Source organism: Ursus americanus, chromosome 12, assembly GCF_024610735.1.
Source record: "Ursus americanus isolate L20-20 chromosome 12, mUrsAme1.1.p, whole genome shotgun sequence".
Lineage (NCBI taxonomy): Eukaryota > Metazoa > Chordata > Mammalia > Carnivora > Ursidae > Ursus > Ursus americanus.
In genome coordinates, this window is record NC_142138.1 from 18,904,347 (window position 1) to 19,035,000 (window position 130,654).

General features: G+C 36.3%; 1 protein-coding gene across 6 annotated transcripts; it reads left to right on the forward strand.

Moving 5' to 3' along the window:
• Positions 1-3,721: 3,721 nt before the first annotated feature.
• On the forward strand, positions 3,722-88,966 carry ATG4C (autophagy related 4C cysteine peptidase). 6 transcript variants are annotated; one of them, XM_087865957.1, is made up of 12 exons: positions 3,723-3,982; positions 26,865-27,004; positions 34,515-34,598; positions 46,976-47,209; positions 49,322-49,652; positions 51,496-51,566; positions 55,352-55,488; positions 61,937-62,015; positions 62,673-62,749; positions 71,459-71,578; positions 81,026-81,103; positions 87,822-87,949. In XM_087865957.1, the coding sequence occupies exons 2-11, from the start codon at positions 26,929-26,931 to the stop codon at positions 81,059-81,061; spliced, it is 1,245 nt and encodes a 414-aa protein (XP_087722083.1). In that variant the 5' UTR covers positions 3,723-3,982; positions 26,865-26,928; the 3' UTR covers positions 81,062-81,103; positions 87,822-87,949. The 6 variants fall into 6 exon arrangements, with proteins under 6 accessions (XP_045658137.1, XP_087722083.1, XP_045658135.1 ...); XM_045802179.2 differs by lacking the exon at positions 81,026-81,103 and having other exon boundaries at positions 3,725-4,028; positions 87,822-88,966; XM_045802177.2 differs by lacking the exon at positions 81,026-81,103 and having other exon boundaries at positions 3,726-3,982; positions 87,822-88,966.
• The last annotated feature ends 41,688 nt before the right edge of the window (positions 88,967-130,654 follow it).

Here is a 130,654-nt window from a genome sequence, read left to right on the forward strand (position 1 = left end):
TTTCTTTCTTTCTTTCTTTCTTTCTTTCTTCTTTCTTTCTTTCTTTCTTTCTTTTTTTTAAGATTTTATTTTCAAGTGATTTCTATACCCAATGTGGGGCTCAAACTCACAACTCTGAGATAAAGAGCCACATGTTCTTCTGACTGAGCAGTCAGATGCCCCAACCATTCCTAACTCAACATATGGAAAATTGGGAAAGCAGAAACCTAGAGGTCTTTCTTGATTCCTTCTCCCCCTCAAACCTCCTCTTGATTCTATTATCCTAATATCTCTGACCAGTTCTGCTCTTTTTTAAAAATCACTATTTACTTCAGATTTCCCATTTTTTAATGTGAATTATGAAAACAATATCTTAACTGTTCTTTTCAGCTCGAGACATTATTCATAACACTGCAGCCTAAAAATGCAATCTAATTATGTTATTCCCTAAATGGTTCCTTATATAACCAGGTTAAAGTTCAAGATTAACATAGTACACAAGACCAGTTTAGGAAATAGCCCCACTCTGTCTTTCCAGCCTTGTGTCATACCACTCCTTCACAGTCATGTTCCAGCTATAATGAATTTATTAGTTATTCTACATTGGTTGATCTCCCTTCTTCTGAAGTTGGTTAATTATTTTTGTCATTTAAGTTATCTCAGGACTTTCTCCTCTAAGCTCCATCAATTTGAGAGTAACTGACACTCCTGTTCTCTTAATATCTTGTCCATACCTCTATCATAATGTTTATCATGCTGTATTGTGGGACCATAATTTTCCTATCTGAATTCTCTTCATATTTCCAGGATTTAGCACAGTGTTTGGTAGATATAAGCTGTGACTAGACTGTGTGCAGCATTTCAAGACTAAGGTTTCCTTTGCAGCACTTGCTGAATGTGGCTATGTAATGAAAAGGAGGATGGAATAATATTGCATTTAGGAGGGAAGCTGAATCCACTGAACTTGCTTTCAAAATTATGAGGATTTTATAGCTATGCTGAGGTACAGGGGACAGTGGAGAGATAGAAAGAGACTGAAGATGTAGGAGAGGTGATAGAAATACGATCACTTGGAAAGGAAGAAAGGTTTTAAGCTTTCCTCAAAATAATTTTTTAGCTTTTGAAGGCCTACAGTTATTGGTCTCATCAAGGGCTGAGCTCAATTTATCTCAAGATAATATTCTTGATCAGGGGTTCACGTTACCCATTTACTTATTAAACAGAACTTTCATCTTTCCTTGGGTTCAGAGGGGAGATGGATAAAGAAGTACACTTGGTAGAAGTTAAGGATTAAAAGTTTACTAACAAAAATCTGGAGTTGTATCACAATCAATGCTACTGGAGTGGCTGGTATGGTTTCAAAGTATGTGCCTGGGATATGATGACATTTTAGAAAGGTCTTGACACTTAAGATAAAGGTTGTTATATATATACACACACAAAGCAATAAATGTTCTTTCATGATTTCTGAATGTAACATTCTGATTAATGAAATATTCTGGTTTTAATACCTATTTTATTATATAATCTGAGTTACTTATTAAGAAAATGAAGTTGGATGTTAAAAATAGCATATATTAAAACTCCATAGTATGAATAAGAAGGGAGTTTCAGAGCCTCAGACATCACTCTGAACCCCCACAAACACTTATGGAGAGCAAGTTACTCTGAATAAAGTAATGTGTTAGAGCCGAGAGGGACACAAACATTTAAGGTGTGACTCCAGCCTCTTAGAAGGTATAATAGCTAGTATAGAGTTCCAATTAACCAAATGCAGAACTGATTATTAGATGAGGTTACACGTATTTTACTTTCCGTTTTCCATTCTGATAAAGCACTCTTATCTTTTCATTTTCCATTTAAATCTTTCCCAGCTATCAAAACTATCTGTGCTTCAGAAATAGACTGTTGTGGCTAAACAAAGTGCTTTGTCCCTAGAAGCACAAATTGTGTATTTGTTGAACTAAAATGAGTATCTTGTTCAGTTTGAACTCTCCTTTGCTTGGCAATTGGCTGAATTGGAAAGTCAAAGGCACATTTAAAAAGAGGAGAGAATATTGCTGAGTATTGCAGCTGCCAAAAATCTCCTTTCAAAACCTAAAGTCGGCTATATGAATTATGTACTCTTTAAACTCTCTTCCTCGTTCATTTACACAATTGATCACTGAAACTACTTTAGAATATGCATATCAATTATTTAGCATATTTTAAAAGCTTCCTTAATAACATCTTTAATAAGTGGATGCAATTATGTATTTATTTACTGCAAACAGTTATGAATAACAGATAACCTAATTATAGTTTATCATTACCTCTAATCATTCCAGTGGAAGGTTTCTCTTACTGCATTCATATTGTAGGTGCATGAGTATGGAAAGCGGCAGATTGTTTTCTGTGATCATAGATTTTAAATATTTACTTGCTAGTGCTGCATAATTTAGCACACTGTAGTTGGAAAGCAGTTTGTATGGTAGTGGATGCCTTGTCGGTGTTACAGAATACAGTTTCCCTCTGTGACTTCTATGTGAGGTTGTAAAAATGGAAAATACTGTACTTCATTTTTCTAACCAATTAAAATCTGTTCAGCTGTAAATTCATAGAAAACCAATGTTTATGGTATATATCAATTTTATTTTATATTATTACCATATAGTTTAAGAATTCAAGAATTGTTTCTCATGTGCTACTAGTACACAATACCAAAAATAAAATATATTCATTCTTGATAATCTAAATCTTTATGAAAATAACAAAAAGGCATCCAGATGCATGCTATCTGTCCTAAGAAATCAAAACAAACTTCTGTACTTTAAAATATGGAACCACAGACTATTTAATGAGGCAAGGAAACAGTTATTTTGTTTTGTTCACTCTAATAAATGTTACATTTATGATCTTGCTATATCCTTTGTGCGATTGGTTACTTGGTTGCCTTACCACATAATAGAAAATAAATAGTTCCAATTACCTGTTTTTATAATAATAATGAAAATAATCCAAACCTTAACATGTTAAAAAAGTGAAAAACATTTTAAAATTTAATTTTGAACTTTCAACTCGGCATTCTGAAAGATTTCCTTTGCCATGTGGGTGCATAGTCCGGCAGTACAGATTGTTAATTTTTCACTTCCTGCTCTTACTATTATTTCTTACGCAATTCAGAAGCATGTCTGGTAGTCCTTGTTCCAACACAACCTTTCAGTACTGCAAAACGACCTAGGATTACACTTTGCAATAACTTAGTATCCTACTCCTTATGAGTGTGGATAAAAATCTCCATTTCATAAAAAAAAAAAAACAAACCAAACCTTTATACTATCCTGGGTTTCAATCCCTGAAAATAATCGGAATGTGGAAAATGCACACATTCCTTAATATTTTCGAAGTATTTACCTACAGTCTCAACTATAGCTTGGCTTAGAGAACCTTCACAACAGGACAGCAAGGAATAGCGGCATTTTTATCAAAGGGGTCTACATTATTCCAAGTAATTTAGCGACTCCTCTGAAATCACATCTCGGGTCTGCGGGTGTCAGGAGGAGAGCTAAAAATGAGGGGGACGCAGTGCATACTGGGTCTTGTAGTTCCGGAGCCAAACGAGAGGGCGTGGTGTTGCGTGGAACGCTGGGAGTTGAAGTCCAATTGTCCCCGGGACCTCAAGACAGGAGTAAAGTGGATTGTCTATCAGACACACCAGTTACAGATAGATACTTTCCCTTGGCTCTGCGCTTGCCGTATTGGTGACCTAGGGGCTGGGGTGGCGAACAGTGGGGAAAAAAGATGAAGCGGAGCACGGGTCTGTGGGCTGCTGATATTGCTAAGACCAATCAAAAGGATTTAGTGCCCCGGAAGTGGCTGACCTACTGGGTTCGAAGAGGAGGCCTTTCCTTTTACTACGGTGGCCGGGGAGCCTGTGGCCGCAGCGCTGAGGTCGGAGCGTCTGCGTGTGTACTGGCTTGGCTGCTTTTGGGGCGGCTGCTGCTAGAGCTGGATCATTTCCCGGGTTGGTGGCTCCTGCACATATTTTACATTTCTTCAGTTCTGTTTCGGTGAGGGGCGATTTGAGCCTAGCGGAGTCAGGAGAAGGTTGGGACTTAGTGCTTCTGGTCTCCAGATGACCGGGTTTTTGGGGGACCCTGCCGTCTGTGGAGATCCTGTGGCCAACCGTTTAGGCTCTGAGGATTTTGGCGCCTCCTTCATTTACTTTCTAGTGTAATTTGTCTTCTGACCCCTCGCCCTTTCTGGGCTCCAAACCTAACAGTCAGCCTTCCTCTGGGCAGCTGTTCCCCTCTCCTTGTGGCTTTTCTTGGTATTCCAGATAGGACTTCTTGTCCCCTAAGTTATCGCATCCGTTTAACTTTTTCTCGTTAAAAAAGAAAAGAAATGAAAATCAAAACCAAAAATTAGATTCTCAAAATCTCAATTTTCTCATTCCTAATACCTTTCTTCCTTTTTGGCCTTTGTTACTGCTGCAGACCTTAACACTCTCGCCTGAATATCTTAATGCCTTTACATCCAGACATCAACGTTCACTCACTTAATTTGGTTCTCATTCATCCTCAACGTTTCCACCTCCATCCACATCTAAGGGCTCTTTATATGTTGGAAGTTCGAATACATTCTTAGGATGATTGGTGAATCTGAGAGACGTCAGTGGTCAACTCGGCATGCCTCTGCTTATAGAGTTTATATTTCTTAAGATTTCTTTGGCTTACATTTTGGTTTTGTGTTGATTATTTTCCCACAGGGGGTTTGCTGCTACCCTATAGTTAGAGGAGAATACCTTGTCCTACAGGTCTTTGTGTCTGAATTACTTAGGTGGGACCCCACCCCCCCATTCTTAGTCGGAACATGTGTCGCCTGTGGAATTTGCAATGATTTTGTGTCAGTTAATAGCAGATAGACACAACGGAATGCTCTTTCCTTCTTGCTTGCTTGTGATTTGTAATTAGATTATGAGTCATTGAAAGTACCCAGAGGGATTGGAAAAGCTTTGAAAGGTAAATTCTATGCATGTTCCAGTTTACAAATTAATAAAGCTTCTTTCCTGAACAAGGAAGAGTTTCTAACTGGTACAATAATCTGGTGCTATGTTGAATTATCAGTTCATTCTTCGTAAAATTTTGGGAACGGCTTAAAGTAAAAAGTAGCCAATATAAGGAATTGTATAATGTAGTAAAAAAAAAAGTTTAAAGACCATTTAACTAATGCCCTTTTTCTGTAAAATGGAATGCAAATATGTTGAAAAATTTATTTGTTATAATTGTTTATGGTGTATTTTTTGAAGATTTTATTTATTTATTCGAGAGGGAGAGAGAGATAGAGCACAAACAGGGGGGAGAGGGGAAAAGCAGGCTCCCCACCGAGCAAGGAGCACAATATGGGGCTGGATCCCAGGACCCTGGGATCATGACCTGAGCTGAAAGCAGTCACTTAACCGACTGAGCCACCCAGGTGCCCCAATGGTGTATTTTTATATATTTTGATAAATCTGGTAAAACAGGATTGTATACTATTCCCTAATATTCTGTAGACAGAAATTTTTTACTTCCTGGCTTTATGGGGACTGTGTAAATCAAATAAGTTTGCAGTTTTTCTTGTATTCTAATTATTGCACTATGGAAATCCTAATAGTAAAACTTCCGTTCTTCTTTAGTCATTCAAATATAATCTATAATATATAATCTATGTAAAATATAAATATTAATACCTGTACCCTGTCAAATTGGAATTATTCCTAATTAATCAGAAATGGTTTCAGCCATGCTTATGATTTGGAGCTAAATATATATTTCAGGGGCACCTGGGTGGCTCAGTCGTTGGGTGTCTGCCTTCGGCTCAGGGCATGATCCCCGGGTCCTGGGATTGAGGCCCGTTTCGGGCTCCCTGCTCTGCTGTGAGCCTGCTTCTTCCTCTCCCACACCCCCTGCTTGTGTTCCCTCTCTCACTGGCTGTCTCTCTCTCTGTCAAATAAATAAATAAATAAAATCTTAAAATATATATTTCAGATTTAATTCACTCATAGAATTCTTGGCTGGATAAATGATAAGAGGCTAGATATTACTCAAACTTTTTATATTTTTCCTGAGATTTTATTCATTTTGTAAGCATTTATTGAATATGTCTTGCTGTTTAACTGTTGTCAGAAAAATCATCAAAACATTTATTGAGAGCATCCTCTTGTCCTCAGATCTGTACTAGATGCTATTAAAGCATTATTGCATTTAATCAATATAACAACTCAGTGAGCTGGTGAACATTATTTACATTTAGCAGATCAAGAAACTGAAGCTCAAACAGTTCAAGTCATTTAGTTAGTCCAGTGCATTTTGACTCTTCCCACTATACCACAGCTGCAAAGATGTGTTCTCTACCCTGGAATATATAAGGAACATTAATTCAATAAGTATTTTTTGAAGCAGCTGTTATTTGGTACATGATATATGTTATTTGTTGCTGGAGATACAACAGTGAACAAAAGAGACCAAAGCCCCTGCTCTTGGGGACCTTACACTATAGCAGTATGGGATGTAAACCTTGTCTTCAAGAAGCAGCAAGTACAACCAATATGCTGTATTAGATTTTATGTGTTTTAGAATGTTAAAGTTGAAAAGAGAGATTAACTAGGAAAGATTTAATGAAGAAGATGAGATTTAATCTAGAACTAAAGTAGTGATTATATATTTGGTAGGTAGAAACTGGGAGGAAAGTGATTCTAACTTGAGGCATAAAAAGAAGAAAATTCTAAATTGTAGGGGAGAGAAGAGAGGGAAGGGTGGATAACTAGACTGCTTTGTATCTTCAGTTCCTTGCACACACAAGTGCGCAGTGTTGGTTGAATTTGAAACAAATGTTTTTTTTTTTTTAAAGATTTTATTTATTTATTGACAGAGAGAGAGATGGCCAGCAAGAGAGGGAACACAGGCAGGGGGAGTGGGAGAGGAAGAAGCAGGCTCCCAGTGGAGGAGGCAGATGTGGGGCTCGATCCCAGGACTCCGGGATCACGCCCTGAGCTGAAGGCAGACGCTTAATGACTGAGCCACCCAGGTGCCCCTGAAACAACTGTTTAAATGAATGAAGCTATGACAAGAGTTCAGATATGAAACAAGGAGGAATTAGATAGATCTACTGTTATTATAGTGGGACTAGGAGAAAGGAATGGACTTGATAGCTGTTGGTGAAAGAACCAGTAGGGTCTGTTAATTATTGAATGTTGGGAGTAGCGTGGTGGTCAAAGGAGAAAGGGAGGCTAGATTACCAAGTTTAAACTGAGTGGACCAGGTGTGTTGTTGATTTACTTATTTCATCAAATCATAAGATTTTTAAAAAAAGTCCTAGATGCACCTTTGTTGTATGAACCACTATGAAAGAAAAAATTTTTGCCAATTAAACAAAGATCATCAACTATAAGATGTATTCATTTTCAAAGTTAAAATGTAAATGTATGATCTAGAAATGATGAAATAAAGTACTCCTTATGATGGTTGGTGGATCTTATAACCAGTTTTTTTCTGTTTATAAATAAACTTGCAATCTTTGACATGCATTCAATCGTTTAGCATTTATTTATTAACTGGGCACTCTCCTAGGTCACAATGATTAAATGGTGAGTAAATACAGTTTTTACCTTCATATTGTATAACTGGGGAGGCAGACATAAATCAAATGTTCAAAGAAATTTAAAGTTCCAGTTATTTTAAGTGCTATAAGAAAGGACTTGATGTTATACAGAGGAAAAACTGTTTATAAGAGGGATAGCAGTGTGGGTAAGGAGAGGCCAGATGAGAGATGATAATATCTTGGGCAAGATGGTGGTGAAGATGGAAGTGGGTGGATTTAGAGATATTTAGGAGGTGGAACTAGGTGATAGACTAGATGTGAGGAATGAGGGAGAGGAAGGTGGTGCCACCACTAGCTTTTTGGCTTATGAAACTGGATGGATAGTAGTACAGTTCACTGAGAGAACACTGTAAGATGATCAGGTTTGGGGGGACATGGTTTGTTTGTTAATATTTTTTTATGGTGGCATCAATTTTCAAGGTTAATTTCTTATTTTTTTTCTTTTATGCCATTGTTTGAACTAAGTATACTTGAGGAATGGTGTACCTGAAATAAATTTTTTCAGTGTGTTTTTTTTTTTTTCTTGAGTGAGCAGGGATAAAGTTCTAGATGAAAGCATTTGGAAATATGCTGGTATTTGTTTTGACTTTATATGTAACGTATTCAACCATATATATGAATAGGTATATGATTATTTTCATGTGGGATTTGGCAATAAATTGGGTATCTGGTTAAATTCTAACTTCATTCAGTTAGTGTATATGTAAATTTAAATGTGTATTAGGGAAGAAAGACATGCTCTTGATTTTTCCCTTGAAATGTCTCCTTTGTGTAATTTTTGATAGATATTGAATCAATACAGTTTATTTTTAAAATTTTATGTTTCATAGTAAAGCAGTAGAATGTGTAGAGCAGAGAGCATGGCTTCTGGAGTCAGACTGCCGAGATTCAAGGTGTGTTTTGCTATTTACTAGCAGTATGACCTTGTAGAAGTTTAGTCTTTCCAAGCCTTTTCCCCCCTTAATCTATAAAATGAGGATAACAATAGTATCTGCATTAAAGAGTTGCTGTAAGGATTAAACGAGATGATATATGTGCATAGGTTAACAAAATTACTGGTCCAGAGTTTGTGTTTATTATTGTTATAGATATGTGTTCTGAAATTATTTGTATGTCTGTGACAACATTTTAATTCTAGAGATCCTTATAACTAAAAGATCTCAGTTGCAGAAAAAATTTGTTTAGTCATTTTTGGATTTGGAGTAAATATTATGTAAGATAGTTTTGCTGATTCATAATTGTCCTAGATGAGTTAACACGTCCTCTTTTAAGCATTTTCTTTTTTTTTTCTCTTTTAAGCATTTTCATCAGAGATTATGTTTAGTCTACAGCTATGATAGGAAACTAATGGTGTCTTGGTTTGTAATTAGTTATTATTTGTTAGGATTATTACTTTTATTTTTAGCCAAACTTTTCTGAACTTTGTCTTTGCTTTTAGTGCTTATGGATAGGATAAAGAAGTAGTTAGACTTAATAAAGTCTGATCAGCTGCTTGAAAGTCAATTTAATTTCCACCCTACTTTTTTCTCTCAACTTTTTTCTTTTGAAAGTTTCTTTTTTAAAAAAATATTTTTATTTATTTATTTTTTTGATGTAAAGTTCAATGATTCATTAGTTGCGTATAACACCCAGTGCACCGTGCAATACGTGCCCTCTTTACTACCCATCACCAGCCTATCCCATTCCCCCACTCCCCTCCCCTCTGAAGCCCGCAGTTTGTTTCTTAGAGTCCGTAGTCTCTCATGCTTCATTCCCCCTTCTGATTACCCCCCCTTTCTTTATCCCTTTCTTCTCCTACCGATCTTCCTAGTTCTTATGTTCCATAGATGAGAGAAACCATATGAAAGTTTCAAACCTAGGGCTTCTGGGTGGCTCAGTCGGTTAAATGTCTGCTTTCGGCTTAGGTCCTGATCTCAGTGTCCTGGGATCAGTCCCCCTCAGGGCTACCTGCTCAGTGGGGAGCCCGATCCTCCCTCTGCCTCTCCCCCCCTACTCGTGCTCACAAGCTCGCTCTCTTTCTCACTCGCTCTCAAAAATAAAAATAAATAAAATCTTAAAAAAAAAGAAAGTTTCAAACTTATAAAAAAGCTGAAAGAATAGTACAACAAATACCTGTATATCTTTTATTTAGATTCAGTAGTTAACATTATACCTCATTTGCTTTCTCTTTCTCTAAATATACACACATGGCATGCTTTATTTTTCTTGCTGAACCATTGGAAACTAAGGACTCATCCTGACACTTCACTCCTAAGTTCTTAGTCATATATATCCTATGAACTAGGACATTCTCCTACATAGCTATAATGCTATGTGCACACCCAAGTAATTTAACCTTGATTGATAATACTAGCTAATGTATAGGCCATATTAAACAGTTTGAATTTACTTAGATGTTTATCAGTAATGTCCCTTATAGCTTTAAAAAAATACTTAAAGGGGCGCCTGGGTGGTTCAGTCAGTTAAACAGCTGCCTTCTACTCAGGTCATGATCTCAGGGTCCTGCTCAGTGGGGAGTCTGCTGCTACCTTGGCCTCTGCCTGCTGCTCTCCCTGCTTGTGCTCTCTTCCTCTTTCTCTCTCTGTCAAATAAATAAATAAAATCTTTAAAAAAATACTTAAAAAGTACTTCTAGTTGGGGTGCCTGGGTGGTTCAGTCATTTAAGCATCTGACTGTTGATTTCTGCTCCGGTCATGATCTCAGGGTCCTGGGATTGAGCCCGGCATTGGGCTCTGTGTGAAGGGTTGCTTGTCCCTCTCCCTCTGCTCCTCTACACCTCCCCACCCCCGCCCACCCTTGCACTCTCTCTCAAATAAATAAATCTTAAAAAAAAAAAAAAAAGAATTCCAGTCAGATCTTATTTATTTTCTTAGTTGTCATGTCTGTTTTCTTTTATCTAGAGCAATTCCCACCTTTTCTTTTTCCTCCTTCCTTTTTTTTTGTTTTTGTTTTTTGGTCTTTTAAGACTGACAGTTTTGAAGAGTCCAGGCCATTTTGTTTTGTAGAATGACTTACAAAATGAATTTATCTGATTGTTTCCCCACAATTTCAGGTTAAATATTTTTTTCCCAAGACTATTACGTAGGAGATATTGTAAACTTTCCATTTCACTGCTTCAGGAAGAATATAATGGCAGTTTGTCCCATTACTGGTAATGTTAAGATCAATCACTTAGGTTAGCCAGATTTCTACATCCTAATGTTATCTTTTCCCTTTTGAACTTAATAGTTAATCTGTGGGGGTAATACTTTGAGATTGTTGGATATTCTGTTTTCCAACAATTTTTTTTTCTATCCTTGGTTTTAGTAGGCATGGATCATCCTTACCTGAATCAATTATTGCATTGGTGGTTGCCAGATAGTGGTTTTCCAGTTCTCTCAATCCTACATGTTTGCTGGCTATCTTTATTTTTATTATTTTTTTTAAAGATATTATTTATTTGACAGAGACAGCCAGCGAGAGAGGGAACACAAGCAGGGGGAGTGGGAGAGGAAGAAGCAGGCTCCTAACGGAGAAGCCCAATGTGGGGCTCGATCCCGGAACGCCGGGATCACGCCCTGAGCCGAAGGCACACGCTCAACGACTGTGCCACCCAGGCGCCCCTGCTGGCTATCTTTAAAGAAGAGATATTCCTCCTCTCTCCTTTTATTTTAGTATTATTACGTACCCAAGGATTCTTTAAAAAAAAATTATTGGTTATAAATCTGTTACCATTCTTCTTTTTTAAAAAGATTTATTTATTTATTTATTTATTTATTTATTTATTTATTTATTTAATAGTGAGAGAACACAAGCAGGGGGAGCAGCAGGCAAAGGGAGAAGGAGAAGCAGACTCCCTGTGGAGCAGGGAGCTTAATGCGGGGTCGATCCCAGGACCCTGGGATCATGACCTGAGCTGAAGGCAAATGCTTAACCAACGGGAGCCACCCAGGCACCCCTTTTGGTTTTTCTTTTTTTTGAAGTAGGCTCCATGCCCAGTGTGGGGCTTGAACTTATGACCCCGAGATCAAGAGTCTCATGCTCCACTCACGGAGCCAGCCACGTGCCCCACCGTTATTCTTTTTGATGATTAAATTATGTCAAATTTGATTAGTTAGATACAAGCCAGTTCCTGTTGCCTTTGCAAATGTTCACATTGGTATTTGGGCACATTCTTATTGTTTTGTACATTAAGATGTTCTAGGTTCATGTTGTATATTCCCTGCTTGAGACCTGGATTAGCTGTTCTACCATGGAGGCCTGGTTCAATTAGTGGGAGATGGTACTCAGAAACCAAGATTTGGGCGTTGAATATACTCATCGCTATTGGAGTATCATTGCTTTTAGGTCCTTTAAATGGATACACACATGCACACACACACACTTATAGGATACCTTCAATTAAAATTCAGAACCACAGAGTTCATCTTCACCTTCTGGCAGTTCATATTTGTATCTCCCTTTTCCTACAGGGAGAATTCTGATTCAAAATCATATCAGTATATTTACTCATCTAATCTCTCCTGTAAAACACTTAAGATGGTTTTGGTATTAGTATACCGATACTCTTTCCAACAACAGATTTACCAATTAAAGGTTTCTTTGCCATTTTATGTCCTTAGACTATATCCTGCTAAAGATCTATAGTCAAGTTATGTGTTCAAAGTTATTTGTATTATATTTTCTGTGTGATTATGTTATCAGTTTAAAATATAAAGTTCCTACTAAACTACACTTTTAATAGACTCTTTCTGTAAAATAAGTTAACTGGTAAAAAGATAAGTAGCCATAATAATTTAAAACTTTATCATAATATATAGTTATAGGGAACTCTAGAACAGTTCTATCAGGTAGAAATTATGCATTTTTTTTTCTTTGTAAAGCTTTAAACCTGTAGCTCTATTTTGAAATTGATATACTATTGTTTAAAATTAGAAATGGGAAAATGACATCAAACAATTCCATTTGTAAGCCAAAACAATTGTGTTTGTGAACATTTTAAACAATGCTCTTCTTTTGACTGATGATACAATTCAAGCATTAATCTTTAACAATAGACATTATTGTTGAGGGTACTTTAACTCATTCCTAAGAAATATGGCTAGTGTTATCCTTATTTATACCCAGAATAGTAAGATTTATATTATTTGTGTGTCCTTGGTCTTTGTATTTGAAGAATCCCAGTTGTGACTGTGTGTGATATTTTTCTTGTGTGAATATTCTCATTGGAAAGGGGAAAATATTTCTCAATAATTGTAACATTCTGTATTTCTACTGTGAGACATAACCATATTACATCTTAAGTTCTGGTTAGTTTTATAAACATCTTGATTTTAGAATGTAAATTTAATGGGGATAGGAACTGGGTTTCATGGCTCATTGTATCTCCCATAGTATCTTACAAAAGTAACCACTCAAGTACTTGATGAATGAATAAATGTGATATTTTGTGTTTAAATGAGGTATAATTACTAGTCTCAATAATATGGATGCACCTTTTTGTAGCAGAAGTAACTAATGGAATGGGACTTGGAAAAGATCTTATCCACATTTACTTGCTAAACAAACCTTAAAACCACTGTGTCTCAAACTGAATTGATGTTGCTAGTTCTACCATCTCAGTTTGCTGTTTATGTCTCATTTCTTATCCCTTTATCAGTACCCTGATTGATACCCTCGTTACCACTCATATAGCAGTCTTCTGACTAATTGAAGGAATTGAGACTATTTAATGTGGAGAAGAGATGGTGCAGTGGGAGTGGGGGAAGGTATTGGAGGTCTTTATTTTTTTTTAAAGATTTTCTTCATTCATTTGAGAGAGAGCACAGGTGTACCCACGAGCACAATTGGGGGAGGGGCAGAGGGAGAGGGAGAAGCCGACTCCCCACTGAGCAGGGAGCCCAAAGCGGACTTGATCCCAGGACCCTGGGATCATGACCCCAGCTGAAGGCAGATGCTTAAGCAACTGAGCCACCCAGGCGCCCCTGGAGGTCTTTAAATATCTGATGGGTTATCAAATGGAAGACAGATTAGTTTCAGAAGGCTCAACCAGGACCAGTTGGTGGAAATTATAAAGACATAGGTTTTTGGTTCCATATGTCTTTCAAGCAAGGGAAGTTGTTTAAAATTAGCTGGAATAATGTAGTTATATGGATACTCTAGAACAGTTATGTTCACTCAGAGGCTTGGTGAATGCACTTGGCTAGGATGTTGTAAAGGAGATCTTGCTATTATATGGGTAGTTGAACCCAATTAATGATTAGCCAGTGAGTTTGAACCAGACAGCAGATTAGATTCCTGGGGATGGGAGTCATATTTTTTTCAATCTTTTAAATTTACACATTTTCTTTCACTGCTTTCTTTCACTGTTCACAGGTTAGGGGAGATTAGGGATAGATTGGAGTGTATTATATGGGAAAATGGTTAAGACCTGTTATTAATATTACTACCTACTGGCTAACTGGATACTTTGTAAGTTCCCTTTCAATCCTGATATTCTGACATCCTTCAGTTCTTATAAAGGTTAGGTTAATTTTGTGAATGATTAAATAATTTGACCCTTTATGTTGCTTCTTATGCAGACTGAATATTTTACCACTGCAAAGTTGCATTTTAAAGTATGGAGGCTCCAACCATTCATAGTTACCTTGGACCCATCAGAGGTTACCTGACATAATTAAAATTTATTTATCAAACTAGAGTAAGTATTATATGCTTCTTAGAGATAAGATCAAGGAGATCAGGGGCGCCTGGGTGGCTCAGTCGTTAAGCCTCTGCCTTCGGCTCAGGGCGTGATCCCGGCATTCTGGGATCGAGCCCCGCATCAGGCTCCTCTGCTGGGAGCCTGCTTCTTCCTCTCCCACTCCCCCTGCTTGTGTTCCCTCTCTCACTGGCTGTCTCTCTGTCAAATAAATAAAATCTTTAAGAAAAAAAAAGATCAAGGAACGCTTAAAACAGCCCAGATATCATTAATACTTCTTACTATAATTTTAAGTAAGTGATTGAAGTCATTTAAACTCCTTATATCCCATTCGGATTATTATGATGACAACTTTATAGTCTGTGAATGTATAATACTCTGTGCTGCACAAATGGAGGTTTTTTTGTTTTTTTAAAAGCTTTTATTTATTTATTTTGACAGAGAGAGAGAGCACAAGAAGGGGGAGTGGGAGAGGGAGAAGCAGGCTCCCTGCTGAGCAGGGAGCCCTATGAGGGGCTGGATTCCAGGACTCTGGGATCCTGACCTGAGCTGAAGGCAGACACTTAACTGACTGAGCCACCCAGGTGCCCCTCAAATGGAGGTTTTTGGTTGTAGGACCTTGATACAAGTCACGTGTGAGGGTAAATGAATGCTCAGTACTTAGTTTCTCTTTCTTAATTTTTAGATTTAAGAGAATAATGCGTAAGTAGTACATTTTATTTGAGTTATCGCTGTAATGTAGCTGTTCATTGATTTAGTATTTTTAACTGGAGGGTGTATTGCTGAGGAGTTGTAAGAATGTTTATAAGATGTATCCTTGAGGCAAAACTATCTTATTAGTCTCTTATTAATCTTTTTGCTATCAGCTCTTTTATCACTCTTTTAGAAGCCAGTTTCTGAATATGTGAGTCCTGCCCTTATTATATTGCTGTTCCTTTGCTCAATCTATCTTTATCTCTTAACTGCCATATATACTTTGCCTAACCCTTAGCTCTGAAAGAGGGCAATCCAAATAAATGTTCTCCCTTTCTTCATATTTGTGACTTAAAAAAAAAAAAGATTTTATTTATTTATTTAACAGAGAGAGAGTGCACAAGTGGTAGACAGGGGGAGAGGGAGGAGCAGGCTCTCCACTGAGAAAGGAGCCCGATGTGGGGCTGTATCCTAAGATCGTGGGATCATGACCTGAGCTGAAGGCAGACGCTTAACCGATTGAGCCACTCAGGTGCCCCCATATTTGAGACTTTGAAAGAAATAAACATGCTGGGTTTACAAACAACAGTTTTAGACTACATGTTCAATGCATGAAGATAGAAGATTGGCAAATATAGGAAAAGAGGGAATAGAAATGGATATAGTAATTGATGTTTCTGCAGACAAAGAACTGAGATGGAGAGAAATAAGAGCAGAGATGACAGACCAACATATTGAGAGACATTCAAGGTCAGACAAGGGATTAATATTTGTTACTAAAAATGCAAGCAGGTAGAAAAGGTTACAGTAGATGAAAACTTAGAATGGACCTCACAGTTCATTTTATTTGATGGTATAGCTAAAAGCACATAAAAAATTCTAAATCAATATCTATAGCTCATCTTGCTGTAGAATACCATTTGGGGAAGGTGCCCAAGCATACGCAAATCCTGTAAGTCTGCAGTGTTTTTTTCGGTTGTACTATGTGACTGAGATCTATTCTGTAGAGTCAGTCCCTGAAGTTCTGTCTGTCAGGAGCTTTTTCTTGGCTTTAAATTCTCAGTGGATAAAATATTCTTCTATCTGTTGCCATATGGGAGAGGCTGATTGCCTTCATCTGCCCTTCAAGGACATTGATTCGAGGACCCTTTACATTTATCAGTTTCTAATTTATCGACTGTCTTAATGCATGGTTATGGTTAGAAAAGTGACTCTCTAAAATTGACATCTGGGTCTCAATCGATGATTTTCATATCAAATGTTGTAGCTCTGCTTTCCAAAAGAACTCTGCTTAATGTTCACTCTGCTTTTCACATCATTGACAGTAAAGTTTAGGAATAAACCTCATCTGGTAGCTTTATGTTTACTAAGATAAAATAGAGATTTCTCCTCTTTACTGCTATTTTTTAAATTAAAATGGATTTATTAGTGAACAGAAATATGGGAATGGTGGATGATAAGATTTATTGTAATATGGATTAATAAAGTCTACTTGAAAAAAGTTACTAATTTCTTTAAAGTTTAGGAAATAACCATAAATCCCTTCTTTAAAAACAAAACAAAACAAAACCATAACACCCCCCCCCCTTTTAATCAGAAATCCCTTCTAAAAGTGTTTGGAGGGGTGCCTGGGTGGCTCAGTGGGTTAAGTGTCTGCCTTCTGCTCAGGTCATGATCCCAGGATCCTGGGATGGAGTCCCACGTGGGGCTCCCTGCTCAGTGGGGAATCTGCTTCTCCTTCTGCCTGCCTCTCTCTCTCTTCTCTCTCTCTCTGTCTCAAATGAAAAAATACAATCTTAAAAAAAAAGGGTTTGGAAATTGCGAAGAATTATTTTGATGGTTTTCTAGACTAAGGCTCTGATATTACCTAAACTAAACAAGAATTTTGGCATATCAGTTCTATCACTGGAGCAGTGAAACCAGGTATTTTAGATAACAAAAGAAAATGAAATATACTAGATAATGGGTAAATCATCTCTTCACTTTATACCTGATAGAATGAATTTTAATTCATTTTTAATTTTTTAAAAATCAGGTAAGCTTTTGGAAAGGGAATTTGTGGGTGAGGATAGTTTAGATTTTTAATGTGGGACTACTGCTCTTAAAGTTCATTGTTATTTCATTTGTGTTTTTTGCTCATTTGTGGTTAAACTAAAAGTACTGTTTGTCTTGCCTTTTCCTTGGCTTATCTCACACAAGTATAAAAAAGACATTTGAATAGACTGAATGGACTCAATTATTAATTTATTCCTTTTCCTCTTTCCAAATCTTACTACTATTTTAAGGAGAAAAAAAATGATGAATTAACTAGGGATATCCTCCAAGTCATTTTATTCAGCTAGAGCTGCCCTAGGGAATTGCATTGAGGAAGTTACGTTTTCTATATGACTAAATAGCTGAATCTGATGTCTTCAAGAACCGGAAGAATAAAATTGTTTATCTTAAAAAGGAAAAAGCACTGTCTCAGCATTTTATCTTTCTTAGAAGCTGCTTAGGATTTTGTAATAGAGTGTCTTCTCCGTAAGTTTCCTAGTCAAGCAGTTTCAGGCACATTTGTAATTTCCTGTATTCAGTTTTTAATCTGAGCAATTTATTTTTGAATATTATTTAATGTAAGTATTCAATGTAAACATTCAATGTAAACAATTAAAGAAAAATACAAAAAAGATATTTCATCTTTTAGTTCCACTTTCAGCATGGACTTCTAGACATTGTTTTTACATATTTGTGTGTGTGTGTGTGTGTGTGTGTGCAACTCTATATACATATATATATTATATACCCATATAGATGTGTAAATTTTATTCATGCTATTCTCTCTTCCTTTTCCTCACCCTGTATAGAGTTAGTAAACTTTTAATTTTTTATTTTATTTATTTATAAAAAGATTTTATTTATTCATTTGAGACAGATAGAGAGCATGAGCAGGGGGAGGGGCAGAGGGAGAAGGAGAAGTAGACTCCCCACTGGGCTGGGAGCCCAAGGTTGGGCTACATCCCAGGACCCTGAGATCATGACCTGAGCCGAAGGCAGATGCTTAACCATCTGAGCCACCCAGGAGCCCTTAAACTTTACTTTTTTAGAGCAGTTTTAGGTACATAGCAAGACTGAGAAGAGTTCCTGTATACCTCCTGTCCCACAATATGAAGAACTTTTCCCACTATCAACGTCTTGCACCAGAGTGGTACATTTGTTACCGTTAAACCTACAATGACACATCATTATCACTCCAGGTCCATGGTTTACATTAGGCTTCACTTTTGGTGTGAATAAATGTATAATGACCTGTATGAGCAACTGTAGTACGATAGAGAATAGTTTTATGGCCTAAAAGTCCTCTGTGTTCTTCCTACTCATTCTTTGCCCCTATTGCCCCCATCCCTCACAAACAATGATCTTTTTACTGTTTCTGTAGTTTGGCCTTTTCCAGAATATCATACTGTTGGAATCATACAGTTGATATACAGTGGTCTTTTAAGATTGGCTTCTTTCACTTTGTAATATACATTTAGTTTTCCTTAATATCTTTTTATGGCTTGATAGCTCATTTGTTTTAAGTGCCTGAGTAACAGTCTACCATCTGGATGTATTAAAGTTTATTTATCCATTCGCCTACTGAAGGACATCTTAGTTGCTTCCAACTTTTGGTAATTATGAATAAAACTGCTATAAACATCTATGTGCAGGTTTTAGTGTGGATTGTTTTTATTTCATTTGGGTAAATACCAAGGACCACAATTGCCGAATCATATGCTAAGAGTATGTTTAGATTTGTAAGAAGCTGCCAAACTGTCTTCCAAAGTAGCTGTAACATCTTGCATTCCTATTAGCAATGAATGAGAGTATTTATTGCTTGACATCCTTGCCAGCATTTGGTTTTATCAGCTTTTTGGATTTTGCCCATTTTGACAGGTATGTAGTGGTATCTCCTTGTTTTAATTTGATTTCCTGATAACATGTGGAGCATGTTTTCATGTGCTTATTTGCCCATCTCTATATCTTCTTTGGTGAGGTGAATCTTTTAAGGTCCTTGGCCCATTTTAAAATTAGGTTGTTTGTTTTCTTATTGTTGAGTTTTAAATTTTCTTTGTATATTTTGGATAGGAGTCCTTTAGCAGATGTGTCTTTTGCAAATATTTTCTCCCAGTCTGTGGCTTGTCCTTTCATTCTGTTGACATTGTATTTCACAGAGAAGTTTTTAATTAATTAATTTATTTTTATTTATTATGATATGTTAGTGACCATACACTGCATCATTAGTTTTTTTTTTTTTTTAAGATTTTATTTATTTATTTGACAGAGATAGAGGCAGCCAGCGAGAGAGGGAACACAAGCAGGGGGAGCGGGAGAGGAAGAAGCAGGCTCATAGCGGAGGAGCCTGATGTGGGCTTGATCCCCTAACGCCAGGATCATGCAACGCCAGGATCACGCCCTGAGCCGAAGGCAGGCACTTAACCGCTGTGCCACCCAGGCGCCCCTGCATCATTAGTTTTTGATGTAGTTTTCCATGATTCATTGTTTGCATATAACACCCAGTGCTCCATGCAATACACACGTGCCCTCCTTAATATCCATCACCGGGCTAGCCCATCCCCCCCACTTCCCTCCCCTCTAAAACCCTCAGATTATTTCCCGGAGTCTATAGTTTCTCGTGGTTCATTTCCCCCTTTGTTTAATTTTAATGATGTCAGCTTACCAGTTATTTCTTTCAGGGATTGTGCCTTTGGTGCTGTATCTAAGAAGTCATTGCCATGCTACAGGTCATTTAGGTTTTCTTCCATATGACTTTCATAGTTTTGTGTTCTACGTTTAGGTCTACAATCCATTTTGAGTTAATTTTTGTGAAGGGTGTATGATCTATTGTCTCCTTTTTTTTTTTTATGTGTATGTCCAGTTGTTCCGGCACCATTTATTGAAAAGACTATCTTTGTTCTGTTGTATTGCCTTTGCTCCTTTGTCAAAGACCAGTTGACTATATTTATGTGTATCTATTTCTGGGACTCTCTATTCTGTTCCAGTCATCTATTTGTCTACTCTTTTGCCAGTACCAATAATGTCTTTGTCCGATTTTGGTATTAGGGTAATGCTGACCTCGTGAAATGAGTTAGAAAGTATTCTCTCTGCTTTTATTTTTTGGGAGAGATTGTAGAGAATTGGTATAATTTCTTCCTCAAACATTTGGTAGTATTCAACAGTGAAACCACCTGAGCCTGATGCTTTCTTTTTTGGAAGTTTATTAATTGTTGACTCAATTTCTTTTTTTTTTTTTTTTTTTAAAGATTTTATTTATTTATTTGACAGAGAGAGAGACAGCCAGCGAGAGAGGGAACACAAGCAGGGGGAGTGGGAGAGGAAGAAGCAGGCTCCCAGCGGAGGAGCCTGATGCGGGGCTCGATCCCAGAACGTCGGGATCACGCCCTGAGCCGAAGGCAGACGCTTAACGACCGAGCCACCCAGGCGCCCCGACTCAATTTCTTTAATAGATATAGACCTATTTAAATTGTCTATTTTTTGTGTGAGTTTTGGCAAACTGTGTCTTTAAAAGAATTGCTTCATTTCATCTACATTATCAAATTTGCGAGCATAGAATTGTTCATAATACTCCTAATTGTCCTTTTAATGTCCATGGGATCTGTGGTGATGTCCCCTGTTTCATTTCTGATGTTAGTCATTTGTATCTTCTCTTTTTCTTAGTTAGCCTGGCTAGAGGCTTATAGATTTCATTGATCTTTTCAAAGCACTAGCTTTGATTTTGTTGATTTTTCTCTACTGATTTCTTTCTTTCTGCCTTAATTTTTATTATTTCTTTTTTTCCCTGCTTACTTTAGATTTAATTTGTTCTTCTTTTTCTAGTTTCCTAAGGTGGAAGCTTAGATATTGATTTTAGATCTTTCCTCTAAAAGGAAAATATATTGGAAATTTTCCAATATATTCATTCATTCGGTGCTATTAATTTTCCTGTAAATTTTAAGGGAATTTTCTGCATCTCACAAATTTTAAATTGTATTCTCATTTTCATTCAATTAAAAACATTTAATTTCTCTTGAGGTTTCCGTGTTATTTAAAGTGTTTTGTTTAATTTCCAAGTATTTGGAAAATTTCCAGCTAACTTTTTGTTACCGATTTCTTGTTTAATTCCATTTCTGTGAGAACAAATATGATTTCTATTGTATGATTTCTATTCTTTTAAATTTGTCAAGAGGTGTTTTATGGCCCAGAATCTTGTTGGTCTTGGTGAATATTCCATGTGAACTTGAGAATAATGTGTAATCTGTTTTTGTTGAGTGAAGTAGTCTGTCAGTTATGTCCAGTTGATTGATGGTGCTTTTTAATTCAACACTGTCTTTACTGATTTTCTGCCTGCTGGCCCTGCATTTCTTACTTTTAGAGGGGTATTAAAGTCTCCAACCTTAATAGAGGAATTAACTGTTTCTTCTTTGAGTTTTAACAAGTTTTGCCTCACATATTTTGATGCTCCGTGGATATCTTTTTATGGTAATAAATATAGATCTATGTCATAATATGTATATACCATAATTTTGTCATCAGCAGATATTTGTGTCTTTTAGCACACCAGTGTGCTAGGTGTAAGGATACTGTAGTGAATGAGACATATTTTCTGTACTCATGGACTTTATTATTTGAGAAATTATTATGCAAAATGGTTGTTTCTTCAGGCTGACCAATTTCATCTCTTATGATGATGCAAAAAATATGAAATTCCTTTAATGTGCATTACTTAGATTTAGTAAGTTTGAAAATATTTTCCTATGTTTATTGGTCTTTTTCTTTCAGAGTGCCTGGATTTTGTTTCTATTTGGGTGTTTTTTCCCTTATTGATTTATAAGAGCTCTTTGTATAGTAGAGACATTCAGTTCAGTTTTGGGGAAGTCAAAAGTTACACATGGATTTTCACTAAACAGGGGTTCAGTGCCCTAAACCCTGCATTGTGCATTATTCAGGGGTCAACTGTATATGAATTATTAAGCTAGCAACAGTTTAACTAGTTTGACCTTATGATAGTAATTTTATTATTCTCATCTACCCTATGTGCCCCATGTACAATGGCAATAAAAGTATTCTTATAGCATAGTCAAGGATATGTTACAAAAACATTTTAAATGTTTCATATTTGGGGGTATAGTTATTCTGAGTAGTCAATAAGCAGGAATTTTGAGGAAAAATAATAATAATAAAAGAATAACAACAATTTATTCCACTCTAAGTTCCTTGAGGTTAGAGAATTTTCTCATTAATTTCTGAGTGTGTCATAGCATCTTACCTTGGCTATTTATTTATTATTTGTTAAGGAGCCATTTTCTAAGGTACAGACTTTTCCCATACAAAATGTCTTACTTTGTCTTTATGTTCCTCCCACCCACTTTAAGGGATCATTTTTACATTCTTTTTTTTTTTTTTTAAGATTTTATTTATTTATTTGACAGAGATAGAGACAGCCAGCAAGAGAGGGAACACAAGCAGGGGGAGTGGGAGAGGAAGAAGCAGGCTCATAGTGGAGGAGCCTGATGTGGGGCTCGATCCCATAACACCGGAATCACGCCCTGAGCCGAAGGCAGACGCTTAACTGCTGTGCCACCCAGGCGCCCCCATTTTTACATTCTTGCTAAGGGCTTTCCAGGGTATTCCTGGTAACAAGTGTTGCAAGCTGTTTGAACCAAAGTCTTCCCCATTACCTACTTTATTTCTAACTTAGAAAGAAAATACGTGTGTGTGTATTCTCTTATTTTAAATATTTTGAATTTAGAAGACTCGTGGTTGGTGCCTTTAAAAATTTTATTTTGGTGGCTTTTTAAAAAAAAGATTTATTTATTAGAGAGAGAGAGAGAGAGAGAGGGCAAGCAAGAGGAGGGGCAGAGGGAGAAGGAGAGAATCTCAGGGAGATTCCCCTCTGAGTGCAGAGCCCAATGCAGGACTCAATCCCATGACCTTGAGATCATGACCTGAGCCAAAACCAAGTTGGACACTCAACCAACTGAGCTACCCAGGTACCCTGGTTGATGGCTTTTGAACAATAAAAATTTTAAATTCTAGAAATTACATCTGTTCTTTGTATAAGATTTGGAAAAGGTGGGCAATAGTGGTATAAAAATAACCACACACAATTTTATATCCAGAGAAACTTGTCAATTTTTGATTTCTTTTTAACTCTTCCCCTGACACTTCTCCAGCTAGTGTCATATGATGCCTAAAGTTTTAGATTCTGCAGTGTTTCCCCATTATCACAAACTTTCTGGAGACTTTATTTATTTATTTATTTATTTATAATTATTTATTTAATTATTTTTTAAAAAGATTTTATTTATTTATTTGAGAGAGAGAAAGAGCAAGCACAAGCAGGGGAAAGCAGCAGAGGGAAAGAAGGAGACTTCCCTCTGAGCAGGGAGCCTGACGCAGGGCTCAATCCCAGGATTCAGAGATCATGACCTGAGCCAAAGGCAGATGCTTAACCGACTGAGCCATCCCAGGTACCCCTGGAGACATTAAAAAAAAAAACCCACTTATTTATTGGGACACGTGGGTGGCTTAGTTGGTTAAACGTCTGCCTTTGGCTCAGGTCATGATTCTAAGGTCCTGGGATTGAGTCCTGCATTGGCCTCTTTGGTCAGGAGGGAGCCTGCTTCTCCCTCTACCTGCCACTCCCCCTACTTGTGCTCTCTCTCTCTGCCTCCCTGACAACTAAATAAATAAAATCTTTAAGATAACCCATTTATTTATTAGGGAGAGAGAGCAAGTGAGAGTGAGTGTGCACAGCAGGGAGAGGAGCAGAGGGCAAGGGAGAGAGAGAATCTCAAGCAGACTCTCTGCTGAGCATGGAGCCTGATGCGGGGCTCGATCTCATGACTCCAAGATCACTGAGCTGAAATCAGGAGTCAGACACTTAACCAACTGAGCCACCCAGGCACCACTCTGGAGACATTTTTTTTTTTTTAAGATTATTTATTTATTTATTTGACAGAGACAGCGAGAGCACAAGCAGGGGGAGTGGGAGAGGGAGAGCAGGGAGCCCAACGCGGCTGGATCCCAGGATGGTGGGATCATGAACTGAGCGGGAGGCAGATGCTTAACGACTGAGCCACCCAGGCGCCCCCTTCTGGAGACGTTTTTAATGGATATGTAATTAATCATGTGGATGCACATTTTATAAACCTTTCTCCTTATTTTTCCAAATTTTGTTAAATTCTGCAATTTTTTGGAGGAAAATTTCTTGTTGTCAGTGAAAAAATTTCCAACTGATAGACTTTTACAGCTTGTAAAAGCACTACTAGTGAGATACCTTATTATTTATCTATTCACTGATTCATTTAACAAACATTTTGAGAGCTAATCACATGCCAGGCAGAACTCAAGGACACTCAAAAAGTTGGCCGTCTATTGTAAGAGGTAAGAAGTAATTACAATACAGTATGATGAATGCCATGATAGAGGAGGATATAGGATGCTTAGGAGCTAAGAGCAGGACATCTGTTTTAGTTTGAGGTATGGAGTGGGTAGAAATCTTACAAGTCTGACCAGAGGAGGTGAAACTTAAGCTGGGTCTTAGGGACTCATGATAATAAGGTAGTCAAAAAGTGAGGATGAACAGGAGGGCCTTCTAGGTGGAGGGAACAGCACATGCAAAGACATGGAAGCATGTCCAGTTTAGGAAGCTTTAATATTAATATTAAAAGTGGCTTCAGTGAATGGTGCATGTGAGGGAGTGGCAAGAGAGGAAGCTAAGTAAAAGGGCAGATGTAATTTCTTGAAGGGCCTTGAATATTCTCAAGACTGAGGGTGTAAACATAAGGCCAAGTCCTTGAGGAACGTGTTTCTAGCTCTAATTCTCATTTATACATCAGCAGTTCTCAAATTAATAGCTCCCACTCAGACCTCACTTTTAAGCTCCAGATCTATATATCCAACTGCCTAGTTGGCCTCTCTGGAATATATCTAGAAGGTAAGCTCCCTGAGAGGAAGTGTTTCACTGTTTTTGTCCTAAGCTGTATCTGCATTGCCTTGAACAGTGGCTGGCAATAATTTATTGAATAATTAAATAAATTAATATATCTCTCAGAGGCATCTCAAACTACATAGAAATTAAATTCATGATCTTCCTCCTCTAACCTGACCCTCTTCTGATGCTCCCTATTTCAATGGTTGGCACCTTTTCTTTAGTTTCACAAGCCAGGAACATGGGTGTATCTTTAGCATATCTATCTTTTTTGCCTTCCTTATTCATTTAAACACCAAGACATTGGATTTTTGACACATTTCCTTATATGTCTGTTTCTCTCCCTCTCTGATGCTCCATTCCAAGCTATTACGATCTCTCTTCTAGTCCTGTACAGTACTTGTAAACTCTAATCATGTACTCTTGTCCTTTTCAATCTATTCTTTGTGCTGCCCTGGGAGTCAAACCCACAGAATCAGATTCTAATATTTCTGTTTGAAACCAATTGTTCTTAGGATAAACAACAAAATTCTTAGCATGGTGTACAAGGCTGTGTGTGCTCTGGCCCATGTCAAACCTATAGCCACATCTCAAGCCCCCTTTTTGGATTTTTTGTGCTCTAGTCACACTGACTTTTAAAATTTTTCCAACAGGCCATGCTTTCTCCTGCCTCAACTGTACTGTATAATTAGTAGCTTTTAGTACATATTATAAAATGGAATGTCTATTGTTAGAGAAATAAATTTATCAATACTTGTGAGTAGATATTTTTAACCCTAAAAGGGCAATGTTCTGTGCAGCATTCTTTTCTTGAAAAGTAAACTGTCTGAATTATTGCAGATAAGCACAAGCATTTTAAGGTATAATTTGTTCCTCTTTCAGATTATATTGCACATCTCAAATTTCCCTCGTCAGTTATAAAACAAATACCTGTGAGCTACATTTATTCTTACTTTAAAGTAAGAAAACATCTTTTTTTGTAGATTTAAGCCATTCTATTTTTTTTAAAGATTTATTTATTTTGGAGAGAGAGAGAGACGGCATGTATGAGTGGAGTTGGGGGGGAGGGTGGGGAGGGACAGAAGGAGAGGGAAAGAGAGAGAATCTCCAGCAGACTCCCCGCTGAGTGCAAAGCCCCATGCAGGGCTCGATCTCAGGACCCAGAGATCATGGCCTGAGCTGAAATCAAGAGTCCCATGCCTAACTGACTGAACTACCCACATGCCCCTAAGCCATTCTGTTTTTTAAAGATGCTGCAGTACTGAGATAGGGAGGAAATGCAGAAAATGCCTTAAAAAACAAAACAGGTTTTATATGAAGTAGTGACTTAATCAGTTTAAGTGGAATCCTCCATTCTGAAGATAGTTGTCATTTCTTTCTTTCTTTTTTTTTTTTAAAGATTTTATTTATTTATTTTTAAGAGAGAGAGAGAGCACAAGCAGGGGGAGTGCCAGGCAGAAGGAGAGGGAGAAGCAGACTCCCCACTGAGCAGGGAGCCCTATGCGGGACTCAATCCCAGGACCCCAGGACTACAATCTGAGTTGAAGGCAGACGTTCAACCAACTGAGCCACTGGGGGGCCGGATAGTTGTCATTTCTTGTAAGATTTAAAACCACCTTCTCTCATTACAAATAAAACAAATCTTGCAATAGTCTCACAAGCATCAAAGTGGAGTTGTTTCACTAAGCTAATTTATTGTTCTTGATTGTGAGTAATTGGAGAAGATTACTGTTTGGTTTTGTGTGATAATTTTTATTGTATATTTGGTATTTAATGTTTTTTGTAATTAAAATATAGAATATATTATAATCTGTTATGTAAAATGAGAAATTGGTTTGCTCATTTGCCGTTCAAATTGTATTTAATCATAAGTAAAACTTTAGCAATATTATACCATATAATATATCCTCATTACTTATTTTTCTTTAATTTTTTTTCTTTTAGTACACAAGATTTAACTTTACAGAAGAATGCAATCAAGTGATGGCTTTTTCTTTAGAATTTGAATATGGAGGCCACAGGAACAGATGAAGTTGACAAGCTAAAAACTAAATTTATATCTGCTTGGAACAACATGAAATATAGTAAGTATCATTTAAAAATTGTATAAATCTAAAGGAATATTTAAAGACATGTATCATCTGCCTTATTAAGTCACTCACAATTGCTTAAGTTTGTCTTTGAATGAAATATTTCTGTGAGGAATGTAGATAAACATATATTCTGAAGAAAGAACCAAATATCATCATAAACATTGTCTAGAAACTCAGGCATGCTATGTGGTCCTTTTTTCTTTGAACATTCAGAAGCAGATAGAATTTATTTAAGTGATGATAATACCTCAGTTTTTCAGACTCAGTTTCAGGCAACGTCATATATAAACTAGGAAGCAAGCAAAATAGACCTTTGTACACACAAAACAGACAGTATAATGTTCACATACTGATACCTATGAATTTCTCTTAGGAGTACTCTTAGACCTTTATATTTAACCTAGTTATTCGTGGTTTGCAAACAAATCCAATAAGGGTCATTTTGGTGGTTTTAAAACCCACCTTGGACTAGAAACAAATAGGAAATGAAGAAACTTTCGAAGATGGAAAAATACTTAGCAGAACCAGTTGCAATAGAAAGAGGTTCATATCCATAAATTTGGAGTAACATTTAGCAAAACCCCTTCATAATGCAAATTCAGGTAAAACACAATTGACAGTTGGCTTCTGGTTCACTGGAAGGCATGGCCAGCTAGCCATTCAGATAGTTATAACTTGATAATAATGAAACATTGCATTTTGAAAACTATGGACATTGATTTTTACAAATTAAGATATAATTTACATACTAAAAAATTCACCCTTTTATGATTCTGTGGTTTTTAGTATATTTATAAGATTGTACAACCATCATCACTATCTAATTCCAGAACATTTTTATCACTCCCAAAAGCAACCATGGACCCATTAGCAGCTACTCCCCATTCTTCCCCACCTCTCTCCAGCCCCTGGGAATCACCAGTCTATTTTCTGTCTTTATGGGTTTGACTATTGTGGACATCTCATATATATGGAATTGTACAACTTATGGCCTTTTGTGCCTGACTCCTTTCATTTAGCATAATGTTTTTGAAATTCATCCATATTGTAGCATGTATGTATCATTACTTCATTCCTTTATGTGACTGACTGAATTATATTTCATTGTATGGCCATATCACAATTTCTTTACCTATTTCTTAGTTGATGGACATTTGGGTTGTTTTTGACTTTTTGGCTAATATGAATAGGCTGCAATGAACATTATGTACAAGTTTTTGTGTGAATATATCTTTTCGTTCCTCTTAGGTCTATACTTAGGAGTAGAATTGCTGGATCATATGTTAACTCTTTAAGTTTAACTTTCTGAGGAACTACCAAGCTATTTCTCAAAGTAGCGGCACCATTTTACATTCCCATCAGCAATGTTTGAGGGTCTGAATTTCTCTACATTCTCACCAGCACTTTTTATTGTCCATCCTTTTTTTTTGTTAAGTTTTTTATTTATTTACGTAATCTCTAAATCCAATATGGGGCTCAAACTCACAACGCAGAGATCAAGAGTCACATGCTCTTCTGACTGAGCCAGCCAGGCGCCCTGTATTTTCCATGCTTTTTAAAATTTTTTTTAAAGATTTATTTATTTTAGAGAGAGAGGGAGAGAGAGAGCATGAGCAGGAGGGGCAGAGGGCGAGGGAGAGAGAATCTCCAGCAGACTCTGTGCTGAGCATGGAGCCTGATGTGGGGCTTGATTTCACAACCCTGATATCATGTCCCCAGCTGAAACCAAGAATAGGATGCTCAACTGACTGAGCCACCCAGGTGACCCCATCTATCTTTTTTATTAGAGCCATTCCAGTAGGTGTGAAGTATCTCACTGAGTTTGATTTGCATTTGCCTTGATGAATAGTGATGTTAAACATGTTTCCATATACTTATTGGCTATTTTTATATATTCTTTGGAGAAATGTCTATTTAAATCCTTTGTACCTTTTTAAATTGGGTTATCTGTCTTTTCACTATTGAGTTGTAAGAGTTCTTTATATATTCTAGGTACAAATCCCTGAGCAAATGTATGATTTGCAAATATTTTCTCCCATTTTGGGGTTATCTTTTCACTTTTCACACTTCAGTGTCCACTGAAGCACAAAAACTTCAAATTTTGATGAAATCCAATTTGTTTATTTTTTTCTTTGGTGGTTTCTTTTGATATCATATTTAAGAAACTGCTGCCTAAATCAAGATCATGCAGATTTATACCTATGTTTCTTTTTAAGAATTTTATTATTTTACCTCTTATTTTGAGGTCTTTGATCCATTTTGAGTTAATTTTTGCATGTGATGTGCAACTTCATTTTTGTATGTGGCTATTTAGTTGTCCCAGCACCATTTTTTGAAAAGACTATTCTTTCTCCTTTGAATGGTCTTGACACCCTTGTCTAAAATCAGTTGACCACAGATGTAGAGATTTATTTCTGGACTTGCAATTCAGTTCCATTTATATACACATGTGTCCATGTGCCAGTACCACACTCTCTTGATTACTTTAGCTTTTGTAAAATTTAAAATTGGGAAGTGTGATTCCTCCAACTTTGTTCTTTTCCAAGATTGTTTTGGCTATTCTGGATCCCTTGCCTTTCTGTATGAATTTTTGATCATCTTACCAATTTCTGTAAGAAATCCAGCTGGGATTTTGATATAGATTTGATACAGAATCTGTAGATCCACTGGCAAAGTATTGCCATCTTAACAGAGTATTGCCATATTAAGTCTTCCAGTCCATGGATATGGGATGTCTTTCCTTATATTTAGGCTTATAATTTTTTTCAATGATGTTTTGTGGTTTTTTACATATAACTTTTGCACTTTTTGTTAAAGTTATTTGTATTTTATTTTTGATGCTATTTTAGAAGGAATCGTTTTCTTTATTTTAGCTTGTTGCTGGTATATAGAATTATAGTTGTTTTTTATAATTTGATCCTGTGTCTTGTAAGCTTGGTGTTCTACTTTATTAGCGCTAACATTTTTTGTGGATTCCTTAGGGTTTTCTGTATGTAAGATCATGTTCATCTGCAGGTAGAAGCTTATGCTCTTTTTAAGCCATTTAATCTGGTGAATAGGTTATGTGATGAAGATTTCATTTGTAAGTTGAAAATTGTCATATACGTACTAGATAACACATTTTAGTAGTATCCTAGGAGTTGTTACTTAACCTATTATTTACATATGTGTTGTTTTCCATATCTAGATAATTTAAGTGTCCAGAGTAAAATCCAGAGATTAATCCCTAATCTCTAGATAACAGATTGTTCAGGGTAACTAAGTGTTCTAGATAGCTTCAAGTTATGAAGTAATATTTTTTATTTGATTTTATTGGTGAAAATCATTCTAAAATACTTTGTGTATTTTCCTTGCTTTGAGTTTGTGTAGTATGGTTGGTATAGGAAGGACTAACATTGAACACCCATTAACACATTAGCATTTTGTAGATAATTTAGGTACCTTCTGATTTAAGTCTCATATCTTTCTGAAATAGATATCTTTCTGAGTTTTTTTTTATTAGAAAACTGAGATTAAGTGACATATTTCATGGTCACATGAAATTCTATTTCATGTCACAATTCTATTCCAGGTAATAACTCTTGAAACTGGTATTTAAACCCAGCCTCTCTTGCTCCCCAGTCTTGCTGTTTTCTGAATACAGTGAACATAATTTAGGATTATTTTTATCAACGTCAGTATTATGAAATGGTGAAGAAGGAACTAGAAGTGGCATAGCACTTAAGATTTAAAAGACTGTCAACCTTACTTTCTTATAAAACTGTTTCATTTTTGCTTTCTTCTCCCCTCCCCCTTTTTATTTACATGACTTTATGAGGTATGTAAACTTGACTTCCTTTTTAAAATAGTAATAAGTAAACCATCCTTCTTCTGTGTGTTTCTGATCCTCCAGAAAATCATTATCATCTGTTCTTTCTATGTTCTTTGGCTTGTTTACATCTTTTAAAGCCTTGTGATTTTCAAGTTGCTGACTTAATGGACTTATAAGGTTTTTTATAATATTCTGTTTATGGTAGTCTCCAAAGATGGTCCTTAGTAAGGATCTTTAATCACATCTTGTGTTGTTTCTTTTCTCATTGAATCTGGGCTGGCCTATGCCTTATATTAACCAATAGAATGAGATAGAAATGAGGGTGTGTCAATTCTAGGCCTGGCTGTTAAGAGGGCAAGTTCTGCTTGCTCTGTTTTGGAGCTCTGAACTGTTATGTAACCAGCTTAGGTACTCAGCTGGAGAAATCACATGGAAGGCCACACAAAGAAGAAAGGCCCTGAAACTACATAAGAGAGAAAGCATCAGCCAATGCAGTATCTCGGTTGAGCCTCTCCATCTTATTTTTACGACATTAGAGACTCCAAGCAAGATCAGCAGGAGAACTGCTCAGTTGAGCCCAGTCAACCCACAGAGCTATGTGATATACGAAAAAAGTTGTTTCAAGTTACTAAGTTTTGGAGTGGTTTGTTAAACAGGAACAAATAACTGAAACACTGTTCTAGTTTATCTCTTAATTTTTTTTTTTTTTGTAACTGAGAGAAAAGTAACGTAAAGTGTGATGAACAGATCGTAAGTATACGATTTGCAGAGTATGACACATGTTTATACCTATGAAACTAGCAATCTAATCAATATGTAGAAAATTTCCTTTACTCCAGAAAGTTTCTTCATTCTTCCTTCTGGTCAGTGCTCACCCCTCATAGACTGTCACTGCTCTGTGTCAATTTATTAAATGGCTTTTTTGCCAAATTTACTTACTTTTATTAATTTATTTAGTTTTATTAGTTTTTAATTTAGAAAACATAATGACATTTAATTTGTCTCTGTCCCACCTCCCTGCTGCTATAAATTGAGATTTAGAGGTAAAAAGTGGGGGAGGTTGAGGAATAAAATAAAAATATATTCTTGAATATGAAGAATTCTGATGACTATATATTTTTCAATATATGTAAGAAGAACTTATTCATAATCATACTTCTTATTCATGTCTCTTTCCTATGTCCCAGGCTCTATTATCCTATCTCTATGGATTTTATATCCTTCATTTTTCCATCTCTGTGTGCCAGAGCATCCGGGTTCAGCATCAGTAAGCTAGGGCAGAGATAGTGGTACATTTCTTACAATGCTTTTAAAAAGATAAAATGAAGATTGGCCAACTAAAACTAAATAATTTAAAGAAAAAAAGAATATAGACTAGTTACTTGGCATACTGGTCTAATTCAGCTCTGACATGCCTGTGGAAAAAGAGAGAAAAATGGCTGGGCCTTATCAGAAGTCCTGAGTCTTCTTTATGTACCTAGCGTCATGGAGTATTAAAGGAAGTCAGTCTATTTTGAGGGTTAGGTCCTGCCAGGATTTGCACAGGAAGTACAGAAGTTAAAGCATGCACCATATGAATGAATGATGGTTGAGCTTTAAAGCACTATGTATCTGTGCTCATGTAAAATGTGGATCTTTGCAGTGCCCCAGGCTCTAAGAAATTAGATTCGCAACTTCTCTTTTCTTGCGGAAGGACTGGTGACTGGTAAGAGGTGGTAGGCAGAGGGTAAAGTGTAGAGAGAAGGAGAGAAGTTCCTCCTTAAAGATTGTTTCCTTTTATTTGAGGTTGTTTTTATGAAGTTCTTCAAATTTGCCTTAGAAATGCCGTTGGAGGAGAATGAGTTATTACTATTTTGGGGATTAGAATTATTCCGGTACAGTTACTAATAATATTTCTAAGACATAATATTTGTAAAGTGCCTAGCCTAGTTCCTGGTAGACAGTAGGTGGCCAGTGAATACTAATTTCCCATTATAGTTCAGAGAAGACCATCAGAGCCAAGTGAGAAAAGGAAAAAATGGCTTAGAAGTGTATACATGAGCCAGAAGATGTAGGATTTGGATAGGCTGTTATTGAGGAGGACATTTTTGTCATGGGATAGTATGACCCAGATAGCAAGCTCCACTTTGAGTACAGCTGAAAAGTAGTGGAAAAGATGACTATAAAGGTAATTTGTAGCATATTTTGGAAAGTCTTTAGTATCACTGAGAAGTTCATAATAAATCTGTTAATAATGAGTCACTGAGGATGGTTTTTGGGCAGAAGAGTTACCTAATCAAAGCTGAGCCACGGGGAGATTAATTTGGCAGTGATATGTGGCATATGCTAGAGTGAAGGAAGACTGATGGCACAGAAGCCATTCTGGAGAGTATTGTAGTAATCCAAGCTGCATGAAAGCCTGATTCGTGTGTTTGATTTTCCATTCTTTTCTCCAGCAAATTCAAATACTTGGATCATCTTTATTGTGAATACACAGTTTTATTTATTTGTTTTTTATATTTATTTGTATTACAGTACTTTGAGGAGCACTTTCATAAGAATCACTGATTTTAAATTTTCTAACAACTCTTCAATATAAATGGTAGATAGTCTACTTAAGAGTAGACCTAAGTCAGGCAACCCCCTTGGGTCCCCTCCCTCTTCGGGAGCTTTGTCCTCTATCATTCAATAAACTTTACTATCATTCAATAAACTTTACTTTGCTGCCCAAAAAAAGAAAGAAAGAAAAAAAAGAGTAGATCTAAGTCTGTTGTCTCCCAATTTCAGATTCTTTGTGTTTATATGCTCTTGTACTTTAGAAGTGGCTTTTAAGTCTACCATTAGCAGTCAGGAATTTCATATACTTGGGGATATTCAGAAATGTAATGGACAAGTGTTTTTCTCAGGAAGTCAAGAAATATTAATAATACCATAAAAAACCAAGAGGAGGGGGCACCTCGGTGGCTCAGTTGGTTGAGCAACCGACTCTTGGTTTTGGCTCAGGTCATGTTCTCAGGGTCATGGGAAAAAACCCCAAAAGGATACTACCTTTTAGACACATAGTTTAGTAGGAAGAAAATTGGAAGAATCAGAGTTTGCAACTACAGTTGGGGATTGGGAATTGGGAGGTGGAAAACTGAGATGAGTCTCTCTGAAAGCTTTATTCACTACTTCAGAGATCCTAAGGTGGCTGACATGATGGGGTTATAACATTTCCGTAGGAAACTTCAATCCACATTTACCAAAAGCACTAGTGTACTGTGTTACCTTGTCCCTAAATTACTTTATTGGAATACTCTATTACTTTAAATATTTTAATTATCTAAGATGGAAGGAAATGCAAGAAATTGGTAACATTTGTTGCATTTGGGAAAAGAGATTGACGTCAGAGGAACTGGAGTAGAATTTGTACCTTTTAAGTTTTATACCATAAGAACATTGTAACCTGTTTGAAAATAAATTAAAATTAAATTCTTTTCTTTCTCATGTCTTTTACGTGAATAGAATGTGTTTAAAATACTTAACTGTATTTGAATGTCACATAAATGGCCTGTATTTTCAGTTCATTGTCCATATATTTTGCTATTTTTGCAAAAAATGAGTGTCTATAGCTGAGAATTAATGATTTGAAATTAAGAAAAAGGAAATGCTGCTAGACTCTTAGTCTGAAATCCTTTAATTCCAAAACTACTTTTCTCTTTTCTCGTTCAGGTTGGGTGTTGAAAACAAAAACATATTTTAGTAGAAATTCCCCCGTATTATTGCTTGGAAAATGCTACCATTTTAAGTATGAAGGTAAGTGCTAAATTTGTAACCCATTTAAAAATCTTTATAGAAATTCATTGTATAACTGTTTTCATTGTTTTATTTCCAGATTAATTTACTTTTGGCATATGTCTTTTTGTTTTTTACTTAAACTCTTCTTATTGTAGTAAAATACACATAACATAAAATTTACCATCTTAATAATTTTTAAGTGTACAGTTAGGTGGTATTAAATACATTCATAATGTTGTACTAATAACATTACCACCATTTATCTCCAGAACTTTTCATCTTGTAAAACTGAAACTCTACCCATTAAACAATAACTCCCCAACCTTCTCTTTCCCTCAGCCCCTGGCAACCACCATACTACTTTTTATGCTTGTGTTTTTGGCATATTTCTTTAAGAACCTGTATTTTATGTAACACAAAATACATTGCCATGTGGTTTGGGTTTCTAGTGAACTCCTTGAGGATGAGAATCATGACCTCTTTTGTTGTGTCCCCCATAGTTTTGGACTTATAATAGTATGAATGCTAAGTATTATTTGAATTGATATCTTAATATGATGTATCAAGTTCTGTGATAACTTTAAAGTATACACTAATAATTAAAAGTATCACCTTAATTAACCTACTAATGGTAGATTTTCCAATTCTTAAGGAAGCTCCAATTTCTGAAATTAATTGACTTTATTTGATGTTTTTAAGTTTCCACATATACTCATCCTCTTAATAATTATCATACATTTTCTTTTAATAATTATCATGTATTTTCTTTTAATAATTTATGTCACTTAATGAGTGTCTTCTATGTGTCAGGCGTCATGCTGAGCTCTTTGTGAAATGTCATTAATTCTTACAACAAGACTACAACATCGATTCATATATCCTTACCTTATGAGTATGGAAACAGGAGCTTAGAGAAGTTAAGTAATTTGTCCAAAGTCACACAGGTATTAAATGGCAGAGCTGAAATTTAAACCAAGACTATGTCTCACTTTATGACTGGTGTTTTTTCTACTATGTGTCTTTGCTTGGTTTTGTGTGTATGAGTGTGTGTATTTTGTGTTAATGTGCGTGTGTGTGTGTGTGTGTGTAGGAGAGAGGAGTGAATGTATGTGAAAGTATGTCATTATCAAGGCTTTTATTTTTGGTTGACTTATTTTGGCACATCATTTATCAGCAATTTTCTTTTTCATTTCTTTTTAAAGATTTTATTTATTTGAGAGAGAGAGAGAGAGCACACGAGTGGAGGGGCAGAGGGAGAGGGAGAAGCAGACTCCCCACTGAGCAGGGAGTCCAGTGGTCTCAATCGCAGGACCCTGAGACCATGACCTGACCCGAAGGCAGACACTCAACCAATTGAGCCACGCAGGCGCCTCCTATCAGCAATTTCCTAAAACCTTTTAAAAGTCTTGTAATAATAACAGCTAACATTTATTATTTATTATGTGCTAGGCAGCATTTTAAGTAATTTACATGTTTAACTGATTGAATCCTCACAGCATTCTTGAAGGATGAATAGGAAGGTGATGGACAAAGAAGGGATACATTTTCGGTAAATAGAATGGCACAAGATATTAGAGAGTATATTTCAGAAACAGAGATGTCCCGTGTAGGTATGGTGTGAGAGAATTCTGGAAAGAATCAAATTATGTCGGGACTTCTTGAATGCTATACTAAAAAGTTTTGTTATTTGTATATAGGCAGAGGAGAATATGGGCTTTGGGGTCAGACATAAGTGCTTTGAATTTTGGCTCTTTTTACTAATTAGTTGTTACTTTAGGCAAATTGTTTATTCTTCCTAAGTATTAATGATAACTGTTTCATAAGGGTTTAGTGATTTGCCTGGTACATATGAGCATCCTAAATAGTATTATTATTCATGATATAGGAAATTGGAGAAAAAGTTATTAGAATTTTTAAAATTAATTTTTTTAAAGTAATCTCTATACCTAGTGTGGGGCTCGAACTCATAACCCCAAGATGAAGAGTCTCATGCTCTACTGACTAAGCCAGCCAGGTGCCCTTTATTAGAATTTTTTTGTTGTTGTTAAGGATAGCATTATAGATTTTTTAGAAGAAATACTTTGAACAGATCCTTGTAGTGGGCTCTTGGGGGCCCTCAACTCAAGAGACACAAAGTAAGTGATGTAGGAAGTAAGAATGAGACAAATAGAAGACTATAGTTGACCCGTGAACAATGGGTTTGAACTGCGCAGGTCCACTTACATGTGGATTTCTGCAGTAAGTATAGTACTGTAAGTATATTTTCTCTTCCTTGTGATTTTCTTAATGATATTTCTTTTCTCTAGCTTATTGTAAAAGTACAGTATATACTGCATATAACATATAACATACAAAAATGTGTTAATTGACTATGTTATCAGGTAAGGCTTCTGGTCAACAATAAGTTATTAGTAGTTTAAGTGTTTGGGGACTCCAAGTTATACATGGACTACAGGGTTGGGATTGGAGCCCCTAACCCCACATTGTTCAAGGATCAACTGTATTTTGCTTTCGTTTAGGAGTGGTGATACAGGGAAGGGGAAAGGTGTGGGACCTGGAGGGAGAAAGGAGAGGAGCTAGAAAGGTGGTAAGAGGCTACATGTCCATTGAGACATTCCCTTGTTGACGTCCTCTGATCTTAAGTAAAGTCAGGTAAGCTTGTGAAATGCTTGATCTAAGAGGAGTTCTTTTGGAAAGGGGATGAATTTGACATGTGGAATGAAGACGACAACTCATATTGTAGTGGCTGGACACAGGGAGGAGCATTAAAGCTTAAGCTGTGGAGAATTAGCAGAAATCTTGGAGGCTAGGTTTGGGTTCCTACATGTCACAGAATTTTTGGCGTAAGCAAGTTTTCTAAGTTTTCAGAGAGAGACTGGGGTGCCCAGTTGGCTTCTTAATTACAATGATTATTATTATCTTAGATTTTTGAGCAAAAAATGCCAAATTTCATGTAATTATTTTCAGTGATTATATATTCACAATGTACTGGTTAGGACATTGATCTTGCCCAGAAGGAGCACATAATAATTATAACTAAATACATGCTTTGGAAGAATAACTGATAGAAGAATGATTGGAAGTCAGTTAATAGGCAAGATACAATGACTCTGATATAGGGTAGTGGAAATGGAAAGGAGGGGATGGATGTGAGGTATTTTAAGATAGTATCAACAGCATTTAACAAATGATTGGATTTAGTAACATGGAGATAGTAGATAAAGAAGACTTAAAAACTACTATCTTGGATAATAGGTAGTATTAGTAACCAAATCTGCTATACTAAAGGAAGCATGGGCTTGGGGGTACATGTAGTGTTTGAAGTAGACTATTTAGAAATGAACAGTCTGAATGAAGTAGGCTGTTTAGAATTGATTTGTATTTATTTTCAAAGAGGTCGCATTCGAGGCCAATGGGTAAGGTCACATTGATGAAAAGTATAGGTGGAGAACATCCATCTTTAAAGATAGTCTGATGAGGAAGAATTAGTGAATGACATTAAGAAGGAATAGGCAATATATAAGACAAAAACCCATAATGGTGTATTATCATAGAAACCAAAGGAAAGATTTTCAGGAAGTAAGAGTTGGACAAAATGCCTAATGCTCAAAAGAGGTTAAATAGGAAATAGCCTTGGTAGAAGCTCTAGGATTTGTTGATGAGAAATTGCTGATGACTTTTGTGAGAGCAGTTTCACTAGAGTGGTAAAGATACAAAAGTAACAGCAGCTAACCTACGTTTACTGGATGTGGGTCTGTGTTATGCATCAAGGCCAAATTGTATTGTTTTAAGGAGCTAGTGATCATGATATTTGGTAAAGAAGAATTTTTTTTTAAGATTTTATTTATTTATTTGAGAGAGAGAGAGAGAGTGCCTAAGTAGGGGTAGAGGCAGAGAGAGAGAGAGACAAGCAGGCTCCCCGAGGAGGGACCCTGAGATCTCAGGACCCTGAGATCATGACCTGAGCTGAGGTCAGATGCATAACCAACTGAGCCACCCAGGCGCTCCAGAGAAGAACTTCTTACATAAAACATAAAATTACAGGGGCGCCTGGGTGGCTCAGTCCTTAAGAGTCTGCCTTCAGCTCAGGCCTGATCCCGGAGTCCTGGGATCAAGCCCCACATCAGGCTCTTCCGCTGGGAGCCTGCTTCTTCCTCTCCCACTCCCCCTGCTTGTGTTCCCTCTCTCGCTGGCTGTCTCTCTCTCTCTCTCAAATAAATAAATAAAATCTTTAAAAAAAAACAACATAAAATTACAGCCTATAAAGGAAAATATTGATCACTTTGATCAAATACAAATTTAAAATATCTACATGACAGAAGACACCATAAACAAAGTTTCGTAGCAAACCAGAGAGAGAAGATACTTGCACACGCTCTTTCATTCTCCTTTTGTGTGTGTAGGTATTTTATCTGTGTATGTATCACATGATGACCTTTCTATCTCTCCATCTCTATCTTAAACAAAATGTTAGTCTCCAAAATAATAATGAACTACAAATTAATACGAAGCACATAAACAACCCAAGAAAAGATGAGCCAAGCAAATGAACAGGCCAGGTGCTTTTTAAGTAGAAATCTGAATGGCCAAATACAGGAAAATGCTATGCTAGTAATAAAGAGAGTGCAAATTAAAATGGGATATTATTTCTTAGTCATCGGATTTGTAAAAATTGAAAGGTTTCATGATATCAAATCTTAGCAAGGATGTGAAGAAGTAGGAACTCAAGCACTGCTGAAGAGAGTGTAAACTGGTACAACCTCTTCGTGAGAAATTTGAGAGTACTTAGAAAAATTAAAAATATACACAACTTAGGATCCAGCAATTTGACCTTTAAGTATTGATCATAGAGGAGTTCTCTGTATGTGTGGAGAATACATGTACAAGGATGTTTATTGTAGCTTTATTGAAATAAAAAGTTGGAAACAACTTAAGTATTCAGTAGTAGATGTGATGAATAAGGTTAATCATTTATTCCACAAGTATTTATTGAGAGTCTTATAATGTGCCAGGCACTGGAGTTAATGCTGAAAGTATGACAGGCACAGTCCTTACTCTCAAGGAGCTTACTGTCCAGATGAGAGACATTAAACAAATAAGTACAAAAGTTATTAATCCCATTATGATATTTGTGATGAAGCAGAAATATAGGCTGCTGTAAAACTACAGAAGGAGACCAAATTAGAAAGGTTGCTAATGGATGTATTTCAAAATAGCTTAAACAATGAGGGGATGTATTAACATACACAATCAGAAGTCCTATGTAGGGATGGCTCTAGGTTGGTTAATTCAGTGCCTCTGTGACATCAAGGACTCATGTTCTATTCATCTTCCTACTCTGCTTATCTGGCCTTATTTTCACCAACTCTCCTTAAAGTAGCAAGTGTCTATTTCAGCACCAAGCTCGGATATATGACCAATATGACACAATCTAGTGGAAGAAAGACTTTTTCTTCTTTGTATTATTTATTACAAATACCGAATTTTTATTATTTTTATAATTTTATATTAAATCGTTAAAATTTTGAAATTATGAAATATTCATACATAGAGAAGGTAAAAACCTTGTGTATATACATTTAAGGAGAGTAACAAAAGTGTACTCAACAAAAAAAATACAATTTTACTCTTACCTATTTATTTAACTTTTAATTCAAGTATAACTAACATACAGTGTTATGTTATTTTAAGGTGTATAATATAATGATTCAATAGTTCTATCTGTTACTCAGTGCTTATCACAGTAAGTGTGTTCTTGATCTCCTTCACCTCATCCACTTACTCACCTCCCCTCTGGTAACCACCAGTTTGTTGTCTATAGTTAAGACTGTTTTTTTGTCTCTTTTCTTCTTTGTTCATTTGTTTTGTTTCTTTAATTCCACGTATGAGTGAAAACCTATGGTATTTGAGTAATTTTTTAAATCTCTGTGTGCTTCTTCTACCCAATTATAGCCCTCCCATGCCAAAAAAAACCCGCTATTGCAATGTTACAATGATTTTTTATTTCCTGTTTCTGATTTTTTGAAAATGGAATCAAACTATATTTCGCTTCTGTTACTTGCTTATGCCTTTCAGTTATGTTTTTAAGAATTGTCCATGTTGTTACAGGTAGTTCTGGTTTACTTTTACCGCTGCATAGTATTGCACTGTATGAATTACTACAAATTACTCATTCTATTATTGATGGGCATTTGATTTTGGTTTTTCACCTTTATAAACAATGTATATAGTATTTTCTTGCATTATTTATTGATTTTTAATTCAGTTGCATTGTGGTCAGACAAAATACTTTAATATCAATCAATAATAGAATGAGATCTTATTTATTGATTTGAGAGAGAGAGAGAGTGTGCACACAAGCAGCAGGGAGGAGCAGAAGGAAAGGGAGAAGCAGACTCCCTGCTGAGTTGGGAGCCTGATATGGGGCTCAATCCCAGGACCCCGAGATCACGACCCGAGCCAAAGGCAGATGCTTAACCCACTGAGCCACCCAGATGCCCCGATAGAACGAAATCTGGAAATTAAGCGATACACCTCTACATAACTCCTCATTTCTTTGTACATGCCATTTTTTAGTGAAAGTAAAAGTTATGATTCAAAAAATTCTGAATTCCTTGATCTTATTTCCACAACGTTTGGGCATAACCCTGGTAAGATCTAGAGCAACACAGATCCCTAAAAACAATAGACTTAGCACAAAAACCAACAGCATACATAGTAAGACCACTTGATATCTTACTTTCATGCCCTTCCTTATGTTCTACAAAGAGATTCCTAGCAAAAGTCCATCCCTGAGATGGTTTCAGTTCAGAAAAAGCTTTTACCATTTTCTAGCCTCTGTGCTACCCTACTTTTTAAAAAAGTTTTTCCCCCTTTTTCCATGTACTATTTTCATCCCCATGGCTAGACTGATTGTAGATGCTCCTCAGCCCCAAAATTAGGAAAGACAGAGCCTTATCTCTGTTCAGTTTACACTAAATCATTTTGGCCCCTACAATAGAACCAGTGTGCCAGAGATAGCCTCAAATTCCAGTTTTTCCTTAACAGTCTCTGAGCCCATCATGTCCTGAATCATCTAAGAGAAAACCTAGAAAAATCCTAGCCAGATGGGGGCATGGTGTCTGTGAAAAGATTAAGCTTCCTTAGAATGAAATAAAATCCTTAATTGCTTCTCTTACAGATAATCTGTAAAATTAAATTTTGGTATTTGGTCAAGATACTACTAACTGGTAGGACCATTTGGATTTTTTTATAGTATACAATATTTTTTATAGTATATTTTATTTATTTATTTGAGAGAGGGAGCAAGAGCAGGGAGGAGGGGCAGAGGGAGAGGGAGGAAGCAGGCTCCCTGCTGAGCAGGAAGCCCCACACAGGCCAAACCCAGGACGCTGAAATCATGACCTGAGCCGAAAACCCGACTGAGCCACCCAGGCACCCTTATGCTACAGATATTGACATAACAATGCACAACAGGATATCTTACACTGGGAAGGTGGAATTGTATAATATGAAGTGAAGAGTTTGTAGCTCAGGAAAGGTAGCAAGATAAATTTAGAAGCTTGAAAGATCATACCAGATTTAGCCTGGTTAAAATAATCTTATTTTTTACAAATGTGTCCTAATATTGATAGAAATAAAATAATAGAAGGCAGATTATCAAGTTTAAGACTCTTATACTTATTGGGGCACCTGGGGAGGCTCGGTCAGTTAAGCACGTGTCTTTGACTCAGGTCATGATCCTGGGGTCCTGGGATCAAGCCCCACATCAGGCTTCCTGCTCAGTGGAGAGTATGCTTCTCCCTCTCCCTCTACCCCTCCCCCCCACTTGTGCTTGCACGCGCTTGCTCTCTTTCTCTCAATAAAATCTGTAAAAAAAAGAATCTTATACTTATTTATCATTATGAATGAATTCATTGTAGATGACTTAGGGTAAGATGAAACCACTACTTCCTAAGCACTTAAGATTTTTTTCTTTATCACTAGTTTGGAAAAATTTGATTATGATATGTACTGGTGCAATTTTGTTCATGTTTCTTGTGCTTGGGTTTTGTTGAACTTCTTGAAACTGCTGATTCATAGTTTTCATCAAATTTGAATTTTTAAAAAAGATTTTATTTATTTATTTATTTGAGAGAGAGAAAAGAATGAACAAGGGAGTGGCAGAGGGAGAAGCAGGAGAAGCGGACTCCTTGCTGAGCAGGGAGCCTGATGTGGGGCTTGATCCCAGGACCCCGGGATCATGACCTGAGCTGAAGGTAGATGCTTAACCGACTGAGCCACCCTGGCTCCCCTCAAATTTGAATTTTTTCCAGTCATTTTGTCTTCAAATATTTTTTCTTTCCTTCACTTTCTTCTCTCTCCTGGGTCTCCACTTATACATATATTATCATGGATGAAATTCTGCCACAGCTCACTGATGGTCTTTTATTTTATTTTTTAAAAAGATTTTATTTATTTATTTTAGAGAGAGACTGCGAGTGGGGGGAGGGGAAGAGGGAGAAGGAGAGAGAATCTCAAGCAGACTCCACGCTGAGTGCAGAGCCCAACATGGGACTCGATCCCATGACCCTGAGATCATGACCTGAGCCAAAATCAGGAGTTGGACATTTAACTGACTGAGACACCCAGGCACCCCTTCTGGTCTTTTATTTTTAAAAAATTCTTTTTCCTCTCTGTGTTTTATTTTGGATCGTTCTTATTGCTGTGTCCTCAAGTTCACCAGTCTTTCAGTCTTTTCCTCAGTAGTGTCTAATCTGCCATAAATCCCAGTCATATATTTTTCATCTTGGACCTTGTAGTTTATATATCTAGAAGTTCCATTTTTTTTTTGGTCTTCCTTTTCTCTAGTTACCTTTTTGAACATATATAAAATAGTTGTAATAACTGTTTTAATGTCCTTGTTTGCCAATTCTAGCATTTGTATTAGTTCTGGTTTAGTTTTGATTGATTGAGTATTCTCATTTTGGCTTGTGTTTTCCTGCCTTTTTGCATGCTTAGTAATCCTTGATTGATTGCCAGACATTGTATTATTTGCCTTGTCGGGTGCTGGATATTTTTGTATTCCTTCCAGTACTGCATTGTGTGCATGTGCCAGACTTTCTCTGTTTTACTCTTGGGGGGTATTTGGAAAATTTTCAATTTTTGGCAATTGTTAAGAGCGCTGCTGTGAATATTCCAGTACATGTGCTTTGGTGAGTAAGCATGCGTATGGATTTTCATTCAATATGTATACCTGGGAATGTAATTGCTGGATCACAGGGTATTCATATGTTTAGCCTCAGTAGATACTACCAAATTGTTTTATAAAGTAGATGTGCCAATTTGTATTCCTACTAGGTGTATGTAAGAATTCTACTTGCTCTTATGTCACCATTACTTGATGTTTTTCTTTTTTATTAGAGCTACATTTTAATTTGCATTTCTCTGATAACTAATGGAATGAGCATATTTTCATAAACACCTTTCCATTTGGATAGGTCTTCTGTTAGATTGTCTTTTTCTTATTGATTCATTCCTAAGTTTTCTTTATATGTTCTGGATATGAATCCTTTTTTGGAATGTATATATAGGACATGTCTTCTAATCTATGACTTTTTCACTCAAAGTTATCTTTGGAAGAATAGTAGTTCTTAATTTTAATATAGTCCGGTTAACTATTTTACCTCCTTAAATGGTTACTACTTTTGTGTTCTGTTTAATAAATCCTTGCTTACTTTAGGGCAAGATGTTCTCTCTAGTATCTTGAAGCTGTCATTTCACTGTTTGTTTTCTCGTGTTGTTTTTAAGATCAGTTCTTTGTCTTTCATGTGAACTTTATTTTACTCTACTTGGAATTCATATCTTTCTTAAAATCTGAAATATTTTCAACCACTTTTAATTTATAGCTGTTCCCCATTCTTCCATTCTCTCCTGCATCTCTGGTAAGTCTTTGTTAGATTTTTTCCCCCATGTCTCTGAAATTCTTGGTTTTTCACATATTCTATTACTTTGTCTCTCTGTGCTGTATTCTGAGTAATTTCTTTCTCTTAATTCTGGTTCCTTAATTATCTCCTGAGTGGTGTATAATTTTCTGTTTAATCTTATGCCAAATTTCTATTTTTAGTTCTATATTTTTTACTTCTAGCAGTTCCATTTGGTTTTCTTTCCTATGTGCTTGGTCAATTTTAATAGTCTGTTTTTTGTTATTTTTCTAACTTTAAGTACCCTTCTATTTTTTAAACGTATGCATACTTATTTTATCCTGTATCTGATAATTACAAGATCTGTAGTCTTTGAGGGCTCATTTTATAATTTATTTACTTGTAATTATTTCTCATATTAGCTTGTTTAATTGTGATAGTAAGCCTTGATTGAACCCTTGATGTTATAGCAGTTCTCTTCTGTTTCCTTTATCAGCTTTCGTTTCATTCTTTGTTGTGGTTCTTTGTGACTTCCCATTCTTCATAAAGCTCTGATCTCACATCTTTCCCATCATAAAAGACAAAAGCAAAGCAAAACAAAAATTAAAAAACCCCTCTAAAACCCCTCTTCCTGTGGTTCCATTTATCTTACATTCACCTGACAAATGTTTATTGCACATCTACTATGAACTGAACTCTGTGATAAGTGCTGAAGCTTTAGGGGTGCAGGAGAAAGATTCCTTCTCCTCTAGCGTACTTGAAATTTGGAAGGGAGGCAGATGTAGATAAATATTATAGATATAATTAATTATGATTTTGAAAAGAGAAGTCAGTCAAAGAATTGAATAGCAGGGGCAGTATTATTATAGTGGAGAGTCAACAGAACAATGAAGTTCATTTAGTACTAGCAATTTTCCAATAATATTTAGAGTAAGTTTTTGGGGGAGGGGCAGAGGGAGAGAGAGAATCCTAAGTAGGCTCCACACCCAGCATGGAGCCTGATGCAGGGTGCGTCTCCTGACCCTGAGATCATGACATGAGCCAAAATCAAGAGTCAGAGGCTTGAACCGACTGAGCCACCCAGGTACCCTGTAAATTTTAAATTTGGAGTAAATTTAGAGTAAACATTTAGAGTAAATTTAGAGTAATTTTAAGACTAGATCTTAAAAGGATAAAGAATTAATCACTTCGTCAAGGTAGGAGATGAGGAACTATATGTTTGTCAAGCCACAGGGTGAGATGCGAGAGTTATGTGCTATTGTATCAAATTGCAAACAAATTTAAATTTCTCTAGAGTAGAAATTTTGGACATATTTGTAGGGCCATGTTCAATTTCTAGGCATTTTTATTTCTAATAAACTTCACATATTGAGAGAAACTCATTGATAATGGGAGCTTGACAGTCATTATTTTTATTGTCATTGAAACTGTATGCCACAAGTTAGCTCCATTAAGCTGAATATTATGAAGTTTAGATGATTGTAATTTTTTCAGAATGAACTTGAGGAAGGATAGGTGCAGCAAGGATAAAGAATAAAAGCATGATAAAACTGCTTTAACATCCTGCAGAAGGGCACTGGAAATTGAACTCCTTGGAATTAAGAGTTGTAGGCAGATTTATCTATCCACCTGTCCACCCACCCAAACCAAGCAACATTTGTTAGGACCTACTTGTTTTAGGCACTGTGCTGCCTGCTGAGGTTATAAAGGTGACTAAGATAGTCTCTCTAGAAGTAATCAAGCAATGTCCATTCATTTTGAGAGACTAATCAAGGAATGTTAGTTCATTTGAGCCCTAGTATTTTGTAAATTATTGGGCAAACAGTGACCATAGTTTTCACATAGAAATTGTATTACAGATAATCAATTTGAAAAAGCCTTTTAAAATGATATATGTGGGCAGGAGCAGTTTTTAAAAAAATGTTTTTCAACATGAAAGGATAACTATATATTTAGGAATTTTGTATTCTTACTCTTTAGCTTCTTAGTTTTGATTTTATAATTTGAGTATAAATATTCATGACAATAAATACCATCTGAACATTTTATTTGATTTTAAGAACTAGTTTATGTGATTATATTCAGTTTTACATATTGACAAATCATGATATTTTATTTGCAAATCTCATTTTAGAGAGCACTAATATGTATATCCTGAGCCAAATGAGGCAAAAAGAAAAGGTATTTTTATATTATCCCCTCATAAAAGAGTTGATTATATTTGGAATATAGGATATTATTATTAACAGTATTACTGATGATACCTTTTATTAGCTAGTTCAAGAGTGTACAAAACATTTCAGCATCCATTCTCATTTGATTTTCATAATAGCCTGATTAGGCAGAATAACATTTATCTTCATTTAAATTGAAAAAAAGTATTAGAAAAATTGTAATATACTCCATATCTTATGGACAGTAATGGGAACATAATACCATTATTGACGTTTCTTTGCATATATTTAGACTGTAGTTTATATTTTTATTTTGTAGATGAAAATAAACTGCTGCCTGCAAGATCAGGATGTACAATAGAAGATCATGTAATTGCGGGAAATGTAGAAGAATTTCGTAAAGATTTCATTTCAAGAATATGGTTGACCTACAGGGAAGAATTTCCTCAAATAGAAGGCTCGGCTTTGACAACAGACTGCGGTTGGGGCTGTACATTAAGAACTGGCCAGATGCTATTGGCTCAAGGACTCATACTACACTTTCTTGGTAGAGGTAAATCAAATCTCTGTTTTGGGGGGAATTTTTGTTTTGTTTTTTGCTTTGGGGGACTGAGGCAGAGGGAGAGAATCTTAAGCAGGCTCCATGCCCAGTGCAGAGCCTGATGTGGGGCTCGATCTTAGAACCCTGAGATCATGACCTGAGCCAAAATCAGGAGTCAGAGGCTTAACCAACAGAGCCACCCAGGTGCACCTGTTTTGTTTTGTTTTTTTTTTCCAAACTCCAGCTTGCAAACTGTGTAAAATTTCCTATGGTTAATTTCTTGACTTCCTGATGTCTTCTAAAATTTGTAACTAATCTAGCATATTCCATCTTTATTGAACTAGGCTAGGTATGACTTATATGTAAGTGTAAGTTTTTAGTAGCCTTTGGGTTTTTTATTGTTATTTAGTTCTTTTTGATTGAATTATCTGAATTATCTCCAGTTCAGTAAATCTTGGGCAGGTCAATAGCAGTGACTTTGAACAGATAGTTGATATTTTTACATTATTTAAATCTTAAGAAATTTAAACCAGTTTATTTTCTCTCTACATATCAGTAATGCTTTAAAATGTTTTTATCTTTACAAATATGATTATAATCAGTTAACTTCATTAGGCATATTCTTTTTTTTATTTTAATTTTTTTTATTATATTATGTTAGTCACCATACAGTACATCCCTGGTTTCTGATGTAAAGTTCGATGATTCATTAGTTGCGTGTAACACCCAGTGCACCATGCAATATGTGCCCTCCTTACTACCCATCACCGGTCTATCCCATTCCCCCACCCCCCTCCCCTCTGAAGCCCTCAGTTTGTTTCTCATAGTCCATAGTCTCTCATGCTTCATTCTTAATAGGGTTATCATGCTTAGTCTTTTAGACTCTCAAAAATGTCATTGCTACTTCCTACATATATCTATTTAAAAAAGAAAAACCTTTCTTACCATTTCTATTAGTCCATTTTTTATAATTTGTACATTTGTAGGAAGATTTTAGTTTACTATTTAGGTTATCGAATATGGCTATTACTAAATATTATCATATTTTTAAAGTGTTAGATAATTTCCCTGCAATGCATGGCAAATATTTGGTAACCTTTCTGTAGGGATTATTGATGAGATTATTTAGAGAGAATGTTTATTCAAGAATGGTATGGATAATACAAAGAAAAAGAATTTTTAAACTTTCTCTGGGATGATTTATTTGTAGTCTTGTGTAATCACAGGCAAGAATTGGGATATTCTTCATAGTTCAACTAGTTCTCTGAATCTGTGACTCATTTTGTTAACTTAAAATTACATGTATGCTTGGAACGGTCTTATCACAAAACTGTGAAGTAGTGAATATGGTTGGTTTTGGGGGGATCTTTGATCTTTAACGACTTCTATTTATTAACTTTTCATTTACTGGAGAATTGATATTACTCCCTAAACAATGATTGAGTTATTTTTGAAAGGTTTGAGAAAAAAAACAAAGAAAAGAAATTTAAAACTTCCATGGTTAGACTTCCATTTTAACATATAATCAAAGCAAAATCTGCTTTCCGAAGTTAACTCTCTCATTAATGTTAGTGAATATGTTTATTGTGCATTTGGGTAGTCAAGGCTGGCTATCTGATAAGCAGTACTAGTAAGGGAGTACAGAAGTCCTCATTCCATTTCAGCACTGTCAAAGAAAAGAAAGAAAAACATTTTCCTGAGTTGTTTATTTGTACCCGAATTTACTATTTTTTTAAAAAATTATATCTCAATACTATTTTAAAAATATATCTCAAAGTTTTATTGAGATATAATTTACATAACATAAATTCACTCATTTAAAGTGAACAATTCAGTGGTTTTTGGTATGCTTCCAGGGTTCTGCAACTATCACCATCACCTAATGTTAGGACATTTTCCTCATCCCCAAGAGAAACCTCATACCCTTTGGCAGTCACTCCCAATACCCTGCTTGTCATATGCAGCCATTAATCTACTTTCTGTCTCTATAAATTTGCCTATTTCTGATTTACTGTTTTAGCTTAGTAACCTATATGACTTTAAATGCTATATCCTTATTTTAGTAGAATTGTTAAAATCTAACTATTTAAAAGATCTGAACACCTTGCTTTGGAACTACTATAGCTTGGACCTGGCCTGATGCTTTGAACATTGAAAATTCAGACTCTGAATCATGGACTTCCAACACTGTAAAAAAATTTACCGCATCATTTGAAGCATCACTTTCAGGGGAAAGAGAACTCAAAACCCCAACAGTTTCTCAGAAGGAAACAATCAGGAGATATTCTGATGATCATGAAATGCGAAATGAAATTTATCATAGGAAAATCATCTCTTGGTTTGGTGATTCCCCTTTGGCTCTCTTTGGTTTACACCAACTAATAGAATATGGAAAGAAGTCTGGGAAAAAAGCCGGAGATTGGTATGGACCAGCTGTGGTTGCTCATATTTTAAGGTAAAATTCTATTAAAATCTTTCATCTTATGACAGAGGTCCTTAGGCTCAGAGATACTGATTTTGGCAGTGCATGTATATAATTGGAACTTTTAAAGTCTTACCGTTGAGAATATTCATAAGGAAGCATTCATTTGTTAATAAGCAAAAAACAAGACATTGCAATTCTAGTTACATTTAATTTATCTATGACAAGTTTTTCCACTTTTGTGCATAGGTATAGATATCCAGGGTCTCTTTCTAACCAGGTTTTCATTAGACTACCTTATTGGAATGTTCTAAAAACTAACAACTCTTTCAACCTTGGAACATGCATAACATTATAGTTTTTTTTTTTTTAATAGTGTAACCTGGGGGCTGTAATGTACTGATAGTGTAATGAAATGTCAAGAGCTAAAATTGATGTTTTCAGCATTTCTTTGCACACATCAAATTCTTGTGAATTGTAAATGTATGGGACTATTAATATTATAATTATATCATAGTAAAAGTAAAGGGTCCGTGACATTCAGAGTAGTTAGAAAAAAGTCGAAAGTCAAATTTCACTGTACCTTAGCCTTTTATGTGCCATTTGTTTGGCTACTGCTTAATTAAAAAAAAAAAATAGTCTAATTTGTTGTGTGTCCTATTGTTGTAAATGGAATCATTAATATGTCACTCAAATATAGTATGTTATAGTAAGTTTACTTCATTTAAAATCATGTATAAATTAGAAATTATTATACTTTTTTTGCATATTAACAGGCTTTTATATTTTATAGGCCAGAGGCTTAACAAATGGAAATGTATTTGCCTAATGTTATTAAATGGATTGTTAATATCAAGTCCTGCTTGGTATGATATTTATCAAAGCATAATTATAAAAGCTTAGTTTCTACTCTTCAAGATATTACATTCTATACCCCAGGGATCAGAACACTTTTTCTGTAAAAGGCCTCATGGTAAATATTTTAGGCTTTGCAGGCTATAAAGGGCTCTGTTGACCATTTTTCTTTTCTTTTTTTGTTTTACAACTCTTCAAAACTGTAAAAGCCATTCTTAGCTTGCAGGTTGTACAAAAACAGGCCACAGGTTGTATTTGGCCTATGGGCCATAGTTTGCCAATCCCTCTTCTAAATGAACACATACAAACATAAATAATAAGTCATGTGAAATTAAAAAATTATGAAGATACAGTTAAATAAAATATTTCTATTTCTCCAATTTGTGTAATTTCTTTTTGCAGGTGTTACTGTGACTTTTTTCAAATCATGTGCACCATTGAGAACATTATCTTCACTCAGAAATATTTTTCAACTTGCAGTTTTACTTATAGAATTCTAAGACTCAAAATTAGGAAATTCATTTGTTCAGGTTACATAGGTTTTTGAGTGAAGGGAAAAAAGTCATCCATGCATGCATGCATGCATTCATTCATTCATTTTATTTAAAGATTTATTTATTTATTTGAGAGAGAGTGCGGGGAGAGGCAGAGGGAGAGAGAGAGAAAAAATCTCCAGCAGACTCCCTGCTGAGCATGGAGCGTGTCTGGGGCTTGATCTCATGACCCCAAGATCATGACCTGAGCCAAAATTAGGTCCAAGGCTTAACCGACTAAGCCACCCAGGCGCCCCTGTAACTTATATTTTAATGTTCTTTGAGTAATTTAGTGTAATACTCTACTTAGAAAGGATTGACCAGATTTTGATACCATTCAGATTTTGAAAGCAGACACTACAGGTTAAATAAGAAAGTAAAAAAAAAAAAAAAAAAAAAAAGATGGCTTTCTTTCCCCTTAAATTAAGTCTTTAATTATTAACTGGAAATGTTAGGCTTTTAAAGGATGATATGTGTTGTTTTTTTAGAAAAGCAGTTGAAGAAGCAAGGCACCCTGATTTACAAGGAATAACTATTTATGTTGCACAAGACTGTACAGGTAAGGAATGTATATAATTCTATTTTTTTTCTGATTATTTGGTTATACTTTTTTATTTAGATAGAATTGGCATAGAACATATTAGTTTCAACTGTATAACATAATGACTCAGTATTTATATGTATTGTGAAATGATCACCACAGTAAGTCTGATTAACATCTGTCACCATACATAGTTACAAAAATCTTTTTCTTGTGATAAAAACTTAGTAGAGAGAGTAGATTAGACCTACTCTCTTTGCAACTTTTTAAAAAAATATTTTATTTGAGAGAGAGAGCACAAACGGAGGGAGGGGCAGAGGGAGAACGAGAGGGACAAGGACAAGCAGACTTCACGCTAAGCAGGGAGCTGGACGTGGGGCTTGATTCCAGGACCCCGATGGAATCACCACCTGAGACCTGAAGGCAGACGCCCAACCAGCTGAGCCCCCCAGGTGCCCCTCGTAGCAACTTCCAAATATAACAACATGATATTATGAACTGTAGTCCCCATGCTGCATGTTACATTCTCATGACTTACTTATTTTGTAGCTGGAAGTTTGTACCTTTTGACCTCCTTTACCCACTTCACCCTCCTCCCCACCCCTGCCTCTGGAAACCAGCAATCTGCTCTCTGAAGGGAAAGCTCATTTGATTAAAGTATATATTAGTTCAGAAGAGTCAGAGATAGGGATGGTCATGTGTGTGCTGCCTCAGAAAAATTAGAGAATTTAAAGGTTTATAATTAGAAGCCGTTACTGAATAGTTTGGAAAAAGTAAGATGATACTTTTTTCAAAACATAGAACTGTTGTTGCATTTTCGTGCCTTTGGTTTAGACAGACTATGGGAGATAGGGAAGCTGGTGAACAGAAGAATGTGATAGCTCATAATCTAAATTTGGAATTTAGAGAGAAGTGGGGAGCAAGTAGCAGAATTTGTTAATCAGCAACCGTACAAGAAAGAGCTTGGTTTTCTTCAAACAGGGAGTTTAAAGAAAGCTTTTTTGTTGTTGTTGAACAAAACAAAGTTTTGTCTATATTTGGTTCAACAAAATCTTCTCATTTTCTCTTGAAGTATTCTACTTGGCCTGTCAACACCCATCACTCTATCCAAACTTCTCTTATCAATAATTTAATCTTTCTAAAAATCCAGTGTTCACTTCTCAGTCCTCACATCACACAATTTACCAATAGCATTTGACACAATCCACCACTTTTTCCTCCTTGTAATGTTTTGTTTACTTGGTTTCTAGGATGCTCCTTTTTAGGTTGTCCTTCTACCTTGTCCACTTCTTCACAGTCTTCTTTGCTGGTTTTCCTTATCTCGCTGATCTCTAAAATTGCGCTCGGCCTTTAGACCTCTTCTCTCTCTCTCTCTTTTTTTAAAGATTTTATTTATTTATTTGACAGGGATAGAGACAGCCAGCGAGAGAGGGAACACAAGCAGGGGGGATGGGAGAGGAAGAAGCAGGCTCATAGCGGAGGAACCTGATGTGGGGCTCGATCCTATAACGCCGGGATCATGCCCTGAGCCGAAGGCAGACGCTTAACCGCTGTGCCACCCAGGCGCCCCTAGACCTCTTCTCTTATACACAGATTTGAATTCACCTGGTCTCGTGGCTTTACAGGACTATCTATATGCGGTCAACTGCCAGATTTATAGGACCTCTCACGAATCCAGGCTTTTATATCTATAGCTGCCTACTCATCCTCCCTGCTTGCATGTTTAATAGATATCTGACACTTAGCATGTCTAAAACTGAATTCCCAATCCTCCTACTCTTTCCCTTCCTATAGTTGTCTATCATATGTCTTTGTAAATGGTATGTCTCTTACTCTATTTATACCAAAATCATTCAGATCACTTATGACTCCCCTTTTTCCCTCTCCCATCTTGCATTTAACATATTAAGGAGTTCTTTTAACTTACTGATCACTTTTAACCAGCTCCAAATGACCATCCCATGACTGTTCCCTATATTCACAATTACTGCCCTTGTTCGAGCTATTATCATCTCTTGTTAGATTATTGTGGTTTCTTTCCTTCCTTCCTTCCTTCCTTCCTTCCTTCCTTCCTTCCTTCCTTCCTTTTCCCTTTTCTTTCTTTCTTTCTTTCTTTCTTTCTTTCTTTCTTTCTTTCTTTCCTTTTCTTTTCTTTTCTTTTCTTTTTTCTTTCTTTCAGATTTATTTATTTGAGAGAGAGCATGTGAGCGTGAGCAGGGGAGGGAGAGAAGGAGGCAGAGAGAGAATCTCAAGCTGACTTCCCACTGAGTGTGGAACCCGATGCAGGGCTTGATCTCAGGACCCTGAGATCATGACCTGAGGTGAAATCAAGAGTTGGATGCTTAACTGACTGAGCCACCCAGGCACCCTATTTTCTAACTGTTCTCTGTGCTTCAGCCCTTGCCCCTACAGTCTGTTATCAACACAGGAACCACACTAGTAAAGTGTAAGTCAGATTAGGACATTCCTTTCTAAAAAACTCTTCAATAGCATGCTCTCTCACTCAAAGTAAAGAACTGCAGTTTTTACAATGGCCTTTAAGAGTTCACGCACTGGGGTGCCTGGTGGCTCAGTCGGTTAAATGTCTGCCTTCGGCTCAGGTTGTGATCCCAGAGTCCTGAGATTGAGCCCACATTGGGCTCCCTGCTCAATGGGAAGTCCGTTTGTCTCTTTCCCTCTGCCCGTCATCCTCGCTTGTGCTCTCTCTCTCTTGCTCTGCTCTCTCTAAAATAAATAAATAAAATCTTAAAAAAAAAAAAAGAGTTCACACAACCTGTCTTCATTCTCCCCCAGTGTTTTACTTTATCTTCTAACCTTATTTTCTATTATTTTACCCCTTGCTAACTTCCCTCCAGAGACACAGGCCTCTTGTTCCTGGAATATGCTGGCTGTGCTTCTGCCTTAAGGCATTTGCATTGACTGATCTTTATACCTGGAATACTCTTCCCCCAAGTTTTGGCATTTCGTGGTTTCTTACTTTGTCCTGACTTAAATGTTATGTTTTCGAAGGCCCTCCTTACCAGCTTATTTTAACCCCCACTCCCCCACACCTACATCTCCTATCTATCTTTCTCCCTTTGTTTTTCTTCAAAGCACTCATCACCATCTGACATAACTTTTTTTTTTTTTAAGATTTTGTTTATTAGAGAGAGTGTGTGCACAAGTGGGAGGGGGGTGGCAGAGGGAGAGGGAGAAGCAGACTCCCCAGTGAGCAGGGAGCCCAACATGGGGCTTGATCCCAGGACCCTGAGATCATGACCTGAGCTTAAGACAGACACTTAATTGGCTGAGCCACCCAGGTGCCCCAGCCGTCTGACATAATCTTATATTTGACTAATTCACTATTTCCTTATATTAGAGTATATGATCTAGGAGGACAGGGTTTTTCCTCTATTTTGCTCACTGGTGAAGCTCTATATGAAGTGCCATATAGTAGCTACTCAATAAGTATCTGCTGAATGTATAAATGAAGTAGACATTTTTTTTTAAGATTTTATTTATTTATTTGACATAGATAGAGACAGCCAGCGAGAGAGAGAACACAAGCAGGGGGAGTGGGAGAGGAAGAAGCAGGCTTTCAGTGGAGGATCCCAGATCGCCAGGATCATGCCCTGAGCCGAAGGCAGATGCTTAACGACTGAGCCACCCAGGCGCCCCAAAGTAGACATTTTTTAACTCATTGAGACCTTGATAGTGATAGCAGAGATTAGATGACTGGCCAATGGGGAGGAGGGATTAGAGTAAAAATGTTTCTGAAAATCATTTTTATAAAATTTAATACATATTTATTATATTTTTCTCAGTTTACAGTTCTGATGTAATTGATAAACAGTGTACTTCCATGGCCTCTGATAATACAGATGACAAAGCTGTTATTATTCTAATCCCTGTTAGACTTGGTGGGGAAAGAACCAACACCGACTACTTAGATTTTGTAAAGGTATGAAATAACTAATTTTTTTTAAGGCAATGCTAGCTAATATGAAAAATACAGAAGGTTTGCAGTCTTTTTTTCTATGAAATGGATAGTGATGATTTTATAATTATAGGTTGTTAAGTTTGATATTAGAAATTTTTAATTTCAATATTATAAGATCAAACATGATTTGAAGGGTATGGTGTTCTATGACCAAGTAAAAAGCCTTTAATCTTTTTGTAGCTGATCAAGGAGACATAGATGCAGCGATAATCATAATCTGTACTATGTCTACAGTTCCCATTATCCGTATTTGTGATTGTTTAAAAGTATGTACCTTTGTTTATTTATAAATCCCACATTAAACTATTTTGAGATAATGATTGAAACAAACTGAGTTTTCTATTATTGCTGTATTATCTCTTAACTTGTTTCCTGTGCCACCAGAAGGTCAATAAGTAAAATGACTATTTATTTATATAGACAGAAATGATGAAGATAGTATGAGGGAAGGTTCCATCTTGGTTTTCTTTATATTAACCAGTTAAAAATCTCTTCTATTTGAGAACACATAATTCTTTTTTCCAGATGACCGTGTCTAATTATGTTATCTTGTTTTGGGCACCACGACGTTTAGTTAATTATTTAAAATAATTTTATTTTTGATTTGAGTAAAGTTGACACACACTGTTACATTAGTTTCAGGTGCACAGCATAGTGACTCAATTTCTCTATAGGTTATGCTGTGCTCACCACAAAGGTAGCTACCATCTGTCACCATACAACCCTCTTACAGTATCACTGACTATATCCCCTATGCTGTGTCTTTTATGACTGTGACTTATTCATTCCACAACTGGAAGCCTGTATCTCCCACTCCTCTTTACTCATTTTGCCCATCCCCCACCTCCCTTCTCTCTGTATTTATAGGTCTGATTCTGCTTTTTGCACAAAACTTTAACTCTTGAAATACTTAGTTTTGGTTAAGACTATAGTACTTTTTTTTTTATAAAGATTTTATTTATTTATTTGACAGAGAGAGACAGCCAGCAAGAGAGGGAACACAAGCAGGAGGAGTGGGAGAGGAAGAAGCAGGCTCCCAGCAGAGGAGCCTGACATGGGGCTCGATCCCAGGACTCTGGGATCACACCCTGAGCCAAAGGCAGACGCTTAATGACTGCGCCACCCAGGCGCCCCTAAGACTATAGTACTTATATTATTTTCATAGTTTTAATAAAGTTTCTCATCTTTTCAAGGCCAGAGATGGAATTCCTCTTTGAATGGAGTGTTTTGGCATAGTAATCTTGAAATTTGTCTTTTTTTTTTTTTTAAGATTTTATTTATTAATATGACAGCGAGAGACAGCCAGCAAGAGAGGGAACACAAGCAGGGGGAGTGGGAGAGGAAGAAGCAGGCTCCTAGCGGAGGAGCCTGATGTGGGGCTCGATCCCGGAACGCTGGGATCACGCCCTGAGCCAAAGGCAGATGTTTAACTACTGTGCCACTCAGGTGCCCCTTGAAATTTGTCTTTTATGTTTCAGTAACAGTTTGTTCCCCACGTGAAGCCTCGTGGTCCATGTGTATATGGGTGGAACATCTATCCTCACCATAGATTGTGCTGTTTCTAAAAATCTAGAGCAGCTGTTTTCAATACATGGGATATGGAAGTTTTCTAGGTGGTATATTGGTTTTTTGTAATAGTTACTAAAATTCTGCAGGCATACATGTTACTAGTAATACCGATACTATAGTCTATCGATAATATATGAATCCCCTAGGTAGAAGTGGGGTTTTGATTTCTAACATGTGGGCTCTTTAGTCAAGTTAATGGTAGAACGTGGGAAGTTATAAACCATTTCACCTAGCGAATCCATTGAGGGTTTTGGGACTTCTGCCATGTTGCCATGTCTCAGTAGGTTGTAATCAAGTCTGGACTGGATTCCCTCTACCTTTTCTATAACCATGAAAAGATTAGAAACTGAGACAATCTTGGAACTAACTCCTTTAGCCAAACCCCATTTTTGGTGGAATGGGCTGCAGATGGCTTCAAGGCATGTTACATCTATCTGAGGGCTTTGCTACTTGGTGGTATTAATATTTTTTATCAGATGGTAGGATTGCCTCATGCTCTTGAATGATTCATTGGAGTCTGAAGTGTAGTAAACAAACCACGGTTAGCTGTTAAAGTGATCCTCCGTATCCAGCATATGGGGTTGCTCAACAAATACTTGTTAACTCTCATATTTCTTTTTTTTTTTTTTTAAAGATTTTATTTATTTATTTAACAGAGATAGAGAGAGCCAGCGAGAGAGGGAACACAAGCAAGGGGAGTGGGAGAGGAAGAAGCAGGCTCATAGCAGAGGAGCCTGATGTGGGGCTCGAACCCAGAACGCTGGGATCATGCCCTGAGCCGAAGGCAGACGCTTAACCGCTGTGCCACCCAGGCGCCCCTCTCATATTTCTGTAACACTTTTAATACAGATATATCTCATTTTGCTTTCATAACAGCTAGGAACTATCTTGTCTTTATAAAACAGAAAAGACAGATAATAAGTCATAAGTTTAAGTTCAGATAGCAAACTGGTAACAGACCAGAATTTCTGTTATTTTCATATTTTCCCCTAAAATATGGACTTTTATTTTTTTTAAAAATATTTTATTTATTTATTTACCACGAGCGGGGTGGGAGGGGCAGAGGGAGAGAGAATCTCAAGCAGACTCCCTACTGAGTGCAGAGTCCAACTTGGACTCACGACCCTGAAATCACAACCTGAGCCGAAACCAAGAGTCGGATGCTCAACTGAGCCACCCAGGCGCTCCTAAAATATGGACTTTTAAAAATGTAATACTCTTTGAGCTTCTACCCATTTAATTTTTACATTTTACACATTTTAATTTTTCAATTATCAGCAAAAAATGGCTGAAATGGCTGAGTGAAGTAGGTTATATGGTATGTGTTATGTTTGCTTAGGGGTTGGTTGGGTCAAAAGCCAAAATGATAACTTATAAAGGGGCATTCACTTGGAAGTGAAAAAACAGAGTGTCCGATAGTCCTAAAAGAAGAATAATCATCTTCCTCTTCCATTTCTTCTTCCTCCTCTACTCTCCTTTCTCTTTCTTCACCTCCTCCTCCACCTCTACTTCCACTGCCCTTCCATGCTTCCCACTCCATCTCCCCCTCTCCCTCCACTTCCTCCTCCTTTGTCAGCAGTTGTATTTTTTCCTGCCAAACCATTGTGCATTGTACTCTCTAAAATTCACCACTCAGTTCTATTTTTCAAATTTATTAATCAAGGTAATTCTAATCTTTCAGAGATGGTACCATCCCCTGCTACATTCTGTGAGGAGAAAGAAATTTGGTGTGGTGCTTTATCAGCTCTTAGCTCAGGAAATTTATTTATTTATTTATATATATTTTAAAGGACCTGGAATGGGGAAAATCTAATATGTTCTCCTTCTCCAGCAAGACAAATTAGGACTTTTCTTTTTGACTGATTACTTCAGTCTTATTTATTGCTTCATGGGTACAGTTCAATAAATTCTCACCACTAGATAACTGTGAAGAAGATTTTTTAGGAACTGAAAAGTGTTTCAGGTTTCCAAAGATACAGTCTCTTATATGTAATGGCATTCTAGTTCCTAATCTGCTTCTAAGTGTTTATTGCTAAATCTGCTCTAGTCTGTTGCAAAGGAAATATAGATGTCAGGAACCAAAGTCTTTGTTCCATTACTTGGAGTCATTCTTTTTTGCTGAGGAGAATCACTGATGATTCTTGCTATGTATTTTTTTTCTTTATTTTCTTTGCTATGAGGGACTTAGAACTTTCACTTCCTCATGGCTTTCTCTGTCAGAAACATTTTGTGTCAGCTGATCAGATTGCCTCAATTTGAAGTAAGGCACTCTCTAAGGATTTTTATTTGAGGGGAAAGGAACAGAATAATAAACTATTAATGGAATAATAATAAAAATAGAATGTTTTGTTTATTTTCTGTATAATTTCATCTTAATTTATTTGTTAGCTCTAAAATTTTAACCTATAATATGACTTCTTTGTTTTATTTAACTTTTTTAGTTACAGTTCTCCTTTCCAAAGAAACCTCTATGATATTTTCACATGACTGAAAATATACAAAGTTGTTTTCTCTAAAGGGTTATTTATAACAGTAAGGACCTGGAAACAAATATTCATAATGGAGATTTTAAAGTACATTGTGGTATTTTCATAAATTTGAATATTTTACAGACATTAGATATTATATTAGTGATCTATATTTGTTGATAGAAAAAGATGTTTACAACATAATGAGTGACTAAAGTTAAAACAGCATATATGGTGTGATGCCACATACATTGGTTTATATTCATAAATTTCTGTGTGAATATATGTAACATAGATCGAGTTCAAGAAGGTGTTCCCCAGATATTAATAATGATGAGCTCTGAGTGTTGGGGTTTTGGGAAATTGTTAGTTTTTTTTTTTTTAAAGTTTGTTTATTTAAGTAATCTCAACAGCCAATATGAGACTTGAATTCATGACCCTGAGATCAAGAGTCGCATGCTCTTCTGACTGAGTCAGCCAGGCACCCAGGAAATTTTTACTTCTGTTTTTAAGTAGGCTCCATGCCAAGTGTGGAGCCCAAAGCAGGGCTTGAACTCAGGACCCGGTGATCAAAACCTGAGCTGAGATCAAGAGTTGGATGCTTAAGCTCCTGAGCCATCCAAGGCTCCCAGATTTTTACTTTTTAATATGTACTCTATGTGTGTTTTTTAAATAACAACCGCATATTATTATTATTTTTTAAATATTTATTTATTTTAGAGAGAGTGTGTATGCGTGGGGGGGAGGGGTAGAGGGAGAGGAAGAGAGAATCTCAAGCGGACTCCGTTCTGAGTATGAAGCCCAATGTGGGGCTCCATTTCACAACCTGAGTGGAAACCAAGAGTCAGGTGTTCAACTATTGCACCACCGAGGCGCCCCCAAACACATATTATTTTTAAGAAAACAATTTTAAAAAATACTCCATGGTTTGATTACTTGTTAAAGGGAAAAAAGCATTAGTTCATATACTTTGTATTTTTGTTAATTAATTTATTTAAAAGATTTATTTATTTTGAGAGAGGGAAAGTAGTGGGAGGGGCAGAGAGAGAGGGAAAGTGAGAATCTGGAGCAGACTTACTGCTGAGTGTGGAGCCCAATGCGGGGTTCTGTCTTACAACCCGGAGATCACGACCTGAGCTGAAACCAAGAGTTCAATGCTTAACTGACTGAGCCACCCAGGCGCCCCACATACTTGTTATTTTTATATCTTCTAGATTTCAAAACATCCTGTCATTTAAGGGAAGGAAAGTTAAGCTATTATTTAATACTTCTGGGGTTTTATAATGTACATTTTATCATTATTAGTGTTTTCTAACTTTATAATATATGTTAAATATATATATGCATAATATAAGCTAAACTATTGATAAGACTTTATGTGATTCCACTGGACATGTTTTTTAAAAGGTATAGAATCATTGGGGCACCTGGGTGGCTCCGTCTGTTGAGTGTAGAGCTCTTGGTTTCAGTGCAGGTCATGATCTCAGGGTTGTGAGATCAAGCTCCATGTCTGGCTCCATGCCCAGCTTGGAGTCTGCTCCAGATTCTCTCTCTCCCTCTCCCTCCCCCTCTGCTCCCCACTAAAATAAATAAATAAATAAATAAATAAATAAATAAATAAATAAATAAATAAATAAAATGATACAAAAAAAATAATCTTTAAAAAATGGTTTAGAATTATTTGACCAGCTTAAATAGAATTCTACTTAGAATACATGCTGAGGGGCACACTAAATACTTTACTGAGGTATCCCTTATATTTTATGATTAGTAAATTACGTTGACTTTAAATACAATAACAATTATTATTTGCCTCGGATTATTTTCATTCGTCTTTATGTTTATTCCAGTAAATTTACGAAAAAGCATTAAAAATGTGTCAAGTGAATGCCGTTGATTAGAAAATGGTTTGTAGTTTGGGATTCTAAGACTCGAGGTTCAGTGAAAACAGTAATAAGGTCTAAGAACTATTTCTAGTATTTCAAAAAGCCTGATGAAAATACTATGTTGATCATGATAACGCTGCACCAACTAACCAAAAGGCCAGGTGTTTGGCTCTGGCAGGGCTTTTATTGCCTTTATATGGTGACCTTATTTATTTCTGTATCTGGCATATAGTAGTAGTTAATGCTGTTGAGTGACATGCTGGTCAGAATAGTTGATTTAATCATGTTAATGTGTGTTTTAAAGAAAATGGAAAATAGTGTGGTAGATAAAAGGATTCTAAAATATGGGGGCATATGTAATAACAGTAAAACTAGTGGTGAAAAATTTGGGAACTACTATACATACTAAACTGCTAATATAAATTTGGTTGTTTTGAATAACCATTTGCATCTTGACTCTAAATCTGAATTAATTTCTTTTGTCAGGGTATTTTAAGCCTTGAATATTGTGTGGGTATTATTGGTGGCAAACCTAAACAGTCATACTACTTTGCTGGATTTCAAGGTCAGTGATTTAGTAAAATATATTTCTTTATTGTTTTCTTTTAGAAGTCGGAAAGTTAATTTGGGATCATTTGGAAACAGGATGATTAACAGAGCAAAATGAGTATCTTATAAATTCATCAGTCCTACCTAGCCACTCATTTGTCATTTGGTCCACAACATAATTGGATTCTGTAAAATGTATGTTTAATTTCTGTTATTGCATAAACAGGCATAATTTATTGGTTTCACCAAACTTCAGAAGACATTGCTGCCACATTCTGGCAGTTACTATTTACATATTTACTTTTTACCAGTTTTAGTGGTGCTAGTTGATGATAAAATGACAAGCAATATGTTCTTCCTGTCAGGATAAAGTAGTGCAATACATTTTTCATATGCAAACTGTAGAATATAATTGTGTGTTTGTGAAAGTAATTTTATCACCAAAAATTAAATGACAGTCTCATCACTTTATAAAAATTCTGCTTATACAAGCATATTTGATTATGCAAAAGTTAATCTGTCCTGTGCAAACCTATGTTTCAGTCAATGAATATCAGTCTGGCAAGCTGTTACTCCCAGGTTTTTTTCAGCTATTCTACATAGAAATTGGATTGTAAGCAGTGTAATAATAAGGTGTTTTTTGAATTACTTGTCTTCTGTTTTGTCCTTGTAGATGACAGTTTGATTTACATGGATCCTCATTACTGCCAATCTTTTGTAGATGTCAGCATAAAGGATTTCCCTCTTGAGGTACTATGGATAAAGAGCTGGTACTGTTTTCTCACTATATGAAGCAAACTCTAAGTATATAGAGATGTGCTAGACAGCGATGCTTTTATGGTATTACAAGTTAATAATATTTTACTGATTTATAAAACCATAATCCACACAGTGGTCAAAGGTTAAATAATTTGTTGCTGAATTTTAATTTATGACATACTTTCTTCTTCATTTATCTGTGTCTCTAACTTGTTAGATATCCAACCCTATTAAAATAAATGATCAAGCCTCCAAGTTATATTGTAGATAAACAGCTGAATATTACTGAAGAATTTAAAATATTAAGCATGTTTAATAAAAAGAAAAAGAGGGGAAGAAAAAAGTGATGGAGTTGGGTTAGAATGACAGAGTGACTTGAGACTATCTGCTAAATTATTTTAAGTATAATAGTTGAGTCTTAGCCCCTAGTTTAGTTTTCCAAGAGCTAAGTTGGGTTTCTAATATTTGTTTTAGCTCTGATTTGTTTTTAAGATTTTATTTATTTATCTGAGAGACAGAGAACATGAGTTGGAGGGCAGAGGGAGAGGGAGAAGCAGACTGCCCGCTGCGAAGTGACGTGGGGCTTGATCCCAGGACCCCGAGATTGTGACCGAACTGAAGGCAGACCTTTAACTGATTGAACCTCCCAGGTGCCCCTGTTTTAGGTCTGATATCTTAACATATTCTTTTCCTTTATGTCGGGTTATTTGTGATCCAGTATTTAATTTTTAAATTTTATTATTATTTTAAAAAATACTTATTTAGTAATCTCTTTGCCCACTGTGGGTTTTGAACTCACAACCCTGAGGTCAAGAATTGCATGCTCTACTGACTGAGCCAGTCAGGCACCCCTGTGACCCAGTATTTAATTCAGAAAATTTTGAGAGTGCATAAGTGAGACATGTAATTATTACATGGTTTTGGTTCTTATTTTCCAGGTTGTTGCCTTTACAGACTTTTAAAATATTTGTAATCACTTGAGTGGCATGGATCACTGTTTTTCAAGGGCTTGACAAATTGGAAATATGGTTTAATACTTACTTTAGTAATAGCTTCCTAGCTAATATTAATATCTAGTAGTATTTAAAGGATAGATTATAAAAATAAACTGTAAGATGAAAATCTGGTTCTGAGGCATGCCTGGGTGGCTCAGTCGGTAAAGCATCTGCCTTCGGCTCAGGTTATGATCCTGGGGTCCTGGGACCGAGCTCCAAGTCTGGCTTCCTGCTCAGCGGGGAGCCTGCTTCTCCCTCTCCCTCTGCTGCTCCACCTGCTTGTGCTTGTGTGCATGCGTGCGCGCGTTCTGTCTCTGTCAAATAAATAAATAAATAAAATCTTTAAAAAAAACCAATCTGGTTCTGAAAGATACATTATACAACATCCTAGCATTCTTTTTTTTTTTTTTTTAAAGATTTTATTTATTTGACAGAGAGAGACACAGTGAGAGAGGGAACACAAGCAGGGGGAGTGGGAGACGAAGAAGCAGGCTCCCAGCAGAGGAGCCTGATGTGAGGCTTGATCCCAGGACTCCGGGATCACGCCCTGAGCCGAAGGCAGACGCTTAAGACTGAGCCACCCAGGCGCCTCTCATCCTAGCATTCTTTGTAAACTATTACCTGAACTAAAAGTACAAGTATCTTGAGGCCAGAGATAAGGTTTGCTTTCTGTTTTCTTCCTTCATAGTATCTTCGATGTAAACCTTAATAAATATTTCTAGTTGACTGATTGATACTGTGGGAGGCATGACAGAATTGTGCTATGTGAACCACGTTGTAATTCTCTTTCAGCTGCGTGGTGGTCTTGTGGCACTGATTCCTATGTCTAAGTTACATTTTCACTATATCTGTGCCATATTAACTCCTTAGAAAAGGAGATACTTGAAACTCAGATGGAAAATTATTCATAGCATTCTAGTATTAGCTAAAATAGGCAAATTAAAAGATTACTAGTGTTGACTGTTTCAACCAGTAGAGAGAGACTTTTCATCTGATATTTTGAAAGATTCTACAAAGAAACCAGGTGAGTGACTATCCTGGTTATATCTGCACTAGCAATGTTAGGAAGGCTGCAGCTCACTATTGGGAGGCAGGTGCAACACTTCACAGATGCATCAGTACAAGCTTGAAGTAGGGTGTTGATGGTGTGAATGGAAAAGAGGAAATGATTTTAACAGACTTTGTAAAGTTTGGTGAAGTTATGTAACTTTTGAAATGTACAGAAGCATTTATTTCTTATATAGTGGGGCACTGAGAAAGTGGGTTTAGATTTATATTTTTGAGATGCTGGTAGAGTATCTCCACCTGTCTGGGTAATTCCTCTGGACAGTTTTTCATTTTTCTCAGCTCAGGGATTTATCTTAGGCTATTTCGTGAATAGTATCATTTATTTTTCTATGAGAGTGTAATATAAAACTACAGCAAGTTGCTTTTGTACAGAAGTAAAATTTTACTTTTTGCTTTTTATCATATTTTAAGCTTAAAATGCTCCAAGTGGAGGTATTTTAACTACCCTATATTATTAGCCATCTTTGGCTCGTTATGTAGTTTGTGTGTATTTATGCTATTGTAATTTTGCAGTGGATTGACATAATTATATGAGCATTCTAAAACCATGCTTATACCTCAGTGATTAAAATTATTTTTTAAAGATTCTATTTATTATTTGAGGGGGGAGGAGCAGAGGGAGAGAGAAAGAATCCCAAGCAGACTCCATACTGAGCATGGAGCCTGACATGAAGCTCAGTTTCACGATCCTGAGATCATGACCTGAGCTGAAATCAAGAGTTGGCTGCTTAACCAATAGAACCAACCAGGCACCCAAAATTATTTTTGAAAGAAACTTTTTTTGAAAGAAACTTTTTTTGATCAATACTTGTTTTTGGTCAGTAGATGGAGAAATTAAAATCTTAGCTCTTTTATTCAATTCCATGTGAGTAATCACCGGTAGTCCTGATATTTGAGTGAATGCCTTGAATCCGATAGGATTATGAAAGTTTAAGAAAGTAGTGTGCTATCTGAATATTTGAGACTGAAGAGGAGATTTAGCAGATTACATCTTTTGTTTTTCGTATGGTATTGAATTCCTATATATTTACGAGTTGAACTTTTAAAAATTTGAAACCAAATCAGACCAAGTATTCTTTTTTATTTTATTTTTTAAATTTTATTTATTTGAGATAGACTGAGAGAGAGTGAGAGCACAGGGGGGTTGGGGAGAGGGAGAAGCAGACTCCCCACTGAGCAGGGAGCCCAACGCGGACTCAATCCCAGGATCTGGGATCACAACCTAAGCTGAAGGCAGACACTTAACTGATGGAGCCACCCAGGTGCCCCTCTTTTTTAATTTTTTAGAAGATTTTATTATTTATTTGAGAGAGAGAAAGTGGGCATGAGTGGGGGGAGGGGTGGAGAACGAGGGAGAAACAGACTCCCCACTGAGCAGGGAGCCTAACATGGGGCTTGATCCCAGGACCCTGAGATCATGACCTGAGCCAAAGTCAAACGCTAAACTGATTGAGCCACCCAGACATCCCGCCAAGTATTCTTTTTTTAAACTACCATTTATTGAGCTCTTTCCACATGCAAGGCACTGTCCTAAGCACTATAGTTAGTTGTCTCTTGAATTCTTTTCCTCCCTATAGTTCCAAATGCTTTATGTATATATTTGGATTAATTTTGCATTTTTTTTTTTTAAAGATTTTATTTATTCGACAGAGATAGAGACAGCCAGCGAGAGAGGAAACACAAGCAGGGGGAGTGGGAGAGGAAGAAGCAGGTTCATAGCAGAAGAGCCTGATGTGGGGCTCTATCCCATAACGCCGGGATCATGCCCTGAGCCGAAGGCAGACGCTTAACCGCTGTGCCACCCAGTCGCCCCTAATTTTGCATTCTTGTGATACTTTCTTATAAAATATATTAGTATATACTATTGAATTTATATATTAACTTTGTAGAAAAGAATTTCCTTCATCTTTATCCATCTTCACAGAGTTTTTAACATTGTGAGGTGAACGTAAGTAGTTATGAATGTATATATGTCTATAATTTTCATATAGAGAATGGGGTATAAAGGAGCAGCATGAACTACCTTAAGGAAAAAAGTTGTGAAAAGATAACTTGAAATTAGAAGGGAATGAGAAGAACTCAAATGGCCTTTAGCAATGAGGGTATGTTGAACTGTGGGTTCCCACTGTCAGTGGTTCAGGTAGAGTATCAATTGTGGGGATGAGAAGACTAGAAGATCTGTATCTTCATAGGTATATATTTATATGTGTGTGTGTGTGTTTAATAAGATATCGCAAACCAGAGACTACTGCTTCATGTTATTTATGATACACTTTCAGAATGACCGGTTCTAACTGTTATAAATAACAAATTCTATTCTATTATTAAGGCAATATTTGATTTCCTAAATACTAATATTCCACTAATAAGGCAAGAAGAGCCTTATTTTTTTTTAAGATTTTTTATTTATTTATTTGACAGAGATAGAGACAGCCAGTGAGAGAGGGAACACAAGGAGGGGGAGTGGGAGAGGAAGAAGCAGGCTTCCAGCGGAGGAGCCTAATGTGGGGCTCGATTCCAGAACGCCGGGATCACGCCCTGAGCCAAGGCAGACGCTTAATGACTGAGCCACCCAGGCGCCCCGAGAAGAGCCTTATTAATAGACATGTTAGTCTGTTGTGATTCCTGGGCCCCCAGTTTCAAGTTTCAGGTTTTAGGACCTCTACGCAGTGGTGATTATTTTAATCTACCCTAGTAAAATCAGAGAATAGTGGCATTAAAGCTTTAAGAATGATGCGATGTGATTAGATAGATGGATGAGTGAATTCATCAGTGAGAGATATACCCTTTATGAATTACACATGTGAACTGCAATTAGTAGGATGTGCTTTTTAGTAAGGATATTCTCTAACTATCTTAGGAAGCTCCATCTAAATCAACAAAATAGCATAGCTACACCTAAAAATATTTGTTTCAGTATTATTTGTATGTTTACGCAATAGGACCCACTATTCCAAAAAATAAGCCTAGAATAGTACCTGGCATTTAGTTGGTGCCTAATAAGTATTTGTTGAGGCAGCGAATAAATATTGTATTGAAAAAAAGAAATAAATGGGAATTGACTCACCCTTACTAGTTTTTTCAAAAACATATTTCATTGTCACAGAAGTGTATCTAGTAAATACTCCCTAAAATGTGTTTGTAAAGTAGAGGGTGCTCTCTTACCAATCTTTAGAATTTTAAAAATTAAAAAGGAAATTATAAATACATAGCTCAAAGAATTATCATGAAGTAAATATAGCTGTGTAACACCCCTTGGGAAAATATTTTAAAGTCTAACTTGTTCTGCAATAAACAGAAATGATTCTGAATTATAAATTAATGTTGGCTTGACTTCAGAATCTTCTTGGGTGAACAAAAGAATGTAATTTTAAGTTTTAATGGTATAAAATGCCTCTGTGTAATATGAGTCCTAGTACTCATATGGTAACACCCAATAGCAATTTCAGTTTTCAGTTATCAGAGATTTATATCTGTATTTTTGCGAATAATTTAAAAAGTTCTTTGTAGATATCAAAGCAACCATGAATAACAATGTAGTGTTTGTTATTACTATCTATGATGATTGAGGCAATACGGTGAAGCAACACTAAGCATTATTTGGTTTAGTCTTATTGGTTCTTATATGAAAACAGTAATTTAGCATAATGTAGGACATCCTTGTAGATGACTTTAAAAAATACTTTGTTGGACCCTGTATAAACCTTTGGCCCTTCTTCCTTATCCCCAAGTAGTAAAAACTAAATAAACATTCCTTATTATTGGCTTTGAAGGAGGTGGGTTATTATTTTTAGATAGCTTGTGTGTGTGTAGAATAACTTAAAAAAAAAAGATTTACTTATTTATTTGAGAGAGAGATAGAGAGTACAAGTGGGGAAGTGGGGCAAAGGGAGAGGGAGAAAATGACCCCCTACTAAGCCTGCGCAGGGCTCCAACCCAGGTCCTGGGATCATGACCTGAGCCGAAGGCAGCTACTTAACTGACTGAGACACCCCGGGGCCCCTTGAATAACTTTTTGTAAATATGACCTAGAGCTATCTGTGCTGTGCCTTATACACTAACACACCCCTGTATATTGTTAACCAGTTTATGTAGCTCTTTTGTGCTTTTTCAGATCTGTCTTCAATAAACCAAATAAATAAAGCAGGTGAGACAGTGTTGAAAACCCTCCAAGTAAGACAATACTTGTGTTGACTCGTACTTTGGAGACTCCAGTTTAGTTAGGTTGGTTCTCACTGTATAAAGTATTAGCTAAGCATTTTATAGAAAGTCATAGTTTTGAAAACACATTTGTTTGGCCTGTATTTACTGCAATGATATTGGATTTGAATCTAACATATGATTGAACTATCTACAAGGGAAAAAAGCAGCTTGAATGTATGCATTTTGTATATCCTCTAATGATAACATGGGACACTAATTGGATCACTAGGATGGATATGGGGGAGAAAAAAGAGTGATTTTGACTCATTTACCATGAACATAAATATGAAAGCCTATGTTTTTCTGTATTTTAAGAGATAGTTTCAAGTTAAAATCCTGTATTAAATGTAGGGAAATTTTAAGTTTATGAGCTCGAATTCAGCCTAGATCATTTCTTTTCTTTCTCTCTCTCTTTTTTTTTTTGAGAGAAAGAACACGTGTGCACAAGCAAGTGGGGGAGGGGCAAGGGAGAGGGAGGGAGAATCTTAAGCAGGCTCCATCCCCAGCATGGAGTCAGATGAGGGCTCCATCTCACAACCCTGGGATCATGACCTGAGCGGAAACCAAGTTGGTCGTTTAAACTGAAACACCCAGGTGCCCCCTAGATAATTTTTCTTTCTTCCTTCCTCCCTCCCTCCCTCTCTCTCTCTTTCTTTCTTTAAGATTTTATTTTATTTTGAAAAAGAGAGAGAGAGTAGAAGCAGGGAGAGGGGCAGGCAGAGGGAGAGGGAGAGGCAGGCTCCCCCTAAGCAAGGAGCCTGATGTGGCTCAATTCCAGGACCCTGTGATCATATCCTGGGCTGAAGGCAGACGCTTAACTGACTGAGCCACCCAGGCGCGCCACCCAGATCATTTCTTAATTGAGCTTATTCTTCAATTAAAAGATATAAAATATACAGCAAAGCATTTCTCATACCTGTCCACCACATGCCCAGTTTTCTCTCCCCTAAACTTTATTTTGGTATATTCTTACAGTTCATTTATACAAACATAAACAAATACGAAAATATATATTTTTTATGGCCCTCCTTTTTTACATATAAACATTTTTTTATACACAGAAAAACAGTCTTTGGTAACCTCAATGATTTTTAAGGACAAGGTACCTGAGCATTCAGGATACTTAGGTGGCTCAGTCGGTTAAACATCTGCCTTCGGCTCAGGTCATGATCCCAGGGTCCTGGGATTGAGTCCCTCATCGGGCTCCTTGCTCAGCAGGGAGCCTGCTTCTCCCTCTTCCTGCTGTACCCCCTGCTTGTGCTCGTCTCTGTCTCTCTCTGACATAATAAATAAATAAAATCTTAAAAAAAAAAGATATCTGGGCATTCAAGCAGTTAAAAAAAAAATTTCAGGAGAGCACCAGAATGTGGTGGTTAAGGAAAAAAGACTTGAGTTATTAGCTTTATATTCTTCCCTTTTGCATTTTCTAAAGATCCCAGATGTCTACTAGTTATCTATATCCCATTAGCAAGAGCAGAGAGGCTAGTGCAGCCTCCCCAGCCAATTTAGATGTGTGGCACTGTGACCACATGAAAAAAGTGAACGAGAGGGACAGGAGGACTGGTAAGGAGAGCGCAAGGACCATAACAACAATTTTCAACTGTGTCCCATATGGGAATAAACAAAAATTTAAAGTAAAGCATAGTAGAAGAGTGGGTTGGGAGGATATGCAATTATGTATTAATTGTGTCAACTGCTAAAACTCTGAAGTTGATCTCTTTTCATATCATTATGGAACATTCACATGACTCTGTGTGTTTGTTTACAAAGTCTTGATATCCTTATTAAAGGGTTTTTAAACATTAAAAATATCTCAAAAAAGGGGCGCCTGGGTGGCTCAGTCGGTTAAATGTCTTGCCTTTGGCTTAGGTCATGATCTCAGGGTCCTGGGATCCAGCCTGGCATGGGGCTCCCTGCTCAGCAGGGAGTCTGCTTCTCCTCTGCCCCTCCCCCCTTGCTCATGTTTGCTCTCTTTCTCTCTCTCTCTGTCAAATAAATAAATAAATAAATAAATAAATAAATAAATAAATATCTCAAAAAAACCACACCAGGCTTAATTGAACTTTCATAGAAATAACTAACTTGATTCTAAACCTTGTACTAGCTTATGTATGTCTTTTCCAGTGGTACATTTTTCCTCCCTTCTGCGAGTGTCAGAAATGCATACCGCTTTGATGTACTTGTTTTCTTTTACAGAATGGCACTAATGCCACATAAGGTCGGGATTTGAATTGAATGTAAACAATGTTGGCGGTCATGTTTTACAGCTGTGGAGAGTGGAAAGGACCATTTGCCTAGGATAGACCAAAACACTGTTTGAAAGCATATTTATGAGAAAAGCCAGATGGCAAATTTTAAATTAAGTAATATCTTGTATATACTCAAGTCCATCAAATAAAACTAAATTAATCCTAAAGAACTTTTAAAATTGCAGACATTCCACTGCCCTTCTCCCAAAAAGATGTCATTTCGAAAAATGGATCCTAGCTGTACAATAGGATTTTACTGTCGAAATGTTCAGGACTTCAAACGAGCTTCTGAAGAAATCACTAAGGTACTATATTTAAAATATAATATTTGTAATTGACCTTTTTTTTAAATTAGAGATAGCCTATAAGAGGACAAAAATCTGTAAATTATTCTTTTGTAAAATTTCCCCTTGAATGTTAATATTATTAGGAATATTGTGAACCGGATAATGAAACTATTTGGGGACTCCTAGCCTTTGAGGCTAATGAAACCAACTAGTGACCAGTTGAAAATATCAATTGCTCCACTAGGTGGCACTGTTGAAATAAAAATCTCTTGCAAACTAACCATGTGAAAGCAATTAGGTTATATTTTATTTGAAGAGGATTTTAAAAGGGCAATACCTTAGGGGGTAGAAAAAAATTAATGAAGTATTTGATCAAGCCAAATTGTGCATTATTTCTTGTTAGTCCAAGTGCTTCTTTGATTTTTTTTTAAAAGAGGAATGGTATTTTTGGATTTCTCAGAACTGCTTTATAAAATGAGCTGTGTTGTTACCTTCCAATAAGCTTGTCTAATCTGATCTATTCTACTTATAGGATCTTTGAAATAGGTTTATTTAACTCTCTCTCATTACCTTTAAACTTCTGAATTTTTTTGGTACTTGAATACTGCTAAAATATTTATAGAACCTTAAGGTCTGTCTATATTTAGTACTTTAGAAAATGAAAAAGCTTACCTATTTAGGAAGTAAGCATAACTGGATGGCTGTCTTTATTAGTATCAATAGGCTATCATTTTATGGTAAGTAAAACTAATACTAGACTCATTTTTTAGAATTTTTAACTTGAGCTCAGGTGTAATAGTATTCATTGCTGCTTTAATTTCCAGTTAGTTTTCTTCTGGAAAATGGACCCAGTGGGTTGAAATTTGATTTTTTACAATGTAAAAATAGAATGAAAAAGTTAAATAAAAAAGTTTCATATAAGCTTAGTTTACTTGACCTGCCGTGTAAAAGAGGAAATTTAACAGGAACATGACAGAAAAATGAATGAGAGGAGAAAATGAGATATGTGAGAACCTTTCCTTATTCTTCATTTCTCATAGTTGTCGTCTTTTCATCCTCCTTTTAACCCAGAGGGCCAAGTGAACTTAACAAAATGTGTCTTCTGCATTTCCCTACTCTTTTATTACTTAAAGTTAGTGTATACATGTGTTTTTCTTTGACAATGCTGTCTTTATAAAGTATCATGTAAAATATGTGCTAAAATACACAAATCCAGATAATATTGTAATATAGATTGATGTTGACAAACATTTCCCTTTGAAGCCCTGCTTCCGTTTCTACTAGATTATTTTCTATCTAGGTGAAAATAAGTGTGTTTAAAACAATAAAGTAGTCTATTCCTGGAATAGAAACAAATCATATTATTACCAAATTGAAAAAACAAAATGAACAAATGAGTTGCATATTGATATTTTCTGATTAAAACTTAGTTTTTGTGGGTTATATATATATTATATATATAAATATATATCACCTATATATTTATATATATTATGGTTTTTACATGGGAAAAATACTTAGAAATTATTGCTCATGATGCATCAGAGTAATATGCAATATTAAAACAAAGGGAAACCATATTGAAATATCATTTGCAAGTACTGAGAATTTTGCCAGAGTCAATTTTTATTTAATAGTGTTGTATTTAAGTTAATAGCTTTTCATAGCAGTATCAAAAACTCTCTTTGTTGATTAATAACTTGATCATTTACTTTTGCTTGAAATGTTGTAAGTTAAATAGTTTTCCTTTTCATCTTAAAAACTGAACCTGGCATTTTTATGTTAAACTTACTTTTTTCTCTTTAAAAATTAAAACAATTTAAATTATTTGTTTCAATGCAGGATGTAATTTCAGTTGTCTCATTTTGAAAATAAAGCTAGGTAGTCTAGAGTCTCATGTTTGATTTGTAATGCTGTATGGATGAGTATTCTAATGCCTTATACTACATGATTTTTAAAATGTTAATAAAAATTGTGAAATTAATTCAGTGTTTGGCAGAGCTCAATTCAGCAAGTATCTGAGTAACTACCATGTTGAAAGCATAAAATGACCAAGCCGTAATCCCTACTTCTGAACAGGTATAAGGCTTCTGCCCTCAAGTAGCATTTATAGGCCAGGAGAGGGAATAAGACAGGTAAACATACATTACATTGAATATGATAAACACCCATACAGAAATAGAAATAAATTGACAGCAGAAGGAAGGATGTTGAAATGAGAGCAATGTCACATCCAAGTCAAAGTTCTTTCTTGTGATGGTGATATTTAATTTGGGCGTTAAAGTGTAGGCTTAAGTTACTTCAAGCAGAGGAAATAACAAGAGGAAAGGTATTGGAAAAGGAACACGTAGATCTTGTCTAGAGAATGGCAAATAGTCCAATTTGTTAGGTGCCAAGGGTACATGTAGAGTAGGATTTCTGTCTTCTGACTGCCTAAATTAGGATCCTCTGTGGCTTGGGATTCTCCAGTTCTAACAAGCCTCCCAAGTAGTCTTGTACAGCAAATTTGACAACCACTGGTGTAAGATTGCAGCCCAAAGTGTGATACTCAATGTTTTTAGGTTTAGCACCAGGATACATATTTTAATCCATATGTATTTATTTATATTCATACTAGAAAAATATAACTGGCATATTAAACATGTGATTTCCTGTTGATAAATGTACAAGGCTATTTAAGTTAAAAAGTGTGGAAAGGAAAAGAATCATTAATCGTAACAGAGATGGCATACATAAAAAAACAATGAAGGAGGCATATATATGTCCAAGGCTTGGGAAACACTGCTGTAGGAAACAGCAAAGGATGAGGCTAGAAAAGGAAGTTGGATAATATTGTGGAGAGTCTTGAATGCCAGGCTGAAGAGGTTTGTAATTTAGCAACGTGTTGATTTTATTAAATTAGTTTTTTAATTTCAAGCATACAGAAATATAAAGAATAACATAATAAATATAGAAATATAAAGAATAACATAATAAATACCCATGTGCTACCACTGAGCATAAGGGAAAAAAATACACATATAATTGAAGCATGTTAACCTTCCCCAACCTTATTCTCTTCCTTCCTTCCCAGTGTTAACTGTTACCCTAAGTTAGTATATGATACTCATACTTTATATATATCCATAAACAACATGTATTACTTTGCATGTTATTAAATTTATCATAAATGATATGTTTATATGAAAATGTATATATCCTGAAATTTGCTTTTTCACTTAAGAGTGACTTAGAAATTAGATCTGTATGTATTGGTCTAGCTTATTCATAACTGCTGAATAGTAGTACATTTTGTAATGTACTACTTTTAATTTAAACTGTCTTTTGTTGATGGTCATCTAACTTGTTTCATTTTTCAATTACAAATAATGTTTTTAAGAATATTCTTGTTCATATCTCTTCATTTACATATTCTGCGTTAACTGGGATTATTACAGGAGATACCTTAGATACACTAGAGTGGAATTGCTGGGTCACAGGGTATGCATATTTTTAGATTTGCTAGATATATGTCAAATGCTCTCCAAAGTTATCATACCAAGCAGTATATGAAAATTTCCAATGATTCACATCCTTATTAACACTCGATATTGTAAGACTTTTATACTTTTAACCAACTTCATGGATATAAATCTCATGGATATAAATATAACTACAAAGTATCTCTTCGTAGTTTTATTTTGTATTTCTCTGATTAATAGTGAAATTGAGCATCTTATCAAAGTTTATTGGTCCTTCGGTTCCCCTTTTGTGAATTTCTTATTTATTTCCTTTCTCTAATTCTCTATAAGGTTGTTTGAGTTGAAGGAAATCAAATTTATAATTTTGGATACTACCACTTGTTGGCTCTATTGCAAATATATTCTCGCAGGCTATTATTTTCACTTGTTAATGGTGAATTTAATTTTAGTCAATTAGTAAATCTTTTTCTTTATGGGTTTTGAATTTTTTATCAACAAAATCTGTAATAACAAAAGTCACAAACACATTTCCTACATTCTCCTACATTTCTACTAAAAGTTTTATGTTTCACATTTAGAACTTGTGTATGTATTAAGATCTGCATCTTTTTTGGGGAAGCATGGATAACTGGTTGTTCTAGCATTATTCATTAAAAAGCCTAACTTCTCTTCATTGATTTGTAATGCCTTTTTCAAAGACTTGGTTGAGGACAGAGCTGTGGGATGGGAGAGGAAGGAACTGTTTTAAGAGTTTGTAAAAGTAGACTCTATAAGACTAAGCAGTTTCTAGGACTTGAGGACAAGTGAAAGGGAGAGGCCCAAAACAAATCTGCTTTACATCTGAGTGTCTAGGAGAAAAAAAGTAATAGTTCATTAATATGGCAGTTCAGGTAATCAACAAGATTTGAGTGCTCTCACCCCTACCACTCTGCCAAAACTTCTCTCAGGGTCACTGATGCCCCCCACATTGCTAAGTCCATTGGTCATACCTTAGTCTTCATCCCACCTATCCTAACATTATTTGCCATAGTTGAACACCCACTACACCTTCATACATCTTCATTTGGCTTCTACAACCACTCTCTTGGTTTTTCTCATTCTTCACTCGTTTTTCCTTCTCAGTTCTTCTTTGTCTGCTCTTCTCCCCAGTCTCTTAATGTTGGAGCACCCATGGCTTAGTCTTTAGTTCTCATGTCTTTTTTATCTTGGTGATCTCAATTAGTCCTATAGCTTTAAATATCAATTATAAGTCAACTAAAACCAAGATCACAACTTTAACTCAAACCTCTCTTTCCAATTATAGATGTCCAAATGCCATTCAGCATCCTTTGTATGTCTGATGCACATTTCCAAAATCAAATTCTGATATTCCTTTTCAAGCCTGTTTCTGCTCATTATTTTCCTCATCTAACGGCAAAATTATCCTTTTATCTGCTAAGGCCAAAAGCTTGGAGTTACCCTTACGTCCTTTCTCTCTTATATCCTATAACCAATTAGATGTTCAATATATATCTAGAATCAGACCATTTTTCATACCTCTGCGGATACTGTTGTGATCAGCAATGGCCTAATTTGTTTCTAAACCCCCTTCCCCCAAACTTGTTCTTGATTTAGCAGCCTCACTGATCTTTTTAAAACCTAAGTCAAAACATACCACTCCTTTCTTCAGAAACCCACACTGAATTTTCAGCTCACTTATAAATAAAAAAGTTCTTACCATATCCTCCAAGGCTCCAGATGATGTGTGTCTCCATGCCCCATTCCCTTACGTCAACGCTTCATCTCTTTCTCTACCCTCTTTTATTCTGCTTTAGTCACGTTAGCCTCCTTGCAAATGTCTAACCTAATTGCGATGGACTGGAATGCTTTTTCCCTCAGATATCTGCAGGACTGATTCCCTCGTTTTCTTTAAGTCTTGGCTCAGATGTCTCCTCAATGAGGCCTAATCTGACCACCTTATTTAAATGTGCAGTATTCCCCACCATTCCTTCTTATAATTTCAGTTTTTTTTAGCACTTACTATTTTCTAATATACTGTATAATTTACTTATCTATTATATTTATTATCTGTCTTTCCCAGTGGAATATAAATGTCACCAGAGCAGGAATGTTTTGCCTCTTTAGGTCATTTATGTATCCCAAAGCATCTGGAACGGTGCCTGGCCCATAGTAAGTACTTGCTATGTTTGTTGAATGATTGTCTGAAGCTGGGTGTGCACTGGTGAACAAGAAAGTTATGACTCCTGGCTTCATGAACATACAGTCTTAAGTGGACAAGATGAACATTAAGTCCACAATAAGTGGATAACAAAAATTTTAAATTCCATAAAAATATAGTGTTATGGACAAGAAAAATAGGAAACAAAATTTAATTTAGCGAGTACAAAACATTTTATAAGATATATTCATTGCATTTTTCTTAAAGTCAGATGAAAAAAGTCTTACTTGGTCCACAAAATCTGCCCTATTTAAACCTACCACACTTGGGGCACCTGGGTGGCATAGCGGTTAAGCGTCTGCCTTCGGCTCAGGGCGTGATCCTGGCGTTATGGGATCGAGCCCCACGTCAGGCTCCTCTGCTATGAACCTGCTTCTTCCTCTCCCACTCCCCCTGCTTGTGTTCCCTCTCTCGCTGGCTGTCTCTATCTCTGTCAAATAAATAAATAAAATCTTTAAAAAAAATAAAATAAACCTACCACACTAAAGTTAGTAAAAATCAGCAAGAGAATAGTGAGGGTCCTCTTAATTACAATGAACTTAATCAATACATTTTCATGACTTGCTTTAAGAATGCTTCGAAACCTTGAATTGGGAGCAGATAAGATGAGCGATAGAGTCTGGCGTGATAGAGATAGCGGTATTTTTGGTAGAGTTAGGTGTATCTTTTATTTCATTGAAATGGTCAATCATGGAATCCCTGTGGATAGGGAAGCAAATGGTCTGGGAGAATTGAGAGAGGTGGAAAATTTGGAAGTCGGGTGAATATGATGAAGTAGGTTGACTGGGAGTACATCTAAAACAGTACCTCTTCCATCTTCCACTTCTTTAGACTTCACCATCTCTATGAATAGTTGTTTAATCCTGTGATATTTCTATTAACAATCTTCTTCCCTTCCTCTTGCCTCTAAGTGCTTAATTGTGTTGTTAAAATTTTTCATGTCCTTTTTGTTCCTGCATAGTATGTAAGATATGTGATAAAAGTTTCCAGTTGTAATTGTGGGTTTGTTAATTTCTCCTTCAAGTTCTCTTGCTTTTTGTTTTGTATATTTTGAGGCTATGTTACTAGTTATATACAAATTTAGTATTAGTAGGTCTTTCTATTGAATTGACTCTTTTATAATTACATGACCCTCTATCTCTAGTAATATTTTTTCCTTAAAGTCTGTTTTTGTGCTTTGTTGTCATATATCTTAATCCTGCATGTATTTTAAATTCTACAGAGCACTTTGTTTTAAATAGTCGGTATTACCCTTTCTGATGCCCTTCATTCTTTCCTGTATTATTCTGTTTCCTTCTGGGATCATTTTGCTTCCCTCTGAAGAACTTTCTTGATGGTTTCCTCTAGTGCTGTTTGCTGGTGATAAATTCTCTCAGTTTTTGTTTGTTTGAATACAACTTTATTTTGTCTTCATTAAAAAATTGAAATAATTGCAACCTTACAGAAAAGTTGTAAATATAGTGCAAATATATAGTGTAATATATATAGTGCAACTTTTTTCCTTTTTTCCATTTGAGAATAAGTTGCCAACATGATGAAAAACTGAGTGTGCAATTCCTAAAGACATTCTCTTACCTAACCACAATACAACTATCAAAATCAGGAATCCTAGTAGCATTGTACATTGTTACCATGTAATCCTCAGAAACTATTCATGTTTTGCTAATTGTCCCAATAATGCTCTGTGTAACAAAAGGCTCCAGTTCAGAATAATGTGTTGGATTTATATAAACTGAATCCCTTTTAATCTAGAATAGTTCCTCATCTTTTCTTGACTTTCACATGACCTTGATATTTTCAAAGATTATAGGACATTTTTGTTTTTTGGTTTTTTTTTTTTTTACAAGATACTTTTGATAATTTTATAGATTATCCCCTCAGTTTGGGTTTGTCTGATGTTTCCTCATGATTTTTCAGGTTATGCATCTTTGTCAGGTATATCATGGCAGTGATTCTGTATGTTCTTACTGCATCCTAGCGGTTGGCACATGATTTCAATTTGTCCCTTTAATGGTGATGTTAACTTTGATCAGTCGATTAAAGTGTTATCTGCCCGGTTCCAATCTGGCTTCCACACACTCAGTAGACCAGAGTGACGTCCCTGACCCTGGCATGCCTGTTTTGCTTAGCCTCGTGTAGTGGCTTTAGAAATGAATTGTTTGAGAGAGGAAGGGAAGATGATGAGCTTGCTTTTATTATTGAAGGATATTTTTGCTGCATAGAATTCTGTTTTAGCAGTTTTTGTTCTGTACCTTAAAGATATTTATTCCATTGTCTTCTGGCTTCTGTCATTTCCTGATGTACATCCCCTAAGATTTTCACATCTCAAGACATACTTTTCTTAGTTGCTCTCACCTGCTTTCTAACAGTTGCTTTATCTATTTTTTCCATTTCTTAATGATTGTTCTTGGTGGCAAGATTAATCTCATCATGACCCTCTAAATAATTATATTTATAAAATACTTGTTTTAATTCTTTAAGTTATAATTGAAAAACCCATTAAAAAATCCTAACATAAAATTAGTTTTATTTCATTGTAATTTTACCACATGAGTACTCTGTATAGAAAGGATCGTGGCATTACAGTTTTGTCTTAAATCTATCCAAAAAAATTTTACTTAAGTAAATTGTAGAAATAAAATAAACCAAATGAAAAGAATTTGGTTACTCTGTAAATGGCAACTGCATTATTCTGATTGCTTAGTCTAAAAACTGGGAATCATCCTGGATTCCTTGCTCTGTCTCACAACCCATCCCAATCCATCAGCAAAGTCTATCATCTCTCCTATAGAATAGATTTAGAATTTGGTGACTTCTCACCATTACCATTAATACCCTGGTACACCATCATATCTTCCTTGGGATTATTGCAGTAGCTTCTTAACTGATCTCCCTTGCTCTTATCTATAGTCGGTATGGCAGCCTGAGTGATTTTATTAAAATGTAACTAACATTACATACTAAAGTAACATGTTACTTCTTAATTCAAAACTCTACAGTAGCTTTCTAACTCAGAGTAAAAGCCCACTACTCTTCCAGTTATGTATAAGGCCTTCAGTAAGTGGAATCTCCCCCTTTTCTCCCTCCCCTCTGACCTTATCTCCTTCCTCTCTCAATTCCAGCCACACTTAGCCTCCTTGAAAATGTGAGGTGTCTTTCTCTTTCAAGGATTCTGCTTGTTTTCTTGTGCCTGCAGTTCTCTTCCTGCATATATTCTCATGATTCCCTCCTTCACTTTTTTCAGCTGTCACCTTCTTAGGCTTTTCCTGGCCACCCTTTATGTATTTGTTATTTCCTTCTTTCCTTGTTTTATTTTTCTCCTTAACATATTCATTTAAGTACACACACACACACACACTCTCTCTCTCTACTATATCATATATAAACACATTACACATATTTAATTTATTTACCACCTTTCTATTCTACTGGAATGTAATTTCAATAAGGGGTATTTGTTGGTTTTGTATATTATTGTTTTCCCAGTGCCTAGTACTGCCTGTCACATTGGAGGAATTCATAAATATTTGTTGAATGAAAGAATGAATTAAAGAGATTTTGTAATAAGTTTGTCTTATAAATTAGCAAAGAGCTCAGTAATTGAATTATAGCAAATCTAGTATGTTTTCACCTATTTCTTCTGTTGTATTCTCTTCTTTTTTAATGGATATATTATTTCTTCTTCTCCCCAATGAAATTAATTATAGTAATTTTGAAATTTTCTTCTGCTTCTTTTGCTGTTTGTTTCCTTCTGGATCCTTTTTTGTTTTTGCTTTAATCTTCCAGTTCTCCCTTGGATGCTTTCCCTCAAATAACTGGTGATCTTCTGTGTCTGTTTATACTTAAGAGTGAAGCACTAAAGAGGTGAGTAGAAGTTCTGTGTGTTTGAACATGGCTTTTTAGCTGGTGATTTTCATATTAAGATGGTCAGGTGATGAGCTTGCCTTTTCATTGGGTGACCTCCAGGTGTTAGTAAGTGGTAATCTTTTCTCTGGAGTTGTACCATTTTTTTCAGAAAGGAGTTCTGCCATCTCCCTGTGGAATGTATGTTGCTTGCTGTGCTCTAGGACCAAAAAGTTAAGGATGCTGAGGGCCCTGTGGTTTAATATTTTAGAGTCCTGCTTAATTCTTTAGCTTCTGTAGTCATCACTGTGCCTGGTATAATAAAGGCCATATCTTTATTCAGTTTTTTCAAAGAATAAATCTTTATGTTGGTTGCGAGGAGGGACCTGGGAATTGTGTCTGTATGTAGGCTTTCAGTGAGTTTCCTTGTTTTGAGTTTTGTGTCTCACCTCTATTTTTGTGCTTCTATATACTCTTCCCCTCCAAGTTCTACAGGGTGAACTTGCTCACTTTTCATAAGTATCCTGTCAACACATCTCTTTCCCAATCCCTGAACTTAGATTGTATCTCCTCTGCTCTGCTGTCTTGTAAAAGGCCTGATGTAGATTATTTTTTATCTTATCTCACATCCCCTATTCTTCCTTTTTTCACTTGTTCTCAGCCTAAAGATAATTATAAAATAAAATACTGTTTTTCTAATGATAAACTTAACTACCTAATAGTACTGATGTTTGAGGCCAGAAGATCTCAAATAAAAATGTGAGTATTAGGAAATTGTTTGATTATGGAATGGATGTCCACATAGGAAAAATATTTACAGGTTGCCAGTTGTCCTCTAGGTATAGAACAAAATTTATATTACAGCCATTGAATCCTAGATATCTAAGAGATCTTAGAGGTTATTCAATCCAAAGCTAACATTTGTGGAGTCCTTACCGTATGTTTGATATTGTGCTACATACTTGATATACATTATCTCATTTAATCTACACAAACCCTCTGAGGTAGGTACTGATATCCCACATGAGGAATCTTGTACTTACAGAGGTTCAGTAACCTTCATAAAGATCACAACTAATTAATGGTAGTGCTGAGATTCAAACCTCAGACAGTTTAACTTTGAGAATATGTGCTCATAAGCACTATTCTCTACAGTCTCCTATTTGTCCATCAATCCACATGGTCCAGACAGTTGACTATCTAGTCTTCATTTCAGGTAATAGTGAGCTAATTATTTTCCTTGGAAGTCTTTTCAATTTTTGGATAGACCCTCATTATTAAAAAAGGGTTTCTTATATTGAGTTGGAATCATTCTCTGTGTAACTTTTACTCTTTCATCTCACAAAGCAAGAGAATAAGTTTGCTTCCTCTTTGAGAACAAACATTCCCATTTTCTCCAATGGTACACAATTTCTCATACCCAATACTATTTTGGTAAATGTCTTTTTGTAAACACCTTAGTGTGTCAGGTTTATGTTCATGATTATATTTCCCTTCCTAGTTCTGTGTTCTCCAACTGAAATCTGAGGGATATTTTTCTTTCATAGGTCTTCTCTACTTCTGGGATTTCATGATAAGAACTCTGATTTCTTTTAAAATCATCAGGGACTTATTGTTTAGTTAGGAAGACATGAAATGGATTTTAAAGATAAATGACTGTAAAAATATATTTAGTAAATACTAACATTGTGATAATAATGGCAGCAATAATAGCCAACATATTAGAGGCCAGGTAATCTTCTGAGTACTTTACATATATTAACTGATTTACTCTTCACAGCAACTTCATGGCGTTGATGCTATCAATACTGACATTTTACAGCCTAAGGAAAATGAGACAGTCTAGTTAAGGAACTCGCCCAGGGTCATTTGGTTTGTAGGTATTAGCCAGGTTTTGAGCAGAGACTAAGTTCCATAGTCCATGTTTGTAATCCTTGTGCTACACCTGACAAATCTGTAGGACTTTGGAGAAAGTTATAAGCACTTCAGAATAAGGTACTTGGCAGTGGAACTTGGGCTGGAGCTTTGAGGACTGATTGAGTTTGTATGATCAGAAAGGAAGTATGAAGGGTGGCTAGGTGATGGGAACATCATGAGCAGAAACGTTACAGTAGAATGTTATGGAATGGTTATGGTAAAATGTTATGAGGTAGAAATGTTTAATGTGGCTAACAAGGGCCTGGATGATATGGTCTTGTGTACCAACCATTCTTCCTTTTTCCCTCTACCCTTGAGCCACACTAGCCTTCTTTCTGTTCTTTGAACATGCTAAGTGTACTGGCAGCCTAGGCCTTCGTACTAGCTGATTTTCCTACCTGGCGTGCTCTTCTCCTAGAACCCTAATGTGTGATTGCTTATTGTCATTTGGGTCTCAGCTTGGCCTTTTCTGACCACAGAACCTACAGAAGCCTTCCCGTCCTTCCTTATCACATTACCCTTTTTAATTTTTATCATGGTTCTCCTCTCTGAATGGTGTGTTAAGCACCATTAGTTACCTGTTCAATAGCCACCTCTTTTTGTTGTTGTTTTGCTAAGAGATTCCTGCTTTTATTTGGGGAAGCAGTACCCAGATATTCATTTTTCTTGGTCTCCCTTGTATTTAAGCACATTTTGGCCAGTGAAATATAAGTGGATGTGTGCTGAAAGTATCTGGGAAAAATTTTGCTCTTCTGATAAAATGGTAGATTTAGATGTGGTTCTGTCACTCCCCTTATATTTACCTGCCCCTGCCTTGAATGTGCACTCAACACCTGGGGTTTCAGTAGTACTTTGTGATCATGAGGGGAAAGGCCAAGAGAATTGTAGGAACTGTTTGACATCAATTAACCAAAGCTAGCTATGTCAGACTTTTTGTTATGTGATAACAATTCCTGGTACCTAAAGCCATCGTTATATTTTATCTTACTTGTTGTCAGTTGGCACAAAAACCATTCCTAATTAATAAAGATGACGTTATCAATGATAGAACCCTGGAGAAGCCTGGAAGGGAGCTAATTTTGGGAGGCAGAAATGATCAGTTTCAGCTGATAACTGCAGCATGCCTCTACTTACTGTAGGAGGCGGTATAGTATAGTGGTTATAACAGAACCAGCCTGCTTAAGTTTAAATCCTGGCTCTGTGAGTTACTAGCTATGTGAACTTGCACAAGTCACCTAACCCCTCAATGTTTTTCAGTTCCCTCAACTGTAAATTATGGATAAGAACAAAGCCTAACAGAGAAATGGCTGAAACTGACAGTAGATATTTTTGAGAATATAGAATATATAAAGAAGATAAATCAATAATTGATTAATATCTGCATTTTGGGATGTAGGAATAAGTAGAGTCAATGAAGGAGATAGAGAAGAAATAGTTCAGGAAATAGGAGGAGAAACAGGAAAGCAAAATATTACAGAAATCAAGGAAGTGAATATTTTAAGAAAGTAATGCTTAACAGTGTTGATTGCTGTAAAAATATCAAGAGAACAGGAACTAATAAAAGCCTTTTTTATTTGAAGACCAGAAAAGAGTATTTTCAGTATAGTGAGGGGTAAAAGTTGGGTTGCAGTAATTTGAGTTTGAGCAGAGAGAAGACAGAGAGGAGTATCACATGCACATTTAACTTACTTCAGTTCAACTACATGAACTCTTGCAGTAAAACAGGAATGTATTTTTCCATGTGTACTCTTTATTACATACTCTAAGCTAATATAGACTGTAGTGTATTGTACATTTATACATGTTATGGAACAGGGTTGTACATACAAGACTATGCATAACACCCTTTAAGCAATTTAAAGGCCTTTTGAAGATGATTTTGACTATGATTTTGACTGTATTTGATTTTCACATTATGGGCTGACTTTAGAACCTAACCACGACATAAAATGTAGCTCCACTGTGAATATAGTGGTGAATATAGACCACATAGGTCTAGACTGCTCTGTACTGGGTATAATTTTACATGTGTGGTGGCAGAGGCTAGAGGTAAAGGTTTTGGCCTGGGGAGAAGAGGTCGTCTCCTGGTTCTATTTCTGTTCTTCCTTACACCTACGAGCATTATGAAGGAAGAAATTGCTTAACTTCTGTCCTCCAGCTTTTTCCTTTGTAGATTTTGAAACCTGTCAACGTAGCACATAGGAAAAATGTGATAAATTATTTGACCTCCTGAAAAATGATTTGCCTTTTAGATAATAAAGCCGCTTTAGTGTATCTTTGACTGTGTTATTAAAATACAACAGAGGACTTGCCTATGCTAAAATTATTGTTGAGCAAACCACTGAATTACCTTTTGAAAATCGACTATGAAATAGTAAATTCAGTTATCTTAAATTTTTTGAAAAATGTTTTTCTCCTAACTATCTAAGATATACATGTTAGAAAGTTTGGAAATTAGAATTATAACAAAAAAAATCACCACTATGTCTTTCCTCATAGATAACTTAATATTTTGTTGTATATCCTGGTCTTTTGAAAATACATACTTAAAATGATTTTAATATAATTGAGATTAAATTTTATATATAGCTTTATATCTTTTTTCTTTTAACATTATATAATAATTTTTCCAACTTATTAAATAACTTTTGTTATCTTTTATTTTGTATAGTATATCAATTGATAATACCCCATCTCATATAGTTAGATTTTTTTTTTTCATGTAGATTTTGTTATCCATCATGGAGGGACTTTAAGCTTAGTTTGTAACCTTTTCAGATTGTCTTCTTTCACTTAGTGATACGCACTTAAGGTTCTTCCATGTTTTTTATGGCTTGACAGCTCATTTCTTTTTAATGCTGAGTAATATTCCATTGTCTGGATGTACCAATTTATTTATCCATTCACCTACTGAAGGACATCTTTGTTGCTTCCAAGTTTTGGCAATCTTGAATAAAACAAGTTTTTGTGTGGACATAAGTTTCAGTTCATTTGAGTAAACCTTTAATATATTTTTCATTTGATAATCTTTAACATATTTTAAATAAATCAAGAAAAGTTAGAAAAATTGTAATTCTCAGAGACTAAATCAATACATATGCATAAGGGAGCCTTACACTACAAGTGAGTTTGCAAAAAGTAGGTACATTTTATAATTAAAGGACAGAGGGCCCCTTTCTGACATTTTGCCCTGGGTCATAGATTTGAATCATAGTTGATGAGCCACTAATAAACCTAAATGACTTCTTCATTGATCTTGAAAGAAAGGATGAAGAGATGATAATATTAGCTTTGTTGTGCTGATCTGAAAATGATACAATGCCCATTAGATACTGGACTTTTACAAGTGACATTAAATGAAAATAAAATGACAATTTTTTACTCTATTCCAGCCATTGGCTGGAGGTGAAAGAAGCTTGCTCACATTATTTTTATTTTCTGCACTTTTCCTTCTCTCTTCCCCCACTTTTTTTATAGAGTGTAAATAAAATAAATTTGAGCAATGTATACTTTAGGAGAGCAATATGAATTATGGGTTACAATTTTCATTACATCTAATTTTTCTAAGTACTTGATTGTTTTTAAATGGTTCATTCCCATTCAATTTAAAAAATGTATTTCATATTAACTGTCTCATTGAGGTATTTTAACATTGTATCTGTATGGTAGGGCTACATATTTATTTTAGCCACACTTCAAGAGAATCTATAAGTACAATATATATAAGAACTTTATGATTCTTCAGTTGAATATTGACATTTGGGAGAATTTAGTTTTTACCTCTGAAATTATCCTTTAGAAACAAATTATAATTAATTGATCATGATTAATGATGTGTAAATACTGTTGGTATTTTTTCAGCATTCTCTGTAATTCACATAAACTTTTCAGAATCCTTATAGGTCTAGGTTATCTATAGAAAAGTTTGTTTCTATCAAAATGTCATTCAAAAATTTTATTGATTTTTAATGAAAATTTATTTTTTAATAGAATTTATTTAACAGAAAGATTAAAAGAATGGGTTGTTGGATTGTTAACAAATCCCAAATTGACAGAGGTTATAAAAGTTGTTGGTCTCCCCATAAAATTCCAGGTATACTCCTTTTTTGCTTCTGAATTATGTAGCTTTAAAAGGTAATGTATAAGGTATGGATTATTACTATGTATGAGAACACTATTTTTCATGTTTACCAAATTATTACAGAAATATTTTTTCAAATATGTGACTCTGAAAAGACTAAATTTTTAAAAATAACTTTATTATTGCTTTCGGTCAATTTAACAATTGCTGAGGCAAGGAGATTGGATATCTTTTGCCACATTTTGTAGATGATAGTCACGTAGAGTAATTTTGTCCAAGGTCTCAAGGTAAGTTGTAGAACTGAGATTAGAATGGACCTTCTGACTCAGTTTAATGGTTTTTCTTCTGTGTAATGGTACCAGTCTTTCATAATATTTTACTAGAGTTTGTTTTATTGTCTGTTACTACCCAAAGAAGATAAATCTTGATTCTTTAGTAAATCTTTAAATCAGAAGGTGATTAGAAGACTTACTTTGGTGGGGGGGTAGGATGGAATGATAATGTACTTAACTTTTGATGGTCTACTCTTAATGGAGAAGCAAGTATTTAGCTATAAGTAAACTCTACAATGCTAATGAACTTTTTGTCTTTTAGCCAGAACAGTGAAACAGTGGTACTGGATAAATGTAAATGAGAGAAACTAACAAGAGATATTAAAGGCTAAAGCATTAGATTTCGTCATGTGGTCCCATTGTGCACTCTTGTATCCAATAAGGGATTTTTCTGTACTTTCTGTTACAGATGCTGAAAATTTCTTCTAAGGAGAAATATCCCTTATTTACTTTTGTAAATGGTCATTCCAGAGACTATGATTTTACATCTACTACAACCAATGAAGAAGACTTTTTCTCAGAGGATGAAAAGAAAAGATTAAAAAGATTTAGCACAGAAGAATTTGTCTTGCTCTAAAGATTAATGCATTTGTGCTTGTTGAGAAGAACTCCTCTGCAAGGGGAACAATGAAGAGAAACAAGTTTACCTAAACTGACTTATTTTCACAAATATCTTAATTTTATATGTTCTTTAAAAAAAAGAACATTTGGAAATACACAAGTTTTAAAGATATTTTTCTGAAAGAGAAATGATTTAATGAATCTTTATTTCTAATAAATATCAAGTGATTCTGGCTGCATTCCTATTTCCCTAAGATCTGCTAACAATAACTCTAACTTAACTGTAAGCCTTCCAGTCTTCAAATTCTTCCACCTGAGGCCACTAGTGTCCTGAAGGTTTTGTGATATAGGCCCCAAAATTGGGATCACCAAATAGGTTCAAAAGCTTCCATTTATACTAACAACCAGAAGACCAGAGAATGAATCTTCAGTGCTGCATAGCCTCCTGATATTAATGCAACCAAAGGATACTTACGGATGTATCTGGATATATTTAATAGCAATTGTTAGCTGTGATATGCATACAATTATATAAGTAGAATTGTGAGTTAATGTAATACTTAGCAATATGATTTTATAATGGCTCCTCATTTTGCTTGCTATCAAGCCTTCTTTGAGGAGTGAATAGAAAGTATTGGCTTTCCCCAGAAATTTAAAGGTTATGTTATTAATAATAACTTCATCCAATCAAATCAGATAAAGGCAATTTTAAGATAGTAGTAGTGTTTGTCTCCTGTCTCAAAAATAGAATTTTATGGGAATTCTGCTTACTATGGAGTTTTTAAATCTAAAGATAAGTACTAAGAAAAATATCAGATGCTCCTCTACGTGATTTTTGCTATTTGTATGAATCAGTGTAGTGGTGTTTAGAAGGTGAGGCTATCTTTAAGGTAAATCTGCCTTAAGTGTATTGTGTGTTACTGAAAGGCAAATTTGTGAGTTATTATTCAGCCAGGATTATGTACTTTAATAAAGATATGAGAATGTAACGTACCTTTGTTTGGTTTTAATAGGATTATTTTCGTTCTTTAATTTGAAAAAAATCATTGTCTCATATGAAGTCTATTTATTTATAATGAAGGCAAGTAATATTGTTTCTCTGAAAGAAAAATATTAACTTATTTTATGGAGCTTTCATGTTTCAATGTGGAAAGGTGACTTATAAAGACATAAAATTGTGTATCATTTAAAATCATTGATCTCTTCCATCAGAAAGCCTATTTGTTAGGCTTAGAGTTGCATGCAAAACTGAAACAGAGGGGGCAGATTGCTTTAGTGTGCCTGATGAGAGAAATCAGGTTTGGCATTTCCCTGTGAGGACAGTTTATTGAATTGATATAAATGGGCTGAAATCTAAAATTTTCCTTTACTCCAGATAAAATCTGGACAAATTAAGTCCAGTACTAATTTTCCTAGAATGTCAAAGCAGTACCGGAATAAGAAGCCAGTAGTATGCCCGATTTTATGCACTGCAGTTGTCTCGCTAAATTATTGTGGTTTGTTCTTTTTATATACCTGCAGTATTCACAGGATTTTACAGCAAACACATCAAATGAGAGTACCCATACCTTCAAATGAATCAGAATTGATTTTAAGTATTCTCTTACAAGAACCATATAAAAGTTTAGACTTATACTATTGCATTCTGTTATTTTTTCACCATCTTCGGGGATCATGTTAAGTAGGTTAAAATTAGACCTGGCCAAAGTTGAGGTGAGAGGAGGCAGAAACTTCCTTTACATTGAATTATACTGAAAATACCCAGAATACTGTACAGACAAAACAAACCAATCTTGCAATACAGTCATCCCCGTGACTGAGAATAAATGTGTAGAATCGGAAACGATCAGCATAATATGCACATAAAAACTATTCAATAATGTGTATGAATGAATGCATTCATGAAAATCGAGATAGGCTGATTGATTTATCTTGCCTGTTAATTCAACTTCAGCTGAGGACCAGCCAAAAGTTGTGCTAATCTTTTATTGGAAAGGCAGCAACAAAACTACATCATTAGATTTAGAATAGAGGTACTGTATATTCTGGTTTCAGACTTTGTTTTGAACACAGATTTCATTTCAAGTTCTGACAGCCAGTAAACTCGGTCAATAAAGCTTATGGATGATCTCTTTCAGCGTGGAATAAAGGAAAGTAAAGAAAAAAACCAAACAAACCAAGATACTAAGATGGGTGTTCTCTTAGAATTATTATAGGAGGATCTTGCATTTGGACGTCAATATTAAGATACTAGTTTTACCATTAACATTTCAGAAATGAATTTTTAAAATTCTTAATGTGACTTTTTGATGGTGAAGGTTTCTTTTCTCTCTTCTTTGACACTTTGAATCCCCTTTTGTCAATATATTAACAACCAGCAGGCAGTGTTGAGAGTCATTTGCTGAATGAGTGAATGAAAAGATCCTTTACAGTACAAGTATATCCAAAAGGATGTCCCCGAGGTATCCATTTTTCTGTTTTTATATTAAACTAACCCCATTAAATCTCTATTATTGAGAAGACAACTTTATAGGATTAAAAATTTAGGTCACTTTTGTGTTCTGTTAACCTTGGCATTGTCCAAGGGCAAGCATATCTAAAAATATGTATGTTAATTCCATCTTGTTTTTAGAAGAATTAAAGAAATAAAACAGCAAAAATGACATCTATATAATATATCCAGTATTAAGTCAGAAATCTTAATATTTTAGAGATCTCTAATTTCTTTCTATCATTGCATGCTGGAAATCATATTAACAATCAAATCATATTAACCTAGCTCCCCCCCCCTGCTTTTCTCTGCTGATTATTTTGGAATTAGTAAAGTTTTGTTTTCATGCTTAATCACCTTCAATAGCTTGCATTGTATACCTAAGTCTTTTTAACCATATATTCATATATAACCAAAAAAATCACACTCTAAGAATTTTCCAGAAAAAGGAAATAAGAGAAAGAACAGATAATGAGAAAACACTTTGAAAATATTAAATAACTATATGAATTTCCACTGAAATAGACATAAGATGAGGAGGAAACTAGAATTTTTAGTGAAGTGGAAGCAAGATATCCAGAATATATTGATAGCGGCAATTTCTTGGAAAGGATTAAGGGATTACTATTTTCTATAAAAAGAGTAAGTTCCAAAAAATTTTAGGAGAATAAATACTGTGTATTATTTATTATAGCCTCAATACTGCCAATCACCACAATTTAGTAGTACTATATTCAGTTGAGCATTTAGACTATTTTGAGATACCGAATTGAAAAGGTGAAACATCAGACCAGAAAAAATTGGAAACATTTCATCCTATTCCAAAATATAAATTTTGTGTCATTTTATAGTTTGAATCTTAGTTTAGAAATCTTATTTTTGTGTGGTTTTCATGGTTATATAAAGACTTTCTCCTTGCCTATAAACTTTGAAAAATATTATATTTAGAGTCAGTATTACAGACACATTTTTGAATTAGCATTTTCTTCTTTCTTTTTTATAGTCCTCCTCAACATTATTGGTGGCAAGCAATGGCCCAAAACATTCACAGCTACAGTTATAAAATTTCACTTATTCTCTCACAATAAGAAAAATATATTAGAAGTGAAGAATACATGTATGTTATTAGGTAGGAAAATTACTGTGGTACTCTAACCAATTCCTCCAGAAATTTAGAAACTCAATCTTCCTTTATTTATTTATATATTGAAGTATAGTTGATGTTCAATATTATATTAGTTTCAGGTACAAAACATAGTGATTCAACATTTATATACGTTATGAAATAATCACCATGATAAAAGTGTAGTTACCATCTGTCATCAGAGTTATTACAATATTGCTGACTCCATGCCCTATGTTTTACTTAACATTCCCATGACTTGTTTTATAACTGGAAGTTTGTACCTCTTAATGCTCTTCACCTATTTTGCCACTTGCCCCATCCCCCCTTTGCTCCAGCAACCACCTATTTATTCTCTGTATTTATGAATGTTTCTGTTTTGTTCATTTATTTTATTTTTTAGATTCCACATGTAAGTGAAATCACATGTTGTCTTTCTGTGTTATATATACACACACATATATATATGTATCACATCTTTATCCATTCATCTATTGATGGACACCTCCATATTTTGCTATTGTAAATAATGTTGCAGTGAACATAGGGGTGCATACATCTTTTTGGATTAGTGTTTTTGTTTTCTTTGGATAAATACCCAGAAGTAGAATTGCTAAGTGGTATGGTATTCCTATTTTTAATTTTTTGAGGAATTTTCATAGTGGGCACACCAATTTACAGTGTGGGAGACAGTTCCCTTTTTTCCCATGTCTTCTCTAACACTTATTTCTTGTCTTTCTGTTACTAGCCATTCCAGCAGGTGTGAGGTAATAATCTCATTGTGTCTTTTATTTGCATTTCCCTGATGATTAGTGATGTTGTGCGCCTTTCATATGCCTGTTGGCCACCTGTATGTCTTGGGAAAATATTCAGGTCCTTTGCCCATTTTTAATTGGATTGTTTGTATTTTTGGTGTTGAGTTATATGAATTCTTTATATAATATTTTGGATATTAACCCCTTGTCAGATATATTATTTGCAAATATTTTCTTCTATTCAGTCGGTTCCCTATTTATTTTGTTGATAGTTTCCTTCACTGTGCAAAAGCTTTTTAATTTGATGTAGTCCCAATTATTTATTTCTGCATTTGTTCTCGTTGCCTGAGGAGACAGAGGCAAAATAAATATTTCTAGGACCAATGTTCAAGAGTTTACTTCCTATGTTTTCTTTTAGGAGTTTTATTACTTCAGTTCTTACATTTAGGTCTTTAATCTATTTTGAGTTTATTTTTGTGTGTGGTATTAGAAACTGGTCCAGTTTCATTCTTTTGCATGTAGCTGTTCAGTTTTCCCAGCACCATTTATTGAAGAGACTGTCTTTTCCCCATTGTATATACTTGCCTCCTTTATCATAGGTTAATTGACCATAGAAGTGTGGGTTTATTTCTGGGCTCTCTATTCTGTTCCATTGTTCTGTGTGTCTGGTTTTGTTCCAGTACCATACAATTTTGATTACTATAGCTTTGTAGTGTAGTTTGAATTCTGAGAGTGTGATACATCCTGCTTTGTTTTTTCTCAATTGCTTTGGCTACGGGGTATTCTGTGGTTCCATACGGATTTTAGGATTATTTGTTCTAGTTCTGTGAAAAATGCTACTCATAGGGGTTGCATTGAATCTGTAGATTGCTTTGGGTAGTATGGACAATGTTAATTCTCCCAGTTCATGAGTATGGTATGTACTTCCATTTATTTGTGTGATCTTCTGTTTCTTTCATCAATGTCTTATAGTTCTCAGAGTACAGGTCTTTCACCTCTGTGGTTAGATTTATTCCTAGGTATTTTATTCTTTTTGATGCAATTGTAAATAGGATTGTTTTCTTAATTTCTCTTTATGATAGTTTGCTGTTAGCATATAGAAACACAACAAATTTCTGCATATTAGTTTTGTATCGTGCAACTTTGTTGAATTCATTTATTAGTTCCAGTAGTATTTTTGGTGAAGTCTTTAGGGTTTTCTATATACAGTATCATCTCATCTGCAAACAGTTTTTACTCTTTCCTTACCAGTTTTACTGGTTTTACTCTTTCAGTTTTACTCTTTCCTTACCTCTTGGATGCCTTTTATTTCTTTTTCCTGTTTGACTGCTGTGTCTGAGACTCCCAGTACTATGCTGAATGAAAGTGGCAAAAGTGGGCAGTGTTGTCTAGTTCTTGGTCTTAGAGGAAAAGCTTTCAGCTTTTCACCATTGAGTATGATGTTAGCTATGGATTTGTCACATATAGCTTTTATTTGTGTTGAAGTATGTTCCCTCTGTACCCACTTTGTTGAGAGTTTTTATCATAAATAGATGTTGGATTCTGTCAAATACTTTTTCTTCAACTATTGAGATGATCATATGATTTTTAGCCTTCATTTTGTTAATGTGGTGCATCACACTGATTGATTTGCAGATATTAAACCATCCTTGCATTCCTGGAATAATTTCACTTAATCATGGTATATGATCCTTTTAAAGTATTGTCAAGGGACACCTGGGTGGCTCAGTCAGTTAAGCATCTGCCTTTGGCTCAGGTCATGATCCCAGGGTCCTGGGATCAAGTCCTACATCGGGCTCCTTGCTCAGTGGGGAGCCTGCTTCTCCCTCTGCCTGCCGCTCCCCCTGCTTGTGCTCTCTCTCTCTCTCCCTTCCCCTCTCTATTTCTCTCTCTCTGAAAAATAATAAATATCTTTAAAAAACTATTGTCGATATTGGTTTGCTTATATTTTTTGAGGATTTTTGCATCTATATTCATGAGGGATGTTGGCCTGTAATGTGTGTGTATATGTGTGCCTTTGGCTTTAATATCAGGGTAATGCTGGTCTTGTAGAGTGAATTTGTAAGTGTTCCTTGCTCTTTGATTTTTTTTGAATAGTTTGAGAAGGATAGGTATTAACTCTTCTTTAAATGTTTGGGAGAGGGGCACCTGGTGGCTCAGTCGGTTAAGCGTTTGACTTGATTTCAGCTCAGGACATGATCTTGGGGTTATGGGATTGAGCCTTGTGTCGGGCTCCACACTCAGTGTGGAGTATACATGAGATTCTCTTCTTTTCCCTCTGCCCCTCCTCCCCCAGTCTCTCTAAAATAAATAAATAAATAAAATATTTTTAAAAATATTTGATAGAATTCACCTGTGAAGCCATCTCGTTCTGGACTTGAGTTTGCTGGGAGTTTGCTGATTACTAATTCAATTTCATTACCAGTAATTTGTCTGTTCAGATTTTCTGTTTCTTCCTAATTTAATGTTGGAAGATTGTATATTCCTAGGAATTTATCCATTTCTTGTAGGTTGTCCAGTTTATTGCCATATAGTTGTTCGTAATAGTTCCTTATAATCCTTTGTATTTCTGTGGTATCATTTGTAACTTCTCTTTCATTTCTGATTTTAAGCCCTCTCCCTTTTTTTCTCTTGATGAATCTGCCTAAGGTTTATCAATATTATTTATCTTCTTCAAACTTGCTCTTAGTTTAGTTGATTTTCTTTTTCTTTTCCTTTTCTCCTTTCCTCTCTCCCTCTTTCCTTCCTTCCTTCTTCCATCTCTATTTCCACTCTAATCTTTATTATTTCCTTCCCTCTGCTAACTTTGGGCTTTATTTTTTCTTCTTTTCTTGTTCCTTTAGTTGTAAGGTTAGATTATTTCAGATTTTTCTTGTTTCCTGCAGTAGGCCTGTATCACTATAAACTTCCATTTTAGAACTGCTTTTGCTGTGACCGATTTTGGAACATTGTGTTTCCATGTTCATTTGTCTCCAGATATTTTTGATTTCCTGTTAGCTTTCTTCATTGACTTACTGGTTGTTTCATAGCATGTTTGTATTTTTTCCAGTTTTTTCCCTTGTAATTGATTTCTAGTTTAATACCACTGTGGTTGGAAAAGATGCTTGATATGATTTCAATCTTAAATTTATTGAGACTTGTTTTGTGGCCCAACATGATCTATCCTGGAGCATGTTCCATAGGCACTTGAAAAGAATGTGCAATCTGCTGTTTTTGGATGGAATGTTCTGTATTTATCTGGGAAGTCCATCTTGTCTATGTGTCAGAGTCATTGTTTCCTTATGGATTTTCTGCAGTATCAGTGATGTAAATGGGGTCTTAAAGTCATCTACTTATTGTATTACTCTCAGTTTCTCCTTTTTTGCCTATTGATATTTGCTTTATATATTTATGTGCTCCTAAGTTGGGTGCATAGGTATTTACAATTGTTATATCCTCTTGTTAGATTGATCTCTTTATCATTATGTAATACCTTTCTTTGTCTCTTGTTACAGTCTTTGTTTTAAAGTCTGTTTTGTCTGAAGTAGTGCTACTCCAGCTTTTTAAATTTATTCATTTGGATTTGCATAGAATATCTTTTGCCATCTTTTTCCTTTCAGTCTATATGTGTCTTTAGGTCTGAAGTGACTCTCTGGTAGGTAGCATATATACAGGTCTTGGGTTTTGTTTTTTTTTTTTACCCATTTAGTTACACTACATCTTTTGATTGGAGCATTTTGTCCATTTAAAGGAATTATTGATAGGTATGTACTTATTGCTATTTTATTCATTGTTTTCTTGTTGTTTTTATAGTTCTTCTCTGTTCCTATTTTCTTGATATCTTCCCTTATAATTTATGAGTTTCTTTAGTGTTATGCTTGGATTCCTTTCTCTTTATTTTTGTGTATCTATTATAGGTCTTGGTTTGTGGTTACCATGAGATTCATATATAATATCCACTGTATACAACAGTCTATTTTCAGTTAATGATCATATAAGTTCAAACACCTTCTATTTTTTAATATAAAAATCTCAGAATACTTTCTAATGTGTATTGAGTAAATACTGAATTCAAAAATTATAGAATAAACATAAAATACAAGGTTTTTTTTTCCTTTTTCCCCCCAAATTTTTATTTAAATTCTGGTTACTTAACAAATAGTGTAATATTAGTTTCAGGTGTAGAATTTAATGATTCATCACTTACATACAACACCAAGTGCTCATCAAAAGTGCCCTCCTTAATACCTATCACCTATGTAACCCATCCTGCTGCCCAAATCCCTTTCAGCAACCTTCAGTTTGTTCTCTATAGTTAAGAGGCTGTTTTATGGTTTACCTGCCTCTCCCCCCATGTTCATCTGTTTTGTTTCTCAAATTCCACATGAGTGAAATCATATGGTATTTGTCTTTCTCTGACTTATTTCGCTTAGCATAATACTCTTTAGCTCCATCCACATCATTGCAAATATAAGATTTCATTCTTTTTTATGGCTGAGTAATATTCCATTGTATATCTATATACCACATCTTTTTTTTATATAATTTTTATTTTGTTATATTAGTCACCATACAGTACATCCCCAGTTTTTGATGCAATGTATATACCACATCTTTATCCATTCATCAGTTGATGGACATTTGGGCTCTTTCTATAATTTGGCTATTGTTGATAATGCTCCTATAAACATCGGGGTGCATGTATCCCTTTGAATATTTTTTTTAATGATACATCTTTTTTAAAAAGATATATTTCTTTATTTTAGAGAGACAGCAAGAATGCGTGAATGCATGGGGGAGGGGCAGAATGAGTATTTTTCTATCCTTTGAGTAAATACCTAGTAGTGCAATTGTTGGATTGTAGGGTAGTTCTTTTTTTAACTATTCGTGTAACCTGCATACTGTCAAACACATTCTAAAAGCACTATATTTTCACTCCCCCTTCTCTGTTTACTGTATGTCATATTTTATATCTTTTTAATTGTGTGTATCCCTTAACTAATTATTGTAAATATAATTGATTTGACTACTTTTGTCTTTTTTTTTTTTTTGAAGATCTAATTGGCTTTATTCGATGATCCATGAATTGGGCAGCATCCCATCTAACAAGTGGTGCTACTCTTGTTTTATAATCTTCATACTAAGTTTATAAGTGGTTGATCCACTGCGTTTACTAAATTTTTGCTTTTACCAGTGAGATTTTCTTCTTTCATACTTTTCTTACTTCTAGCTATGGCCTTTTCCACATTTCTTATAAATCTGGTTTAGAATGATGAACTCTTTTAACTTTTGTTTGCCTGGGAAACACTTTACTTCTCTCTCAATTCTGAATGATAATCATGCCGGGTAGAATATTCTTGGTTTTAAGTTTTTTTCTTTCAATACTTTGACTATATCGTGCCACTTTTTTCTGACCTGCAAATTTTCTGCTGAAAAATCAGCCAATAGTCTTATGGGTATTCCCTTCCGTAACTAGTTGCTTTTCTCTTGCTGCTTTTAAGATTCTTTAAATTTTTTTAAGGTTTTATTTATTTGTCAGAGAGAGAGAGAGAGAGAGAGCACAAGCAGGGGGAGCAGCAGGCAGAGGGAGAAGCAGGCTCCCTCCTGAGCAAAGAGCCTGATCTGGAACTCGATCCCAGGACCCTGGGATCATGACCTGAGCTGAAGGCAGATGCTTAACCAACTGAGACACCCAGGCATCCCAGGATTCTTTAATTTTTGACATTTTAATTTTTAGGTGTCTTAGTGTGGACCTCCTTGGTTCATACTGTTTGAAGCTCTCTGTACTTCTTGGATCTGGATGTCTGTTTCCTTTCCCAGGTTAGTGAACTTTTCAGCTATTAATTCTTCAAATAAGTTTTCTGCCCCTTTCACTCTCTGTTCTTCTCCTGGGACCCCTATTACATGAATGTTAGTATGGTTGGTGTTGTTCTAGAGGTCCCTTAAACTATCCTCATTTTTAAAAATTCTTTTTGCTTTTTAGCTTGGATAATTTGCACTACCCTGTCTTCCAGATCACTGATTCTTATGCATCTTCTAATCTGCTGTTGATTCCCTCTAGTGTATTGTTCATTTCAGTTATTGTATTCTTCAGCCCTGATTTTTAAAATAATATATCTTCTTTCTCTGTTGAAGTTCTCACTGTGTTCATCCATTCTTCTGCTGAATTTGGTGAGCATCTTTAAGACCATTACTTAGAACTCTTTATCAGGTAGTTTGCTTTTCTCCACTTTTAGTTCTTTTGTCTTGTTCTTTACTTGGAACATATTCCTCTGTCTGTTCATTTATCCTGACTTTCTATGTATTAGGTAGATCAGCAACATTTCCTGGTCTTGAGGGAGTAGCCTTATATAGAAGGTGTTCTGTGGGGCCTTGAAGTGCAATCCCTCCTGGTCACCAAAACCAGGCACTCTGAGGTTATTCCCTGTGTAGACTGCATGTGCTCTCTTGTGGCTGGCTGAGACTGCCATGGGTGCACTTGTGGGCAGGGCTAGACCCAATGTGGCTTCCTGCAAGGCCTGGCCACTATTCTTGTGGCCTTGCTGGTGGGCAGAGCTATCCCCGTCCTATGGGACAGGAGCTGCTTTGGAGGGGTGTCAGCCAGGGCAGGCAGATTGGGAAGGATGGGTCTGTGGAGGAATGCTGGGGCAGGGTGAGTGGTGCTAGCAAGGTAGATGGAAAATGTCAGAATTGGTACCCACCAATGTTGGCCTAAACAGGAGGGCAAGAAAAATGGGACCCACCAGCATTTCTGTTCCCAGAGAAACTCCTAGAGAGCCTTGCCCCTCTAGCACTTGCCCTTAAATCAGTCAATACATCTTCATGTATAGCCCAGGCACTTTTCAAACCGCTGCCTCTATGCTGGGTCTTGGATTAGTTTGTGCATGGACCCTTCAAGAACAGAGTCTTGATTTCCTATAGCTTTCTGGCTCTCCTGGAATTAAACCCCACAGATTTTTAAAGCTCCTGGAGTTAATCCCTGCTGATTTTCAAAAACAGGTGTTATGGAGGCTTGTCTCTCTAGTTCAGATCCTCAGGATGGGTGGAGCCTAATGTGGGGCTTGAACCCCTCACTCCTCAGGGAGGACCTCTGCACCTGTGATATCCTTCCACTTGTGGGTTGCCACACTGGGGTTGTGGGTCCTGACCAGATGGCATCTCTGCCCCTACTACCCTTCTTTGATGTGATTTGTATATTTTCTTTGGAGTGTATATTCAAATTCTTTGCTCATTTTAAATTAGGTTATTTGCCTTTACATTATTGCATTGTAAGAGTTCTTTGCATTTCTGGATACAAGTCCTTTATCAGATGTATGACTTACAAACATTCCCTCCCATTCTGTTCACTTTTTTGATGGTGTCATTTGAAACACAAATGGTTTTAACTTTGATAGAATCCAGTTTATCTATTTTCTATTTTCTTTGGTTGCTTGTGTCATATTTAAGAAACCATTGCTTAATTCAAGGTTACAAAGATTTACACTTATACTTCCCTCTAAGAGTTTTATAGTTTTAGCTCTTACATTTGGGGTTTTGTTGTTGTTGTTTTTACTCATTTTGAATTGATTTTTGTATAAGATGTGAGATAAGTGTCCATATTCCTTTTTTTGCATGTGGCTATCCAGTTGTTTCAGCACTATTTGTTGCAAAGACTATTCCTTCCCCATTGAATGGTCTTGGCATTCTTGCTGAAAATCAACTGACCATAAATATAAGGTTTATTTCTGGACTCCCAGTTCTATTCCATTTATCTATATGTCTATTCTTATGCCAGTACCACACTCTTAATTACTGTAGCTTTGTAGTAAAATTTGAAATTTGGAAGTGTAAGTCTTCCAACTTTCTTATTTTCAAGATAATCTTGGAAATTCTGAATTCCTTGTATTTTCATATGAATTTTAGGATCAGCTTGTTAATTTCTGCAAAATTTTTGTTCATCTTTTTTCAGTTTCTGTTTTTACAACATAAAGTGTCATTGAATTCTTACATAGTATAAAATTGGCCCCAAACACAAAAGATACATGTTTGGAAGGGAATAAACCATGTAAAACACACGTGGAGTGCCTGGGTGGCTCAGCTGGTTAAGTGTCTGACTTTGGCTCAGGTCATAATCTCAAGGTCCTAGGATTGAGCCCCTTATTGGGCTCCTCGCTCAGCAGGGAGTCTGCTTATCCCTTCTCTCCCTCTTCCTCTCCCTCCACTTGTGCTCTCTCTGTCTCTCTTTCAAATAAATAAATAAAATATTAAAAAAAAAAAAACACCAAAAAACATGTAGGGTCACCTGGGTGGCTCAGTCGGTTAAGCATCTGCCTTTGGCTCAGGTCATGATCCCAGGGTCCTGGGATCAAGTCCCACATCAGACTCCTTGCTCAGCTGGGAGCCTGCTTCTCCCTCTGCCTGCCGCTCTCCCTGCTTGTGCTCTCTCTCTCTCTCTCACAAATAAAAAAATAAAATCTTTAAAAAAATAAAAATAAATTTAAAAAACATGTAAAACATAGATCTTATAATTATGGTCATACGTAAAATTATAGTAGATTACGTTATATCCAAGCAGTGGCCACAACAAGTGCTTCAAAAGTAAGACTACCCATATTCACTTAAAACTACTCGTTTAGAAAAAATTATGAATCCTTGTATTTAGGAAAAAACAGATATTTAATTTCCCTGTTAAGCTTCAGTGTTACAAAGTGGAGATGGCATTAATAAACTGGTTAAACTGTAGAGTCAGACCGGCTCTGCTGAAATTGTAACTTTAGCACTTACTAGCTACATGGCCTTGAGCATGCTACTTAATCTCATCTATGAAATATGGATAATAGTAACTATTACACTGGGCTATTGGGAGGATTAAGTGAGGAAACATGCAAAAACACTTAGAACAAATGCCTGGCCCATAGTGAATTCTCAGTAAGTATTAGCCTTTAAAACTGTTGTCAAGATTTCATTCATGTCTTCCTTAAGATTTGAAAAGGCTTTAAGAGTATTTTTGTGTGTGTGAAGTGGCATTAGAAAACAAGACTTAGAAAAAAAAGAGAGAAAACCCAAATCCCCTAAAATCTTTTAATTCTATTCCAATATTTAATGTCTGTAGGCTCTATAGAATTCAGATAAAGTGACACTTCCATCAGGGAACTTAGAAATTTACTTAAAGGTGGGGAAAATACACAAAAAACTCACACTTTGTAGGGGAAGAGAAGACTCAGAAGTTCTACAAAATAAAATTTTATTTGGTTTCAAGAGAGCTTACATCTGGTTATGGGGGTTAGGAAAGTCTTCATGGAGGAGGTGGCATTTGAGATGAATACTAGAAGTCTGGTATGATTTATATAAAGGCAGGGACGAGATAAATATTTGGGCTAATAAGGAAACAGCACAGGGACCCAGAGAGATGATCCATGGACATGTTTTCTAAATGAAAGTGGGGTCAAAGTGGAGGGCCATCCCCCTAGGGTGCATTTGAAGTACGTGTGGCTGATTTTGGTTGTTCCACTGCCTAGGGAACTGGTATTTAGTAAGGGGATGATGATAAACATCCTGTGATGATGTGGACAGAAAAATGAGTGATAAGAATGAAGGCCCCTTGAGGGCCTTGAGTATCAGACGGGAATGTATACTTATGTAGGTAGATGCCTGGAAAGAAACATGGGAGGAAAGACATTAATTATAAAGGAAGAAACAAAGGGTACAGAAGTCAGAAGAACTGGGATTTAGTTTCAACACTTTAAAGTGTGAAGATTTAAAATTGGAAGATGATTTCTAAAGCTCTACCCCCAGAATCTGTTTTACCTAGATATAATTCTTATAGAGTCTATGGATGAAGTTTGTGTATTTCTATGGGGCTGAAGAACAGGAGGTCATTTAATGTATAGGTTCTTAACTTGATAAACCCAGAAAAATAATTCAAGAGTCTATGAACTTGGACGCAGAAAAATTACATATTTATTTTCACTAACCTCTAACTGAAACACAATATTTCTCTTCCACTAAGAATGTAGGCAACAAAGTACAGTTCTATCAGCAGTACCTAGGACTTTGTCATTAGTAGAAATCATAAATACTTTCAAATCATAATTAATGCAGTTATTTTGAAATATTTACACTGCTTCGAAATTATGGCAGGACTTGCCACAGGACTTAACTAATGTATTGATAAAGAACCAAATATATACGTCACAAACTTTAAAATATTTTAACAATCATTCCCTTTGTAGCCAAACATATTTCATTTATATATAAAAATATTTTGAGAATGGGTCCGCTGACTACCAGATTACCAGAGTATTTAGAGTGAGAAAGTGGGAGACACAGAATGATAGGTCAAGAGAATGTTGGTCAAGATAGAAGTTCAGGCTGCAGTCCGGAGTTGGAGCATTTTGAGTGTCTGAAGTAGATGGTGGGAGCATCGGTAGGAGAAGGTATGAATGATGGTAGAGCCAGCACCTGGAAGTGGGAATGCAAAGCTACCCAGGAGGAGTCTCTAGCTGGTGAGTTTAGGAATTCCTTAGTATTGTCAGTAAAATAAAAGTTTGGGGTGATGTGAAGAGACAGAGGACTGATGATTGCCGTAATGATACCAATGGCCACAATGGCCATTTTGGGGGCACTTACTTTGTATTTTAGGATTGTATAAAATGCTTAGTATATTTAGTTTAATCTTCACAAAAATCCTGGGAAATTAGGTATTTTTACTGTTTCCATTTTAGAGATGAAGTAACTGAGAGTCAGATATGGTAATGTAACTTGCCAAGTTAATGTAATTGGTAATTTGCAGATCTGGGATTTAAACCTCTCCCGATTCCAAAGCCTGTTCTAGTTTTCCATGCATCATATTGAGTGAGAGGTTCCAAAGGACAGAGAAGAAGACACAAGCAAAAACAGCACAGAGTGGAGGAGGATGAACTGCATGGGAATGAAAGCAGGGCAGCTGTGGGAGGGAAGTCTTTGACCTAATGTGGCCAGAATTTTGGAGAACTGGGATTAAAGATACAGGCAGTTTGGTTAGTGGAGTGGACAGACTGAAGAGAGGGGAGAGAACTTGATGGATTTGCTTATATTTTCTGGCTTTGAGAATTGTGTTCCCATTGTTTCAGAAGCTGCGAGATGGATGGGAAGTTTATGTAAGATGCTCCCTTTCTCTCTTTCCTTTGCATAGTACATCCTGCCCACCCCGAGGTGAAGAGTCTGATCCTAGTAGCCTTATGAGGCAACATTTTGAGCCTTCTCTTCTTTCCCTGGCTTTCAGACCCCAATTTTCCAGAGACTGTAATTGAGAAAGGACCTTTTGTTACCGTACAATGGGAGGAAAACTCCCAGTGGTATTAAGCAGACTGAGGACTTTGCAAAATATAGCAAGTTCATGTCTGCTAATATGTTAAGTTATTTGGCCTCCCTAGTTTAACTAGTGATTTGTTGTTTTCATGCTAATACAAATTCTTGTATTAATAAGAGCATGGCCTGGGTTTCTTCATCCGCCTGGGAAAAAATTACTTGTTTGATGGTAAACAAAGAACAGAAGAATTGATTCACTGTCCTCATTTTTAAAAAAGATGGTATGAAGCAATAGTGGAATAATTTTAATTGTAACCCTCTAACACTTGCGATCAGTAAGATCATTTGTGTTCTGTTTTTAGGAAATGGAGTATTAAAGAGGACATAGTGCATTAGAAATGCAAAACATGACCGCATGTTCTCAGGATTTTGTCAGTGTTACATGAAAGAGCACTTGTACTGGGATGCTCAGCTCTGAGGGTATTCTCTGTTCAGTGTGTATTTACAGAGATGTATGAATATTTGATTAATGAGTCATGGTCTCTGGAGAAATTTAATAACTGTGTTGCCGTACAAAGCCAGGCCCTTAACTGTTAACACAGCTGCCAATAGTGTCATTGACACTGCAACCCTTTCTGAATCTAATATATTCTGTGGAGTAAATTCCTTGGTCAAAAAGGGATCTGAGAGAGACATTATTCAGTTATCTGTTTTGAACTTTACTCAATTTGCAGGCTCTGATTTGTAAAGATTTTTCCAATGAAAACAAGCAGTGATACAGAAACTTAAAAATGACCTTTTTTAAGTGATTGCTTTTCCCAGAAATTAGTTGAAAAATCATTGATAAATAAAAAGCAGTTGATTATCCTCTTCAAGATTATCTGTTAGGAATTCAGTAATAATTTTTGTCTTGCTTATCATATAAGAAATACCCATAAGAAGTAGAAATATGAGATATATTTGATATATTTGTGATTTAGATATAGAGCTCACATCCATTTGGATGCTATAAACTAAATTCATTAATAAACATAATTTAATGCTTTTTCAGGAATTACTGAGGCTAATTTATCTCTTCTCTCTCTCTCTCTCTCTCTTTTTTTTTTTTTTTTTTTTAATGTCTATGGAGAAATCAATTCTAACTTTCAAAGTTAGGTAGGCATTTTAGCAATGTTACCTCATTTAACTGCTTGAGTAACAGGGAGAAATGTCAAAAAAAGATAAATTTAGTGCAGGAGCTTTTGCTGGAAGCTGTAACTGCAGGTTAGAATTATCCATGCTATGCAGAATTTCCTGCAACACTTCTCCTTAGGGCCACAATGCATTACAGCAGACGTATAATGAAGCTGCTATAAAATCTCTGGTAATTAAGGGGGATTTGACAGTAATTGCAACAGTGAATCAACTTAATTATTACCTGCTTCAAAGAGAGCTAACCTGATGTTATAATCTAACCTTTTCTACTTTTAAAATGGGAGATTAAACAAGTATATGTAGCATTTAAGAATTGAATCTGTTGAGATAGAATTGTATTAATATACTTCTAATATACATTTTATGCACATGTACACATCAACTTCTCAAGAAGAACTAGCATTAGGCTCTCTGTGATCCATTAAAGTTATTTGGTATGCTCTGGAAATCGAACCAAACCCACATCTCTGATTCAAGTCAGCTTCTCCTCAAGCCACAGACAGACCTTGACTATGGTTTACCTGACTTCCACAACATAAAAGAAAGATACTTTCTTAATACTAGCATGTAAAGAAGAGACACCAAAACGGTTGTTTATATTCAGACAGATTAGCTCTTAGAATCTTAAATCCCATCAAAAGCTACAAACAAGCTCATATGAAGGTAAAGATTTAGAATCATCTGAGAGCTCTTACATAACTTGGAATATCCGACATTGGGTACAAAGAAGATACCCAAGTTTCAGCCAGAGTTCTGTCTGTGGTAATGCTTCTTATAAACTATCTCCTCCCATTTCCTATTGCTTGCTATCTTCCTTCTCACAGGAGTGGGAGTGGAGAAAGATGAAAGTAGTCACTGTGGTTTTTATATGAGTTCATGTCATAAACCATGACATGACATTATCAGGTACCTAGACCATCTAATACCAGGTTCCATATTTATAGTTTAGCCTCCTCTCTTTCAAATTCCCTTAACTCTCTCTTCTGCTTTTAAGTCTTGTATATTCACTGGCTTTAACTTTATGAATAGCATATTAACTTCTATAATTATAGAAATATTAGAGTGTAGTAGTTTTATCTTGAAATGTGAATCTTTTTGTATGGTTCTGTGTTTGCCATATGTAGAGACCCAATAAACTGGCTCATTTCACAGGGGATGACTGATTAGGCAGTTTGGGGACGGGACAATCTCATCCTCTACCAATGTTTGCCACACTAAAAGTATGCTTATATGAATGTGAACCAGAATTTATTTTCCATCTAGGGCAGCAGGACCCCTGGGCAGATTTTGATCATTGATCTTTATAAGATTTATAAGATTTGTTGCAAATTCAGCCTGAATTCCCTGAAGGAAGATTGAGACCACACATTATATCTTGTTTTCTAATGTTGCTTCATACCACTAACCAAATTCTCTCTCATTATAGGAAACAGATAAGTATGATCAATAATTGAATAATGATTAGGAAATTAAACAATTTAAGTTCTAATTTCAATCTGATCACTGATTGACCTGGAGCAAATTGTCTAGAACCTCTTTGTTTTATTCCTCTATCAGACTGAATTACAACTATTCCTCAGGGACCCCTAAAACCCAATTTACTTGTTTGTTAGAAAACTTTCACCAAGGCAGAAGCTCACCAAAAATAGTGGCCTTTTGTAAAGGTAGTTAGGACAACTTCCAAAGATACCTATTTTGTGATGAGGGATCCTCCTATTCTGTGTGAGTCATGATTGTCTTTAGTTCATGCTCATAACTTTTAATTTACCAGGGATCAGTGGTCTATGTAGGGCTTCTCCCTCTGATTTTTATCTTTTAGATGGCTCGAATTAAAGGGCATGAAATTCAAACCATGTGATTTCTACGTGATAAACAAGGTAGCAAGACCACAGAAAGAAGTTGGAGCTGTCGGCCAGAGTAATCATCTTTTACTTATGCAACTTTTCTGTGCACCTGATATAGAAAGATGAACAAAAAAAGCAAGGTTTCTGCTTTCATGGAGCTCACATTTAATTGTAACTTATATTTACTGGGTGCTTACTATTCTAGGCACTTTATATGCATTATCTCATTTTTATGCCATAAACAGAAATCTGTGCTTTGTAGGGAAGAAACTTGAGATTCAGAGATTAATCAAATCGCCTAAGGCTACCCAGCTGGTAAATGATTCATTCAGGATTCCACCCCAGATCTATCTGATTCCATATTTGGTTGAAACCACTAAATTTAGAATTGTCTGTGGAATTAATGAACCATATTGTTCCTTTCCTAGATATTACAAATGAAAACTAACTTAACCATACCAAATATTTACCATATTTTACTATAATAATCCAACAAGGTAAAGAGCCCTAACTTTTATTTTTGCTTATTTGTTTTTTAACTAGAACTATACTCAAATTCTGTTTGTGACTAAAGCCAGAAGTTAGCAAGTTTTCATGAAGACCCTCTGAAATACAAAGAATTTTCAGTGTCAGAAATAAGAACCAGTGAGTTTTGAAGGTATTTTGCTCCATGTTAAAGCTATTACCCTCTCTCAGTTCCTATCAGATCTTTTCCACAAGCAAAACATGTACTAACTTCTTAAGAACTTTATGAAGAATGGGTATCCATTTAGAGACCTGCATGGTAAAGACAAATTGTCATACTTCTTTGTTCCTATAGAATGATGGAGTAAAAAAAATTAGGATTATGCTTTCTGAGAGAAAGTTAATTATACAATCACCTCAATTATTCAGGGGTAGAATAATAGATTAAGGATATATTCATTCCTGCCTTGGGCAATAGAGAAAGAATTTTTAGTTGATACTAACGTGATCACAATAAGGGATTAAGAGTGAGCTGGCATTACCTGAAAAATGACATTCATCTTTGAAAACTGGCAAAGTTTAAGGGACCTTAAAGAGTATTTGGTCCATTGTCTCTTTTTATAGATGAGGAAACTGAGGCCGGTCCATTGTCTCTTTTTATAGATGAGGAAACTGAGGCCAAGAAAGATAAATTTACTTGCCCAAGTTACACACCTATATATGACAGAGCTATGATTGCAATCTCGTTTGTTCTTTTAGCTGAGAGAAAATTTATGTTTGGTAACTTTAATATAAATTGCAGAACATCTCCTGATTCTTTTAAAAAGTCTACTCTATTTAAGTAAATTGGGTCATTGCACTGACTTTCAAGACTAGAATCCTGAAAAGGGATGGAGTTCTTGTTAGAAAAATTGCCTTTCCTTTGGTGTCCAATTTGAACACTGATACAGACTTCAGATATTGAATGAAGTTATAAAGAGAGAAAACAGAAAACTAATAGCTGAGGGAATCAGTTTGAACTCCTTTTTAAAAAGAATTCTACCCACCCCTGCCGCATTAATATTTTGGCTTTTTATTTTATTGTTATTGGGGCACTTCTGCAAGAGGCATAGGAAAATAAGTGTTGATTGCTAGTTGGCATAACTTCAAAAGGAGAGTAGGACAGGAGAAGAAAAAGAACAGATTTTTATTATACAATCTCTGTTTTGGTTCTCTATTGCCATGTGACATATTGCCTGAAACCTTCATGGCTTAACCTAATAAGGATTTGTTATTTCTGATGATTCTGTGGGTTGACTGAGCTCAGCTCTGAGGTTCTTCTGCTCCACATGGTGAAGCTGTAGTCACTGGGGCAGCTGCTTTCAGGTGGGAGTTTGCTCAGGCCTGGAACACCCAAGGTGGTCTCTTATTTTCCATGACACTAAGTAACCACTCAACATTTGGTAGTCTAACCTGAATTTCTTTACAGCATGGCAGCTGACTCCTAAGACAGTACAAAAGCAGTAGCTTCCAGATCTTCCAGACTTTCTCAATGGCTTGGCCTGGGATCTTGCATGGCATCACTTCTGCTAAATTCTACTGAGCAAAACCACTTATAAGGCCAGACTAGGTTCATGGGTCGAGGAAACAGACTCTACTTACTGATGGGAGAAATGGCAAAGAATTTTGCGGCCACAAATTCACTACCATCTCAATCTTTTAGAATCTCAATTTTTGTTTCTCACCCACTCTTACATCTTAACTTTCTTACCATTTTAATGTCTACATCAAATATTCAACAAATGCCAGTATTTCCTTAACCTGTGCAATAACCTGTATCTTTCCTCAGCTTCCCACAAAGACAGAGCAATTCACAGAGCTACATGACTCAGGAGAATACTAGGATTATGACTTTGTGAACTCCTAGATTTCCAAGATTACAAAAATCGCTAATTACCCACATTAGGGCTGAGGTAGATTTTCCAGCCCCTTTTACTTTTCAGGGGTATAAAAACAAAGCCTTAAGTCCTAGGAAATTTATATTTTGGAATAAAAAGAAATATGAACATGTGACAGTGAGCCAGAGAGAGAATTTTGGCTGGGCAGTTAGATGTGTAATTTGGTTCAGCAAGAAGACCCAATCCATTTTCCCTTTGGCTGCTTAATTCTAATTTCTCTAATAGAGTCTGAATTTAGAGAATCATCTTCTCTGACCAGGTATTCCTCTGCCAGAACAACAGAAAGTGCCAAACTGCCTCAGCAGTGATGGCCAATTTGACACGGAGACATTGTAAAAATAAGAATGAGGGTTCAGCTCTGATTTCCCTAAACTTTATTTTTTTAAATACTACAAAGGCACTCTCCACAGGCACTCAGGTCTGCTTTTCTGTTGAAAATGCAGTGATTGCACAGCCAGCAGGGCCCTCCTACTAAAGCATTTAGACAATGGTGGGAATGGGCGTTATGGAGTGGATTACACTGTAAAGACAGCAATGTGATTTCGAATCCCCTTTTCCCCGAAGGCACCAACAGAATCACCAAGAGGCAGCCTATTCCCCCTCAAATGAGATACAGCAGTTTATCATGTCAGACTACGCCACGGAGGGTTAAAGCTATAGGGCTTCTGGCTGTCAGGAGCAGGATTTCATCTTGGGGCCCCTCAGGCCATATGGAGGAAGCCTAAAAAGTTCATTCTGCTTTTTCCATTGTCCAGCATCTTGTCTCCTTTCTCCACACTAGTGTCCTCTTGACCAACCTTATAGCTCAAATTCAAATCATGTGTACGAAATAAGCATCATAAGATTTTCCTCTTATCCATTAAGAGGAGCTTCCCAATTGTATCCACATAAATTTAGGGGGAAAAAAAACGAACAGATTTGTATTTTAATTTGTAACTTTTCATATACTTCCACAAACTTTGAGAACTATCCTTTAACATTCAGAACAATTTTGTGAAAAGAATTTGAAATTTTTTCTGCCTAGTAAGAGACATAATTGATGGAAGCAGGATCACGAGAGAAAAATATACATATGTGATTCTTTTACGGAGCTACAATATTAAGATTCTGTTCACAGCTCCTATTAGAGTTCATCACTACCTATTTCAGATTTCGCACACAGTAATTGTTTCATTGTAAAAATCTTTTGTGTCTATTTTCTGAATTGCTATGTTGTCTATAAATATTTAGTGATAATTCATGATTGGGTTGTATTTACCCCTGTAGTTATGTATTACAAATGAAACGACAGCATCTGCTGAAATTAAAAGTGGCCACATTTTCACTGGAGCTTAATTAAATGCCAAAATTTATCTACATTAACAACAAAGTAGTGAAATTTATTGATCAATTCACATGATATAAGTTGACAAATGGCTTAAGCAATTTCCATAATTTTCTACACGTGTTAAAATTTGTAATGAAAAAGAACACTATATTAACATTAAATGAGAAATGAAAGGGAGGTTTTGTACTGGGGCCAGTGCCCTGGAGCAGTGTACTTTGTTTTCCGGGCCCTGTCCAGGCTTGCTGTTTGAGCTGTGTACAGATGGGTCTCTGACAGTCCTACAGCTGTTCTCCTAATTGTCCATTAAGTGTTCTATTGATTCTCTGATTCAAAGTACATGTCTTTCAGCTCAAGCTATCGTGTGAAGTGGCAGACACATTCCTTGTAGAATGACAGAGCTGCTTGAAACCTAAAAATGTGGTCTGCCAGTTTCAATTGAGGATCCTGCTTTCAAAGGAGAAGGCTTGGTTAAAGGCGCTTTGTAATAGCTGGTTAGGTTTTATTTTCTAAACTTTTAGCATCAATCAATTAAAGCAGCAGCAGCATGAAGAGTTTTAATTCCTGGTTAAGCATCTACAGATTGCACCTGGCTGATTCAGGGCAGGGCAAGGGGATCAGTATTGCTAATAGAAGATCAGCCTTGTTTAGCTGTATGCAGATTTTTTTCCCTGTGCACCTGACATGCGCAAAGTCATTTTCATTTGACTTGCAAGTTCACTTTTAGCATTTTTTAAAAAATTGAGATCATCTGCAATTCCAGATTATGCCAGTCAGAAGCCTGTTTAAAATCATCTCTCTTTAATTTGGAAAGTGAAAGATAAGATGCATATCTGTTGCGAGGACCATAAATCTTCAGAGAAACAAATAACCACAGATAAAACTGTAAAAGTTATTTAGTTCTCCACTGGAAGAGGTTTATTAATCTAAAATTTCCAGTCCACTGTGTCATGATTTGGTTAGCACTCTGTATCTCATTTTGTGCAATTGTACCTCAAGCAAAGAGCTGATCGCTTCAGAGTTTGATCTTTATCAGTTGTGTAGTTCAGTTGTAATCTAAATGTAAGGAATAAAATGAAAACCGCCATAAAAAAAAAAAGTCCAAAACTATGGTTTAAGTTGCCCCAAATAGTATTTGCTTTCTTTTCTTAATGAAATGACACATCTGAATGTTTTTACCATTTAGGTTTAGCTCTTGGTATTTTGTAATATAATATTTTAATAGTCTTATTATGTAGTAAACTTTCAGCTATAAATGAAATGAACAAATAATGTTTGTTGCCTCCTGTGTATCAGTTTGTTAGGAGCTACCCCAATGGCCCTAATCACAGTTGAGCTTCTCTAGTGTGATTTTAATTATTAAATGAGTATTGAAATTCATCTAGATTTTTCAAAGGGAAATAAAACATACACATGTGGATGTGTTTAATGTATTAAATACACATATTTAAATGTGTAAAAATGAAAAATATGGATTATATTAAGGAAAACATGTTAAGGGAAGGATGAATTAAAAACTGCTGTTTCCCACAATTAGCTGTTCGTTTTTGTTTTTTTTTTTAATGTCTCCTTTGTATTTCTCACAATAGCCCCTTTTGAAGAACACTCTCTTTTCCTCTCATTATTATTGGGTAAAGGAGCATGGCCAATAAACTAGTGTTCCTTTTGTCAGAAGCAAGTGATTTGTATCCTGATGCTCCGTCTGAAGTATGACTCTCTCTACTCTGACCCTCCCAGTCTATAAGCCTCCATGGTGTAGCGTCCTAAGTAGCAAGTGAGTTGCCTGCAGTAAGAGCTGCTGAAACAGGGAGACAGAACTGATGTACTTTTAATTTTTTTCTAATGTTAACGGATTTGGGATTTGGAAGCATTAGGAGCATAATCTATTTGTTTTTAAAATTATTTGTTTTGAAATAATGTAAAATACATAAGTGAATGAAACATATGGTATTACTACCATAATATGTGGTATTATCTAATCTGAAGTTAGGGATTTATATTTTTTTAGAATATGGAAGCTTCAACCAAAATGTCCTCTTACCAAAGGATGATAAATCCTCCCTATCTGCTTTTTCTTGGGAAACAAGTGAAAAATCTATTTCTAACATAGTAATATAGTATATATTGATACCTGCAAAACATTATGTGAATCTACTTAGACGCCAGCACTTTCAATTACACTGTTAGCCAGTTTTTTAAAAAGATTTTTAGAAGCTTTCAACTGTAGACTTTTGTCTTGTTGAATGAACTTCAGCTACACTAAATTTTAAGTAAATTTGTGATGACTGAGCAATATACATTGGCTGAGCTAGAATCCAATAACCCACAGGACAAATTAATTTTCAACAAAAAGGGCAGAAACCTCAAGTGCCATGAGTATATGGAGTCTCATTCTATCTCTCTGGAGCCATTTTTGCAAATCACTACAGCTATTCATAATCTAAATCAGTCTCCTTTAGCAGCAGAAAGATCTTTTTTCATGACAAAACAGAAGATGACATTCATTAGTGCCTAACTTGCATAAGCTACCTTAAATTTATTGGTGCTCTTCTACTTATCTGAGTAAGAATTCCTTTGTCTACAGCTATAGGAAAATTCCAGTTGTACTACTTAAAAATATAAATTGTCACTTTTATCAGAACTTTTGGCAGTTTACTTTATTTTAGAAGTAAAACTGGTGGTTAAGGTTTTAAGACTTCCAATGGGCGTTGTTTCAATCATATTTAATAGGTGCCTAGGATGGTAATAGGATTATGTATAAGCTTCTCTGCTGCAAAAAAAGTCCACATTTCCATCCATGTACTGCTAGGGAGGTTTGTGAGGAAACCAACCTCTCTGGTGGTAGATACTGTTAAATGCATTATATTTCCTGCCAACTGGGGACAGACTTAAGACCACCCAGCCTGTTTGCTTATCATATTAAAGGGGTATGTGTGATTTAAAAGGGGCAAAATGCTTATAAGACATCATTTTGAAATGTTCCATAAGCTGTTTTAAGCCTTTCTACCTAAAAAAGCACCTAGCGAGTGGGAAACTTAGTCTTATGTTAAAAATCTTCTGATTAGAACCCTTCTTTTGTCGGTCAAATGTTCTTTTCAGTTTATAAGAACCAGCCTTGGATCCATCTGAAAAAACTAAGCTGTTGCTATGTCATTAGGGCTTGTTTTTTGCTTTTTGTTCCCTCCTACCATCACTCATGCTGGTTAAAAAGAAATAAAGAAAAACTGAATATACATAAATTTTGCAGTGATGGTTTTAGTTTGTTTTTGTTTTCTTTCCCCCCTGACAATCAGATGCTTGGCCTGGTGAGACAGTTAGGAGAATTACCCAGTAAGAGCTATTTTGGCAGGGCAAAATGGCACCATGGTACATGCATCTATGTAGAGCCAGAGGAGAATGTGGGTGTGACCTTGACTGAACCTGACTTGGCTATGGGTTGATATTCAGATCTTGAAAGAATCTCTCACTAAAGCTTCTTTTTTCTCTGTCAACATAGCATCTCTAATGCCTGAATTCACATTTTTATCTGTTGCTAGTTGTCATTTATCATAGGTGACAACACTGAGGCAAGCTTGGATATGACCTGGAATGGAGGGAGCAATGAATAGTACCACAGTGGTGTGGCCTACAAATGGGAAGAAGTCTTGTACTCTGATTACAACAAAAACAAATAGTTATTTTCACTGTAGGAATTTGGGGGAAATTTGGGATTTAAGGAAGATGAAAAAAGAGAGCTACAGATACTTTCTAATTATATATTTGCATGGGGATTTCAGAGTATTGATCAGCAATACTCTCAGATGTAACCAGGCTTGACAAAGATTGCCAAGTGGTCAAAACACCAAGTTAGTGGGTCAACATGTAGAATGCAAGTTAAAAATGACCACCCACAATTATATCAAGTATAAAGCTTATTATAAATTTCTCATTACCTCCAAAAATGTAGATACAGTAAATCAGTGTGGGCAGAACCGAGTTTGGCTATTAGGTCTAAATAAAAGGCAGATGCCAGGACATGATTACCTAAGGAATAAATTTATTGGGTGAGGTCCTGGAAGTTTAAGTCACAATTGACACATAGAGATTTTTATTAACCAGAATCTGCTGCCCAAAAACCTTGTAGATTACTCACTAGGTAATACTCCCTCAAAAGTTAGAACTGATTTTTAAAATTATATCAAACACTTGGTCAAAATTTCTTTTCCCCAGATTTATTCAAAGATATCCCTGAATAGTGGGCTCTGTTCCTTACTAATGCTTTATTCAGGTTTGGTCTCCATCTGACTGGTTCCAGAATATAGTCTATCCCATTTTTATAAAGAGCAGCTATTTTCTCTCCAAAATATAGACATTAGTTTACAAATCTGAGCTGCTGAGGATGCTATCATCTTGTGAAGATGCAGGCACAGTAAACTATCCCTTTCTCAGCACTTTAAAAAGAAAATAACATGTCTTCTGAACAGGAAAGAGGTACTACTAATACCCTGGCAATAGAACACATACTGTAATTATTTTTTCAGGAGATTAACTACCACACTGAACCTGTATACAAGGTATTTACCCAGGGCAAAAAATTTAGCCCATGTCTACAAAACATAGTTGTTCTGGTAAAACTGACAGGTTCATGTCAAGGAATGCATTTTTAACCCTGGTGTCAATCACTGTGATCTAACCAATTGAGCTAAGTAGGCTAGTCATGGTTATTAATTAAGCACCCATAAATTCTCCACAGAGATGGGCTTTTAGAGTCAATCAATGCCTTTTTCCTGACTTGGAACAAAAAACTCTACAGCAGATTAAGTCAAGGAGTAGGATCAGAAATAGAGCTACACCATAATAGGTTAGAAGTAACATTCTAGGGTTTTCTTTTCTTTGTCATGTGGTCAAACTTCCCATAAAATGTCTCTCTTCTGTTTTCCCTATTTCTTCAGGCAAGGAGTGCTCCAGAACTACACAGCCTCAGTTCAAATGCCAACTCTTTCATTCTCTTGCTGTGTGACCTTGTGCAAGTTACTTAATGTTCAGTTTCCTTCTTTAGGGAATAACAGTAATCCCTATCATAGAGACTTGTTGTAAGTCTTAAATGAAATCAATAGTATCGGTGTCTGCCTACTTCTCTTGTGTCCATGTTGTCAAATGCAATGATCAATTCTTAGTTTTCTTTTTATTTGATCAGCACAATTCAGCACTGTTTATCACCTTCTCTTCCTGAGACACTCTTCTCTTGGCTTGCAAGATTCTTTGCTGTCCTGGCTTTTCTCCCCCTTCACTGCTCCTCCTAAAGTTCTCCTCATCTCTCTAATCCATAAATGCTGGAATGCCCTAGAGCTTAGTTCTTAGTCTTAGTCTTTTTCTCTTCTCTTCAGTTTTTAGACTTCTTTATGATTTCCTCCAGGTTCATGACTTCATAATATCTATATGGTGGCTACTCCTCAATTTATAACTCCAGCTTGAATCTCCCCCTACCCCACACAACTAATTGTTTTACATCTCTAGTTGGTTATCTAGTAGGTATCTCAAAATTTAACACAAAGTTAAATCCCTGATCTCTCCTCCCCACCCCCATACCCCAAAGCTGTCTCTTCCACAGTTTTCTGTCTCAATAAATGGCAATCCTATCCATTGAGCTGCTCAGGCCAAAAACCTTGAAGTCATCCCTGACTCCTCTCTCTTTCTTGCCTTGTATCAATTTCATCAACAAATCCTGCCATCTCTACTTAAATATATATCTTGAAACCAATCTCTCAATACCCCACTGTTATCATCCTGTTCCAAGCCTGTCATTTCCCACTTGGATTATTGGAACAGCTTCTGTACTTCAATTCGTGCTCTCCTACAGTCTGCTCTCAACCTACCAAACAGAGCGATGTTAATAACCTGTCACAACCCTCAAATGGTGTCCCACGTCCCTCAGTGTAGAAACCAAAGTCTTCATAATGGTTCATAAGGCCCTTGGTTACTCCGCTGACCTCATCTCCAACTGTGTGCACTGCTCACTCACCCTCAGCCACCTGGCCTCTTGTTCCACAAATATGCCAGACAGGCTCCTGCCTTGGTCTCTGTATTTGCGTTGCCCTCTGCCTGGAATTTTTTTCCTCAAGATATTCTTATGGCTTGTTTTCTAGCCTCTTTCAGGTATTTGCTTACATATCACCTTCTCATTGATGTCTTCTCTGACAACCTCACTGAAAACTGCCACCCAACCCCCCATACACCTAATATCTAACTCTTCCTCTTTCTATTCTCTGTTTTACATTTCCCCATAGCACTTATCACCATCTGTTGTTCTGTATGTTTTCTTTGTTGTGTCTTCCCCTACAGAATGTAAAATCCTAAAGAGCAGGGGTTTTGTGTGTTTCATTTCCAGTTGGATTCCTAGCACCTAGAATGGTGCTGATCATATATTAGACCTCAATAAATATTTGCTGAATGAGCGAATGAAGTGCTTAGAGTAGCTCTTAGCACATAATGAGAACTCAATAAATGTAAACTATTATTTGATCTCAATTATAAAGTTGTCATTGTGCATATAGGCTAAGTCTACGCAGAGTCTCCTTATGCATATTAATAACCCTATAACTCTATAAAGTAAAGCTCTTCTATTATTTCACTTTAGCTTCAAAATTTCCCTTTTGGATTACTGCAGTACTTAGCACCATGCTTTTTCTTTTCTTTTCTTTTTTAAGATTTTATTTACTTATTTGAGAGAGTGAGTGAATGAGAGAGAGTGCACACAAGCAGGGGCAGATGGAGAGAGGGAGACACTGACTCCCCTGCCGAGCAGGGAGCCTGACCTGGAACTGGATCCCAGGACTCCAAAATCATGCCCTGAGCTGAAGGTAGACGCTTAACTGACTGAGCCACCAGGCACCATAGCATCATGCTTTGTGCACCCTCAGTAAATGTTGAGTAAGATGCATGGTTCAGTTTCTGAATTCAGAATCTCCCTTTCAGAATGCCAAGACTAGAATCCCAAGGTTCTTCAGGACCAGCTTCCTGATTAAAGCTTTTCAGAACAAAAGTAACAAGGGTGACAGAAATTTACAGGTTAAAATTTTCCCTTCTTCCATTCTAAGTCTTTGTTCTTGGCCCTGGGTCTTTTTTGTTTAACTTAATATTACAAGGCAATTTTAAAAGTTTAACTTTGTTTTTCACCGTGGAACTTGGTGTTTATCGGTACAAAGTTCAATATAGCAAATGGTAGATACATTCACGAAGATACTTTTGTCAGATCAGTCCAACAAATACAGAGAACTGCTATGTGCTAAACACTGTGCTAAGTGCAAGGAATTTGTAGATGAGTATTACTTGGTTCTGCCTTTCAGGAGCCCAAGAACAATGAAGAACACAGATATGTAAATAACTGCATTTCAGTACAGTGTAGTAAATGCTGTAATACAACCATACAAAGCTAAAGATATAGCAAATAGGAAGGGACGATTAACTTTGGGAGATCGTGTGAGATAGGGAAGAGGTTAAAAGGAAGGCTTCATAAAAGATTATGCACAAGCAAAGCTTTTATGTATGAAAAAGAATAAATAGGAATAATTTTGGTAAGTAAGGTGGGGGTTGGAAAGGGTGAGGCATTTCAGATGGAGGGAGCAGCATATGCAAAGGCAGAGAGATGTGTAACAGTATAGTGTTTGAAGAAAATTACAAATAGTGTGGTATTATTGAAGTACAAAGAGTGTGTGTGTGTAGGGTATGGTGGTATGTGTGGGAAGTCACAGAACATGAGGCTGCAGGGCTTTCCACGCAACATTAAGAGCTGGTACTATCCACGAGGTCAGTGAGTAGCTATTCAAAACAGAAAACTACTCTGCCTGCTCTATAGAGGATATATTGAAGAAGAAAAGAGTGGAGGTAAGGCATTTACTTAGCAGGCTATTGAAAAAGTCTGGGAGTAAGATGATGATGGCCTGAACCAAGGCAGGGTTCCTGGAGATATGGAAGAAGAGAGGACTTTGAGATATTCTTAAGACTTAGACAAAACTAATTTGACCGATTGCATTTAAGGGGCATCAGGTAGGCAAATACCTATTTGCTTCATAGAAGTACATTTCCTGTTCCCAGATTCTAAATGAACTGGAGCCTCATCATTTGCTGAGAATGCACTCAGAGCAGTAGCAATGGCAGGACTCTATACCCCACAGGCCCATGGTAGAGTAGGGTCCCCTTTGGGTTTTACCTCCCGAACTGAATGTTTGGTTTCTAAGGCAAAAATCTCCAACCTGGTCTCTAAGAGCTAGAGGGAGTCTTAGAGGTCATTTAGTCCAAGCTTCTACCTAATGCAGAAACCATTTCTATGGAGGTTCCCAGCCAGAAGATCATCTAGCTTCAGTCTGAAATCCACTTCCAGTCTGGGGATTTTGCCACTCCTGAAACCAGCTCCTTCTACCTCTGAACCTCTATTAGAAAGCTCAACCCTTCACTGATCCAAAATTGGCCTTCCATTCTTTAGTTCTGGTGATATCCTATAAGGGCCACACAAGTGTGACTCTTTTTCAAGAAATCTTCCTCAGGAATTAAAGATGACTTTTGGATCCCCCAAGTTTCCTCAGTTCCAGCTGCCCCTTGTGGGACTTGTTATCTGCACCCCTTATCATCTCGGTCATGCTCCCGTGGACAAACATGAAATATCAGTGCTCCTCTTAGGAGGCAATACCAACAACCAAACATAATACTGCACAAGCGGTTTAGCCACAAACGCCCAGTGGTCTGGACATGTGTTTTCATCAATGTAGCCTGAGGTTCTTAGTTTTTTGTAGCAGCCAAATCAATGGCACCTGCTGAGTTTCTGGTCACCAAAACCCCCCAAACTAAATCTTTCCTACCCTGTTACATCTTATTCTGTCAGTCCTATCCTACTCAGTTGATTTTTTAAAAGATTTTATTTATTTATTTGAGAGAGAGTGAGAGAGCATGCACAAGCAGGGGGAAGGGCAGTGGGAGAGGGAGAAGCAGGCTTCCCACTGGACAGGGAATCTGACGTGGGGCTCAAACCCAGGACCCCAGGATCATGACCTGAGCTGAAGGCAGATGCTTAGTGGAGCCACCCAGATGCCCCTCCATTTCAGTTGATTTTGAGAATCTACGTGCAGGACTTAATATATATTCTTATTAAATTTCACCTTCTTGGGTTTGTGGTCCCAGAGTTGGTCTGTGATGAAAGTTAACTGATTCAAGACTCAAAATGATATTAACCGTGCTTTTAGTTTTGTGTCATCTGAAAATTTGATTTGAGGTTTACCTCTAACTGCCTCCCCTCTTCACCTTTATCTGCCTTATCTTTCTTGTCTTGATCTTTTCCTAATTCTAGAGGAGTTTAGGAACTTTGACTGTTTGTTCTGCTGCAGCAGACGTTGTGCCCCACACTCCACTGCCCCTTAGCCTCTGCTGTTGCTGCCAAGGCCCTGTTGTCACCCTTGGTGATAGGGGCTGATTCAAATGTCTTTGGGGTTCACCACTCCTCTGCTTGCTGCTCACTTCCACACTATTGCTGATGTTGTTATCATTCATTTTCCTTCCAGTTATCCTAGTACTTTCTGTACTCCAACAGGCCCTGCACTCAGATGGGGAAGCCCTCTGCCCCTAAGCGTTGCAGGTCTTTAACTATACACCACAGAGGAAGGCTTACCTTGTGTGTGTGTGTGTGTGTGTGTGTGTGTGTGTGTGTGTGCGCGCGCGTGTGTGTGTATGAACATAACCCCTTGTGCTGCAGACCCTATTTCTCTCACCCTATCTTTAGTGAGAAAGGATCCCTAACTCTCCACAGGATTCCTTCAAGGCTGGCATAAAAGACAATATAAGTTGTAAGCAACGGTCATAATCTCTATCAAGGGCTTGGCTTATAGTCAGTACTCAGTGCCCAGACTGTAACACCCCAAATCTTCACTTCCCACCAGCTTTCCACCAGTGTCCCTGGCATGAAGTGGTGACCTTTCATTAGCTACCCAAAGTGAGTTCCCATCCCTCATTATCTCCGTTTAGAGCACTGCATGAGGAGTTGAAGAACATCCCTTGACCCCTACCCTTGGCTAAGAGTCTTTGTCCTGGAAGTGAAAATCACTTCTAGCTCTATGCTCTCTCTTTGGAGTGTTTGCCTCTTCGTGCGAACAGTTTATATAGGTGACTGTAATATGCTTGAATTCTGAGGCAGGCTCCTAGAATGCTCACTGTTCACATCTATGATACTCAACACATCTCTTTACTGAATGTGTGTGCCTCATCCAGCCTAAGAAATTCACATTTGGAGTTTTTTCTTTTCAGATCTGGCCCTAGTCACTCTAGCAGTTATGACTTAACCTCTCAGCATAGCTTCCCTCCTCTATAAAATGAGAATACTTTTTCCTTCCTTAATGTTTTTTTTAAGGATCCAATGAAATACTATATGTAAAATTATTTCACAGACTCTAACAAACTGTGCAAGTATTATTTACTAGAATTATCCATGGTCCAATTCAGCTGTAAGAGTCTAAATCAGGCTGCTGGAAAATACATGACCAATGGAAAGAATAAAGTTAGTCCCTTGGGGGCTACAAGACTGTCACAGGGTCAGAATCACCAAATTTTAGAGTAGGATTAGGCCTAAGAGATCATTTGGTCCAACCCCCTCATTTTGCTGATGAAAAATCAGACCAGAGAGGAGTCAGAGACTTGCCTTGAGATTTCTTGGGTCAGAGGATCTGCAGAGAAGTAGCAATCCCAAAGCTAGAGAAGGCGAGAGGCTGGCCAGCAATCTGAAAATGTGTCTTGTCCCTCCCCAGGTCAGGGAACTTTCTATTAGGTAGATAATTTTTTAAACTTTCTCCTTACCTTTGAGAGCAAAGTCAGGCTTCCTCAAGCTCACAGGCTCCTTGAAGACTCACCTGTGTCCTTTTGTCAAATGGGTTTCCCAAGCAAACAGAACCATGTTGTTGTTTGTTGCTCAGTCGCTCTGCTGTGCTGGGAATGAAGGCTCCACTCTTGATCAGCCAGGGACTCCAGTGCCAAGTCTCTGATATATAGTGCGGGGACTGCAGGGCATCTGAGTTGTAACAAGAACAAGATGAGCTTGTGGCCTCGGGCTTGTAACCTGCTCCTCAACCCACACTTCAAAGAAAGTTATTACACAAGAGTTAGACTAAATCAAACCAAACTGCAATGTTTGCGCACTGTGGCCCATTTTCAGATCTCGTTGTATCTCACCACAAGTCCCTCGGAAACCCAGTTGGAAGCAGAACAAAACGATCCAATGATAATTTAGTTGTAGGTCTTTAAAAATGAGCCCAACTGATTTATTTTGAAATTTCAGTTAAGCATGATGTCAAGAAAATCTCTCTGGCTATTTATCATCTTTTTTCCTCTTGCATAGTCCGAGTAGGCAGAATAAAATTAGAAACTGGCTATTCACATGCTTCCACTTTTTGTTGTAAGCTGGTATTGGTACTAGAATATCAGATTTTAAGATGCTTTGGTGGTAATTTTCTGCCCAAAGAACACTCTTTATTATGTCATTTTCTCTTCCTTCCTTCCTTCCTTCCTTCCTTCCTTCCTTCCTTCCTTTCTTTCTTTCTTTCTTTCTTAGATTTTTATTTATCTTTTGACAGACAGAGAGACAGCCAGCGAGAGAGGAAACACAAGCAGAGGGAGTGGGAGAGGAAGAAGCAGGCTCCCAACAGAGGAGCCTGATGCAGGGCTTGATCCCAGAACGCCAGGATCACGCCCTGAGCCGAAGGCAGATGCTTAACGACTGAGCCACCCAGGCGCCCCTCTTTTTCTTTTTTTAGAGAGGGAGTGGGGAGGGGCAGAAGGAGAGGGAGAGAGAATCTTAAGCAGGCTCCACGCCCATCATGGAGCCCAACGTGGGCCTCAGTCTCACAACCCTGAGATCATGACCTGAGCCAAAATCAAGAGTCAGATGCTTAACTGACTGAGCCACCCAGGTGCCCCAATGCCATTTACTTTCTTTATTAGGAATGTTACACGGGTGTTATAGGAAGAGACACAACAGATGATCTAAAGATACACAATTCACTTTGGTTAGACCTACTACTCCCACTTCTTCAAATCACCACAACCTGAAAGTATGAAAAATTACATTTTTTCTTTTGTAGCTTTGAATGGTGGATATGAGATCCATAAGGCTTTTGAATCATCAAAGAAACAAAACTTATATTCATTTTTGTCTAGTGTTGAGTATGTGTTGCAGGATGGTTTCCAAAACTTCATATGGTAAATATACTAACTTTCATTTAATTTAGTAATTGAACAGTTGAAACCTGTCCCTCTTAGCCATTTGCCATACATTTACTGTGTAAACAGTGAAGCTTTTAGAAAATCCTCTAGTTTCAACCACAAATCATTGCAATGTCTCAGAATCATGGAGGGTTAGGGCTAGAAGAGATTGTCAAGTTTATGAAAAAGGAAACTGAGATCACAGAGACAGGTGATTTACCCAAGGTCACACAGCCAGTTCCCCAGGGCCATGACTAGAATTCAGGTTGGTGTTCTTTCTGCTTACATTCCATATGAGGCACCCCTCTTGCTAGATCAGGGATGATGAACTGAAATTCAAAATCAAAACATTTTGCATAAGACAAACGTGAACTGTTTTATCACAAACTCAAAACCATTAAGTGAAACAACAACAACAACAACAACAACAAAAGCAGTGAAAGCAAGCAACTAGCCCTTATGGGTGGAATGAGAGGCTGCAAAGCCCAGGGAAAGTTATGATCTGAGGCTGAAGGTGAGAGGAGAAGAGTACTCTTCTAGCTTCTGTGGACATATCTACAATTCAGGAATGGAATATTTTCATGGTTATCTTTCCATACCTGTCTATATTACTCCAATATTTGTGTCCCACGCTTGGTATCAGAATGAAGCCTCAAGTTGCTTTGCTTTGGAAAAATTAAAGACTGAGATGCTAACCTGGTTCCTCACCTTCTGCCCTGTCCAGCATCTTGCCCGTTTCTGTGGAGATGCTACCACACCACCTTTCTTCTGAGTCAGAAGGTTAATCAGACAGTCCATCACTTAGTCTTAACTAACACCCTCTGCATCCTCAGCCCTGGAACACACACAGAGTATCACACAGTTACTGCCCTGAGGGAGATGACAATATGTTCAGAGGTTTTAGGGGATATTAGCATCTCGAAAATATTTGCAAATTTTCATGTATGTGGGAATATCTTTTTCTTTAAAGATTTATTTATTTATTTATCTTATGCAAAATGTTTTGATTTTGAATTTCGGTTCATCATCCCCGATCTAGTAAGAAGAGGGACAGAGGGATAGGGAGAGAGAATCCTTAAGCAGATCCCCTGCTGAGCATGGAGCATGATGTGGGGCTTGATCCCAGGACCCTGAGATCATGACCTGAGCCAAAATCAAGAGTCCCTTGCTCTGGGGCGCCTGGGTGGCACAGCGGTTGGGCGTCTGCCTTTGGCTCGGGGCGTGATCCCGGTGCTGTGGGATCGAGCCCCACATCAGGCTCCTCCCCTATGGGCCTGCTTCTTCCTCTCCCACTCCCCCTGCTTGTGTTCCCTCTCTCGCTGGCTGTCTCTATCCTGTCGAATAAATAAATAAAATCTTTAAAAAAAAAAAAAAAAAAAAAAAAAAAAAAAAAAAAAAAAAAAAGAGTCCCTTGCTCAACAGACTGAGCCACCCAGGCGCCCCTGTGGGAATATTTTTGAGAAGAATTAAAGAAATACCCGCTTATCAGAAGGGTCTATGACTCAGAAGAGGTTAAGATTAATTGGTCTAGTTTGAGAGACAAGACTAATTTATGGAATCAGCATAATGAGAACAGTATATAATGCGTTTGTGGGATCAAGGTGGGTCAGCATGAGACAGCTCCAGAATGAGGTGAGATTTTTAGGTATATCTTAAAAGGTGGATGTTTAGATAGGTATAAAGGAGAGGGCAAGTGTGCCTGACTGGGGGAATGCAGTGGATTGGAAACTAAAATGTACTCAATAGAACACCTATTATACATTAGGCACCTTATTACATATGATCTCATTTAATCTTCACAAAAAGCCAATGAATGAAGATTATCATCTCCATGTTATAGGTGAAAACAGATTCAGGGAAGCAGGATGACTTGTACATAAGTAGGAGATTAGCAAAGCCAGATTTAGAACCCAGGTCATTTAACCTCAAAACCTTTGTTCCTTTTTTCCATACTGACCTACAGTAGCTGTAGCATGAACAAAGTAAAGAAAAATAAATGAGCGTGACAAGTATAAATGAGAGAGGGAATATACCTGATTGAAATAAAGGCTTCCTCCTGAGGAACAGGGCTTATATGGTAATGGTAGAACTAGATCATATGAGGCTAAGATAATAATTAACCTTTATTAAGCATTTATTACGTGCCAGTCATGATGCTAAGTCCTTTTATCTCATTTAATCCTCAAAATAACCCTATGAGGGGATACTGTTATTATCTTCATTTTGCACTTGGTGAATCTGAGGTTTTAGGTAATCTATCTGGGTTTACACAGACCATGGATGGCTGAATTAGAATGAGTTGAAATTCAAATCTAATCTGTTGGACTCCAGAGTCTGCACTCTTGAAAACACATTAGAGAATTAATATTTTGTGAGTATTCACAGTGTGCCAGGCACTGTGCTGACTGCTTTATATGCATCATATCATTCAATCCCACAGAAGCCCTATGAAGGATATCATCATTATTTCTTCTTTTTTATAGATGAGAAATCACAGGTGAACTGAAGTTCAGGAAGGTTTAGTAACTAGTCCAAGATCACACAGTTTGGGAGGGCTGCAATCTAACTCAGAACTGTTTGCCCAAAGCAGGGATTCTGGGAGTAAAGGACTAAACAACACTTCTCTTAACCATTCCTCTCCTCACATTAAATTCTTATCTTCTCCTTGGTTTTTCATGTCTTTTCGTGGGTCCTCTATTACTTCAGATCCTCGTATACATTGGACCCAAATCACTTAAAAGCAAGCCTAGGGTAAATGTTTGTTGCAATGTAGTAAATGGAGTAGTAAATGTAGTAAACATTTACTCATCAAATGTTTATTGAGCCCTGCTAAGAACTGTTCAGGGTGCTGGAAATATAAAGATACCAAAAACAAAGTACCTATCTTCAAGGACTGCATAGTCTTATGAAGGCGAATAGACACATAAACCAATAAATAAAATGCAGTTCAACAACTGATGTGGTAGAAGTAGGGACAGAGTAATATCAGAACAAAGAGAAGAGGCACCTAACTCAGAATGTGGTGACGGCACTGGTGGGAGTTGGGGAAGATGCCCCAAAGAAAGTGACATTTCAATTAACTGTTTTTAAGCTCAATTTTCTTGCACATTTTCTATATCCAATAAGCTGTTTATGACATTTTGAAGCTGTTAGTTCAAGATGGTCAATACAATGTTACTTAAATTGCATTGTCTTGTACACAGTCACTCTCTCACATCACTTTTATTCTCTCATTGCACAACTGCTTTCTTTAACTTAAAAAGTCAACACAGGGGCTCCTGGATGGCTCAGTTGTTAAGCGTCTGCCTTCGGCTCAGGTCATGATCCCAGCGTTCTGGGATTGAGCCCCGCATAGGGCTCCCTGCTCAGCGGGAAGCCGGCTTCTCCGTCTCCCACTCCCCCTGCTGTATTCCCTCTCTCACTGCCTCTCTCTCTGTCAAATGAATAAATAAAATCTTTAAAAAAATAAAAAATAATAATAATAAATAAAAAGTCAATACAAGGACAGTGATTTGTGAAAACATTTGCTGCTTGCAGGGCTTTTGTTGGTGATATCAAATGTGCTGCTCTTAGGAAAGGCTTTGAATGCTTCCCTTATTTGACCAAAGCAGCAAGCCCAGATAATGAAGCACTGAGTCAAGGGTATCTCTCATCACATGTGACTTTTAAGCCAAGAGGCATTCCCAAGGTCTTTCTGTATGTATTATTTTTAGATGTAAAAAAATCATCTTTATTGCCATGTAACTTACATATAGTAAAATTCAACTTCAAGTGTACAGTTTAATGAATTTTGACAAATGAATATGATTGTGTAATTACCATTCCAGTCAAGATACAGATATTTCCCAAACCTGAAAAAGTTCCTTTGTGCCTTTTTGCAGTCACTGGATTCAGTCATAATGAGGCCTGTAGCAAGCAGCTGTTAAAGATGTTCAATGCTGGAGAGAGCAGCACCAATCTAAGAAACCAAAACTTATCGAGCACTTTTTAGTGTCTTACCCAAGTATATGCATAGATTTAGTTATAACCCCTACTGTGGAGGTATTTTCTCCATTCTTATAGAAGAGGAAACTAAGGCCTGGAGAATTTAAATAATACTTGCTTAAGGTCATTGAGACAGAAGAGGTGGAGCCAGGATTCCACCCAAATTATGGTTTTCACAATACCTTCTCACTGCTAATACATAGAGAAAAAGATATAGAGAAATACGGGAAGCCGAACACAGAAGACTAGATACTGTCTAATTCTATTTATATAAAATTCTAGAAAAGGCAAATCTAGCAATCAAAAACAGATCGTTGGTTACCAGGGGTGGGGAAGAGGATTAACTGGAGGTGGACAAAGGAATTTTTTCAGGTTATAGAAATATTCTATATCTTGATTATAATGGTAATTACACAACTATAGACATTTGTCAAAACTCAAAAAAATGTATACTTAAAATTCAATTTTATTATATGCAAATTATACCTCAATAAAGCAAATTTTTAAAAATACAAAAAGAAAAAATATAGAAAGACCTTAGAACTATTCCTTTGTTTAATCACAGCAACCACATTACCTTTAAAAATGTAACTTTTGTCATATTGAATAATAAAAGTATAGAAATATTTATATAATGATGCTAAAATTTTTTAAATCTGGCAAAAATAAATTTGTGTTCACTATGACATTGAAATCATATCAGTAAGCTTTACTTTCTTGCACTAAATGAACAATTCAATATACGCATTTCTGAAACCCTTACAAATGTCTGGTGAATGGGGGTCTGATTAAGCATGATCCAAAAAGAGCTTGCAAGTAGGACTGTTTACTAACATTTCAATTTCTATGCCTCATTTATTAGACTTAGAATAAAAAGGTGAGAGGGCTGTTTGGGATTGTCTTTAACCTTGATGATATTTCCACTGAAGCAGCATAATGGCTCTTAATTGCTTAAGTGAAGAGAACATGTTGACGTGTCCTTCTTTGGGCTAAGAGCTTAAAGCCTAAACCATTATGCTAATTCAAGCATTATATACACCAAAGTATTTATGGGACTGACACAAGTGATGTTGCAGGTAAAGGGCTGTGAAATGGTCTGTAAACAGAGAGAATTGATTTGAGGCCCAAAAGCAGTGCTGTTAAAAGTCACAGCCATTGAACAGCCAACCCTACAATTTCTATCCAGATTGTCAAACTGGGTCAGACAGTGTCAGCAGGGCTGCCATTAGAGATCAGATGGGTGGTTTAATAATATGTAAACCAACCACATAAACAGGTAATTCTCATGGTGGAGGTCCATACCCGTCTGATGTGTGTGTGTGTGTGTGTGTGTGTGTGTGTGTGTGTGTGTGAATTTTCATTAGGAAAACTTCACAGTGCCACATTTAATTAAATGTTAATGCACTGCTTTTTGGCAAAAGAAAAACTTTCAGGAGGTATAAGTTAGGTAAGAGAGCAACAATGCAATGTAAAGATATCTAGGGAGAATGAATCTGCAATCATACAAGAAAGAAGGACAATCAAATCCTTACACTTGACCTTCGAGGCTTTCAACATCATTTGTTTTTTATGTGTCTCTTCCTATAATAGGACTGTACATTTTTTGAGCCAACCTCAAAATAATTATGTAAGGCTCCTCATCACCTGCATTGCTAGCATGCCTTACTTCAGACATCAGAAAATGTAATCGATTTCTTTAAAAACTAGGTTCTATATATACAGTCTCCAAAATGACATTTCGATGGCTTAGTTCCATCTGTGATTTAAATCTGTGAAAATCAGTATTACCCAGTTGTTTAGTCTGATTTTAGAAGACTATTATGAAAAATATACTTCCATCCCAACTTAAAGGCAGAGGAAGAGATCATGGTTCCCTTCCTTTTCCTTTTCCAAACCAAACAAAATAGAAATCTGCAAACATATTAGGAGGAGTACAGCATGATGATGAAGACTATGGACTTTGAGTTCCAATCCCTACTCTGCCAACTTCTGACTTTGGGCAAGTTATACGATCCCTCTGGGCCTCAGTTTCTTCTCAGTAAAAAGGGGCATTTGACCCCACAGGCCTGTAATAGGGATGATTATGTAAAAAATGCTCAGAAAAGTGCCTGGCACAAAGTAAACATTCAAAATGGAACATAGTACTGATACATATTTGGCCTCATAAACTTTTGATTTATGCCTGCTACAATTTATAGCTAAGTATAATTTTTTTCTTTCTTGGGGTTCACAGACATTATTAACATTCTAGAGAGTTTACTAGATATGTGTGTATGGTATTTATAAAACAAAACAGCTCATTGTTCCCTCCTTTTTTCTTTGTTCCCTGATGAAGGTTTTCTACCGTAGGATTAGATCCTACCACAGGAGGACGTCTTTCTCATTGGGTTTCAATATTGGAGCTGCATAAGGTGGCAGTCACCATGAATGGAATCAGAGTGACATCCTGTGCTAATTGATATGGATCAGTTAAATTCTTCAGGCTCCTCTTTTGGACAACCACCTCTAGGATGCTTTTTCTCTTATTAGATTGGCATCTTATGTTAATTTGCTGCTGTTTCAAGCCAAGCTTTTAGTGTAGAGCTCTGCTTATATTGGCTAATAGTTTTAATTAAAACATCTTTTTCTAGGCATACACCTGCTCAGGAAATTTTGATGAATTTCAGAATCATGAATGATTGTATTTAAAATTGACACAGCATGAAATCAAGACATGGTTTAACCATCATATGACTTTCCTTATCATATACTGTCCTTCCTTTTAACTGTCTTTCTTTAGAACATGCATTAGTTAAAAGATAAGATTTTGATTTAATTTTAATCAGCTGATCAGTTCTAGGGGTAAATTGTATTATGGTATTTTCTAAGGGCTTAAAACGTGGGATTGTATCAAAGGTTATATATATAGTTTATAGTTACTAAAAAGGTTCTCTTTTAAAATTTCTAATATGCTACAAAGGTATATTTTAGAAAATATTTTTTTAAAGATTTTTATTTATTTATTTATTCATTTGACAGAGAGAGAGACAGCCAGCAAGAGAGGGAACACAAGCAGGGGGAGTGGGAGAGGAAGAAGCAGGCTCCCAGCGGAGAAGTCTGATGTGGGGCTCGATCCCAGGACTCTGGGATCACGCCCTGAGCTGAAGGCAGGTACTTAACGACTGAGCCACCCAGGCGCCCCTAGAAAATATTTTTAAAAGCATATATGACATTCCTTAATTGTAGGTGAAAGAATTTTTCTGATTTCTGTCACAATATTTTTGAGCTAGAGGTTTCTTTGGATCTTTGAACATACATATATTTGTTTCAGAGATACTGTCATTAACTCTGGCTGAGGAGAAAATTCAATAATAGGACCAGAGATGATCTCTAGAGGTTATTTTCTTTCAATCCTTTTCATAGGCAAGGTAGTGCCCAATAATTCTGGACCAATGGGGATCTAGCTTATTTATAAAGGTAGAAAAAAGATTTCATAGCCTCACATAGTAACCCATTCAGAGATTCTACAGTGCAGGCCCAGCAGTTCCTCAATGAAGTTTAAACCAAATCAGAATGGTCTCCCAAAACAGCGTTATAGATTATGCCCCTCCTGTCCTTTTAAGAGGCAAAGTCAAAGAGATGTACAAACAGCTTGAGCTGGTTCTCTGATTCCCTTAGGCCACAGAGAAATAGGCTTTAAGTCTATCAGGGATGACAAATAGATTTCAGCATGAGTGTCAATTCTGATAGATTAGTGGTAGTTGCCTGGAGCAGTGTTTGAGGACTTGAGGTTCTGTCCAGGATCAGCAGGAAATTGTGCCATGATCTATTAGCAATGCCTGCTGTGGTGAAGGGATGGAAGGTAGGAGCAGGGGCCCCATTTTTTGCTAGGATTTGCCATTCCAAACTTGTATGTTTTATGTTCTTCCCTGTTGCCTATTTCACCCAGTTGAAGTTACTTTAAGGTTAACAAACAAGTACTAGGCTAGGTTAATACAAAGTAGGTGTTTCTTCCACCTGCATCACATTTTAAGATTTTCATATAGATTTGAAAACATCCTGGGAACTCTTTTTTTTTTTTTTTCTGAATAAATGAAGAGTAATAGTTTCTTCTGAGAGCCT

Excerpts from the sequence above, each read along its gene's own strand:
- ATG4C (XM_045802179.2), top strand. The coding sequence starts at position 26,929 with ATGGAGGCCACAGGAACAGATGAAGTTGACAAGCTAAAAACTAAATTT. Across the intron at positions 55,489-61,936 it reads ACTACTTAGATTTTGTAAAG|GGTATTTTAAGCCTTGAATA; the intron begins GTATGAAATAAC and ends TTCTTTTGTCAG. Across the intron at positions 62,016-62,672 it reads CTACTTTGCTGGATTTCAAG|ATGACAGTTTGATTTACATG; the intron begins GTCAGTGATTTA and ends TTGTCCTTGTAG.